This window comes from Hirsutella rhossiliensis (genome assembly GCF_020360975.1).
Source record: "Hirsutella rhossiliensis strain HR02 chromosome Unknown scaffold00023, whole genome shotgun sequence".
Lineage (NCBI taxonomy): Eukaryota > Fungi > Ascomycota > Sordariomycetes > Hypocreales > Ophiocordycipitaceae > Hirsutella > Hirsutella rhossiliensis.
The window spans coordinates 253148-396256 of NW_025408689.1; the positions used below are offsets into that span (position 1 = coordinate 253148).

Sequence of the window (143109 nt, forward strand, 5' to 3'; positions counted from 1 at the left end):
AAATAGCGTAATTCCGCTTTACTAAGGTTAGCTTATAGGAGTAGAACGCTACTAGTTACTTCCGCCTATCTACCTCCTAAGAGAGCGTTCCTTTAAGTGCCTAGCCGCTATAGTCTACTTTAACTAACATAGACTAGTTAAAGTCCTACTAGAGTAGTACCGGGGCTTAAGAGAATAGGTCCTTAAGCGTACGGAACGCTCCTTCCTATACGGGCCCCTAGTAAAAGGCGGTCCGCTTCCCGGTAATATCGTTTAGGGGCATTATAATATAAGAGAAGCCCTTAATAAATATCCTATAATAGTTCGCGAACCTAAGGAAGCTCTATACGCCTATCTACGTAGTTAAGGTAGCTTAGTGATGCGTTTTTGCGTGTCCCTACGCACACTGGAGCGTTGGGCACGGCACCAAGCATCAAGGACACCGGCTGCCGCACGCACAGCCATGTGAACAGGCAGCCGTGTGAACAGGCAGCCGTGTGAAACAGGCAGCCGTGTGAAACAGGCAGCCGTGTGAACAGGCATCGGTATGTGGCTGCCTTGTAAACCGGCCGGATCGCCTAGATAGTCCGACCTGGCTGCCTCCTACATAAGGATGAGGCAGTCATAGCTTAGTTGGAGAAACAACGATCCCACTTCATCTCATCCATATGCAAAATGCATCAGATTGGTAGCAATTCCTACCCTTTGCTTTGATTAGCACCAGTGAGCCATTGTGTAAGCCTCACACCATAGCTCAAGTCTGCTTGGGCACCACACGTGAGCCGTTGACTCGGGCTCGCACCAAAAAACCACCAAAACAACCATCGTGACTTACATAAGTCGCCCCCGAGCTTACCCAAGCTCACCACCCCCACGAGCTTATCCCAAAGCTCATCAATCCTTTGGCTTGCTAACCAGCTAACCTTGTGGTGCGACCGACACCCTTGACAGCTAGCAGCCAACATTTCTTCACCCTCGTGATAACGCTATAGGGTCAATACCGTTGCATTAAGGTGTCTTTCGCTCGTGACGACTTTGGTGATAGGAAGTTTTGCGAAAGCCCGTGTAATCGTATATCACTATCGCAAGTGTCAGCTGGCAAGCAAACCGACCACACAATGGCCAAACCGACCAACGAAGGAAGCTCGGTCAAGCAAGCTGACGATAGAAGCTCGCCACGCCCGGCTGAAGAAGATGATGGACCCCGGCTACCGGACGCAGTCCAGCAACGCCGCCCGAAGCGCAACAGAGTCTCTCTCAACCCCAAGGACAATCATTCGCAATTGGCAGACCAATTACAGCAGCTCCCAGAAGCTCTCAACGCGTGGAAATGGTCCATCCGATTCCTCAAGCTGATGCGAGACAAATCTAAGGAAGCTCTCGATACCTTCACAGTCCGTGACAAGGAAGCATGTGAAGCCTTGGAAGATCTCCTTTTCCACGTCTGTGCTCATCAAATCAGCCTACGCGAAGTATTGGCTGTACCACAAGCCGGCATCTCGGACCTCGAACATGTGCCTGCATGGAGCAGTGGTGGAAAAAGCCTATATTGTGCCGGAACCCACAGAGGACAACATGATGAAATTGATCTCGAAGATCACGCCCAAGGAAGTTGATTCGAGGTCAATGACATCAATTTGGTATATCTTCCGGATGCCGACCAACAACTTCCCACGGAACAGCGAGGTATAAATTCTCAAGCTATGTTGCAGTCAACGGAACCCCCAAAGGCGCCAACTCAGTCACAATCACCTTCAGGCGTGAGGAAGCAGAAAGGAAGCCGGCATAGCCACCACAGCCGCCGCGACCGCCGCAGTCACCACAAGCATCGCAGATACCTACGACTAGATGATTCAAGCGACTCGGAATCTTCTTCTTCCAGCAGCAGCAGCTCTGGAAGCAGCATTGGCATTGGATACGCTCACAGCCGCCGGGCGCCTCTCTCCCTACCACACAGACCTTTCAAACCTCTAGTGATGTGGAAGCTGTTGCCAAGAGGCTCAAACGTGACAACATGGGTGTTTTCAACCCCAATCACAAGGATCCTCATAAACAAGGCCTTGTGTCCCTCTCAAGCGGCAGCAATGTGTACACGGATGTATACCTCTTCTGCGAGCGCCTGCGAATGTACAAGGATCTCGACTCCTACGCCTTGTCGCAGCACTATATGTCTTTCCTTGCCGGCGGAGCTCTACAGTGGTTCATGAATGAACTTTCCATCGAGCAGAAGGATCGCCTTATGAAGTCATCAGTAGAGCGTTTCTGTAAAATGCTCATCAAGCGATTCCAACGCCCAGCAGCAGAGGTCTCCAAGGAATTACACGGCATTCCGTATACCGTGTCAATGTGGAATGCTGGTGAAGTCTCCTTGCCTCAATGGATTCAACGGAAAGTCTCCCTAGCAAGGCAAATCAACATCGAAAGGACTACCAAATCATCCAAAGCATCCACCCCTTGATTGCGGTCCAAATCGCTACTCACCTCTCTGTGCCCACTAAACGCACGCCAATTGACAAGTGGGTACGAGAAATCGAGGACGCCGACCCTGATCTCCGCGGCATTGGAATTTCGCGGCAGATACGATGAACGCCCCAAGGCCGTGACCGTGACCGCAACTACCAAAGTCGTGATCGTAGTAGTGATCGTGATCGCAGCTTTAGGAACGATAGCCGCGACCGCGACCGCAGCTATCAGCGAGATCACTACCAACGCGATCGAGGCCTTGACCGCAGAGACCGCAGCAACCCCAGCAGCGACTCACGGGCCAAGGAAGGCGAGAGAACCGCCCCAAAGATCCTAAGCACAAAGAGCGAAGCGGCGGCTATGAAAAAAGGTCCGCTTTGAGAAAAATTACCTTGCCAGCGAGGACGAAAACAAGCAAGATGCTTCAGACAACAAGAAAACCGCCATTTCCGACGACGATGAAGCCAGTGATGTAGGATCAGACGCTTCTATCGAGGAATACTACGTCTGTATGACCTCAACTCCTGAGAATCTTGGCCAACAAGGAAACCACCAATGCCGAAAGTGTAACCGCAAGTTCCTCCCGCAGTGTGTTATTTGAGCACACACAAGCACGCTGCTGTGTGTCTGCTCAACAGCTCCAGCAGGAGGCGACCCCAGCAAGACCTTCGTTATGTGGGAAATGCTACGCCCAATTTCCCTCACGCAATGCACTCTTCAGGCACCTTCCTGGCTGCGTGTCACAGCCCAAGGCCCACTCAAATGGAGAGGCATAAAAAGCCGTAGAGCAGCACAATCCAATCCCCCCCCAAAAAGCCCAGTATCTTTGGGAACAATCGCGAGCGCTATCGCAGGAAATCCTCGAGCCACAACCGCTCGAGCCGCCATCGCACGATGCCCCTTTCGGCTACTCATATCTTCGCATCAAGATCAAGGCAGCTCCCACAGGACCAGAGACCGAGGTCTGTGCGGATTCCGGGTGTGGCAACCCCCTGATTGACAGAAAGCTTCTCAAGAGCTTCGAGCACACCATTGAGAAGAAGCCTCCAACGCCAATTGCAGGCATCAGCGGCAGTGTCCGCTGCACAGACTGGGCCACGTTCTCCTTCTATGCAGAAGGAAGAGGGCTGACGGTAGCAGCGCCGGCATAGCTAAATTCACCAGTTCCGCTTGGGTGACTACCGTGGAACCAGGAGCCTTGCTAGGCAATGCCTTCCTCAAGCCGTATGTTGAAACATCCACTACGACAAGGAAGTCGTTCAAATAGGCCTCCTTGACGACTTCGGTATCCCTTTTAACATCTATAAGCCTCATAAAGGGGTAGTCCGACGCGTTCAGGCCGTCAGAAAAACCATGGTCCCGGCAGGCAAGACAATGCTAGTCCCAGCTAGCTGGAAGGAAGTCCCTAAAGGCCGTTCCTTCGCTTTTCATTCCAATCATCCCTTGGCCGCTCATGCTCTCGTTGACCGAAACACTGTCCCAGCGGTCATGTTCACGAACACTACGAACCAAGATATCATCGTGAACCGCAAACAGCGCCTAGGGCAGATCAAAGAATGCGAGGAATCGGGCTACTTCGCTGCAGCCTCATGGAAATCAGCTCTGACAGCTTTGACAATAGCCACAGCGGCCTTGGCCCCAACAACTTCTGCAATGACGATTGAAAGCGCTCCCCAGAGCCATACATCGTATGATCTTGCTATCAATAGCACCTTCCACCTCTCAGACGATGTTATCGCAATAGCTGACGGGACTTTCACCCCGGAGGAAGCCCTGTTCTAGCAGCAACCGCAGAATCAGTTTCAAGCTTATCAGAAGCTTTGTACGCATACACAACAGCAGCCAGCAACGACAGCCAGCCTTGGTCAACAACAAGAAAGGAGCTCCACGTCACAAGCACCCAGCTGAGTGCAGCAGCAACAGCCGATACTCCTGACCTTGCCCCTGAGACCCGAATTCCGTATCAAACGCACGTTCAACGCACGCCAGAGCTCCCAGAGGTGTGCACTGACGACGGAATTCACATCTATGCGCAGAAAGGCAGCTTCGTGACCAAGATCAAAGCCCTTGTTGAAAAACACGCCAAACTATGGAAAGACTCGGGCACAGCTGAAGTCGAAGCAGGCCACGAGCTCACAGTTCCCTTATCAAGGATTGGCACACGCACAAGGTGGCTCAACGCCCCTATCCTCAGGGATTACGAGACAAACAGGTCATTGATGAAACCCATGACAAGCTCCACGCACAAGGACGTATGGAATACGTGCACGGACCAACCCTTTGCAGCCCCGTCTTCGTTGTGTGGCGAACAGCCCGAGGAGAAACCAAGGGCAGGGTCGTCATCGATTTGCGAGCTCTTAATAAGGTCACCATGCCAGACAGCTATCCCTTGCCATTGCAAGAAGACATCATCCAAGAGCTTCGAGGCGCACAGTACATCACAGCAATCGACGCATCGTCCTTTACCACCAATTCCGAGTCAAACTCGAACATCGTGATCGTTTTACCCTCACGAGCCATAGAGGACTGGAAAGACTGACTGTTGCACCAATTGGCTTCTGCAATAGCCCGGCCTACGCCCAGCGCTATATGGATCGAGTGCTTCGACCATATAAGGGGTTTTGCAGAGCGTTTATGGACGACGTTGTGATCTATTCGAAAACGGAAAAGGAGCACTTACAGCACCTTAGCAAGATCTTCCAGCTATTCGAGCGTTTTAACCTCACGATGTCGCCAAAGAAAAGCTGGATTGGGTATCCCTCTGTGCAACTCCTTGGCTTCCGCGTTGATGCCTTTGGAATGAGCACAACGGAACACAGGCTGGCAGCCTTTGCAAAGCTGGAATTTCCAGACCAGCTATCTGCGTTGGAAAGCTACATTGGAGCAACAGGCTACCTACGGCATCTCTTACCGTATTATGGAGCCCTCATTGAGCCATTGCAGCACCGGAAAACTCAATTACTAGCCCAAGGACGAGAAATTGGCAAAATTCAGCAAGGTAACATCAACAAACGCCGTGCCTTTGCGAGGAACACCAAATTCGAGCCTAGTGAAAAGGAGCGGTTGGCATTTGAAGCTATCCAAAGGAAGTAGCCTCCGGCAGGAGTCCACCATATGGACCCAAGCAGGCAACTGTTCTGTCAAGTTGACGGGTCCTTGCAACGAGGATTTGCCTGTACCTACTTCCACCTTAAAGAAGGTTACGAATGGAAGCCTGGCCAAGCTATTTCCTCAACAGCGATGCAACCTATAGCTTTTCTCAGCCGCACCTCACCAACGCAGAGAGATCATATGGTCCGTCGGAATTAGAAGTGGCCTGCCTAGTCTGGGCTATCAAAAAGATGCGCACAGTGGTCCAATCGTCAACGAAGCCCTTAATCGTGCTTACGGACCATTCAGCCACACAGCAGATCGTCAATAAGACCTCCCTCGACACTTCAAGCACGGACAGAGCAAATAGACGGCTAGTAGTAGCCTCCATCTATCTCTCTCAGTACGAATTGCAGGTTGATCATCTTCCAGGAAAATCAATTTCATCCCTGATGCCTTAAGCAGGCTGTCAGCCCCTGAGACCGACCAATTGATCGAGCGACAACGACCTGACTACACAGCGCTTGACGATGTGCTCCTTGCGTCTGAGGCCATCATGGATCCAGCATACCGCATCAAATTCACAGAAGGCTATCAGGCTGATACCCATTATCGCAAGATCCTTCAAATGATCCAGGACAGTGAGAACACGGTCAAAGCTTCTAGGGCCCCGGAAATCGCGAAAATCAAGCGCAGAGGAATTCCCTTTTTCGTGGACCAGGGTCTGTTATATCACGAAGGAAAAGATGGATATGTTCGTCTCTGCGTGCCCGCAAGCCTCACGCACGAATTGATGCAAATGGCACACGACGACAAGCACCACTTTGGCGTTGTGAGAATGCTCAAGGAGTTGGAAACCTATTCGATCAGGAACGTCTCTTGGCAAGCGAAAAGCACATCGCCAAGTGCAAAGCTTGCTGCCTTGGACAGACTGATCGACAACAGCTTGCTGGAAGCTATCTGCCCAATCGACCCCCGATGCTTCCAATGCAGTCAATTGCAATGGACTTCATCACAGACATGCCTGCCGTCTCAGCTATGGGCTCACCCTGGCATATTGAAGGCTTTAATGCCTTTAATCAATTACTTACAGTCACTTGCTTAGCTAGCAAGCGATGCCTACTGATTCCAGGCAATGCAAAGTATAGCGCCAAGGACTGGGCAGCCTCCCTAGCTAGGCAGCTCATGCTATGTGATTGGGGCATGCCGCGCACGATAGTCAGTGACAGAGACCGCAAATTCACCTCTGCTTTCTGGCAAGGGCTCTGGAAGGCCTTTGGCACCAGAATCAGCATGACAACGGCATATCATCCGCAGGCGGACGGCTTGGCCGAGCGGCGCAATCAAACAGTGGAAACAGCGTTGCGACTGGCCTATATTGAGGACCCCAACCTTGACTGGAAGACCCTTATTCCTTCGCTGCAGTGGCATCTAAACACAGCCTACAACACCAGCACGAAGACCTCAGCCCATGAACTAATGTACGGTTTCCCCTGAAAGGGCCCTGGAGGCTGTTGATCGCACAGCCAGCGCAGAGGCAGACGAATTGCCCTACATCAAGGAAGCCTTGCGTAAGCAGGCCAGCCTAGCTATGGACCTTGCAGCGATGAAGGCCAAGCGTTGGTACGATGCCAAACACCGACCTATCCATCTCAAGGCTGGAGACAAGGTATATCTCAAGCTTCATCAGGGATATCACCAGCCAGGCAGGCCACCCAAGAAGTGGTCACAACAGCGGGAAGGCCCCTTTGTGATCAGAAGGATGGTTGGAGACCTGGCCTGTGAATTGGACCTTCCAGAGCAAATTAAGGTCCACCCAGTGATCTCAATACACCACCTCAAGCCAGCTCACGAAGGCTGCTTTGAAGAAGCTCACCCCGGACCAGTAGAAGTCACAAAGGACTTTACGGACCAGGAAGGCGAATTCTACGAAGTTGACAAGCTTCTGGACGTACGGGTCAGGAAGATTGGAAGAAACAGGAAGCCCGTCACGGAGTACTTGGTCCACTGGAAAGGATGGGGCAGCATGCATGATCAGTGGGTCAGGAAGGAAGAGATATCGTCAAAGGCCCTGGATGAGTTCCACGGGCAGACGACGGGACCGCGAGTGGTTCGCAACAGCAAAGCAAAGGGACGATCGGAAAGTTCTGACATGTAGCCTTTGTTGAGGCGGTCACTGAGGACAGTGGAGTTTTCTTTTGAGGCCGGCATTATGATGCGTTTTTGCGTGTCCCTACGCACACTGGAGCGTTGGGCACGGCACCAAGCATCAAGGACACCGGCTGCCGCACGCACAGCCATGTGAACAGGCAGCCGTGTGAACGAGCAGCCGTGTGAAACAGGCAGCCGTGTGAAACAGGCAGCCGTGTGAACAGGCATCGGTATGTGGCTGCCTTGTAAACCGGCCGGATCGCCTAGATAGTCCGACCTGGCTGCCTCCTACATAAGGATGAGGCAGTCATAGCTTAGTTGGAGAAACAACGATCCCACTTCATCTCATCCATATGCAAAATGCATCACTTAGTCCCGAATCGCCTAGATCTTTACGGGGTCCGCCTATATACCTACGCCTACGTAGATAATAAAGCCTAGGTACTTAACCCTCTTAACCCCGAATTCGCACTTATCTAGGTTAAGGTAGAGCCTATAAAGTTAGAGGCGCTCTAAGACCCTCCGTACTTTCTATATATAGTCCTCGTAGGAGCCGCTTATATAGATAAGGATATTATCTATATATATAGAGGCGAACTTATCGAGGAAGTCTTAAAGTATATTATTAATATAACGCTAGAAGGTAGCGGGCGCTCTTAAGAGGCCGAAGGGCGTTATAAGCTACTCGAATAAGCTATAGCGTATATAGAACGCCGTCTTCTACTCGTTACCCTCTAAGATCCGTACCTTATAGAACGCCTATTTTATATCTAGCTTTATAAACTACTTCGCCTTCGAAAGGTTATAGAGCGTATCTAAGATTAAGGGTAAGGGGTAGCGGTCCGGCCTTATAATTGCGTTTAGGGCCCTATAGTCGTAATAGAACTATATCCCGCCCCTTAGTTTACGCACGAATAAGACTAGCGCTCCTACTTCGGAGCTACTTACTTAAATAAAACCCTTATCTAAGAGGTCCCTTAGCGTCTTCTTTAGCACTAGCAGCTCCGCGTATAATATACTATATAGCGGTCTAAATAGTATAGGTAGTTCCTACCCCTTCTTATCGGTACGGAGTACGATCCTATAGTCTACCCTTAGCTTATATAGGTTAAGCTTATCCGCTTCCTAGGACTTAAATAGCGGTAGGAGGTCGTAAAAGCGCTCTAGTATCTATTGCCGTAGCTTAGAGGGCGACTTCAGCTTCTTTATCTAGAGGGCCTTATTAATATCCGCTAGGCTAACTATATAGACCGCTACGTTAGCCGCTACCCGGCCTTGCCCCCGCTCTACCTATTATACGGTTCTTACGAAGATAGAGGTAAGGACTTCTTATACTAAGTATAAAGCTTATATGCTTAGTCCTACGCCTATAGAACTATCGTTATAGCGGACCTACCGTTATATAGGCCTAAACTATAGCTTCCTTTAATATAGAACTAAGTATAACTTTATATATAATAACTAGGGTTTCCTAAGGATTAAGGGAAACTTTAGTTAGGGGATTATATAGGCTACGATAAGCTTATAGTAACCGTCGACCTCTATAGCTAGCTATATAATGCCCCTAATTACTATACCCTCTATCGCGCTTAAGGCGCCCTTTACTCGCCTTAGGGCGATCTTTTCTACCGGCACTTATATCTCTCGCGTAAGCGCCTCGTTAACTATAGCGTAGCACTAATAGCCCTCGTCTATAAGGGCGGCGACGGGTAAGGAGTTATTAATTATAACCTATATTAAAGTAGGCTCCTCTTCTATATAGGCGGATAATTCTTCCTTCTCCTTTACTAGTACTAGCAATTAGGGCTCCGGAGCCTATCTTTACTCCGGAGCTACTCTTTTTCCTTTAGGCCTAGGGGGGCGGAGTCCTCCTTATCGTCTAAGGCGAGGAGCGGTTCTATCTTCGCTACTTAAACCGCTATAGGCCGCTTAGTTAAAAGGAAGGGGCATTTTAATATAAAGTACGTAGATGCTCTATAACGTAGGTAGCGGCCGTTAGCTTTCCTCTTCCTGATTTCCTCGCTCGTTACCTACTTCGCCCGCTACTTAGAGTATAGGGCGGTATAGGGGGTAGTCGACGGCGTCTTCTTACCGCGTTTAGCCCGGTCCGTATAGGTAGCCGATATTAAGGTATCCCCGTCTATATTAATAGCCGGTTATTTATCTTATAGAGGGGCGGTAATCCCGTCGCCGCTATACGGCGTACGCTTACGGAGCTTCTAGAAACGCGGCGTCTACTTATAGCCCTAAGCTACCTTTATTAACCGGCTTATATACTCGCCGTAGTTAGTAGGCATAATTACGGGGATAAGCAGCTCCCGTAGGGCCGGCGTAATCGAATTCCGTAGCTATATAAGCTTCGCGCTATCTTCCTATACCGTAGTCCCCGCTACCCGTAAGAGCGTCTCTTTAAAATTGGGAAGGAATTCGCTAAAGGTTTATCCGTCTCTCTACTTAAGGGTCCGTAGCCTATCTTACGCCTTCTCCCGCTCCTATACGTTGCCGAACGTATATATAAGGTATTAGAAGAAGTCTTATAGGTCGCGTCTGCCCTTAGGGCCGCCCTTATCCTAGAATCCGGAGATCCGCCGTATCTAGGGCTCTAGTAGCGTATAGAGGAGCGAATACTACGCTATATCGCGATAGCTATTTAGGCCCTATTTCTCGTCGGTTATAAACTTCGTCTATAGCCGGCTAAGGAAGAAGTAAAAGGACTCCGGCTTGCTATCCTAAGTCGGCTAAGGGAGCGGCTTCCTCGTCGGTGGTGTCGCCGCCGTAACCGGCGTTGCGGAGGCCGTAGGGGTTAAAGCCGGTCTTATAGACGGCTCCCTTAGTGCAGCGAGAACCTCGTCCTTCTCGCTAGCCGTCGCGCTTTTAATCGCTTCTAGGATAGCTACGATACTTCCTATCCGTCTAGGGAGGGGCGGAGTACTTCCTCGAGGGGGAGGCGCCCTCTCGGAGAGACATCTATTAGATCTATTAATTAATAGCTTATACTATCACGGAGTAGGCAGAGGCGTGCGCGTAGGTGCCGTCCGTAGGATAATATTAATAAGCTATATAGAGCTCTTCTATACGCGGCTAGCCCGCCCCTATACTTACGGGATCCGGCCCTCCGTATATAACTATACGGCTTAGGCCGCGGCCTAAGCCTATTACCTATAATAGTTAAAGACTCTTATATATACTAAGGAGTATAAGAATATACTCTATTAGTTTCTTTTAAGTCCTTTACGATAAGAAGCCTTAGCGTTATTCTAGATACTATTAATAAAAAGCTTTTCGGTTTAAGTTAGCTAGGTAGATATTTAAATCTATAGAAGGTATTTAAGACGTTTTTCCTAACTTATTACTACCTTAGAGAGTTAGCTTAAAAGTAAGGAAAGTAAAGAATTTTAGTATATTTTATTTATATACTATTATTTAGATTAGTATAAATATTACTATAAATACTATAATATTTCGTAATAAGTAGTAATAGTATAGTTACTACCTATATATAAATATATATTTTAATTATTTCCTTTTTATATAAAAGTTAATAGACCTCTATTTTTCCTAGGTAATATATCCCTCTATAAGAAGGACTAAATAAATAAACTTCTATATAAGTAAAGCGCACTATATCTTACTAGAGAAATAATTACCTAATATTAAAAGTATATACCCTTAGGTAGAGATTAAAAAGGATATTAATTACGCCTATTAAAATAGGGGTAGATACTTAAGGGTAGGAATAGAATTCTAGCTATATTCTAAATAGTTCTTCTATCCTACTACCTCCCTTTTACCCTTTAGGCTAAATATATCTATCTTAAGAAAGGATTAAAACTAGGTAGGTAGAGTTATCTATCTATAAACTGCCCGGACGACTAAATATATAAGAACTTAAGGGGCGGGAGTCTCGAGATCGTCTTAGTAAAGGAGGAAGAAGTTTTAAGGGCAGCTAGGATAGGGGAGTTAGTATCTAACGTATTAGCGTTAGCGGCGGCTTAGGGAATACTATTAACGTTTATTATACTAGGCTTAGTCTAGGAGGCGGCGAGCTTTATTATAGAGGATAAGGAAAGCTTTACTTAGGCGAAGACAAGCATTATAGAGGCAGTAAAGTTAGTTATAAAGGCGGCGAACTTCCTAGAGACGGCGAGCTTTATAAATACGGCGAGCTTAATAGAAGGGGCGCTAGTATCTTATAAGCTAAATCGGTCGATTAATTATTCGCCTAGTCTTACTTTTACTAGGGACTAATATAATCGCTAAGCTAGTAGAGAAGCTATTAAAGCTTAATTCTAGCTATCTAGCTATAAGCTTTGCTTTTACTAGCGAATAGTAAGAGTTTATATTATTTTAGATATACCTTTCTTAAGGTAAGGTATATAGTATACTAAGAGCGTACCTTTAGAAATAAAGAGAAAGGAGGGAATGCTTTCTATAGTAACGTAGTAGGAAATTTTAGTTAATAAGCAATATATAAGGGCTCGGTAAAACTCTTTTACGTTTTATATATAGTATATATACTAAGATATAACTTTATATTAAAGTAGTATATAGCTTTTCTTACTTTCTCTTATTATTAGATATATACTTATTACCTCGGTGCTATATAATATAAAGCACTCTATATATACTAATTATACTAATTATTTATATATATTATCTACTTTACTTTATTAAAAGCACTTATTTACTCGTAATAACTATTTATATAGATCTTTATCCTCTTCTTTATAGTAGATACTCTATAGATTTTATACTTTAATAATCTATTTCTTTAAAGATAAAACGCTTAGAAGTCGAATATCTTACTCTAAGCTCTAATCTTCTTACCTTATAGTAATATAGACTAAGATTCGCCTTTTACCCCTTCGCTATTAACTTAAGGTAGTTAGTACGATTATCTTAATTCTTCGTTTAATAGAAATAAAGACCTACTATCTCCTTTTTAATCTTTTAATTAAGGAAGTAAAGAAGGTAGTACTATAGATACTAGTATAATTCCTACTTATAGGCTAGTATCTCTTAGAAAGCCGCTATGCTTTTAGTATTAAGATTATTAAGATTTCCTTAATTAGTAGATATCTACTAGCTAGTATAAAACGAGATTCAAAGCTAACTTATTAGATAATATTTAATCTCCTAGGATAATATACTCTTAAGTAAGTATCTTAAGCTCTAATACTACTAATATAGATATATCTCCTTATAAGAAGAATGCTCTTTTAATCTTTAATACTTTATATCGTTTAGATATATAGCGGCCTTTTAAAGAAGGCGTAAACTATAAGATAAGGGAACCTTAGGTAATTTATATATCCTACTAGTCTATACTAATCTATCCTTATATTAAAGGTTCCGGTATAAGCGCTCTTATACGCTATAGGCAAGGTAAGTTTTATATTAAAAAACAATAACCTAAGAATATATTTTAATCTACTTAAGTATAAAAGAAATATGCCCCGGTATATTTATATTTATTATATAAAAATATAGTAATCTATTATACTAATCTTATTATAAGGCACTTTGACGGGCAAGATCACACCCCTATAGACATCAGCCCGTTAGAGGGATGAGACCCTAGCACCCCCCCCCCCCCTCTAACTTTCTTCCAAGTATACTTAAAGGCGTCACAAAGACCTCGATCATCTGATCAGGCATCATCCTTAATCATAGTCAATTTAAATTTTTGTTTTTCCCCTTTAAAGCAGATGCCGCCAGTTGCGCGACTCTAGCAGAAACGAAGAGGCATGGAGTAAAGAAATCTCCAAGACTCGCATTTACAACCCAAAGCCCATAGAGCTATATGCAGACCAAGTGATTAGATGATTGCGCAGTTAATTGCTCTGCTAATCCTTTGCCACGTGCTGCGCGTGCTTTGGGTGTGTGCCCTCGTCCCCGTCAAAGCACCTAAAAATAGAAGCTATAATATTAACGTTATCTTACTAATTTTATTTCGTAGATATACTTAGCTATTAATATCGTAAACTATAAGTCTTTCTAAGACTTAGTTTATTTTTACTATCTAGAATTCTATATTCCCTCCGCCCCTATACTAATAAATTTAATAGAGATAATTGCTAATAATCTTCGAGAAGTATTAATTAACTATATACCTTCTAGATAGTATCTCTTGCTAACTATCGATAGCTAGACTCGAACTAGAAATATCGAAGCAGTCCTTAGAATTATTAGTTACTATATCGATTATAATTAGTGCTTATAGCTTCTTTTACTCGGCCTAATAAATATATTAGCTAGCTATTCTAGAGAATTATAGAATAATACTATTATATAATATCTATAAAGGTGTAGGAATGTATCTATCTAGTGGTGTGACCAACCATGGTTGGCACGTGACCCGTACGGTCACGTGTGCGGCTGAGGGCAGCGTGCCCCCTTTCTCCACGCTGGCCTCTGCCTCCTTAGATAGAGAATCAAGACGAATACAACATCACAGGTTAACCCTAGTACCGTCTCATTGCAGCAGCTGCCGCAGGTGCCTACCCACACTGATCAGTGACCGGCACGCCCGTCACAGACAGCTAAGTAGAAGAGACAAATTCCTCAACCTTCGAAGGTGCTATAGTCCGCGTCACTTTACTGTGGCCCTGAGTAGCGCTCAGAAGAAGGTTATTTGTGCTAAGAACAAGGAATCTCCCGCTGGTTTGCCCAGCCGCGCGAGAGTCCTTCCAACTGTTGATTACGATCGCCCGCTAGTTTGCCTAGCCGTGAGCACCGGAATCGACAGGCGACCACATCGCAAACAACTAGTAAGAACGTTCGACCCTTGACGTTAAGTAGCAAGATCCCCGTCAGTTCAGTCTGGCCGCGAACGACCTACTTAGTACGCGACGCTCGACCTCCTATTAGCGACAACTCGTATACGAAGAGACCAATACGAACCCCACATCGTCTCATTCATTTGATCACGATAGCCCCGACCGCCCGAGCTATGTCCCCAGAAGCCCAGCTCGAAGAAATATGCGACCAGATGCAGGCACTAGACATCCAAGCATCCGCATTCCGACAAATTAATATCGACCTTTGGGACAACGATATCACACACGACGAAAAGGACAAGATCGCAGTAACGACATATGTGGCAAAGTTCATATTCATCGTTCAATCTGGCAGTGATCAAGGATACGACCTCCTTGGTTACTTCCAACAGCATTTTGAAGAATGGACCGAAGACACATGGGACCGCGCCCGAATGAATACAAGAGAGCCCTCAGGAAACTACTAAGGAAAAGAGGTATCTACACAGGTTCACAAAGGGAAATTCGCAACACAATTTCTCATATTACAAACTATCGAGAACCCACAAACCTGGCCAGAGCAGGAGTTTACGGAGATGGTGTTTGATGAGAGGACTGCTGCCTTCAGGAGGCAGACAGCATTACTAGGATCAAATGCTTCCACTAATCCCCATCCGTCTCAACCTCCTTCACCATCAGTTACGCCCTTAGCAGCACCTCATCAAGGTCTTAACGAACCACAACCTATTAAGACCCTAACGAGCCCTCCTAACGCACCTACTCCTGCTCCGACTATCCAAGATAAACCTGCTCCGACCTCTCTTACTATTCATCCGACTTCCTACCGCTTCCAGAACCCCGATCTCGTCCAACCCGTCACCAACCCCATCCCCGAACACTTATCCGGCCCTGCAACCTTTGGAGAATACATGAAACTCCCCCCGGATAACATCCCGAACGCTATCGTCGATAGCGACATCCAGCAGAAGTTTATGAAGACCTGGAACAAAGATCGGAACTACACAGGAGAGCCGTACGATCTCCTTGATGATAAGCTCCGCCTCTTCTTAAGCAACTGCTCTCATATCCAAGTGAAACCGTCACAATTTCACGCACTCTTTCCCCGGATCCTTGATGGAAGAGCCCAAAGATTCTATCTTGATAAGATCACATGGGCTACGACGTTCCGACAAGCGTATGATATCTTCAAACAACACTTTGACACGGAAGTCAACCATGTCCACTACCATACTGACTGGACAACAATAACCTTTAACTCCATCCGTGCCCAAGATGCTTCGAAGACCCCACGAAGTGCTTCAAACCCTCTTTGATAAGCTTCAGCTCTGCCAACGAGCCCTTGGCAGGAGTACGGAGGAGACCTTCTACTGCGTACAACGCTTATGAAAGCATGCCGTGGAGTACCCGAACTCCAATACGCTCTTTTCAAACCCGCCGATAACGTCGAGCACCTTCTTGCAGATCTTCGTGCATCCGTTGAAACCCATCTTGCCCTCATAACAACTTCTCAATTTCCCTTGACTTTGCTGGATCATTCGATCATAACGATCCACGCCATCAGTACTACCTCGACCGTCGATACAATAACAACCGCTCTCGAGGCAGATACGGATATTCAGGTCAACGACCCAGCCGCGGATACGGACAAAGCTACAACCGTGGAAACTACCGGCCTCAAAGCCGTAGTAACTACAATCCTAGCTACAATAACCGCAACTGGACAAAGAAGTGTTTTGTTTGTGGACAAGAAGGCTGTTGGTCAACTAAACACTCTACGGATGAACGACAAAAGGCCAAGGACCAACATATCACTCAATGCCACTTCATAGGTGTACAACTCACGGACATCGGAGGCTATATTCTAGACTACGAAGGTCATGAGATGAGCAGCTTTGATGACACTGAAGATACATGGGAAGAACATGACAATAGCACCAACGATCACCCGGAACAATGGCAAGCAAGCCAAATGCTCTGTCAACAGGCATTCAATCATTTGATCACAGGAGAAGACGTCTATCAGACGGATCAAACCGTTGTTCCAGCCTCGCAATTTATTATTGAAGATCGCTATTCAAGGGATAGATTCCAAGGTATCATGATCGACACAGGTGCAGCAACATTCTCCACAGCAGGATATTCTCAGTACATCGCCCTACAACGAGAAGATCCTTCTGTAGCTCTCGACAGCTCTACATCCGGCCAGGCCTCCATCAAATTTGGCAACGGCGACACGATTAACTCCCTTGGCACAGTTGCCCCTAAAAACACCCCTCGGAAGGATCACGTTCCACATCCTTCAAACCCCAACTCCCTTTTTTGCTCTGCCTTGCTGATATGGATCGACTTGGTATCTATTTCAATAACATCACAGATACCATCAATTGTAGTAATCATTGTACTAATCGCCCTACCAGCATCCCAGTCATCCGCAAATGGGGACATCCCTGGTTCTTCCTTACGAAAGATGAAGAGTCTATCTCGTTTCTTACGGAAACAGAGATTCGTACACTTCACCGACGCTTTGGACACCCAGCAGTCCCTAGGCTCCATCACCTCTTGAAGCAAGCCGGGCACAGTGACGTCTCGATAGACACATTAGAGACTATCTCTAAGTTCTGTCACCACTGTCAAATGCACTCACAAGCCCCACGCCGCTTCAAGTTCACCCTTAACGATGATCAAGAATTCAACTACGAAATCATCGTTGATGTGATGCACCTAGGAACACCACAACGCCCTGTTCTACACGTTGTGGACTCAGCTACTGCTTTCAAGGAGCCAGATTTTTACCGTCAATGTCAGCTAAAGATACATGGGAGACCCTCCGGACCCTCTGGATCGACACGTATCTTGGACCTCCTGATACCCTCCGTCATGATGCAGGAACTAACTTTGCTTCTCTCGAATTCCGGAACGAAGCAAAGATTATGGAATCAAATGCTCTCAAGTACCTGTTGAGACGCATTGGTCCATTGGAAAGATTGAACGCTATCACGCACCCTCCGACGCGCCTTTAACATCCTCCATGCTGAGATTGGCCACACCACTTCCGCCGAAACAGTCCTTCAAATGGCTGTTAAAGCAATCAATGATACGGCAGGACCTGACGGTCTTGTGCCTACGTTGCTTGTTTTCGGCGCATACCCTCGCGTATCTACAGACTCGCCCCTTCCGCTTCCACCCTCAAAAGATCGGAAGCTATGCAGAAAGCGATGAAAATGCTCCGCCAACTCTCGGCAGAAAGACGAGTTAAGGATGCCCTCCATGCACGCAACGGCCCGAGCACGACAGAAGTGCTATCCCTCCCGCTGCAAAGTGAAGTTCGCGTTTGGAGAGAAAGACGGTTGGCAAGGACCCTTCAAGATTGCATCGATTGATGGCCATAACATCACCATTGACACAGTCAACGGCCCCCAAGTCTTTCGATCGACCCTTGTACAACCGTATCTGCGTGATGATACCACTCTTTCCGACCCTACACGACACAGACCCTCGAATGTTCGTTCAGATCTTAATGAACAACCGGCTCAAGACCCCGTTAAGACCCTAACGGACCTGCCTGCCCGACCCGAACCCCCCGCCCCCCGCAAGAGAGGACGCCCACCAGGATCAAAGAACAAGCCAAAGGATTTGATCATGATGGCCCAAGCCGTAGACCAGAGCTTCTTGACCCAAAAGGAGGAAGATGCACAAGCTCTTTCCCTCAAGCTACGGTCTGATGGCATAATCACCTCTCCTGGTGACCCCTTCGAAGAATCCGATAACAAAGAGATTACTGACCTCGTTGGCCGCGGTGTATTCCAATTTGAACGATACGATCAAATGAGTCATGGAAACTATAGAATCTTTCGCTCTCGAATGGTTCGTGAAGTCAAAGGAATCAACACTAAGCCCTACGAAAAGTCTCGACTTGTTATTCAAGGACATAACGACTTTGAGAAGACCACCCTCCTGACGCAATCTCCGACAATTCAACGCGTTAGCCAGAGACTCATCCTCGCTATTGCCCCGGACTTCTTCAAAACTACGGCATAACCCTCTCCTCCGTGATATCACTCAGGCATACCCGCAATCCCAGACCAAGCTTTCCGGACCATTCTTACGTATTTGCCCACGGAACTACAAGGCAAATACCTAACAGAACAATTATTCGTGTTATTAAGCCCCTGTACGGTATCGCAGAAGCCGGAGTCCATTGGTTCCGCACATATCAGCAGCATCACCTCGAAAAGCTGGATATGTCTACCTCCACCTATGACTCCTGCCTACTGATTTCGAATACTGGCCCTGACACGCTCGGTATTGTTGGAATGCAAACTGATGACACCCTCATCCTTGGAACGAACAACTTTTCTACCCGTGAAGAAGAAGAGCTACAAAGGCAGAATTTCGTTCCAAGCCCAAGACTGACATCACATACGGAACAACGGTTGACTTTAATGGTGCAAGACTGACGTTGCTGAATAATAACCCCTTAAGAAAGGATCCTTTTACTTCAACAGAAGGGACAAGCAGCAAAAATGACCACCATTGACCCTAAAGCAATTGATCGTCACCAGCGCTACGTTGAGGAACGAGCGCGAGCCTCATACATTGCTTCAATTGCTCAACCGGAAGCTTCTTTCGATGTTTCAGTCGCCGCCCAAGTACAGACCCTGAGGATAAAGATTACGCAATTTTGAACAAGCGACTGCAATGGCAAATGGATCACCAACTACGTGGCCTCACGTACAAACCAATTGATCTAGCTACTGCAAAGCTGATGGTTTTCACCGATGGTTCTTTCGCAAACAACAAGGACTTATCCTCCCAACTAGGATTCGTCATTACCCTCGTTAACGAGACAAACCACAAAGAAAAACAGTTCGAGATTAGTGGTAACATCGTACACTGGAGTTCAACAAAGTGCAAACGTGTTACCCGTAGCGTCCTAGCATCAGAGATCTACGGTATGGCCAACGGATTCGACATAGGCATCTCCTTGCGATGACTATGAAGATAATTACGGAACGACTCAACCTTCCTCCTATCCCTCTCATCGTCTGTACGGATTCGTACTCTCTCTACGAATGCCTAGTCAAGCTCGGTACGACGAAGGAAAAACGATTGATGATTGATATCATGGCCCTTCGCCAGTCATACGAGAAGAGAGAGATAACAGATATTCGTTGGATCAACGGCGCAGACAACCCAGCAGATGCAATGACGAAAGCATCACCAAACCGAGCCCTGGAACGCTTCATCGATACCAATAGTCTGACAATTCGAGTCGAAGGATACGTACAACGTTCCTAACCGCTCCTTATACCTATGATCAAATGATTGCTCCTATCAGGAAGACCCTTCACTTCTTCCCAGATATCTACAGCTAAGAACAAGACGTCGGACCCACTTTTGGCAATAATGACACGCCCCTCACGGCACATTCCTTCACGGCCTTAACGCTACTATCCTTTAGACCCGTTCAAGGTGTTGCTGTGCTTCTCACAGCAAAGAAGAGTTGCCTGTGTAGGAATGTATCTATCTAGTGGTGTGACCAACCATGGTTGGCACGTGACCCGTACGGTCACGTGTGCGGCTGAGGGCAGCGTGCCCCCTTTCTCCACGCTGGCCTCTGCCTCCTTAGATAGAGAATCAAGACGAATACAACATCACAGGTTAACCCTAGTACCGTCTCATTGCAGCAGCTGCCGCAGGTGCCTACCCACAAAAGGCGTTATATTTTAAATCGATTTAAAAGTATTACTACTAATAATAGTATATATCTTTATTTAGGAGACTTATAAAGGAAACTTAACTTATATCTAGGGATTAATATACTAAGTACGATTTACTATATACGATATATCGTATATATTCTTAACCTTCTTATATCTAAGATACTAGATTATAAAAAGCTTATTAAGATTAAGGCAAAGTAGAAACTAGTTATATAGAGTTATTCTTATATAATAGGAACTCTATAAGATAACTATAATAGGGAAGAAGTAAGTACTAATAAGGATATACTAAGTAACTTACCTATAGGTATAAGCAACGGTATCTTAGGAATAATAATAAAGGTAAGTTAATACTAATTAGAATACTATAACTTATATACTAATCTTTATATTAACCCTCTTAGATCTATATACTAGTATTAATACTCTATCGAAGCGCGAAGTAAACGAAGGTTTTCTTTAATATCTAACGAGAGGTCCGACTAGATAAATAACTATTAAGTATTCCCGGTTATATTATTACGCGCTAGAACTCTACTATTATAATGCTTAAGAAAGCTAAGGAGCTATAATAGGCAATTAATATACTTCTTACTAGTAATACCTAGCTTAACCTACCTTTATCTACTAAGAATTAAGAGTAAATTAACTACCTAATTAATATTAGGAAGATATTCCTATAGCTTATAAATAACGTTAGCTAAGGGAAATATATAATACTCTAAGAATCTTAGAACTCGCTAAAGATAATTTATAAGTATCTCTTTTACTCCTATACTAAAATTACTAATATTTATAATACTAGCAATAACTAGTAAAGTATACTAATAATAGTAATTAATAATATAGAGAAAAAGCTTACTAAGTATATTAACTACCTTTAAGAGGAAAAGGAAGTATATATATTTACTACCTTACTTACGCCCCTATTAAGTATTAGTAAGCTTAATATTCGTTAGGTAGGATTACCTATTTTACTAAAGAAAGAGACTAAAGCTAATCTACTTAGTTCTAAGTAAGTATAGAGGACTTATAAAGATATATTTATTTCCTATTACTAATAACGATTCTTATAGTTATTAGTATAATCCTTTAATACTAATATTACTCTTAACTCCTATAAGGACTAGCTTACCTAGTTTCTTAGTCTAATAAAGGTAAATAGTATAATAATTTATAGTAGTTATTTATACTAATTATATATTAAGGGAGTTTATAAGGTAATAAAGGTATTTCGGTCTATAGGGCTTTTTTTTAAAAAGAGTAAGTTTTTATTTATTTATATTAATATATAAGTAATATACTAATCTTAGCTAGGGAGGTTACTATCTAAGGATATATATAGCTTTTAGCGCCGTATATCTTAGTATAAAAGGTATAAGAATATTTATATTATAGCACGAGAATTTCTAGCAATATAACTAAGTAGCGTGCCGCTTAAGCGCGCTTAGAGCATTTACCGGTAGATTAATATATACTAGCGATCTAAGACGAAACTCTTAAACTTAGAGGCGAGATTTACGCTATCGATCCTATAGTCTCGATTTAATGTATAGGATAGTATCTTTCTTTAAGATATAAAGATTAATAATAGTATTAACCCTATAAAAGAGTATAAAGATTAGCTATATAAGCTTAATATAGCTCTAAAGATATCTTATACTCCTAGAAATAGAAATCCTTTTAGTAGAATTCGTCTTAATAAAGAGGCTATAATACTATATAAAAAAGATTAAGATTAAAGTAAGAGATTTTATACTTACCTATAGCCTATAGGTATTATCTAATAAAAGCTTTTTATAGACTCTCTCTAGATATAAACGTAAAGCTAGTAAGGGAGAGATAAGTATCGCGATATAATTAATATTACTTTACTAAGTAATAACGAGTTAGAGGAAGTAGAGGAGATAGAGGAAGTAGAGGAGATAGGGGAAGTAGAGGAGATAAAGGAAAGTAACTCTTATTAGGAAGAATAAGTTTAAAGCCGTAAGAAAAAGCGAAAAGGCCGTATAGTAATAGAGGCAATAGTCGCCTCCTCTATAAAGAGAACTAGATATAGGGAGAATATTCGACCGCGACGATAGGACTTTAAATATTAAAAGGATAGTTAAGGTAGAGAATAAATAATATCTATAGGATCTTATCCTTTAATTTAATATTACTTTTAGCTATATAGCCTATATATATTTTATAGGTGCCTTATATTAAGATAAGTATAAACGATTAGTATAATAAAACTAAATAGGTAATGCCTATAGGTAGCCCGAATATACCTATATATATTTTTAGGTACCTATTTTAAATTTACCTACCTACTAAGTATTTATGGTGGCCCCAAAATAGCCCGTGGGTAGGTATGGGTAGCCCATAAGCAAATACCCATGGGTATTTTTAAGTCTAGAGTGATGTGCCCAGTTCAAACGCAAGCAACTACAGTTTCAAGCCTGCAAGTAGCTCCAAACGGAGGCTAGTTTCTGACTTACACCGTTGAAAAACCAACAGGCGAATGGCAAGAGCGCTGCATGCGCTTCCCAGCTGCACCATGGTGGGGATTATGTATGCCAACGTCACATCAACCTACAGCTGTGTATTGTCTGCAAGGAAATGATTGGCGCCCCCGGCGGCATCTTTGAACGAATCCTTGGACTAGGACTTTGAGTATGCTCAGCTATTGCACGAAATAGATTAGAGTGTTACCTCTCGAAACGCATTAATGTAGGTTAAGTCGGAGGTCCTCCCAAATTAGGTAGGTATGTAGATACATTTGGGCGCGTACGAATACAGTACAGTCAGCGACATGAACGAAAGGAGAAAAAAGGGGTCTCAAAGGGGTGAAATAGTGATGCATGTTACGAGCTATCTACAGGGACGCAAGGGGTCCTTTATTAGATACAGATACCCCTTGTGGCCCTAATTCACTAGTAAATCGGGCCATTAAGAAGTCCCTGTACCTGACTCAGTTCCTTCATGCGCCCTACTGCTAAGGAGGCGATACCTATGAAAGGGGGCAGTCATGCGTTGATTCGGCTGACCCCCTTAATTGGGCGTTGCATTATTACTCATATGTGGAATATGAACAGTACATAATTACGGATATTCTACATACAGAAACGGCGGCGCCTAGTAATTAAAAGTGCACTGATTCGGATCTCCCCAGCCATTGGCTGCGCAAGCTAAAGGCACGTGATACTCGTCAGCATTTCCTCCCGACAAGTCTCAGCCTTCACCAACCAGCCAACATTGATGAATACACTCTTGCGGTCGCCCGCCCTCCGCAATGTCGACTGACAAGGCGGATACGTTCAGCATCGAAATTTCCTCGCTGCCAGACATTCGACGCGCAGAAGTCGACTTTCGCGAGACATCCTTCTTCCGGCGTCACGCCTCCCTTCCATCCCCAAACGATGTCCTCACGGTCCGTGAGAAAAGGTATAGCAACATCGCTGTGTACGAGTCACTCAATCTCGTCGTGAAATTTGGGCATCAGAACTGGCTCAGATTAGAGGAGGCGCAGGCAATGTGGGCCGTTAAGCATGCCTTCCCGGACAACCAAGTCCCTGTGCCGGAGCTTTTTGGGTGGCGGAAACTCGATGACCGCGTCTTCATTTATATGAGCCTGATATCTGGAGACAATCTTCATACCGTCTGGCCGTCCCTAACCAACTTTGACAAGGAAAACGTCACTGCCCAGCTAAGACAAATCGCGAATGCTCTGAAACGTTTGCGGCAAAGTCCATCAGGTCCATGGATCGGTAAAGAGGCCTGCGTGGTTCCAGAGTATCATTGACGATGGCGGCTAATCCTACTCGCAGGCTCCATCAATGGAGGTGCAGTGCAGGACAGATACTTTAGGCTCGACTATGAGAAGGGCCCTTTTTACAGCATAAAGGCATTCAACGACTGGGTCTTTGCAGCTGCCACCCGTCAGAGGCCCGGCCCCGCAGGTGTCGATTACGGCCAGTATGCAGAAGTTGGCCTGGTGCTGCCAGACAAGGGCGAAATCACCTTTGCGCACGGAGACATTAATCTCGGAAATATTCTGGTCCAGGGTGCGCCTGGCAGTTTCAAGATAGTCGGGTTGATTGATTGGGAGCACGCTGGGTGGTACCCCGAATTTTGGGAATACTTCAAGCTTCTCTGTGCTGTAGAGAGGTCCCACGAGTGGAGGAGTGGAGGCTGGGCGGACAAGGTCATGGAGAATTTCGCGCACGAGTTTGAGATTCTCGCTGAGTACTTCATGTGGAGATGCCAATGAGGCTACATGTCTATCTATGTTTTTAAGGCCGTATACACGTGTATACGGACAGCTTCAACTGACCGCCTTAAGCCCGCTTCTGATGCCACTTGCCTCGTTTGGAAGATCTGAAACACCCGACGGCAGGACAGTCGAGGTGTGATGTCCCTAGATGATTACGCGTCTCGAGGAGACGCAACTCCCTGGGGGCATACTTCCGTTTTTGACCCCATCGACTTTGTGTTGACGGGTGTCTCCAGGTGGCAGACAGCGAGACTCAGCAGCGGCCTTACTCGCTTGTCAAGTGACCTTGACCCGATAAGCGAACACTCGCTTTGTGATGTTTTCTACGACGCCGCGGGTTGCTGGGGCTGGATTTGGTTGTTTTATCGATGTATTCCTAGTTGTCGGTGCTCATTGGACGCAGACCCCGAGGATGCCGCTTCGACGAGTACGGTTGCAAAACCTGCGTCGTTAAGCATGGGCGGACGGACGCGAATTTGGACGTCGTCATGAACGGGGGCGACAGGGCTTTTATCCCCCGGCAACAGGCTCTTACGTGGTTGCCCGATGATGAGTAATGAACACGGTGACGGATCTTGAACCAACGACTGAGAAACGTCACGAGGTGTCACTTGATGCTGTGGCCATTGGGGGTGAAGAAGGCCTCGTCTCGGAAACAGGAAATGCCTGTGTTAATGTATACAAAGCTATGGCGGCCGTCGACCCGGACTCTCGCCGTCGGACGTGCCGGTTTCGGCGTTCTCGCCCGTGGAAACACTCCCTCCCTCGCTTTCGTCACCTTTCTCGTCCTCGCTGCCTTCCTTCTCTCTATCACCGCTCCCCCTCTGCCCCCATGACTCTATCCGCTTCTAAATCGATATCAACGTCTTCCACCACGCCTTGTCCCGGGCCCACGTGTTCGGCTCTATCAACCCCTAGAACGGCATCGTGGTCGTGACATAGACCTCTTTGCGCTCGATCTCGAACAACTCGGTGGTGTCGGCATGGCACTGGTTGGCGGCGACGTACGCGCTGTTTAACACGCGCTCGAAAATCTGCTAAATTTCAATGAGTATTACTATTTGCACAGACAAAAGTCTCTATTTGCACAGACAATCCACTTTTTCTGCGCGTACCCCGCCCGCCCAGGCCCCGCCACCCAATTTAGCTGCACTAACGTGGCAAAGGAGGGAGCCGCGCCAAGCGTAGCGTAAAGCCCCGCTAAGGGAGAAATCTGCCCTTCCCACCTACATTGCAAAGTGAAGCTATTCGCGATGGACCTACGATTTATCCTCAACGAGCCTGCCGAAGAGCCTGCCGAAGAGCTCGTCGGGCTGCCAATTCTACCTCTGCCGCCCTCGCTAACCTTTGACTCCTTTAACGAGCTCTACGACTTCCTCTAGAGCTTCTATCGCAGTCATAGCGCCGCTATCGTTAAGAGCTCTAGCTCACGCAAGCGTGAGATTAACGGGTAGGTCTTACCTATATACGTTATATTTATTTATAATCGTAGCCTCTAACGAGCTTTATTAAGCAGCGGCCTTTGTAAAGCTTCCTTATAGAAGCTTAACTGCCCCGTTAGGATTATCGCATCAATAATAAAGAGATCCTACTAGAAGTAGACTTTTCGCGTTAACGATAGTTAATATAACTACGGGCAATTAATCGACCCTTTAGCTTATAACGTCTATCGCCGCCGAACCTAAGTATAGTAAGAGCTCGAGAGAAGCCTTTCTAAGTATCGTGCCCTCCTAGCTTACGAGATAGCCTCGATTATTAAGGACTCTACTAAAGAGAGCTTCTTCCGCTAGTAAGATATATATAACGACCGCTAGAAGATCGGTGCCGCGGCCCTTAGTAGTAAGACTATAACCTAGGCCTTTATCGATTACTTTTAACGCGGCGGCCTTAAGTATATAGTTAAATTTAGTAATAATAACGATAAGTAGAAGGTCGAGTATAACGACCGGTATTATTCCTAAGGGATAAACCTATCGAGGGGTTTATATTAGTAGATATAATAGGGCGTGGTCTAAGTAATAATAAGTATATTACGTTAGTAATAAGTCGGAGGTCGTAGACTATAGACTATAACTAGGTAATTAGAATTAGAGATAGAATCGTAATAAAGATCTATATTAAAAGCTATCGAGCTATCTATTTAAAGGAGTGTTCCGTTCCTTCTTTATATATCTCGAGAGCTTCCCTAGATCGCCGAGAGCACTTAGTGATCCCGTCGCCTAGGAGCGCTAGGGCGCTAGAGCGATCCTACGATCTAGCCGTAGAGCGTTAGAGCGCTAGAGTAACCCGTCGCTCTAAACTTAATTAGCCTATCGGTCTATCTAATATTCCTTGCTCCCTATATTATATATCCTTATAATATATACTAGTCCCCGCGGTTTAATAGACCGTAGTTATAATAGGATGCCTCCCCTCCTTTTAGTCTTGCCCTTAAGACTTACTACCTTAGCCGCCGTATATAAATATACCCTTATCGCGTCGTGCGTAAGTATATCGTTCCTTATTCTTTTATTCTTTTAGGATATACTACTAATAGTATATCTAGTTATATTTAAAAATCCTATTCTCGTAATTCCGATAAATCGCATTAACGATCGGAGCTAGTATCTTAGACCGAGATCTATAGTATTAAAATTATACCTTGCTCCTATTATTTTCGGTTAGGCCTAACTTATAAAGTCGGCGAGCGTTTTAATCGGTATTCTAAATATACCTCTATAGGCCGTTCTTATAATAGGTATAATATAGCGTCCGCCTATTCGTTTTATCTCTTTCTTTCCTTATTATTCTTTTTTACTAATATTCCTTCTTTTTCTAGTTTATTATATTATAAATTAATAGTAAAAGATTAATTTAAACGAACGGAAAGTAAAAGAAGCGTTAAAGGAAGCGATAGCTTACCTAGCTCGGATTAGGAAATAGAAGCGTTTCCTAAAGGACTAAGGTAGTAAGTTATTTTAGCGGGGTATATAAGCTATTAATAAAGAAGATAGTATAACGCGTTCTTCTTAAGACGAATCGGTTTATTTATTAAATAAGGAAACTATTACTATTAGCGAGGTTTAATTATTTAGTGCCTTAGATATATTAGACTAGGATACTATTCTTAGTAACCTTATATTTCTAAGTAAGGGTTCGCTTAGTAGAACTATCTAAGTAGAGAACTATAGTAGGTTAAGTGCTTAAGTAGTTCCTAGGTATTTTCCTCTAGTCTATATCCCTTTTACTTAATAAGGTATTCTTATTACTAACCTTATTTTCTTATATCTAGTATTTATTTTACTTTATATTCTTAATTATCGTTAACTTTAATTTTTTCCTATAGTTTAGTATTTTATAGTACTAGTTCTAATAGTAAGATATAAAATATTAGGTATATCTATATTATTATTAGGAGTAAAAGTTTATAGTTAACTTTTAAAATAGTTTTCTTAACCTTAAACGGTCTAAGTTTCTTAAAATCTAATTTATTACTTAGTTATTTTATTTTAATATTTCGTCGTATAAGGTAGACTATATCTCCCTCTTAAAAGATTAGTCCTTATAATCTTTTCTAATTATAGTAAGTAGATATTCGTTCTCTAATAAATTAAAGTTCTTATTATATTTCTTTATATAATTTTCATAGCTAATCTACTTATAGTATCGCTCGTTCTACTTATAGTCTTTATTAAGTAACCTTAAATGCTTTTAGGTTATATCTATAATTAGCGTATACTAGTAAGAGCTTAGTTATTTCTATAACTAAGCTATTATAAGCTAGTTACGTTATTAGTAGCTATTTAACTTAATCGTTTTATTCGTAGCTAATATAGTATCGTAAATATTATTTAAGCGTTTAGTTAAGTCGTTTTATTTATCTATCTATTTATAGGTAATAAGCTATACTAAGCTTATATTTCGTCCCTAATTATACTATAAGAGCTTACTAAAATTTAGCTATAAATATACTTCCTTTATTAAAGATAATCTTATTTAGTAGTCTATAATTACTAATAATAGTTTATAGGAATATATATACTAGCTCTTTTATATTACTTACTTCTTTATATAGTAAGAAGTACCTATACTTTATTAGTCTATTAGTAATAATAAATATACTATTATACTTAACGTTAGTTATAGGTTCTTTTAACGGTAGTAGCTTTATAATATAGTCGAAAGCTATTAAATCCTATAGTTTCTTTAGTACTAATAGCGGTTATAATTCTCTATATAGTTTATATCGTTTAGCTTTACTTCGTACGTAAAGTTTATATTCTTTAATAACTTATCGTACTACTTCTTTAAGCTATAGGAAGTTATATTATCGTTTAATCCGTTCTATTATTCTTTAGATTCCTTAGTATCTATATATTAGATATTTATATATATATCTTATATAACTTTATCTTATAATTCTAGTAGTATCTAGATTTTATTTTTATAAATTAGAACTTTTAAATATTCTATATTATATCTATTTAGTACTTTATATTCTTTTATCTATTTTAGGATCTTTTAGTATATTAAGTCGTTAGGTTATACTTTAAATATTATATTTAGCTATCGTTACTAGTAGTTCCCGTTTTCGTTAATTACTAGGAGCTATCCTTTCGCTATAGGTACTCTTATATTATAGTTACTTCGTCGACTAAGGGTATTAGCTTAACTATTTTCTATTCTTTTTCTATAGATTATTTTATAGTCGAATTCTAATAAGTATTCTACCTATTAGATCTATCGTCCGTTTAACTATTATATTATTATAAAGTATAAGATATTTTTATAATCTATATAGACCTTAACTTTATACTTACTTCTAAGAAGGTAGTATCGAAATTCCTTAAAAGCTTAAATAATTATAAGGAATTCTTTATCGTAGATAGGGTAATTAAGTTCTACGCTATATAGCTTTTTCGAGTAGAATATAATTAGTCGTAGTCTTCCTTTATTATCCTTTTATCCGATTTATACTCTTAGAGTAAAGTCTAATATATTAGTTTCGAGTTCGATTTATTATTTTAGATCGAAGGTAGTTAAGACTAGTTCTTACGTAATCGTAGTCTTAATATATTTAAAAGCTTTATTAGCTTTATCGTCCTATATAAATTCTTTTTCCTTCTTTATTAAGTTATATAGTAGTGCTATAATCTTTCCGAAATCTTTAATAAATCGTTAGTAGTAATTTATAAATCCTAGGAAACTTTATACGTCCTTAATATTCTTTAGCGTTAGCTATTCTTTAACTAAGTTAATCGTATCTTATTATATTTATATCTTTCTTAGTAAGATCGTATATCTAAGGAAGTCTACTTCCTATATATAGAACTTACTTTTCTTTAGTTTAACTAGTAACTTTATATTTTAAAGTACGCGGAGTACCTTATAGATATATTCCTTATATTCTTTTAGGGTATCTAAGAAGATTAGGATATTATCTAGGTATACTACTATAAAGATATCTAAGTATTTACGTAGGATATTATTAATTATCCGTTAAAAGGTAGCTAGTATATTTATAAGTCTAAATAGTATTACTAGATATTTAAATAGTCCGAATTTCGTTTTAAAGGCTATTATCTATTCGTATCCCTTTTTTATACGTATTAAGTTATAGGCGCCCTTAAGATCGAGGGCTATAAACTATTTTTTACTATATAGTCGATCTTATAATTCTAATATAAGTAGTAATAGTATTCGGTCCTTTATTATAATATCGTTTAAGCGTCTATAGTTAATAACTAGTTATAGCTTACTGTTTTTCTTTAAAATAAATATAACTAGGTAGCCTACTTTAGATATTAACGTTTATATATATCCTTTTTATAGATTCTCGTTAAGATAGTCGCATAGTATTTATAGTTGCTTTTCGTTTAAGTTATAGATCTTATAGAACGTTAGCGTTATTCTATCCTTAAGATAAATTTCGTAGTCCTATTAGCTATATTCGGGTAACCCTATCTTAAGTTCTTCCTTAAAGAGTTTATTATATTTCTAGTATTCTTAGGGGATATTCTTTATTCTATCTTATAAGCTTTATTCTTTCTTTTAAGAGCTAGTTTCTCTTAACTTAAGCTCTTTATTAATTTATTTAAGGTCTTTCCTTAAAGTAGTAATAACTCTTTAAATCTTTATATTATATCCTTTATTCTATTTATATAAGATACTAGGTTATATAGCTATATTAGTTAGTATATAGGTCTTATTAGTCGATTTTATTATATCCGTTAGTTTAGTTACTATTTTCGTTTATATCGCTAAAGCCTATAATAATTTACTTAAACGGTTATCCCTTTTATCCTATTTAGTAGCTAAATTATCGTAAAATTTTACTTTCTTTTAAATCTATTAGTCTTAGAAACTTATATCTTCGTTCTAATATAGCTAGCTAGTTTTCTAGTTAATTAGTAGGTTGCTCTCCTATAGCTATAGAAGCCTTAATATAAGGTTATATTCTTTAATATTTATAATATTAAAGTTAACTCGTTCGTCGTAGCCCTAGATATTAATATTAAGGTAATTAATCTCTATATTAATAATTCTATTATTATAGTTAAAGGCCTCCCCTTTAATATTTATAAGTTTATATAGATCTTTCTTATATCTCTATATAAGTCGGTAACGATTAATAACTCTAGGTAAAACGTAATTACCTATTGCGCTATAGTCTAAAAGTATATATATATAATATCCTACGATTTAGATATTTAATACTATTTAGTCGCTATAGCTTACCGTTACTATATATAGGGTCCTTAGATCTTATCGTATTATACTAGTCTATAGCCCTTTTATAGATAGCGTACCTCGTTTTTTACTTAGTCCTTATTCGTTTTATTTAGGTATTCTTCTTTAATTTATTATTAATATCGTTTCTTTATATTTTCATCGTATAGTATTATATTAGGGCTTAAGAGACTAATTTCTTATAGCTAATTAAAGATTTCTTATTTCTTAACGCTATATTATTTATATTATACTACTTCGTAGATAATTATATACTATACTTCGTAATTCTATTTATTTTTATACTAAAGGTTAAGTTTTTATTTAGCGTCTTTTTATTTTTCGCGTAGCGTTTTTATATTAATTTTTCCTTAGTTAAATATAGCTTATAGCCTTTATATATATCGCTAATAATCTTTTAATATACCGTTATATCGTTTATACTATACTTATGCTTTTTCGTATTTATAAACTCTATAGTTTAGGTATATATATTCGTTATAATCTTCTTTATCGTATTTAACTTATTATATAAGTCTTTAAAAGATTAATAGTTCGGATACCTTAAAGCGAGTAGCGCTATACTATTCCTCTATTTTAGTATATTTATAGATTTTATATATCTCTAAAAGATATCTTATTAATAATCCGTAATTATCGCGGTATTTAAGTAGTATACCGTAATTAGGTTCTAATAATATAACTTAGTCGTTTAGGTAGCGTTAATCGATTTTCTAGTAGTTTAGTTTTATACTTAAGTAAGGTTTTAAAAGTACTTATCTTTCGAACCTAACTAAGAAAGCGTCGTATTATACCTTTATCTAAAAGTATATTATATAATCTAGGTAGACGTATAATATCTATAAAATATACTTATAGTACTTATAGGTAAGTAGTATTTATAGATCGTCTTTAAATTCTCCTCGTAGTTACTATTTTTATTATAAAGCTATAAAGGTATTAACTATAGTAATAGCTATAGTATAGTCTCCTCCGCGTAGTATTAGTTAATATCGAATTAATATAGCTTATTAGTTTTCTATAAGAATTTAAGGTATTTATTAGGTTCTAATTTTAAGTATTTCTTTAAATTCTTTAAAGTATAGAGCGTGTTCTCTAATTATAGTATTTTCCCTTAGTAGCGAGGGTAGTAGTATAAGTTCGTTCTTATCTTCTATTTCTCTAGGTATTTCTTATTCTTTAGAGCTTATATCGTTAATACTTCGTTATTCCCCTTTAAGTTATTATCTAAGTTTTATAAGTATAAGGGCTACGTCCTTATCTTCTTTATTATATTATTTATAGACTGCCTATCGCTATTATAGATTTTTATTTTATATATCTTCCTAGAATCGTTTACTATACTTCCTAATCTAGTCTTAAGAGACTCCTTTAAGATAGGGGTATTCCGGTTCTACGAATTTAACTTATTTTTATATTTTAAGATCCCTTCGCTATATTATTATAAGGGTTTTCCTTAGTAGCTTTAGGAACTATCCGGTATTATTCTTATCGCTTAGGTATACTATATATTCGTCGTCGTAGTATATAGTTTAACTAAGGAGTTTATACTTTAGTTCCTATCTATTAGTAGCGTTTAGGTGTTTCTTACCTTCTAGGGCTAGTGCCTAGTAGGTTTTCTTTTCCTTATAAGGTTATTTATATTCTTTAGAGTAATATCTAAGTTTCCTATAGTTAAAATACTTTCCTTTACTTTTCTATATTATATCTAGATCTATCCTACCTAGGTTAGTTATATAAGTATAGGTAATAAGAGTTTCGCGCTTCTTTTTATAGTTAGCGCGTTAGTTAAAGTTATTTTTATAGGAAGGGTTTTAGTTTCCTCTTTCTTATTTCTTTTCTTAGCGTCGCGTATACTATCTATTATCGATTCGTACTACTATAGTGATATAGTCCGAGAGGTTATTAGGTCGATTTTCCTTATAGAGTTCGTCCTTAACTTCTTCCTTAAGCCTATTATAGAATCGTAATATAAGAGGTTCGTTGTCTTAATTAAGCTTTAAGGTAACTTAATAGAACTTTATAGTATAATCTAATACTAAGATCCTTTATAAGAGTTCTCGAAGTTTTTATTTGGCTTTTTATTCTTCGTTAGTTATTCTAAATACCTTTATAATAGCTTCTTTAAATCCTTAGAAACTAATAAAGACTTTATTTATCTTATTATCTTATCGCGCTAGTTAGTTATCGAGAAAATCCCTTATAATAGGTCTAAACTAAGCGAGTACCGTTCTAGATAAATAATTTCCTACGTAGAGTACCTTTTCGACTAGGTCTAAGAGTTTAGTAGGGTAAAACTAGTAGTAGGCCTTAAGTTAGGTAAGAAAGTCTTAAAGTATACTATAAGTACCGTCGAATAGTCCTAGCTATTTTAGTTTAACTACTTTTTTAAGGTCCCTAACTTATCTATTACCTTTTTTATTCTTAAGTAACTATACCTTATATCGAAGGGCGATAATCTCGCGTATTATATCTTAAGGCGATATAGTAGCTCTAGAGTTAGTTAATCTAGCTTACTATATAAGTATATTAATAGTTACGATATTACTTAAAGTAACGCGGTATTATACTAAATAAGAGCTTTTAACGTATAACGACTAGTATTATTCCTAAGGGATAAACCTATTAAGGGGTTTATATTAGTAGATATAATAGGGCGTGGTCTAAGTAATAATAAGTATACTACGTTAGTAATAAGTCGGAGGTTATAGACTATAGACTATAACTAAGTAATTAAAATTAAAGATAGAATTGTAATAAAGATCTATATTAAAAGCTATCGAGCTATCTATTTAAAGGAGTATTTTATTCCTTCCTTATATATCTTAAGAGCTTCCTTAGATCGCCGAGAGTACTTAGTAATCCCGTTGCCTAGGAGCGCTAGGGCGCTAGAGCGATCCTACGATCTAGCTATAGAGCGTTAGAGCGCTAAAGTAACCTATTGCTCTAAACTTAATTAGCCCGTTAGTCTATTTAATATTCCTTGCTCCCTATATTATATATCCTCGTAATATATACTAGTCCCCGCGGTTCGCTAGACTATAGTCGTAATATTAAGGCTATCTTTTAGTTATACCCTTAGTATAAGTAGATATAGAAGCGCTTTCTAGAAGTCTTAGGACTTAATAATATATATAAAATAAACCGGTTTAAGATATATCTCTTCTAGGCTACTAAAGTTATTAATTAACGGTCTATAGCTAACTTTGCTTTTAGCCTTATTAATATAGAGAAGGAGGAAGGGTTCTAGTAGCTTTATAAACGCCTTAACGAGCTTTGCCTTAAAGATAAGGTCCTAGCGCTTTTTATAGTTATTATAGATAAGGAAAAAGCCTTTAAAACGCACTCTTATACGTTTTCCCTTTATTATAGTAATAACTTTATAATTACTATATTAACGCTAATATTAACGTAAAAATTAAGTTATATTAAAAGGAGCTTAGTAGTATTAATAATAATAATAATAATAATAATAATAATAAAGCTAATAGCGTTAACGGTACTAATAATCCTATTTATATCTTCCTTAGTAAAGTCGCTATATAAGAAGAAGCTAAAGATAAGATCTTAAGTATATAACCTATATAACCTAAAGACTATAGCCGCGAGGGGATATTTACTACTTAGAAGGCCGTTATCTATACCCTAACTAAGGTAGGCTTTTAGTTAGCTTAGCGGGCGCTTAATTATAAGTATAGATAATACTAAGGCTATATTATAAGATATATTTCTAAGGAATATATACTATAGTAAGAGTAGTAAGCTTATTACTATATTAGCTACTATTATAACTTTAGCTAGGGGGTTAATAGCTTAGTTAAGACTATATATAAAGATATAAAGTCGTATTTACTTATAAGTACTAGTAATCTCTTCTACTTATATACTATATTAAAGTAAATAATCGCGAATAAAGAACGCTCTTATATCTAAGAGGCGGCCTATTAAAAGTTAAGGTAGCGGCTTCTTTATCTTAGCTAAAAATAGCTAGGTAAGCTAAACGTTAAACTTACCTACTAAGTAGTTAACCTCCTTACTAAGTAATACTAGCTTACCTTAGCTATAATACCCTTAGAGCTTAAGTAAGAGTAAGAGTTATAGCCGCTACTATATTATATAGGTTAATTTATATAGTAGTAAGGGCTTCCTTATATATATATAATCTTTTAACGCTTTTAAGTTAACGTTCCGCTTATAAAGTACGATATTTACCTTTAGGAATAGCTTAAGAAGCCTTTAGTAAAGAAGCCTATAAGAGTCTTTAACTATTATAAGTTATAGGCTTAGGTTATAGCCTAAGCCGTATAGTTATATATAGAGGGCCGGATCCTATATATATATATATAGGCTAGCCGCGTATAAGAGAGCTTTATATAGCTTATTAATATTATCTTATAGACGGCACCTATGCGTATACCTCTGCCTACTCTATAATAGTATAAGCTATTAACTAATAGATTTAATAGATATCTCTCTAAAGAGGGCGCCTCCCCCTTAAGGAAGTACTCCGCCCCTCCTTAAATAAATAAGAAGTATTATAGCTATCTTAGAAGCGATTAAAAGCGCGATAGCTAGTAAGAAGGACGAGGTTCTTACTATACTAAGGGAGCCGTCTATAAGACTAGCTTTAACCCCTATAACCTCTATAACGCTAGTTATAGCGGCGATACTACTAATACGGAAGCCGCTCCCTTAGCCGACTTAAGATAGTAAGCTAAAGTCCTTTTACTTCTTTCTTAGCTAGCTATAAATAAAGTTTATAACTAATAAGAAATAGGGCCTAAATAGCTATCGCGATATAGTATAGTATTTACTCTTTTATATACTACCGGAGCCTTAAATATAGCGGATCTCTAGATTCTAAGATAAGGGCGGCCTTAGGGGTAAACGCGACCTATAAGACTTCTTTTAATACCTTATATATACGTTTAGTAATATATAGGAGCGGGAGAAGGCGTAAGATAGGCTATAAACGCTTAAGTAGAGAGATAGATAAACCTTTAGCGAATTCCTTCCTAATTTTAAAGAGACGCTCTTATAAGTAGCGGGGACTATAGTATAGGAAGATAGCGTAAAGCTTATATAGCTATAGAATTCGATTATACTAGCCTTATAAGAGCTACTTATCTTTATAATTATACCTACTAACTATAGCGAGTATATAAGCTAGTTAATAAAGGTAGCTTAGGGCTATAAATAAACGCTATGTTTTTAGAAGCTTTATAAGCGCACGCTATATAGCGGCGATAAGATTACCGCCCCTTTATAAGATAAATAACTAGCTATCGATATAGATAAGGATACTTTAATATCGGCTACTTATATAAACCGGGCTAAATATAGTAAGAAGACGCTATCTACTACCCTTTATACCGCCCTATACTTTAAGTAGTAGGTAAAGTAGGTAATAAGCGAGGAAATTAGGAAAAAGAAAGCTAATAGCCGCTACCTATATTATAAAGTATCTATATACTTTATATTAAAATACCCCTTCCTTTTAGCTAAGCGGCCTATAGCGGTTTAAGTAGTAAAGATAGAACCGCTCCTTACCTTAAACGATAAGAAGGACTCCGCCCCCTTAGGCCTAAAGGAAAAAGAGTAGCTCTAGAGTAAAGATAGGCTCTAGAGCCTTAATTACTAGTACTAGTAAGGGAGAAGGAGGAATTATCCGCCTATATAAAAGAGGAGCTTACTTTAATATAGGTTATAGTTAATAACTCCTTACCTATTACCGCCCTTATAAATAAGGGCTATTAGTACTACGCTATAGTTAATAAGGCGCTTATATAAGAGATATAAGTACTAGTAAAAAAGATTGCCTTAAGGTAAGTAAAGGGCGCCTTAAGTACGATAGAGGGTATAGTAATTAAGGGTATTATATAGCTAGCTATAGAGGTTAATAGTTACTATAAGCTTATCGTAGCCTATATAATCCCTTAACTAAAGTTTCCCTTAATCCTTAGGAAACCCTAGTTACTATATATAGAGTTATACTTAGTTTTATACTAAAGGAAGCTATAGTTTAGGCCTATATAATAGTAGGTCCGCTATAATAATAGTTTTATAAGTATAGGACTAAGCGTATAAGCTTTATACTTAGTATAAGAAGTCCTTACTTCTATCTTTATAAGAATTATATAATAAGTAGAGTAAGGGTAAGGCTAGGTAGCGGCTAATATAGCAGTCTATATAGTTAGCTTAGTAGATATTAATAAGGCCCTTTAAATAAAGAAGCTAAAGTCGCTTTCTAAGCTATAGTAGTAAATACTAAAGCGCTTTTACGACCTCTTACCGCTATTTAAGTCCTAGGAAGTAGATAAGCTTAACTTATATAAGCTAGGGGTAAACTATAAGATCGTACTTTATACTAATAAAAAGGGGTAAGAACTGCCTATACTATTTAGACCGCTATATAATATATTATATATAGAGCTACTAGTACTAAAGAAGATACTAAGGGACCTCTTAAATAAGGGTTTTATTTAAGTAAGTAGCTTTAAAGTAAGAGCGCTAGTCTTATTTATATATAAACTAAGAGGTAGGATATAGTTTTATTATAACTATAGGGCTTTAAACGTAATTATAAGGCTAGACCGCGACCCCTTACCCTTAATCTTAGATACGCTCTATAACCTTTTAAAGGTAAGGTAGTTTATAAAGCTAGATATAAAATAGGCGTTTTATAAGGTATAGATCTTAAAAGGTAATAAGTAAAAAATAGCGTTCTATATATACTATAGCTTATTTAAGTAGCTTATAATACCCTTTAGCCTCTTAAGAGCGCCCGCTACCTTTTAGTATTATATTAGTAACGTGCTTTAAGACTTCCTTAATAAGTTCGCTTTTATATATATAGATAATATTCTTATTTATATAAGCGGCTCTTATAAGTACTATATATAGAAAGTATAAAGGGTCCTAGAGCGCCTTTAACTTTATAAGCTTTACCTTAACCTAAATAAGTATAAATTTAAGGTTAAGAGGGTTAAGTACCTAGGCTTTATTATCTATATAAGCGTAAGTATATAGGCGGATCCTATAAAGATTTAAGCGATCTAAGACTAAGCTATCCTAACTATATAAATAGGCGTATAAAGCTTCCTTAAGTTCGCGAACTATTATAAGATATTTATTAAGGGCTTCTTTTATATTATAAGTCCCTTAAACGAGATTACTAGGAAATAAACCGCCTTTTATTAAGGGCCTATATAGGAAGGAGTATTCCGTACGCTTAAGGACTTATTTTTATAGGCCTTAGTACTACTTTAATAGGACTTTAACTAGTTTATATTAGTCGAAGTAAACTATAGTAGCTAGGTACTTAGAGGAACGCTCTCTTAGGAGGTAGATAAGCGGAAGTAACTAATAGCGTTCTACTCCTATAAGCTAACCTTAGTAGAGCGGAATTACGCTATTTATAATAAGGAGATACTAGCGATTATTAGCTACCTTAAGTAATAGTAAGCGGAGCTCTAAAGCTACGAGAGCTTTAAGGTTCTTATAGACTATAGGAACCTTAAGTACTTTATAACCCGCTAATACCTCTTAGAGCGGTAAGCCTACTAAGCGGAGTATCTCTTACGCTTTAACTTCTTAATTAAGTACTAGCTAAGGCGGGACTTTATAGTCCTAAATACGCTTTCTTAAAGGGATTAAGACCGGCTAATAAAAGCGGATATTAAGGCCTAGGATCTATAGCTTATCTTATAAGAAGCGCTATAGACTTATATAAGAGCTTTCCTAGTAAAGAAAGGCGCGGCGCTAATAAATAAGCCTTTCTTTATACTTTTACCTAAGCCTAGCGAGAAGGGATAGACCGGCCTAAGGGCGTATATAGCGTAGGTATTATAAGATAAGGTCCTCTAGCGCTTATAAGATAGGATATTATCTCTAGACCGTACTTATAAGAGCGTTCGCCGCGCCGTTAAGTCTAGCGCTTAACGCCTCGATCTAAAGCTAAAGCTAAAGGTATAAGTAGCTAACTATTATATCGACCTATAAGGGTATCTACGTTAGCGGGGGAGACTATAGGTACTAGGCGCGCTATATATTATAGAAGCTAGGGAGAAGGATAGACTACTAAAGCTAAATAAATAAAACGAGCTCTAAGGGAAGCTAGTCTAGCTCGTCTATAACTTTAGTATTATAAGCTACTTAGGTAGGCAGGGTATAGTAGTAGGCCTTACGAGGGATTTTTACTAGCCCTTCTTATAGTACTATGTTCGCCGCTTCCTTTATAACTAGGATATTTATAGCTATACTAAGATTTAAAGGGTATAGCTTAAGGGGCTACTTAAGTAGCTTCTAGTACTTAACTAGTTTTATATATATATATAGATAGACTTTATAATAGACCTCTTACTTATAAAGGGCGGCAACCGCTATATATAGGTAATTAAGGACTAACTTAGTAAGTCTATAGTATTAAAGCTAATACTATTTATAGATATAAAGTCCTATATAAAGCACTTCCTATAGTACTAGGCCCGCTTATATAGCTAGCTAGCCTTTATTATAAGCGATAAGGGATTAAATTAAACTAGCCGCTTTAAGTAGTACCTATACTAGCTACTTTAGATTATATAGCTACTTATTATAGTATATTACTTATAGACTAATAGAGGGCCTAAGAGGGTTAACTAAGAGGTATAGGCTTACCTATAGGCTATTATAGCCTATAACTAAGTAAACTAAGACCGGTAGCTCCCCGCGGCCTAACTTACGTTAAATAGTAAACTATATACCTCTATTAAGATAGCCCCTTTCTTTATAACGTATAGCTTTAAACTACCTTTACTAGTTCCTTTTACCGTAGATATAATAGCGGAGTAATATAGTAATTTATTACTAGAGGGCTATATATCTATGTTTATATAAAAGCTATAGGAGACTATAGATTATTACTAATCTATAATAGCCGCCGTAGTATAAGATTAAGAGCGGTACGCTAATAAAACTAAGGCCTTAGTAAATAGGTTTATAGTAGGAGATAAGGTATAGCTAGACCTCTATAACTATAGGTCGGTATAGCTAAAGAAGAAGCTTAACTAGCTATATATAAAGTTTACTATATAGAGGGTTATTAGCTTATAAGTTATAGAGCTTAATAGTCTTTTAATAGGGGTCTATAATAAAATTAATATAGACCTCCTTTATAGAGCCTCTTTTAACCCGCTACTTAGATAAGAAGTAGCGGACGCTTAACCGCTTATAATTAAGGTAGAGGGAGAGGACGAGTTTAAGGTTAAAGAGATATAGGCCGCGCGCTAGAAAAAGGTTAGTAAGGGGAAACGCTAAGAGGTCCTCGTTAAGTAGCGCGGGTATCTCGACCCTATATAGGAACCTATATATAAGTTTATAGGAACTATAGCCCTAGATAAGTTTAAAGCCTTATTTAGAATAATAGATAAAAATAATAAACTAGCGGACTACTAATAGTAGCTTAGGCTAGGACTATAAAGTAGGTAAAGTAAAGTAGGTAGTTATAATAACGCGAGCGTAATAATATAAGCGGAGATAAAAATAGCGTTTATTTTAAGGTAGAGCCCTTAAATTACCTAGACCTACTCTTTATCCTTATCGTTATCCTTATCCTTATCCTTATTATCCTCCTTTACCTTATTAGCGGTAGCGGCGCTCTTTAAGGCGCTTAAGCGGCCCTCTAGGCCCGCGAGCTAGTATAAGAATATACCCTTATATTCTTATTTTACTATTATAAAGAAATAATAGGTATAGGGAGGCTCTATAAAATAAGCTAGTAAAAAGAGGCTCTATAATATAGTCTAAGGGAATAACTCTTAAAGATAAAGACCTCTACTAGATATCTATACCTTCCTTTAGGAAAAGCGGGTTAAGATAAGCCTATCTTAATAAAATAAAGAATATATAAAATATATAAGTTAATTACGAGTAGAATAGATACCCTATTACCTATTTTAGCTTAGCTGTTTTAAAGATATCCGCGATACGAGAATAGGTAGGGTATAGAATATTCTAGTTAAATCTACTACTTATACTAGAACCTATAGTCTTACGTTAACTATTACGTTATAATTAGACTACCTACTAAGTAAGAAAGACATACTATAGATAGAGCTTTTTAAGTACTATAGAATATACTAGAAAGCTAACTAATTAGTCTACTAGTAGGCGAGCAACGGTCTATTAAAGATAAAGGATTTCCCTAGGAGTAGTAGATAGAATAAGTAAGTTTATAAGTATCCTTTGCAACGCTATTCTTTTAATATATTATTTAGCCCCTTATATACTTATTATAAATTCCGGCCGAACTCCTACCCTATACTCCTTCGACCGATCTTTCCGCTTACGTTATTAATTACCCGATTCTACGCTTATTACTTATACCTTTTTATAGGTTATAAGCCTAGCTTCTCTATAAGTTAGGTAATAACTTTAAAATTCTAATACTAACTATATAACCTCGAATTATCTAAAATAGCCTCTAGGGATAAGTTTAAATTTACTAAACTTAAGGGTAGTTCTAACTATACCTTCTAAGCTATTTAAATATAGGCTCTTTTAGTTAGGGAAAAGCTTTCTACTACTATATAGTAAGAAAATTACTTAAAGATAGAAGAAGCACTTACTTTGATTTTTCTTCGTATTAAAGATAGTCCTTTAACTTAAATAAAGCATATAATAAATACTAAAGAAGCGTAGGATAGGTTAAAAAACCTATATAACCCTATTTCCTTTACTTCGAATTACTTACTTATAAAGGAGCTTTTTAATACTTTAGTAAGGGATTTCGAATCCCTAGAAGGCTACTTAAATAAGGTAAAAGAGGTATTCGAGGAGCTAAGAGCATAGAATATTATAATTCCGGAAGTAGTTATTATAGCTTAGATTTTAAATAGCCTTTCGGGCTCGTTTTCTAGCTATATAACTAATATAACGTAAGCTCTTCGAAATAACTTAGAAGCTTTTAATCTAGAGTCTCTCTCTAGTAGTCTTATAGACGAATTTAAGAGGACTAAGTCTCTAGAAAATCCCCTTAAGCGGGCTTTCTTTACTAAGAAGCCCTAGAAAAAGATAAAAATTATATTATAATATACTTACTATAAGAAGAAAGGGCATCTAGTTAAAGATTACTACTATCTTTACCTAGAAAAGGCCCTTAAAGGCTTTTCTAAAAATTAAAGAAATTAAAATAAAGGAATACCTTCTAAGAGGCCTAGAAAACCTTTTATAGAAGGAAATCCTATTAAATTAGACTCTTACGTCGATAAGAAGACGAAAAAAACCCTCTTCTTTATATATATTAAAAGTAGAAAAAATAGAAATCGATAATTAAACGGACGAAGAACTAGAAATCGATTTTTCTATTCCTCCTCCTACCCCTAAAGGTTATAAAAGCTCCGAAGAAGAAGTAGAGGTATATATCTCTTCGAATATCCTTAAAAAAGCCGTATTTAATAATAGGTAAATAGGACCTTTAAATTCCTCTCGAATTAAAGACCTTATATATAAGGTAAAAGAGAAGGAAATCCCTTATAAAACCTTAGAGAATAGAAATTTCTATAATTTTATATACGATACTAGTACTACTAAGTATATAGTATCGGAAAAGAAATTCCTTATTAATTTTCGAACTATCTCTACTAAGGTTAATTAGGGAAAGGCATCCTATATAGTTATTAAAGGCTACGGAGATCTTCTTTTTAGATTTCCGAATAATAAAAGGCTATTTATCTTAAGAAACTGCCTTTTTATACCTAAATTAAAGGTAAATATTATAAGCTAATCGTATTTTAAAAATACTTATGCTTTTATTAATAGTAAGGAAATTTTCCTGCTAGATAACTAGGCTAATATTATATTTAAAGGAAAATAGTAAGATAACCTTTATATCTTTTCTTTAGAAATTCCTTTCTTAAAGAAGAAGACATTCCTATATAATATTAATAATATAAGGAATAATATAAAGGACCTTAACTTTTCTTTATAGTATTTAAGGCTAGGATATATAAGTCTTAAAGCCTTACTAGAAACCTTTAAAAGAAATAATAAAAATATAACTATCCTTAAGAAGGATATTATAAAAATAAAAGACTACGAGGCTTATATTAAAGTAAAGGCAACTAATAAAAGGAATAAATCCCTATCTAATAAGGTATATAATTACCTTAATAGAGTTACTATTAATATTTAAGGCCTTATAAGGACCCCTACTTATAATAAATACACCTCCTTTATATCTTTTTTAGATATAGGGATAAGATATTTAGAAATATCTTTAATAAAGTCTAAGGCAGAAGCCCTAGATAAATTCTTAGAATATAAAGCCTTAGTTAAAAATAACCGGGATAATATTATTATAAAGGAAGTCTTTTCGGATAACGTAAACGAATTCCTATATAAAATAAAACCCTACTACTTAAGAAAGGGAATTAAATATTATACTAGCCCTCCTAGGACTCCCGAATTAAACGGAGTAATAGAGAAGATTAATAGGACTATTTTAAATAAAGTCCGAGCTATTTTATTTACAGTAAAACTGCCTAAATATCTATAGGGAGAAGCTATTATAATAGCAGCCTATTTATATAATAGGACCCCTTACTTACGAATAGGCTTCTAAACTCCTATAGAGAAGAAGGAAAATAAATCTCTAGCCCTAGAAGACTTAAAGAAAATTAAGACCTTTAGAAGTACCATTTATTATAAAAATAAAGACCCCTTAAATAAGCTAGAAATAAGAGCTTATAAGGGTATTATTATAGGCTATACTAAAAATGCTTATAAAATATATAACTTTTTAAAAAGAAAGGTAATAATTTCTAGAGATATTATTATCCTAGAAAATAAATTTATAGAAAATTAAAAAGAAGAAGACCTTAAGGACTTAGATTTTAATACCTTATCGTTTATAAATAAGGTCCTAGATAATTATTTATAATAGGAACCTATATATAAAGAAGGCAATAACTCTTCTTTAAATAAAGAGGAAAATAACCCTCTTATAGAGAAGGAAGATAACCTTCTTATAGAGTAGGAAAATAACCCTCTTATAGAGATAGAAGATAACCCTCTTATAGAGAAGGGAAATAATCCTCTTTTAGAAAAGGGATTAAATAAGGATCTAAAAATCCGTATTAATATACCTAAGAAGCTAAACGGATTTTATAAAGACTATATCGTATACCCCGAAATAAATACTATATTAAATAGTAAAAGTAAAGAGATTATTCTATCTTTACTAGAAAATAAGGATCCTATAAAGCCTAAAACATTTAAATAGGCTATAAATAGCTTAGAAGCTATAGAATAGAAAAGAGCTATATTTCTAGAAATAGAAGAGCTCTTAAACTAAAATACCTAGGAATTAAAGCCTCTTCCTAGCGATAGGGAGGCCCTAGGCGGCCGTTAGGTCTATAAAATAAAGCGGGATAATAATAATATTATTATTAAATATAAAGCCCGCTACGTAGTATAAGGATTTAATTAGGTCTACGGCCTAGATTATTTAGAAACCTTTTCTACGATAGTAAGACCTAAATCTATTAGAATGCTACTTATAATAGCTATTTTTAATAACTATACTCTACTATAATACAATATATAAAATGCCTTCTTATATACCGAAATAGATACGGATATTTATTGCAAAATTAAAGAAAGTATTATACGGCCTTAAACAAAGCCTAAAGCTCTAGTATAACTATCTTAGCTCTATATTAGCTAAGATAGGATTTTCGGCCCTTCTTATAAATAAAGGGGTATTTATAAATACGCAATATAAAATTGCGATAGCAATCTACGTAGATAACCTCCTAATAATAGGGCCTAATAGAGGTATAATAAATAGTCTGCTTAAAAAAGTAGTAGATTATATAAAGGTTTAGCCTCTAGGTAAACTAAAAGACTTCTTAGGAATATATATAATTATAAACTAGAGTAGAAAGGAGATATTTATATCCTAGGAAAAATATACTCGTAATAAAATACGAGAATATAATAAAGAAGACTTAGGGACTTTTAATACGCCTACTATAGTAGGAGTAAAGCTTAAAAAAGCTACTATAACGCCTTCGCAAAAGGAAATCCTTATTTACTAAAGAGAAATAGGGGCTCTATTATATCTAGCTATAATAAGCAGGCTAGACATTTTATATACTGTTATTTCCTACGCTAGATTTGCTTCTAAACTAGATAACACGTATTTTAAAGCGTTAAATACTATCTAGAAATATTTAAATAAATACCCTAACCTAGGGATAATTTATTACTATAATATCCCTTATACTTATAATTTTATAAAAGGTTATTCCGACGCTAGCTAGGCGTCTAACCTTATAGATAGAAAATCCGTTTCTAGATACTGTTTTTATATTTATAAAAATATTATAAGTTAGGCTAGCTAGAAGCAAAAATCTATAGCCCTATTAACCTACGAAGCTGAATTTATTGCCCTTAGGGAGGCTAATAAAGAAGCTTTATACCTAAATCGGCTATTTTATTCTATAAATAATAGCTTGTCTATTAGAATTCCTAATACTATACCTCTTATCTTAACGGATAACGAGGCAGCTATTAAATTAGCTAAAAATCCGGAATTTTATAAAAAGATAAAGTATATAGATATTGCCTACTTCTATACCTAAGAAAATATTAGGGAAAAGAAGATCCGGATTTTCTATATTAAATCCAAAGATAATATTGCCGATATATTTACTAAGGAACTAAGAAGAGAAAAATTCTTTAAGTTCCGAGAGCTTCTTTCCCTTAAGGAATTAAAAGAGCCTTAAAAAGAAAAGCTTATATACCCTTAATAGAGGTTTTTTAGCTATCTTTTACTTTCTTAGCTTTTCCTCTATATATAACTAATAGGTTTTTCCTTTAAAAAGGTTTCCTATTAATAAAAAACAACTTATAAAAATAGGGTTTTTCCTTATTAAAAGGTTTCCTATAATAATAACTTTATAAGGCTTTTTCCTTATAAAGGTTTACCTAAAAAGAGGAGAAATAATTATAACTATAACTAGGATTTTTCCTACTAAGGTTTTTCCTAGAAAGGGTTTTAAAATTTTTCCCTTATATTCCTATTATATACCTTATTTTTAATAAGGATAATTCTACTATAAAAGAAATAACTAGTAAAGAGCACTATTTACTTAGTACTCTTTAAGGGAGGCTATAAGAATATACCCTTATATTCCTATTTTACTATTATAAAGAAATAATAGGCATAGGGAGGCTTTATAGAATAAGCTAGTAAAAAGAGGCTCTATAATACAGTCTAAGGGAATAACCCTTAAAAGACAAAGACTTCTACTAGACATCTATACCTTCCTCTAGGAAAGGCGGGTTAGGATAAGCCTATCCTTACAAATAAAAATATACATAAAAAGCATAAGTTAATTATAAGTAGAACGGATACCCTATTGCCTATTTTAGCCTAGCGGTTCCGAAGATATCCGCGATACGAGAATAAGTAGGGCATAGAACATTCTAGTTAAATCCACTACTTATACTAGAACCTATAGTTTTACGTTAACCATCACGCTATAATTAGACCACCTACTAGGTTAGGAAGATATACTATAGATAGAACTTTTTAAGTACTATAGAATATGCTAGAAAGCTAACTAATTAGTCTACTAGTAGGCGAGCAATAGTCTATAAAAGACGAAGGATTTCCCTAGGAGTAGTAGATAGAATAAGTAAGTTCGTATATATCTTTTGCAACGCTATTCTTTTAATATATTATTCGGCCCCTTATATGCTCGTTATAAACTCCGGATAAAATCCTACCCTATACTCCTTCGACCGATCTTTCCGCTTACGTTATCGATTACCCGATTCTATGCTTATTGCTTATACCTTCTTACACTTATAGGATAGGATATCGTTTCTAGACTATACTTATAAGAGCGTACGCCGCGCCGTTAAGTCCAGTGCTTAACGCTTTAATTTAAAGCTAAAGCTAAATATATAAGTAGCTGACTATTATATCGACCTATAAAGGCATCTACGTTAATAAGGGAGACTATAAGTACTAGGCGCGCTATATATTATAAAAGCTAAGGAGAAGGATAAACCGCTAGAGCTAGATAAATAAAACAAGCTTTAAGGGAAGCTAGTCTAGCTCGTTTATAACTCTAGTATTATAGGCTACCTAGGTCGGTAGGGTATAGTAGTAGGCCTTATAAGGGATTTCTACTAGCCCCTCTTATAGTATTACGTTCGCCGCTTCCTCTATAACTATAATATCTATAGCTATACTAAGATTTAAAGGGTATAGCTTAAGGGGCTACTTAAGTAGCTTCTAGTACCTAACTAGTTCTATATATATACATAGATAGACTTTATAATAGACCTTTTACTTATAGAGGGCGGTAACCGCTATATATAAGTAATTAAAGACCGACTTAGTAAGTTTATAGTATTAAAGCTAATACTATTTATAGATATAGAGTCCTATATAGAGCGCTTCTTATAGTACTAGGCCTACTTATATAGCTAGCTAGCCTTTATTATAAGTAATAAGGGATCGAATTAAACTAGCCGCTTTTAGTAGTACTTATACTAGCTACTTTAAATTATATAGCTACTTAGTATAGTATATTACTTATAGACTAATAGAAAGCCTAAGAGGGTTAACTAAGAGGTATAAGCTTACTTATAGGCTATTATAGCCTATAACTAAGTAGACTAAGACTAGTAGCTCCCCGCGGCCTAACTTACGTTAAATAGTAGACTATATACCTTTATTAAGATAGCCCCTTTCTTTATAACGTATAGCTTTAAACTACCCTTACTAGTTCCCTTTACTATAGATATAGTAATAAAGTAGTATAGTAATTCGTTATTAAAGGGCTACTCCTCTATATTTATATAAAAGCTATAAGAGACTATAGATTATTATTAATTTATAATAGCCGCCGCGGTATAAGATTAAGAGTAGTACGCTAATAAGATTAAGGCCCTAGTAAATAGGTTTATAGTAAGAGATAAGGTATAGCTAGACCTCTATAAATATAGGTTAGTATAGCTAAAGAAGAAGCTTAACTAGCTATACGCGAAGTTTATAATATAGAGGGTTATTAGCCTATAGGTTATAGAGCTTAATAGTTTCTTAATAAGGGTCTATAATAAGATTAATATAGACCTCTTTTATAAAGCTTCCTTTAACCTACTACTTAAAAAAGAAGTAGTAGATACCTAACTACCTATAATTAAAGTAAAGGGGGAGGATAAGTTTAAGGTTAAAGAGATATAAGCTATATACTAGAAAAAGGTTAGTAAAGGGAAACGCTAAGAGGTCCTCGTTAAGTAACGCGGGTATCTTAACCTTATATAAGAACCTATATATAAATTTATAAGAACTATAGCCCTTAATAAGTTTAAAGCCTTATTTAAAATAATAAATAAGAATAATAGATTAATAGACTACTAATAGTAGCTTAGGCTAAGACTATAAAGTAAGTAAAGTAAAGTAAGTAGTTATAATAATATAAGTATAATAATATAAGTAGAGATAAAAATAGCGTTTATTTTAAGGTAAAGCCCTTAAACTACCTAGACCTACTTTTTATCTTTATTATTATCTTTATCCTTATCCTTATTATCCTCCTTTACCTTATTAATAGCGGCGGCGCTCTTTAAGGCGCTTAAGCGGCCTTCTAAGCCCGCGAGCTAGTTAGCGGCAGCGGTAGCTTTAAGGGCTCTAGGGGTAAGGGGGGCCTAGCTAGTAGTAGTAGTAGGGGCAGCGGCGGGCATAGCTAAGGGGACTACTAATAAAGTAACGAAGGTAGTATCCCTAGTACTAAGAGAGTTAATAGCGGAAGTAAAAGAGCTAAAGGAGAGGAACTTACTTAAGGATAAGGCCCTAGCGCTTAAGGGCGCGGAGATTATAGTAGGCGGCGGTAGCGGTAGTAAGGCGCTTCTTAGTAGCCCCCTATACCTACCTATATACGCTAGCCTTTTAAGCTAACGCCGTAGCGAGTAAGATAGGAGGCGCCGCCTTATAAGCGCAGCCGGCACGCGCGTACTAGTAATAACTACCGCTACAGCAGCGCCTAACTTAGTCGGTATAAGGGAGCTCCTATAACGCGTACTATATATAGGGGGCCGCGTAGGCGGCTTTAGCCTATACTTAGCGTTTATACTTTAAGAAGTTAGTAAAAAATAGCTACTACGCTTACTAGGTAGCGGACTTATAAGGGTAGTAGAGGTGGAGGTAGGGGTAAAGGGGCCGGGCGTTATAGCCGGCGGCGGGAACGGCATCGTTATTAAGAAGGCCGACGTAAGGGCGGCTAGCGTAGTAGAGGTAGAGGCGGCGGCGGTAGGCGCGGTTGCGGGGGCGCGGGTAGGAGTAGCGGTAACGGCGGAGCCGTCGTTAGCCGTGCTTAGTACGGCGTCGATAAATAACTCTATATACTCTAAGAAAGAGAAAGTAAGGGAGGGGGAAGTAAATATATTTATCTCGGAAGTTAGTATTATAGATTATAGCCTCCTACTCTATAAGGTAGAGAACTTATTAGTTAAAGTTATTATTATTAAGACTATTATTACTACTATAGCTATTATAGGATAGAAATTACGTAATATATTACGTAATATCTTTCCCTTATATAGATCGTCTAGCCGAGAGAAGGAGAGATTCTCTTTTTTTCTCCCTCTTTATCTAACTATAGTAGCTCTTTAGCTACGTTTTCCTTATATCTCGTACCGTCTCCCTCTATATCTCTCTTTCTTCTACCTCGAGCCCCCTGCCTAGGCCGACCTTTCCGCCCTACCTAGCTATTATATAATAAATGGTAGCAATTCCGTCGTTATCTCTCGATCTTAAAAGCAACCATATAAGCACACCAAGCTATCTTTACCGGTAGCCAATCCGGAAGAACACCAGCAGCTAGGCACCAAGCCAAGAGAGGCACCAAGCCATAAGAGCAGCAACCAAGGCACCAAGTGCAACCATCGCTTATTAGACCGACGAGGCCGACCCCCTTTGCAATAGACTTCTCCCTCCTTAGCCGAGAAGAGCAGCAAAGGCTCTATAAGATATACCAAGAAGACCAGCTCCGAAGAACCTGCCGAGAATGCGGAATCCTCTTCCCAACGAAGAACCAGCTATTTACGCATCTTCAGACACATCGTCTTCCTGCCCGTGCCGGCAGCAGCAACCTTCCTGCCCGCGGCAGCAGTTATCGTCTTCCCGCCCGTGCCGGCAGCAGCAACCTTCCTGCCCGCGGTAGCAGTTATCGTCTTCCTGCCCGTGCCGGCAGCAGCAACCTTCCTGCCCGCAGCAGCAGTTATCTTCCTACCCGTGGCGGCACTAAGAAACGCGGCAGCCACCCCCCTGCCCGAGTCAACACCGCCCGGACCGTCGCAGACTATCAAGACCGTGCCTTACGGCTAGCTTCTGATTGGCTAACTAACCCGGACCACCGAGACTCTGATACCGGGCCGGACTATGAGACCGACCTAGTCCCCGACGGGCTAGTCCCTAACGACCCGGACTACGAGACCGAGCTAGCCCCCGACCTAGGCTCCGAGACCGAGCTAGCCCCTGACCTAGGCTACGAGACGGATCTAGCCCCTAACTGCTTAGACCCGTACGACCTAGACTGCCCGGTTTACCCGTATGCCGAGGAAGCCGACGAGGAAGCCGACGAGGAAGCCGACGAGGAAGCCGTCGAGGAAGCCGTCGAGGAAGCCGACGAGGAAGCCGTCGAGGAAGCCGACGAGGAAGCCGTCGAGGAAGCCGACGAGGAAGCCGACGAGGAAGCCGAAGAATATTCCGACGAAGAAGTAGGGTATTCCGACGAGGACTACGTAATATCTTTCCCTTATATAGATCGTCTAGCCAAGAGAAGGAGAGATTCTCTTCTTTTCTCCCTCTTTATCTAACTATAGTCGCTCTTTAGCTGCGTTTTCCTTATATCTCGTGCCGTCTCCCTCTATATCTTTCTTTCTTCTACCTCGAGCCCCCTGCCTAGGCCGACCTTTCCGCCCTACCTAGCTATTATATAATAATAGCTATTACTATAAGTATATATTAATAAAGCGGCCTATATAGCTAAGAATAAACTAACGCCTTAGGTAGAGCGGAACTTACTTATTACTATTACTACTATAGTTAAAGAAGGAGAAGAAAGAAAGGAAGGAGGAAAGGGGGGATACTACTTTATATACCCCTAGGTAGAGGAAGCTGCTTAAGGCTAAGGGGATAAGTAACCTAAGGCTTATATAGGTCTAGGCCGGCCGCTAGCTACCTAGGGGTATATATAATAGGTTATGCCTATATTTAAACGGCTAGCTAGCTAATAAGTATAAAGCCCGGTTCTAGCTACCTAGGCTAATAAGTATAGGGATAATAGGGCTAGTAGGGCTAGTATAATTAACGGGAAAGGGTAAGGTAAAGCTAGTAGTATAGGCCTAATAGTATAAAAGCTATTAATTAGTAACGCCGCGCTACGCTTAAGGGAGGGTATTATATAAGAGTCTTTAACTATTATAGTTATAAGGCTATAGCCTAAGCTATATAGTTATATACGGAGGGCCGGATCCTATATATATATATATAGGCTAGCTATATATAGGAGAGCTCTATATAGCTTATTAATATTATCTTATAGACGGCACCTACGTATACGCCTCTACCTACTTTATAATAAGTAGTCCTCTTAGGTATATAACTACTATACTATAAGGGTTTATAATATATATAAGATATCCTCTTTTACCTTTAAGAGCTTCTACCTCCTTATTTATAAAAAGGTCTTTTTAAAGGGCCCTTAAGCTTATAGTTAAGTAGTATAGTATAATTTAAACGAACCTATAAATAAAGAAGCTAGTAAAGCTATTAAGCTACTACCCTTATAGCTTTACTATAAGTATAGGCTTATCGTACTAGTATATTATCTTTTAACGGCTTAAAGAGATAAAGCTAGCGTTATAACTTAATAACTTTAACCCCTTTTAATACGTATAGGCGCTATAAGTTATTTTAACTAGCTTTATAGCGCCCTACGAGCCGCTCGTTATATAAGGTAAAGGTAGGCCTAAAAGCGCCCTTAATCTTAAGAAAATATATAGTATAAGGCGAGACCCGTCGGTATATAAAATCGTAGAAAGTATCGAACGTAGTAAGGCTATAAGGCCGCCGCCGCCGCTATATTTAATAGCGCCGCTAGTACTAATAACTACTAAAGAGTTAGCCGCTATAGTAATAAAGCGAGGGCTACGATACCTTTAAGAATACGGCGATATGTATAAGCCGGGCATATACTTATAGCGGGCCTATTAATAGGCTACTTACCGTACGCTAGTCTCTAACGATAAGCTTACCGGCGATCCTTAAGTCAGCTCGTTATAATACTAGCCGGCAAACTATATATAGGAAGAAATATAAGTCGCGATGCCCTTATAGGCGCCTTTATACGCGCCCTTATAAGAGCCCTTATAGGAGTTTATATAAGACGAGATCTACGTTATAATGCCCTTATACGAGCTAGCTATATAGTAAGATAAGGTTAAGGAAGACGACTAAGATAAAGGAGAGGTATAGTAAGATTTATATAAGGAGGGCCTATATTAAAGACGTTACTATTATAATACCGCTAAGCGCTTAATTAACTATTTCCTATATATTATAATAACCTTACTTTCCTTAGTATAAGCGGCTCTTATTATAATATATAAGGTAGGCGCAGGGAATATATACACTTAAATTTACGGTATCGGCGTTATGCCTTAACTAGCTATACTACCTACTTTTTCTATATATCGAATAGCTAGAGCTATATACCGGTTAAGTTAGCTTACCTACTTAAGGGCATACCTACTTAAGGGCACGTCTTATATAACTAAGACAGTATATCCTAATAGTAATTAAAGCCGCGTTTTTATATCGCAATACTTAATTATAGTGTTTTCCTACTATTCTAGCTACTAGCTTCTATATAGAGCTTTAAAATCTGCCTTTTAATTAGCTAGTATAACGGTAGACGGCTTAAGGGCGCGTTAAAGCTATTTCCTTATCTTAATAACTTATTTAATCTATATAAACCGGCTATTTAGATCTTAGGCGATTTTTCGTTGCTTTTAAAGCTATAGACAATATAATTAATGCTTAAACTATTATATATATAGCTATACCGTTATAAGCTACGTATTCTAATAATTAAGGCTATAGCTAACTTTGCTAAAAAGCACACGGATTATACGGTTAACTTAACCGCGATTTTCGAGCCCCCTTATAAGCCTACGGACTTCCTATAATCGTCTTAGTGTTTTAAGGGCATTGCTATTATCTATTAAGCTTAAATTCTTCTTCTTCTTTAGTAGTAACGGCGTTAACGGCGTAGGTAAGATAAAGCGGCTTATTAATAGATTTACTATATTAACTAGCTAAAGTCCTATCCCTCGCTACCCCCCTTTAATATTTTTCTCGGTTAGGCCGGCCTACTAGGCCTAATAATAGTAGCGAAGGAAAAGTGCCTTACTAATTAGTGCTATATCGTCGAGAGAAGCGATTTTTTAGAGTTAACGTCGGTAGGCAGCTTTAATCGGCGAAAAAATCGAGATATCGAGAGGTTAAAGGACGTGCGAGGCATATAAAGGTAGGAAAAGGAGATATATACTATATAGGAAGCATTTATATATAAAATCGTTAGTCTAATAGCTTCTATAGCTATCTATAATTAAGAGGACGTTGCCTTATAGCTAGCTTCTTATTTATAGGATAAAGACCTACTTAAGCTATTAAATCGTAATAGAGTCGCTCGTCTAGCCCTTTAAAGAGGCTATAAAGTCCTAATCCTTTAGAAAGTTAAGTTCTTTAAGGAACTATTAGTATTAAAGGTCCTAACCTTTAAAGATTATAAGAGAAGTTAAGGCCTAGCTAGTAGTAGAGACGTATTCTACTATTATAGTCTAATAACGCAACCTAAGCCGCTTCTTAAGCGTCTCCTTCTTCTCTAAGCTCCCTAGTATAAGGCCGTTATAGCCGAGGCCTTCGAGGATACCTATCTCGTTTATATTAAAGCGTAATTCCGAGGGAATAGCCTATAAAGCCGGGAGCTTAAGTAACTAGAACTACTCCTTAATCCGGGTATAGGGCTTAATACGAGCAGAATCGAGAGCTTTACCTTTAATCGTGCTAACCTCTAGATTTTAGGCTAAAAGCCTACTACCTAGTATTTTCTAAGTAGGCGGTATCGCCTATAGCCGTGATAATATGGCCGCGAATTCCTTAGCTAGAGATACGTTAGGGAGCCTGCGCTTAGCAAGAACCTAATCTCGGAGGTATTTCTCTTACTCTCGGCTAAGCCTCTAATAGTATTCGTATGCCTCTCTCTCCGGTTAGGCACCTTTAAGGCGTTTCTAAAGTATCGTCCTTAGAATACCCTACTTCCGACTAGCCTATACCTAACTTATGCCGAATTTAATATTAGCTAGAGCGTTCTAAAGCTAATCTTCGGTATATTTAGAAAGCTAAGATATTGCTAATTCGAATAAAGTTTTTTTAATAATAATTAAGTATAAGATACACGAGAATTCGCGGTTGTAATATACGAGTTAGTCGGCGCGTTGGTGTTATGGAGACGTGCCCTTAAGTGGGTGTGCCCCCAAGTGGGTGAGCTGACTTAATAGTCAGGGCCTTGTTATAAGTCTCGTCCTACTGACAGGTGTGATTATTCGAATGTCATTATCGGAAGATTGACGGCCCGATGACCAATTCATGGTAAGGCGCTTCCACGAGCCTATGATATCTCTCCGGGCCCCGAGGCTGAATTTAGGTGGAGAATTCTGGGTACCAATTGCACCGGCAGCCTTTTCTGCCCTTGCTCACCAACTTCGTACAGGTTGCATGCATGCAGCTGCTGGAAAGAGATCTCTGTCTCCCGGCACCAAAAGCTGTCTCCGTCTCGCGCACAATGTCGCCATGTAGGGCCGTGGCGCGGCCGCTCATCAGGAAATTTCAGCAGCAATGCACGTTGCGGCACTTTACCGCCGGCGCCGTTCGCGCCGCCCAAGTTGATGAGCAGCAGCAACAGCAGCAGCAACAGCCGCCGCCGCCAGCAACGCAGACGGAGCCCACGAGCGAGCCCGCCGCCGCCGATCTCGACCCCAACACCGTCATGCCCGAGTTCGAGGCTCAGCTGATCAAGGCCGGCATCATGCCCATCGGCTCGCGACGCCGGCGCGTAGCCATGCGCACCACCGACAGCATCCCCTTTGAGCAGCTGCCCTACCAGGCGTTCCAGGAGGCGCGCAAGATCCTCGCAGCAGACCGGGAGGACAAGCTGGCCAAGATCAGGTCCGAGCTGGACAAGATTGCACGGCTGGAGCGCAAGGACCCGGCCGACATCAAGGGCGGGCAGCCAATCAAGGACATTAGGCTCGCCGGCCTGCGGAAAGAGGTGACGCGGCTCAAGATCTTGGCCGATGTCAATGACCCGTTGGTCAAGAAGCGCTTCGAGGATGGACTGGGTGAGACTCGCTGCCACGCTGAACCAACCCACCCCGAAGCTGACAATTGGCAACAGGCGACATGAACAAACCCATCTACCGCTACTACGCCGAGAAGAAGTGGCGCTCCTACGACAACCGCCTCATCACCCAGCGCATCAAGCAGTTCAACATTGTTCCCGATGTGCTCCCCAAGCTGGAGACCACGGCTGACGTCCAGCTCTACTTCCGCCAGCTCAAGATTCCCCCCGGCCAGATTGTCGACAGCGCCATCAGCGAGAACCCGCCGCGGCTGCGCGTGCAGGTCTTTGATAAGGGAGAGCGCCTCGTAACCGTTGTCGTCATCGACGCCGACGTACCCGACGTGGCCAACGACGGCTTTACCAAGCGCTGCCACTTCCTGGCCGCCAACGTCCCGCTGAGCCCCGTCGTCACGTCGATTCCCCTGAGCCGCATCAAAGCAGACGACCAGCTGGCGGTGCCGTGGCTGCCTGCCTTTTCCCAAAAGGGCGCTCCCTACCATCGCCTGGGCATCTACCTGCTCGAGCAGAAGCCCGGGGAGAAGCTTGACGTGGCCCTGATGAGGCGCCTCTACTCGAAGCGCGACGGCGTCTCGCTCAAGTCGCTCCGTGACAAGTTTGGACTCACGCCCTTTGGCTTCAACATGTTCCGCTCCGTGTGGGACGAAAACACGGCCGCCGTCATGACCCGCCAACACGCGCCCGGTGCCAACGTCGAGCTGCGCCGCACGCGCATCTACAGCCTCAAGCCGCCCGTCAAGGCCCGCGGCTGGGAAGCCAAGCGCCAGGGCCCCAAGTACCGTCACCTCTGGAAGTACACGAAGCGCATCCGTGGCCTGTCCAACGCTCGTGGGTGGACCAAGAGGCGGTAGGACAAGCGGATTTGGGGAGGATGCGGGCCGCGGCCCACGTGTCTTGCGCATGGTGTATAATACGCGTGCACATTCCACCAGACTCGAATGCGGCGGTCCTCTAGTCGGCGCGAGTCGTCAAGTCGTCAGTCTCATTAGCATCTATCTCTGGTACCTTGAATGGGAGAAAATCAATCAAGAGGATGTCCCCTTTCCCAGTACCTGCCCACCAGCACAAGCCGTATCGCAGGCCGTAATGCTCCAGAATCGCCGGGGCGAGTCCCGCCTTGAGGCCGCGAAGCAGATATCTTTCCTTCACCCTGTCCCGGCGTCTCTCTCGCTTCCACGGTCTCCTATGTCGTCTTGTTTCCTCGCCTCTTTTCCCCTCACAGTCCGCAGCAAAGGACAAAGGCGGAAAGCCAGGGTCGCATCTGGCCTTTAACCGCCCCCCTCTCCTTTTACAGTGCGTTCATTTCATTCTCTCGCTTTTCAACTCCATCGCCCCCCTCCTGGGTAATGCTAATAGGGACTCGGATCATTCCTCGTGGCTCGGATGAGCACAGAATGGGGAGGTCGCTAGCCGGCGTCGGCAAACATGTCGTCGGGCATGTAGTCGAAGTTTATCAAGTCGGCCTTTAGTCCCGGCGGCGACAGCTGCGTGTCTTCCGTGGGCGCCGTCGTCGAGGACTGCGCAACCGACTCTGTTTGACCCGGGACAGATGAGGCGCCTCGGTCAGTAAGCCGGGGATACATGTAGAGGGGCAGCATTTCTCCTTGGCATACCGTTTTGACTGTTCAGCGAGGCCAGGCTGGCAATGCTCGAGTGCCGGCTCTCGATACCGCCAGCGGCGGCCTGCTGGTGGCGGCGGTTGGAGCGGCGGACAAAGCGCACCGCCTCGCTCTCGATCCACATGTCAATGTTGCGGTCGTTGCAGACGGCGTGGGCCATGAGCGACGTCTTGATCTGCGTCGCCTCGTCGAGTAGGCCGCTATACTCGCGCTGCAGGCTGGCGTGCCGGCTCTCGAGCTCGTCCTTTGTCGCCTCGAGCTCGTGCACCCACTGCTTCTTCTTTTCGCGACACTTGGACGCGGCGATGCGGTTGCGCTCTAGGCACCGGCTGCGCTTGGCGTCTTGCTTGGGCTTACGCCCGCCGCTAGTCGCCGCCGTCTCCGATAGGTCCGTCTTGGACCTCGTCTTTGGCTTCTTCTTCGGAGGCTTCTCGCATTTCGACGGCGGGGGTGAGGATTGTGAGTCGGCCGCGGCCAGGGACACGGCGCTGCCGCTCTTGCCCTTGCCGCTGCCGTCTCTGGGCTTCTTGAGCTTGGTGGCCGATGCGGCCGACGGCGGCGACGAAGGGGTCGTGCGATTCCTCTCTGGCGCGGCAACGAGGGCAGGCGGCGCCGTCGTTGCAGCATCCGACGACATAGCGTCGCCGTAGATGCTGCCGTAGTCGAGCGTGTTGTTGTTGTCGGCGGCGTCGAACATGCGCGGCGTCAGGGCAAACGGGGCGGGCGACTCGGCCTGCTCCTTTTCGTTCTTGATGCCGTACAGCGGCAGGCCCATGCGTGGGTCGAGCACCATGTCCGAGACGAGGCCCATTTGCGTCGCCAGGTCGCCTCCGCCGGCCTGCATGCCCATGTCTAGGCTGCCCATTTCGGCCGCGGCCATGCCGTCTAACTGCTTCTTGCCGGACCTCCTCCCCCCCGTTTCCTAGTTCTGGCCTTCTGCTCGACGCGAGCTTCCGAGGAAGTGGTGAAGAGGGCCGTAGCAAACGGAGGTGAGTCTGGGTTCTTTGTCGCGCATTCGGCTATGGGGGTAGAAGCGCCTAAGAGTCGCGGTCGCGGGTATTGGTGCTGGCGGTGTGTCTGCCTGACTCCAAGACGGGTGAAATCAATGCTCTGATGAGAGTGGCTTGGTGGTGTTGCCCGGTTCTGGAGTGGGGAGCAGGCGATGGCGCGCCGTTGGATGGAGCTCGTTGGCGATGAATCGTGGAGGGGTGGGGGCTTGGTTGAACTATTGCCCTGGCGAGACGAGGAGGAAAAGGGTTAGGGGAGCAATGAATGAGGTCGGGATATCTGGACCGGTGATCACGTCGGAGGCAGGCTGCGACGCCTGGTTTGATAGGGTGGGGGATCAATGAAGAGGGGCTTTGATCCGAGAGGTGAATCATTCGTCTTCACAACCCTGGGAGGGGGAGGCAAGTTGCGAAGATATAAATGCAGTCGCACGAGCACAGGCAAGATGCAGCCGTACGGCACCCTCGCCACATCATGTGTGCGTGTACAGGCTACTACAGCATGCAATCATTGCTGTCTTGGCCGCCGAAAAGGACCAAGAAATGCGGGATTGGGGGTCGGGGCAGAACACGCACACATAGACACATATACGCACACATATACGTTCAGCAGGCGAAACGAGCATTGAGTTAAGTTACCGGGGAGAGAAATGGAGAGAGGAGAGAAGGAGAGGGAGGGAGGAAATGCTCCGCCTGCGCGGTTCAGCAGGCGATGCTCGGCGCGCAGGGATTCCAAGCTGGCCAAAGCTCGTCGCCACACGCTCCCAAAGTGCCGGACACATGAACATGGGGAGACTTCCCTTTCCTTTTGCATGCAGGGATGGGAGGCCCCATGTACCTAGGTACAGATTAATGTAAGTAATGTACATGTTCCATCTCCATCCGTATTGCGTCCATGTTTTGCCTTAAACGGCACATGGGCGACGACCCTCTTGCTCGCGACGACAGCGTGTGCTCTCAGCTCTGCCTTGGTCCCGCGGCCAACGGAGTTATTCGAGTCGAGTGGTTCGTCCCGAAGCTGGCGAGGCACATGCGCCAACATGGATCTACTGTTGCACTCACCGTGGCCGGTTGACGGCACTGTGCTCCATGGGCATCCTCTAGGTAGGTACCTTAGTACGGAGTACAGTGCGCACAGAGCACAGTACGTACAGAAGGCAACTACAGTGCAGCCCAGAGAAGACCGAATGTAATTACAGTACCCACATCTACAGCACATGATGGTTGCTTCTCTGATTCCGGAGCAAACGCCGCGGACACAGATTGGCCCGAAAAGGAAAAGGGACTTGTTGGATGCTTCCGGTGATTGGCCTCGGCTTGCCGGCCGTCTGTACCGTACAGTACGGAGTACCTCGTACATACAGTATGTTATGCATGTCCTCCAAAGACTGATGGACTGTACCACCATGTGTCTCTGGGTCCGTGCATGCAGATTATGACGGACAGCAGCCAACGAGGAGGCGGCCATTCGTCGCCTCGCCCACCCAGCGCTAGTAGTCGATCGTCAGTGGGTTGTACTGTACCGTAGCAAGCAGCGTGGCCGGCGGGAGACCGAGGTTGCGCTTGCAGCTCCTGGGCCGCCGGTGCATGAAGCTATTCAGAAGCTTGGCCCTGTGCACTGCCCGTCGGGGGCATTGTGCGGAGGAGGAGGGAGCGAAGAGGTGAGACGCACGGGATAATGCATGTTTGCAGAATGCCCTTTTCTACTGTACTGTACTGTACTGTATATGCACACACGCACGCATGCAGTACTGTACACACAGGCGGGGCGGATCGGTTGACTGCTCGTCATCCACCACATCAAACCAGCGTCCATATTACCTATTCCAAAGGCAGCCGTGAGAGGGATGCAGTACTTGGTAGAGAGTATCGGATGACCAACTCGACAGGCACGCAAGATGAGATACCGCAGGTGAATGAGGACCCGCCGAGGCCGCGTCGAACGAGGCCGACAGGTCCGAACCAACGAGACCGAGACAGACGACTTTTCCATGGGGGAAGCGCATATACCTACTTCGTAACCGTAACCATGGCTGACTGGGAAGTGTGCATGTTCCAGAGCCATGATTGGAGGTTGGCGATGCTCCTCGTCGATACTGTACTGCACGTCTGCACACTACCGGACACACTCTCTCCCCAGAGCGGGCTGCCCTGCTCTGTCGCCGGCCAGCCCTCCGCGGGCGGCGACCAATCACGTCGGACCAGGCCGGAGGCGCCCGAGGGAGCCAATGAAGATCGACGACTGACAATCGCCGATTTCCGTCTTTGTTCAGGACGTCCAGGACCCAATGCTCCGGGAAAAGAGGGTGCACAGTGCCTGTTGTTGCTGTCGTTGTTGTGTTGTTGTTGTTGTTGTTGTTGTTGTTGTTGTCATGGGAGAGAGTGATGGGATTTCTCGATCGACACCAAAGGCTCACTACCTAACTAGCCTGTCAACTGCCATCGGTGGCTGACGGGGGCATCTCCTTGTTTCTTAATTGTCGCCGCCGCACCGCAAAGTGCAGGCATGGTTACCTGGCATTCTAGCGATGCTCTCCAACGAATGTTGTGCAAGGCATGAGGACATCCGTCGCCAGTCGCGTGACCGAGGGGCACGCCGTTAGTCGGGAACTCCTTCTGGCAGGTCTCGGTACATCGGGCCCAAGGGGGGCAAATGTATCTTCACCACCCGGTCCCGCTTAAAAGAACCTCGCCTCCTCCTAGTGCGGGGTGTATTCAGGTAGAGAGACCCGGTAATCAAGTCTTGCTTAGCCGTCTCAGTTCTATCAATCGACAAGTCACGTGCCCTCGCGACGCTTCCCAATGTCTCGGCTTGAAAGGCGCGTCTCCCATTTCGCGCCAACTCTTCGTCTCCAACAACAGCAGAATTTGCGTCTCCCACGCCCGTCCTCCTCAGCTATTCGCCCGCCGCCATGGCCGAGCAGCAAATGTGCGCCCCCCGCGTCACGACGCAATACCTCGACAGCTTCGTCGGCCGCCTCGTCACCATTGTCGGCAAGGTGACGCAGCTACGCGGCGACCACGCCACCATTGACGGAGACGGCACCGTCACCGTCGTCCTGAACCGGGTGAGCCTCTCTCAATCCTGGTCGGTGTTGACAGCTGCTGACCCCCGGCAGGACGCCCACTTGGTCAACGGCAACGCCGTCCAAATCATCGGCAAGGTGAACCCAGACCTATCCATCAAGGTGCTCAGCTCCCGAGACTTGGGTGCCGGCGTTGGTGAGTACAACTTCCTGTCAATCGCCGCCGTCGACGACCGCTATTTCCATGGACAACTGGCTAATATCTCGTCTCCAGACTTCGGCCTCTGCACCGCTGTCGTCGAAGCAACTCACCGGCACAAGAACATTTTCATCACCGACGGCTAGCCGACACCCAAGACCCAGACAGAAACGTTTGACGCGGAGGGCGCAACGCCAGTGGGTTGTCATAGAAATCCCGCCATGAAGCCGACCATTACACTGGTCCCTCCAACTATATCTTTCCAGGCGTATCAAAATACCACGTTGCATTTACGAAGTCATAAACGGGGCGCAATGGGTTGAATTCATGGCCGAGTCTGAAGCCATCGTCGACTGCCGCCTTGGAGCCACGAGGGGAATTGTGTCCAGTGTACATACACATAGCCACCGCTGCAGGGCGGTAGGAGTAACCTGGCCATCTGCAGGGTGCCAGAAACAAGACGGGTTCCTCGGTTCCCACCATGTCGCTGATTCAAGTCTGAAACCACATCAACCCTCAGCTTATCAAGTTTGTCAACGCCAGACTGTTGCCCAGCAGTGGTTCATAGCAGGTACTAGGTGCACAAAGTGCCATTGAAGAGACCCAGTTTGTTCTTCTCTCTTGGTCAGTTGACATAATGCTTTTACTCTCCCTCATTCACCATTTCAGGTCTCCCCTCCGGCTCTACTTCATGTTCTGGAGCAGGTACTTGACGCCCGCAAAGGCCTCCTCGCCGCTCGGCACAATCTGGCTGGCCGGCAGGATGAAGCCGTAGCGTCCCGTGTCGCGCAGCTCCGAAGTAAACGTGTAGTCCGACTTGGCCACATCGTTGACCCAGTCGACGCTGCTGCCGGCAGTGCGGTAGATAGTAGAGCAGATGGGGCCGTAGCCGAACTCGAGGCCGTGGACGGACCGGATGGCCTCGACCGCGCCGCCCGCCAACGACTGCAGCTCGTCGTTGTTGGGAGCGACGTCGTCACACGTCCATCCGTAGGCTAATCGCCGTCGACGTCAGCATTCGTCTGCTGGCAAAGAGAGCGCAAAGCGGGATGAAAGCGACCAGATTCAGGGGGTGAACGGAAAGGGCAAGTTGGGGCACAGCAAGGCGAGAGAAGCACGGAAATGGGCGAGCACAAGACTCACGGGTCATAAAGAGCTGCGAGTACGAGTGGTAGTCAATGTACAGCTTGAGGCCCTGCGCCTGCTTGACCCGCGCGAGGAAGCTCGTCAGCGACTTGGTCTCGGGCGCGTCACTTTCGCTCTCGCCCCGGTAGTCCTCGGCGCACGGGTTCGTCGACGAGCCCGGTCCGTCCCACTTGTAGGGCCAGTTGCGGTTGATGTCGCGCCCGAGGCAGCTGCCTTGCGAGCTGCGTTGCCGGTTCTTGCGCCACATGCGGTTGGTGGTCTGCGAGTACTTGAAGCCTGGCCGGAGTCAGTCTGTCAGTCTCTCTCTCTCTTCGTCCGTCTTCTTCTCTGCCACGCCTCCTGGCTCTCTGGGAACCCTTGACGTTGTCCCGACCGTCTCCTGAACGGTACTGTCTCCCGCAGACGACACGTAGGGGCAGCTTACCGTCTGGGTTAACTATGGGAAACAGGTAAAAGTCGTACTTGTCGACAAAGCCCCGGATCTCCGCGTCGTCCTTGTATCCGTTGAGGAGTGAGTAGGCAAAGTACTCGACGACCTGCCGCGTCACATCCCGTGTCAGCCAGCAAGTCCCCCAACGCAGGGGATAGGGAGGCTCTCGGACCTTGGAAGCAATCCACTCGCGGGCGTGCACCGTGCCGTGAAAGACAACGGCAGGCTTGCTCCCCTTGCCGCCGCTGCCGTAGAAGTGGATGCCCGTGATGGCGTTGCCCTCGAGCGACCTGCCCGAGGTGACGACCTCGGAGTTGTTGGGATGCTCGGCCTGGAGCGCTTGGAGCCACTGCAGGTGCTCCTGGTAGGGGTGGTACGAGTTGAACCAGGTGTCGTTGGCCGAACCATCTGCTCGGGCCAGGGTGAGTCTCGCGGTGAGCTCCTGTCTTCCTCTATACACATCTTTGTCCGCTCTCTACGACATTTCTTCCCCGGTCGTGTGTCGACACGGCGCGCGAGAGGGGACAAACATGTATGAGCATGGATCACATACCGGCATAAACCTCAAAGGAGGCCTCGTCGGCAATCGACTTGCCGAGGTCCTCGTGCATGGTGATGAGCTCGAAGCCCTCCATCTCGCGACGAAAGTCGTCGAGCTTGGCGGGCGGCACCTCGATGTCGGCAAAGGCGCCCTTGCGCGAGGCCGGCTGCCACACGCCCAGGCCGAGCCGGGCCACGACGTCGTTGACGCGCTGCGCCTCGGTGCGCACCGGCACGCGGAACACCTTAAAACCGTCGTAGCTGATCCGCGTCGGCGGCGGCGGTGGCGCGGCGGCGGCCCAGGTGGCGGTGGCCAGGAGGCATGGCAGGATGGCGAGCGACGTCTTCATCTCGACTCACTGGGGGGGTCTATGGGGGTGTTTCTTCCCTCTCTCTCTCTCTCTCTCTCTCTCTCTCTCTCTCTGTCTTAAGCTATACTGAGTGGCCAAAGGGGGAAGAGAGTGGGCAGGACTGAAGCGAGGCAAGCGCAGGCAAGAAGGACCACAGAGCGGGAACGAGAGACGGACGAGGACTTCCCTATCTCTTTTATCCCCCCCCCCCTCCCCGGGCTCTGTTTGCCATTGTGTCGCCCTCATCACCACCGGCAGTGCAAGCACCGTCTCCCTCTCGCGCCATCCCAGCATGCAAAGTGACGAGCTGCAAAGTAACACCAGGCGAGGCGAGTTACAGGCCGGCGGGGCAGGACAGCCACCTCATGCTACGGCCGCGTCGAGCAGGTCGGCCAGCTCTCCGTATGGCGAGACCTTCCACTTCGGGACAGGCCCGCGGGTGATGTTTGTCTCTAGCGCCGTCGCCGTGGGTGGGGGGAAGAGTAGGAAACGGCCGGCGCGGGCGGCGGGCTCTCCACATCACTCCGGGTCGCCCGGCCCCGGCTTCCCAGCCCCTCCCCACTCGCGGTGCTGGCCAGCGGCTTGGGCCCAAACTAGAAGCTGCGGGCAGTCTTCCAGCATCAAGCTTGGATCGAGGCTCTTTCACTTCGAGGACCCTGGTTGTTAGTCGTCTATAGTTTCCTTGTGGCCGTATGAAGGGGGAGGGGGGCGGCCCCCCGCATTGGCACCGCCAGGCCATTTGCCGATCCCCCGAAGGCGAGCAAATGGCAGTATAATTATCGACCTGCCACATTCAGGCAAAGGGCAGAGCCAAATGTGCGCCGCCCAGATTGCCCACGGGACAGCGGCTGGGCCGAGCCCAGGGTCAAAGCCCATCAAGGCCGTCGTATGGACCAAGGTCGATGCTGGACATGGCCATGGGCATCACGGGTTTGCAGCACTGGGAGAAAGATAAGCCGGGCCTGGCACACTATGCGCCTGTATGCGGTAGGCCCGAGATTATGGCCTGCCGAGCGGGATGGTCAGGTTCCGTCTTCTCATTCGTTGTTGGCAAAGCAGGGGGGGGTTGAACCTTGATAACGAGTGGCAGCCAGAGGTGTGGTCAAAAGAGACGGGGAACTCGCGACCTGATCGACAAAGATTTAGACTATTCTCCTGGTGCCGTTGAATTGTGATTGCGGGCCAAGTGAGAAATTGAGCGGCGGATATGTGATGCCGACAGTCTTCATGTCGTCAACGCGTCCTCGCCAAGATCAAATATGCTTCTGTTACCACGTCGTGCTCTGGCCCAAGTTCATTTGTCGCCCTCATCTATAATGCAGATACAGTGGTGATTACTCCCCTTTTTCCCTCGCGTCATCCACGGTCGTCTAAGAGTCTAATCCCCCGGCGGCAGAGAAACGTGCCCCATGTGAAAGGCCTCCCTCGTGCGCCACGAGCACTTCTGCCCCTTGCCCCCCTTGCCCCCCTTTCCGGTGGGCAGCGCCCCGTTTTTGTCGGCGGCGGCGGCGGCGGCGGCGAAGCGGGCGTCGATCCAGCCGAGCCACTCCGGGGCGCCGGCCTGCACCACGGGCGTGTGCTCGAGCCCCGGGTAGAGGCTCAGGTGGACCTCGTTGCCGCCCTTGCCGCAGCTGCTCTCGACGGCGCGCATCGTAATCGGCGCCAGGACCGTCGTGTCGTTGAGCCCCTGCAACACCAGGACGGGCGCGGGCGAGCGGGAGCCCTGGCCCGGCGCCTCGGCGTCCTGCCACCGGAGCAGGGTGTCCATGTCGCGCTCGATGCCCGGCAACGAGACGAGCTGGTCGCGCTGGCCCTTGAGGTCGTCCGTGAGGGCCAACACGGCGCTGTTGCACAGCTGCGCCGTTTCGGCCAGGCGCACGCGGCGCCGCATCGTGTCCGACAGCAGCGTCTCGTGGTAGCTGGCGTTGGCCCGGTGCACGGCCAGGGGCAGGTAGGGCAGGAAGGCCGAGTGCTCGGCGCCTTCGTCCAGGCCGCGCAGCACCATGTCGACGGCGTATGTCGCGGGCGCGAGGGCGACGGTGCCGAGGTATGCCGCGTCGTTGGCCACGAGGCCGCTCTCGGCCAGCTTCCACGCCGCGCCGCCGCCCTGCGAGTGGCCGGCCGCCATCCATTTGCGCGTCAGGACGTGGCCAAAGAGCCGCCGCGCCGCCACGACCGAGTAGTAGACGTCGGCCGCGTGCGCGTTGAAGCTGCAGTACTTGTGCTGCGTCGCGTTGTTGCCCAGCCCGGCGTAATCTGTGGCCACGACGGCGTAGCCCCGGCTCACCAGCGGCTGCCAGGTGTCATAGTCGAATAGATTTGGTACCGTCGACGGCACGCATCTGGGGAAGATGCCGATGGTCCCGTGCGCGTACGCCACCAGCCGGAACTTGCTGCCCTTTTCTGCTCTGTGCTTATTCGTTGAGTTCTCGTGAGCGGTATCGTTGCCCCGGGCGTCGTCCCCCTCATCAAACCCCCCGGCCGGCGGCGCCCCGTAGGGAAACGCAACGAAGCCCGTCGCCGGCACCAGCGTCCCGTCGAGATCCACGGTCGTGTACTGGAACCGCCAGATGCTTGTCCCGGCCTTGATGCCCTGGCGCTGGTCCGGGTTGACGGGCTGCAGCTTGAGCACGTCGCCGGGTCGGCTGCCCGTCATGTTGCTTGCCGTGGCGTAAAAGTCGGAGTCGAAGTTGGTGCCAATGAACATGAGGGCCTCGGCGCTCCCCCGGCGAACCGCCTCCAGGCACTTGTCGCCGCACGAGGCTTCCTTGGCCTCGTCGGCCGTCACGTTCGCCTGCCAAGCCGCCGAGGCGGCGCCGGCGCCGGTGGCGAGTGCACAGAGGGCGAATTGGGCCCGCATGGTGGTGGTGAGCCGTCAGCTGGAGCCTTGATCTCCAATTGAAGCCAAACTGGTATCTACTGGTTTATGAACGTGATCTTTGCTTCCCGGCGTTCGAGCCTTCACGCTCGACTGTTCTACGGATAGCACGAGAGGGACGGCTCCTAAATACTCGGCACCCAGCCCTGGTGCTCCCGCGGCAGTCCATCCGGTGTCTCTGCTCAGGCCGTCGTCTCCGTTCTTCTTTGCCGATGCAGTCCCTGTTCTTCGAGACAAAGAGGCGGCCGGCGTGTAAGCGAAGCTTTGCCAATAAACTCCGGCGAAGCTTTGCTCAAAGTCAACTTGACATTAGCCGTATCCGTCGGCTTCCGCCTGACGCGCTGTTCTGAGGACCCTGCCAGCCCGCCGACAATGACGTACAGGTCGGCCTGTCCCTGTTTGTCTTTGAACAGTATTGTTTGTGCGGCGCGGTGTAAGTTCGCAACCGGTCTATGTCCGTGTTGACTGCCGTGAAAATTTACCGACTTCGACCAGTCTCGGCAACGGCAACGGCAACGGGTACCACCTATACCATCTACAAAGTATTACGACTATATTGGCCAATTGACGAGAGCATATATGATCGGTAGAGCCATATTAATCTCGTCATCCGTGGGAACCCTGGCTATTTGGCGTGCTAACTGGTCGACTTTGGTCAGGTTTAACGGTAACGGAGCTCTCACTGCTGGGCCACAGTGACAAAAATGGGACCAATGCCATTACAAAAGTCATATTAATCATATGGTAAGTATCCGTAGATATCAGGCTAGCTCTTTCGCCAGGTATTGGAGACCTTCATGACGCCTACGGAGTATAAGGCCGGCAGACAGGCCTGCAAAGGGCGTCACTGGGCCTCCAAGATTCCTTTTACTCATGCGTAAATGGGGCCTCAAAACCACCACCCCTTCTAGCTAGAAACGTGTATAGTTAGTTTACTAAGTTATTTTACTGCTTATTCACATAACTGTTCATTCACTTATGTCGCCGCCTTCCATTTACGCACGTGCTCTCAAACGCCCAGTTGAGAGTCTAGAGCAAGGTCACTGTGAGGAAACCACTAGGTTGTGCAGGCAAAAGTGAAGTGACACTCCAACAGATGACCTGGAAGTGGACCTATATGCCATGGAGGTGCTGGTGGCAGCCGACAGTACCTAATACGTCACAATAAGGAGGGCTCGGTCAAGTTGGAGCCGAGGCAAGCCCACACAGCTTGCGGAACAGGTTTGCCTCGCCATTATGCGAGTGCGGGTCGCCGGACACTAGCTGCCAGGCGAGCATGTTCCGCGTGCCTTTATGCTGGAGCTGCGCCATGGAATTACTCGTGCTTGCTGTCTGCAACAGCCATCTTCTCGATGATGGCGGAGTAAAAGAAGCCGGCTGCCGCAAGGGGGAAGAGGGAGGGAGGGAGCTGAACTTCATCTTATAAGCTCGCAGGGTCTTCATAGTTGCAAACTTGCGATGAGTGCGGCGGCACATAGCTTGTGTATGGGAAAGTGCTGAAACGCAAAATCGCGATTACAATCAACAGATGCCTCTATAAGCCGCTTCCGCAAGCCATGCGCCTTCTGCAGCGTCCTCTGCAGTGGGCGTGATCGTGGCCTTTTGCCTTCTAGTGGCCCTTGCCGTCATGTTTTGACGAAATCGCTGTTTTGACTGGACCGCGGTTTTGGGACAGCAGATGAGCCTTTTCGGTTTCAACCTTGACCTAAAAGCTTAGTTCGATCACGTTAATCTCAGCCTGCTACCCGTCTCGTCCGGTGCCGAGGGATTCCGTGGGGCCTTCAAGTGCAGGCTGTTTCATCACTGTTACACACTATTATGTTTGACTAGTTACAGAATAGTCAACCGAAGGCCATAGAAAGTTCACCGCCTTCTAATGTGCCGAGCTTTCTTACGCCCAAGTCATAAACAACTGTATGTAATTCCTCATCAACCTAATCTTTATTCGCTCTCGTTGCTGCGCTTCAGGTCAAGTGCGCCATCAAGTTCAGTATGCGCCCAGAAACCTCCACGGCTGTGCTGGCCTTTGTCGGCGGCACGGCTGCCTGCTTGCATGGTGATGCGCTTTACGCTCGCGGGCCGGGCCCCAGTCTTGATCGGTCTTCACGATACGTGCCGTGAGTAGCCAGCGGTTTCACACAACGTGCGGCAAAGTAACTGACCAGTTAAACAGAGCGTTGTTGAGACGGCAAAACCAGCAGGACCGAGTAAATATCTTTTTCGGCCAGGTTCAAAACGTCGGCGCAGAGATATATGGCTGCTACGCTGGTGGTTCTGACGACGCAGACAAAATACCCAAGGGCATCCAGCCCAAATCCGTCAGTCTGAACGGGGAAGGATTCGACCCAAATCTTAATCTGGGCGTCATGGTCTACTACATTAAAGCTTCCCAGAATTCCGTCGTCATGTTCGATACGTCCACTGCAAAAGCTCTCGCCGACAGCTGCAACCAACAGTTGAAACAGCAGACGGGACTTGGCATAGACAAAGTCATCCTCAGCCATGAGCACGGGGATCATGTCGCGGGCCTCAACGCCGAGAGCTTGAAGCAAATCCCAGTCGTGGCACAAGACTCACTCGTCGAAGGGCTGAAGGCCAAAGGAGGCGACGACTCGCCCTTGAAAGAAGATAAATCAAGAACTTACGTGCCCTTAAAAGAAGGTGAATCAAAAGCCTTTCAGATGCAGGACGGTGTCATGAACGTGACAAACGTCCAAGCCCACACGCAGCTTGGGACAGTCGCCATGATAAATGGGGTCGCCCTGATGGGGGATGAACTGGAAAGCACCGTCAACTTCCTTGTCAGCAAGAACACGCAGCAGCAGAGCGGTCAACTCCAGAAAAGTAACAATATACTCGGCGAGAACAACGTGGAAAAGGTCTTGCCGGCTCACGGAAGCGGAGCAGCCATGTTCGGTGGACAGTTTAGCCTCCAACTTCTGCAATCGAACCAACAGTACTTGGAGCTCATGGCTACGAATCCGCAATCCGTCTGCGGGAATCAGCAGCAGCAGGAGGGCAAGGCCCAACTCGCTCAACAGATCGGCATCAAAGCAAACGACATAACAGACGCTTATTTCGACACGCACATCAACGAAAATTGCAAGACCGTGGGCGCCCAGGCAGGACAGGCAAAACAGGGACAGAACGGAAACAAGGGAGGGGGAGGAGCTCGGGGGGGGGGGCAGAATGCCCAGAAAAAAGGGAGCCAAAGAAAGGCCAACAAGGCGAACGACATAAATGGGAATTAAAACCAAAACTAGCCCTGCGAGTAAGAATACGAGCCATACGACCTGGCAAGAAGATGGAACAGAAGGAAACAAGAAAGAGCGATCATGGCATGGCACCGGCTTCGAGGAGATAAAGAAGGAGCTGAGCAAATGTGAACATAAATCAGAAACAGCGGCTCTATCGGCTGGGCCGCCGAGCGTAATAGATTTCATGATGTGTGTGTGTGTGTGTACACCAGATGAATGTCTTATGTTCGAGGCATGAGCGGCATTGCTTGTAGGAGATTACACTATCTATTCGGAAAAGCTGTCTTCGTATTCATATTGCGACGACAATTACTCTTGTTCGTAGCCGGTCAACCACTCGTCCGCCTTCGTTTTCCATTCATCACCGCGCCGGTTTTGTACCTCCCCCGTTAGCTTCATAACGGCATTCTCGACAATACTACGGCAAAGCCCGGCGGGCTAGTCTTCCCTTCATTAGCAATGAGTCTTCCTAAGGCACTCGTGGATACATCTATATAGTCGTATTATGACACCTTTGCCAATGCGGCTAGGCATAGCTAGTAACTGTAATGAATTCTAAACAGCTATAGCAGGCGGCCACTATCAGAAAATATTAGCAAATAGTAGAATTACTCTTAAAGACTTTCCTTGATCACTGTTCGAGGAGGTAGGAGGCCTACGTGGAGGATATATGCTGTTGGTCGGAGGGTAAATTAACTGAAATAGCATTCGTCACGTTTGCATGTTGATGACGCGCATACAGTAAAGGAAATGCTGGGTCTGGCCGAGTCTTCCCTGATGCCGTGATTGAACGGCCTCGTTTTCCAGACTCCCCTGGCCACGGTTGTTAGACTAGTCGACCAGTTGTTGGACTGACCGTTCACTGACTACTCGACAGACTGCTTGGCTGAGGGCTCGACAACTGCTCGATCGAATACCTGCCACTGCCGACGTTATATCGCAATCACAGTCTTTACACCGTATGCTCAAGAGTAACCACAAGGCGTAGCCGACACTAGATCTCTGACATACACTCCGACCACTAGTCAAGCCCTCGAAGGAATCCAATATGTCCATCCCAACCATTGACAACCCTCACGCCACCCGTCGAAACAGAGACCTCCCGCAATACCAGGGCGGCTGGCTTGTTCATGCTGTTCATGCATTATTATTCGCGCATGTATATAAAGTCTAGGCCATTCTTCCCTCCACTCCGCAACAATGCCTAGGAACGAACAGGTCTTAGAGCACCCCGTTGTCCTCCATCCGCAGCAGCTCCTCCGCAGCCGCCCACACATCATCCGCCCCCCCGTCCATGAATAGGGCCTGATGATGCTCCTTCACGGGACTTAATGCCCCGTCCACTCCGCTCACGCCGGGTCGGCTTCCATCCAAGCCCTCGTCGTGGGCCGCTGCGAGTGACGAATGGCCATGCAGACACCTCCGTATCCTGGCCGAGACGACACCGTCATCCTCGGTCTTGCCTGAGTCGTCGCTCCCCTCGCTCTTTGGCTTCTTGTCCAGATTCTTCGGCAAGGCCTTGTGCAATGGCCCATCTTCCTCTACGCGTGATGCTTGGGCCCCGTTCTCCGAAACGGGCTGCTTGGAGGGCGACCCACGTTGTTTCCCATTGTCGCCGTCTTCATTGTTCCCTGCAGGTCTCTGCTGCGCCATCGACATGGACGCCTTGATGCCCCTGAGGCGCGATGTGAACCGCTCAAACACCTGGATCCTCTTCTCCGCCGCCTCGGCCCTCTCGCGCCACGTGGACAAGTCCCTCCTCGCCGTGCGCAACTGCTCGCTCAGCGTCCCCACCTCTGCACTATCCTGCGCCTCGAGCTGCCTGCGCAGCTGTGACGCCTCGTCCGCCTTGGCGCTCAGGCTTCGTTGGAGGCTCTGTACCTGCGCGTACAAGACAGTTGTGCTCGACGTGGGACTCTCAAACTTGGAGGGCGGCGTAAAGTACGTCGTGGGCGCTCCGTCGATGCCTGAGCGGCCCGGGGCTGGCGTCGACAGCGGCCGCACGAGGTTGAGGTGTTGCGCAATCGGGGGCTGCTCGCGGTAGGGGACCATGGTGCCCAGGCTCGGGACGGGCTTGAGCCTCCCGCAAAGCACGGGGCCTTCATCCGCAGACTGGTGAAGTGCGGGCATTGACCGTCTGGCGCCGACGCGAGGAGCCGCCACGGCGTCTCCGTCAACAGCACAGGTGCTTTGTCCATCTCCCATCTCGACATCACTGTCGCTATTTCCAGAGGTAGAATTCTTGGCAGCGTCTTTTTTGCCGATGCAAGACCTTGGCGACTTGTCCGAGTCGTCACGCGACGTTTCCAGCCCTGCCTTAGAGAGCTGACCACACTTGCGAGGCGAGGCAGCCGCCGGCGCCTGTCTCGAAGCGTTCTCTTCGGTGCACTTACCCTTGCCAGGCAACATTGGCCTGTCTTCAGCCGAGCCTTGGCTCTTAAACAGTGCGGCAATGGCCTTGACAGACCCTCGTTTGCTGAGCGCTCCGGAGCTGCTGGACTGCATGGGCGATTGCACCTGGAGCTTGATTGGGCCGCGCCACGGGCCAGGAGACCTGAAAGCTCGGGACTGGCGGCTCGATGGGCTCTTCTCATATGCTGTGACCTGCCGGGGCGGATTATGCTGTCCGTCAGGCTTGGCCTGTTGTCCTGGCTCCACGTACTTGACCAAGTCCAGGCTGCGCGGCACAGCATCGCCATCGGCAGTTTCAGAGTCTTGATCGCTGCTCCGTTTCCACTGGCGATTCTGTTGCGCACTTTCTCGAGGATATAAGAGCTTAGGCGTGCTGCCAATTGAGCCTCTCTGGGCGTGCTCTGTGCTTCGTCTCCCATCGACGTTATTCCGGGGCGTCCAAGTTGAATTGTTGGGCGCGATTCGTCCGACATCATCCAGACTCTTCCCAGCAGGCCGGAGCTGCGTTTCGTTGCCCTTTACACTTATTTCCGACGCCTCTGATCCGGGCAAGACTGCGTTACGCCCGAAGTCCGCCGAACCATGTCCGTGCGGTGAGTGCGCGTTGCAAAGTCGAGAAATGCGCTTCTCCCTCGGACTCATGAATTCAGTCTGATTCTCCTTCTTGTCATTGCGCGGACAGTATGACGGACCCGCAGAGTCGTCAGAACCATCATAAGAGCCGACATTGTTCGATGACCGAGCTTTGCGAAACCGTCCCTGCATTCTCCCAATCCTGCCCTCAAGGGGGTCAGGAGACAGCAGTTCAGTAAATCCTCCCCCTGAGTAAGACATGATTTTCTGCGCCGTCTCTGAGCTGTCGTGTTCGTGTCGCGATCTAGAGGATATTCGTGGCGGGACAGTGTCGAGGTGTACTCGCGGATTGCTCTGAGACGTCGCCTTCGGCTGCTGCAAAGGTTGCTCCTGGTTATCGACTGCTGGTGGTGTAATGTTGGAAATGGCTACAAATTCTCCATGATTCATTCCTCGTGCATCCTCGTCCTCGGGGATCGTCAAGGTCACGGTCGGCTTGGGCGACTGGCTGGATCGTCCGACTGCGGCTTCTTCTTTGCCTTGCGGAAAGGCGCCTTTGTGGGCGGTCACCCCTTCGTCGTCCGTCAAGCTCTCTTCCTTGGTCGGGCTCAATGTCTTGACACTCATCTTCGGCAGTAGTTTGTGGGAGGCCGCGTGCACGAGCGATCTTGGTCGCCGTCTCCTCAGCCCAGCCGTCGGCGTGTCCGGCTCCGGGGTGCTGTGGCGCTTAGCCTGGTCATCTTTCGGCGCATCCATGTCTTGCGGCATCTTGATGGTAAAGGCCTGCGAGGCGGATGGGCGCAGCGAGGGGTTGTTGAGGTTGACAAGAGACACGTCTCTCCGGTGGTGAGTGCCGAGTGACTTCATCTGGCGAACGACGTCGCGCCAGTTGGCGATGAGCATCTCGGCGATCCCATTGGCCACCAGAATCTTGTTGACGGTCGGCGGCCCGGACTCTTCGTTTTCTGCCTTGGTCTTGCGCCCGCGGAGAAGTCTGTGGGGGCTCAAAGGAAGCAGAAGCATTCCCGCCGTCGGGGCCGCCAGCTTCATCGTGTACTGATCCAGCAAGTCCCCCATCAAAAGCGGGCCAAATACGATCCCCAGGGCATGGTAGCCCATCAAGTCTGCTGTCGGGAGCGGTCTCCCGTCCGCGTCCTCGCGCGGTGTCACCTCTGCGACTCGACCGATCAAGCTCAAGAGGCCGACGACGGCGCAAACGAGCTCTCGGCGGAACTGAGACTTGATGGTGCCAATGGCCAGGGCGATGAGTCTTGCGCGAACTTTGGTCTGCTTGGTTCGCGGAAACTCGGGTTCTCCGTTGAGTTGGGAGTGAATGGCAACCAGAGCGTCGAAAAGGGCAAGAGACCCAAGGATCCCTCCGGGAAGAACAGACAGCAGCCTCTTGAAAGTAGACGCCACGTCGTGGACAGAGTACGAGATGTACAGCGGAAGGTTGGCGCAGCGAACCGTCCCGGCAATGTCGTCACCACCGGATTCCAGGCGACAATAGTAGTCGAATAGAGCAGAAACAGTCCTCACAGACCCAGAGACTCGAAAAACCCCACGTGTGGCTGCATTCTGGGCGAGATATTGTGCGGTCGCGCGGAGACAGGTCGGCAAGACTAGTGAGCAGGGGGAATAGTCCTGGGGCAAATACATCATGCTTTTGCCGCTCAACCGCACCATTTCCTGTATACAAATGACTCTCGGGGGCTCGCGGCGAGAACGGATAATGTGAGCGAGATCTGAGACGCTGCGTCGATGCCGTGGCTGAAGCTGGCGAGGGGGGGGCGGCCCTGGGGGGGGGGGATGATCATGATGAGGACTAGATCGGAGGAGTCGATGAAGCCAGCCTCTCTTCTCGGGGCTTCGCACAGCGTCAACCTGAGGGGCGTTGTCAGCATTGAAGGAGATGGGCAAGTCGGGGACGCCCACCCGCTGCTCGGCCTCGAAGTCGTCGACAATCAATAGCCTCACGCCATGCTGCGCAAACAAGTCAGCCGCCATGCCCCACAGTTTGAGATGGCCACAGATCATCGCACCTTTCTCGCCAGCCGGTTGTACTCGTGGACAAAGATTGCCCGGTCCTCCACCTCGTCCGTGTCGCTCAAGAGACCGAGCTCGCCGCTGCTCGTCGTCCACGTCCCGCTGCTGCGCACCTGCGAGGGCGCGGCCAACAGACTGTGTACGCTCGCGCTGTGCGGAAACGGAAGGGAAACGGAGCTCGCCGACGTGGGCAACCTATGATGCGGAGCCGCACGAGGGGGGCGCAGGTGCTGCGAAGACTTGGAAGCCGACAGCCGCCTTGTTCGACCCATGAGGTGAAGCTGCTCTGGGTTTTGGAAGGGGAGCAGCTCTTCTGAAATGATGGCATAAGGCTGCGCTGGAGTGAACGCGGTGATGTTGAGCCCGTGCGTGCGTCGGTGTCAAGGGGCGCGGGCTGTTGTTTCTTGTTCCCTTTACCGCGCGGCTTCCATGGAGGGCTGTGAAAACAGACGAGGTACCCGTTGCGGCGAAATATGGAGAGCAGGGCACGGGAGGTGCTACAGACACCATGCGTGGATGCTTCCTGTCGTCAGTTGCGCCCGGGAAAGCTCATGACATGGCACGGCTGGAAACGAGGAGGCTACCTCGGACGTCGACAAAGCCCAAGGACAGCCCGTCAGCTTGTAAAGCCTTTCTGTTCTGGGCGCGTTCGGTGGCAAGGTGGAAAAAAAGGGGCGACGGGGTGGGTGACGCATCCTCATTCATTCTACCTCTCTCGAATTCAGAGTACTCACCGGCCCTCTCTGCGGACTCAACGTCCGCCAGATGTCTCATGCACCTAGGTAAGTCGTGGCTCGTCCGGTCAGACATTATCGACGGCTTGCCCAGACAACAACGGGCGACGGCAACGGAACCAAGACGAAGCTTTGCCACCAAGAACGGGCTATGCCAACACCCCTAATTCACTGTCCCATTCGATATCCCCAGACGCCTCCAGATCCGCCGCGTCCCGCCCAACCAACGCTTTCTCAGCGGCGGGCCAGGGCCGAAATTGCCTTATCGCGTAAGTAAAGTCATGAAAATCCCACCCTCATCTTCCGTGTCGTTGCGTCATGATCGATGGCCCGCATCCTCCTCCCCGTAGAGCAGCACGTATTTTAGAATGTCCGAGAGCGAGATGATGCCCTTGAGCTTGTTCTCATCGTCCACCACAATCAGTCGATGCACGCGGCTTTTGCGGATCGTGTCGAAGATGGAGTCGAGCCGGTCGCCCTCGCAGCACGTGTAGATTCCGGGGCTGTCGTCGGGTCGCTTGCAAAGGGCGTCGCCCACCGAGCCGTCCAGCTCCTCGTATGCGCCGCCCTTGATGCACGAAATGACATCGACAGCTTCGAAGGCGTTGAGGACCCTGTTCTCGGAATCAACAATGGGCACGCAGCTGATGTTGCGGTCTACCATCATGTGGATGGCATCCAGGACGGTGCTGTTCATGTGCGCCGTCGCTAGGTTGGTGTAGGAGCCGAGGCTGACTTCGCGGACACTCTTCTTGAGCAGGACGGTATTGTGTTCGTTGTTGACGGCGATGAACTTGAGGATTCGGTACTGGGTGATGACGGATATGACGGTTTCCCTGCCCGTCTCGTCGTCGACATCGACCAGCGGAATCCGTCGGGCGCGGGTCTTGAGCATGCGGCGACATGCCTCGTACAGGGGCCGGGCGGGATGGACGGAGACGGTTTCGATGGGGATGGCGCCGATGGCCTTTTCGATATCTGCCAATCATGTCCCAGTCAGCGATGCCGAAGCTGTCAAGCCCTGGTACAAGAGTGCACGCGTACCTCTGAGACTGCACAGGCGAAACTGGTCCAACTTGCTAATCTCGTCGGGAAATTGGTAGTAGTACTGGATGACGTTGATGAAGTCTGTGGCCGTCAAGATGCCGGCGAAGCGCGACGTTTCCGAATCCCACAGAGGGGCCGACACGATTGCTAATGCCTGGGCGTCAGCATGCTCCAACGCGTGTGGCGCGGGGGCAACGCACAGTTCTGGATCAGGATGTTGAGACTCTTCTTGATGAGCAGATCGGTATCAAGGACGATGAGGCGAAAGGACAGAGGCAAGACATCGTAGCTGGTGCGGACTTTGAGGAAATCGCGAATGGCTCTCTGCAGCCCGGACAGTCAGCTCTACCACCGACTTGGGAGAGGGAGAGGGAGAGGCGTACCAGGCCTTGTCGCTGTTCCTTGTCGAGGGGGCTTTCGGGGGCCGTCGCGGGGGCAGCCATGGCGGCGCTGCTGCCGTGGGACGTCTTGAAGCGCAGGTAGGAGGAGGGAGCTACGAAGCGAGGCACGCGCAGGTTCGCCGATGGCTCGCGACTGGGGCCAGTCGAGGCCGCTGATGGAGCGAATACTGAAGGAGGATCCGGGCTTGGGCCTGATGCTGGCTGCTCTAGACTTGGCCCAGCCCCGATTCCGGCTGCTGGCCCAACACGACGGCTGCCCGGTATTGGCTCGCGAGAGTCAGGCAGAGGAGGGTCGGCATTGGCCTGGGCGGGGTCGGCGCCAGACGGGGCGCTAGGAGGCGCGGCCGTGTCCTTGTCTTCCATTCGGACAAGGGAGGGGGTCCGGATTGCCTTGTCCAGGATGTTCGAGCAGCCGCGTTTTCTGATGTTGCTTTGCTTGCAACTGTTCCGACGGCCGAGGTGGGGGGGTGAAATTGAGGGTGGATTGCGGATCGCGGGAAGGGGGGGGGAACCACGAGGTTCAGCCCAGATAAGATAAGGTACTTCAGGAGCTGTCGGTACAGTACCTGGATGTCACTGCCATGATGGACGAGCTAGGTACCTTGGGTACCTAGGTAATAACTAAAGAGAGGGACGAAAACGTAGACAACTTCAGAGCATCCGGTTTCGAGCGTCATCGAGGCCTCCTCGAATGACAGGACTCGTACAGCACACACATGACAAGTCCTTTCTACGGCATGACAGGACTCTGCTTGTGCGTGAACCTCGCTCTTGGCGTCACTTAATGACTCATGTCAATGCTCTGTCGACAGGCCTCGAGCATCCTCCCAAGTCTCGTGCAGAGAAACGGGTGACACGCTCGAGGGCAATAATCCCTCGCAGACACCTGTGGGTCGTCGGGCTCAACAAGCTATGTTCAGATGCGGCACGCTCTGTACGGCATCAAGTCATATCGTAGCATCTATTGCCTTGAGGGCTGTCCAGATGATGGCTGGCCGTCCCGAAAATCCACGTCACATGGCAGTGGTCCGACGAATGACATCGCTGTCTGGATCGTGATGTCTCACATTTTCCCTGTCATGTCACTGTCCTGTGGTTGCATTGCCCTTTTGGCCAATGGGCTGAGTCGGCTGTAAGAACTTGTCAAACTGCCTTTGAATGCTGGGCCTCGCAATACACCTTCTATCTCTATGTATTACCGTGCCATCTCGGCAACGCTTGCCTACTCCAAACGCCAAAGGACTCGTTGCCGGTCAGAAGAAAATATGAATACTACATTACATATTGCAGAGGGCTCGGGAGGCATTCCGTGAGACTCAGCGCGGATGCCCCTACCTACCCTAGGTCCCCGTGAGGCAGGTCGTTGGCAGCGAGTTCATTGTTCCTTCAAGCGCCCGAGAAACAATCTGCGCGCCATTTACTCTGTGACCTTGGAATTCTGCCCAATTCTTGAGAAATGTAGACATTGTAGCCCTGGAGGAAAGCATCATTTGCGCTCACTTCAAAGCGGCGGCAGTGTCCGCTTTCCCCCGACAATCTTGCGACGCAAGCATTAGTATGAGCGAGAGCCTCACGCCCAAGAGGCAGGTCTCCTGCGTGGTCGGTCAGTGAGCAGCTCGTAGGTACGGATATCTAGAAGCGGTTGGTTGGGTTGGGTTGCCTGCGAAGAGCTGCGTCAGGCCACCATATTTTGCCCTGGCTACAGAGCACTGTACACACGTCGAAGCGGCAATCCAAATGCAAACGCGGCTTGGTAGGTGCCGCGATTCAATCTCCATTCCTTCCTGCGCCTAACTTCTTTGGAGCATTCGAGGCAGGCGCTGCAGGTACTTTGAGGTACCCGCACCAGCGAATGCTTTTTGCACAGGCAGCAGGGCGCGACTGGATTCCCTCTTGGCTCAAAGCATCCCAGCCCAAGTTCCCGCATCCAAAAACCACGAGTGTGAGCATCGTCCAGGTAACTTGCCTTGCCGGACACGGACCCTCGAGGCCAGGAACGGAGCGGCGGTACGCAGCGCGGGCATGTGCCTCGGCGTCCGTTCTGTGCCACCTCGCGGAAGGGAACCCTTCGATTGCGGATAGGTACTAGATAGGGCAGCAAGTACCCGGTACCTCCGGCATTGACATGGGCGAGGCATTCTGACGCGAATGGAAGCCGCGGGTGCTGTGTTGGGTACCTTGCTGGTCTCTCACAATCCCGCGCCGCGCCGGTCGTCTCCCTTCTGGGCTCATCCTGTAATTATGTACTTGCTGTACTTTCGTACCTCTACCACCCACATAGATCCCTTCCTCGTCAACCTTGCCATTGTTCGCCGCCCGCCCGGCCTGCAACAAAATCGCCTTCTGGGCCATCCCCTATCCCCGTCTCGCTTCTCGTCGCTGCTGGCACACGAGCTTCTCTTTCTCTCGCTGGCGCAACTTCCCTCCATCAAGCTCACGCTCGGGTTGCGGCGAGCCCAGAGGCCGCCATCCGAGGTAACGTGTTGCTCGTCGAACTGGCGTCAACAAGCTCCCGCCATCACTCTCCCCCTCGAGTGACAAAAACAACATCATCCACCGCCACGACCGCCGACCCCTTCCTACACTGCCGTCATAGCTCAGAGCTAGACCCGTCACGGCCATTGTCCTCATCATGGGGATTTGCCACTCTACGTGCTGCGGGGGTATAGCTAACCCCGACGCGTCGCCTCCCTCGCCGGCTATTGCTGATGTCGATGCCAGGACGAGCTCGCGATGGCCTCTACGAACCCGTCCTCGCCGATAGCGAGCGGGAAGCTGTCGCCGACCTGCTCCAGTACCTCGAAAATGTCCGTCGACTCCTACTCCCGTTCTCTGTGTCTCTGTCCAGCTCGAGACTAACTGGTGCGCAGCGCGGCGAGACGGATTTCTTTTCGGGCGAACCTCTCCGTGCACTCAGCACTCTAGTCTTTTCCGAGAACATCGACCTTCAACGCAGCGCAAGTCTTACCTTTGCCGAAATCACAGAGCGAGGTATGTCATGACCACCGAGCGAACCCGGGCGGCCCAGGAGGACTTGGCCCTCCCAAATCTCCCAAACGCCAGCCGTCACGTCGTGAGCTGGCGGCACTGACACCCCGCAACTAGATGTACGAGAAGTCGACCGCGATACCCTCGAGCCTATCCTCTTCCTATTGCAGAGCCCCGATATCGAGGTCCAAAGAGCGGCCAGCGCTGCCCTGGGCAACCTAGCTGTCAACAGTTTGTCACCGTCCCCAAAGCGACGTGCCAAGTCCACCTCGAGTGCTAACTGATGGACTCCAGCTGAGAACAAGGTTCTGATTGTCCAGCTAGGCGGCTTGACCCCGCTGATCCGGCAGATGCTGTCTCCAAACGTCGAGGTCCAGTGCAATGCCGTCGGGTGCATAACCAATCTCGCAACGCACGAGGAGAACAAGGCAAAGATTGCGCGGTCCGGAGCTCTTGGCCCGCTAACCCGACTGGCAAAATCTAGAGACATGAGGGTGCAGAGGAACGCTACGGGTGCCCTCCTCAACATGACACATTCCGGTAAGACTTGATCGCCTTTTGCTCACTGACGTCGCAATTGCTCATGTGTTTGCAGACGAGAACCGGCAACAGCTCGTTAATGCTGGCGCCATTCCGGTCCTCGTTCAGCTCCTCTCGTCGCCCGACGTCGACGTGCAGTACTATTGTACAACCGCCCTCAGCAACATCGCCGTCGACGCCAACAACAGACGGAAGCTCGCCTCGTCCGAGCCCAAGTTGGTTCAATCCCTGGTCAATCTCATGGACTCCTCGTCCCCCAAAGTTCAATGTCAGGCAGCCTTGGCCTTGAGGAACCTCGCGTCCGACGAAAAGTACCAGCTGGACATTGTGCGGGCCAATGGTCTTCACCCTCTCCTGCGCCTCCTCCAATCGTCCTATCTCCCTCTCATTCTCTCCGCCGTCGCCTGTATACGAAACATCTCTATTCATCCAATGAACGAATCGCCCATCATCGAGGCCAACTTTCTAAAGCCCTTGGTTGACCTCCTCGGATCGACCGACAATGAGGAAATCCAGTGCCACGCCATTTCGACGCTGCGCAACTTGGCCGCCAGCTCCGACCGCAACAAGGCGCTGGTGCTGGACGCGGGCGCGGTGCAAAAGTGCAAGCAACTGGTGCTCGACGTTCCGGTCACTGTCCAGTCGGAAATGACCGCTGCCATTGCGGTCCTCGCGCTGAGCGACGACCTCAAGTCTCATCTGCTCAACCTCGGCGTCTGCGACGTCTTGATTCCTCTCACCCACTCTCCCAGCATCGAAGTCCAAGGCAACAGCGCAGCTGCTCTGGGCAATCTCTCTTCCAAAGGTACGTTGTTGCCGCGGTTACCCTGCTGTGCGCGTGTCGACTAACGGCGTCGGTAGTGGGCGATTACTCCATTTTCGTGCAAAACTGGACCGAGCCCAACGGTGGCATCCACGGCTACCTTGGCCGATTCTTGCAGTCTGGAGACGCCACCTTTCAGCACATTGCCGTATGGACGTTGCTCCAGCTGTTCGAGTCGGAAGACAAGGCGTTGATCGGGCTCATTGGCAAGGCGGACGATATCATCGAGCACATCCGAAACATAGCGAGTCGTCCGGTCGAGGCGGAGCCGGATTTCGAGGAAGACGAGGGCGAGGTCGTGAACCTGGCACAGCGGTGCCTGGAGCTCCTCGGACAGAGCATGTCAAAGGCTCACATCGAGGGATAGGCCTTTTGAATCATGGCGCATGACATGCCAGCCCTAATTGCCCCAAAGTTGGACCTTGACGTTCTCGTCATTTTACCGTCGCGGCTCTCATCCCGCGGCCAAGGGGGCGCCGAGACGGGGACAGAACGAGTCGGCGGGCGAGGCACCGGTGTTTTGGGCGTCCGGAATCCGTACCGCATCGATGCTTGGAGGGCTGCGAGTGAGATGATTTTCTCTTACGTGCCTCGGCCCAATTCCTTGTTTTGCTTGGTGTCCATCTCCTGTGTCGGGGATGAGATACACTTCATTGTTCATTCGGCCAGGTTGACCTCGGAGAGCTATTTGCTGCCGGCAACCCTTTGGGAGACTAGGTGGTGCGGCGGCAGCGCGACACGGGGACGCAGGGCCTTTTTATTTGTACAAAGCATATTTGGTGGACTGAGTGGCTGAAGCCCAGCATGAGGTGCTTGGGTTGAAACTGGTGAAAGGAACGGACACAGGGATTGCAGGGCTTGGGACGCAGCTGTAATTAGACGACCATGTTTGCTGGCCCTCACTTCTTTGCGCTCGTTATACCCAGGAGTTACCCTTTTCTACTACATGAAGCTGCCGTGTGGCGGGTGTCTACCGTAGGAACCTAACAAATCGGAACGGTCTTGGCGGTCTGGGGCGACGTAGAGCGAGCCGAGTGCCAAGACGTGCTTGTCCAAGCCAGGAGGTGGCAGTGACGAATTCAAGGTTGGACATCGTCCATTGGCTGCAGCCCGTTGTTGATCCAATGCCGCTCCCTCCAGGGCAGGACTTTGGCGACGATCTTGCCCTGGATGAGGGCCAAAGGCAAGGGGCCGAATTGCCTCGAGTCTCGCGAGGCTGGAATATTGTCGCCGACGATCCAACAATGGCCCTCGGGCACCTGCTTTGCGGTCAGAGTGTCCAAGGACGGAGCCTGGAGGCGAATGCCGAGACGGGAGAAGGCGACGAGAGGAGGAGGAAAGATAGAGGGGATACCTGAATCATGCGGTCCTCGCCCTTGTCCCCGGGGGTGCCGAGGGAGACGTAGTCGCCGGGCAGGCCGACGACGCGCTTTGCGCCGCTGTGGGAGGGGAAGATGGGGATCTTGTAAAGAACGAGGTCGCCGACGGCGAGGCGGCGGCCGTGGCGGGCCGTCATGTCGGCGAGGATCCAGTCGCCGTCAACGGAGAAGGTGGGAAGCATGGAGGGGCCCTGGGCGGGGGATAGCTGGACGAGGTGGGTGAGGGTGAGGTGGGCGAGGCAGGTGATTTTGAGGGTCGAGAGGGCGAAGCGCAGGGGATGGCCGAGGATGTGACCGATGGCCATGGCGAAGGGTCGAGGTCCGGCTGAGAAATGCGGAGGGGAGAAGAAAATATTTGCGAGGTACTGGAGACGCTATGATTGGGTGACTAGGCGGGTGGGCATGGGGTAGCATGGCTGAGAGAAGCTGTTCCATGAGCTTGTTGCGATGAGGCTGATGATATCAGCGTCGTTGCTGGTATGAGCCAATCTGCCAGAGTTGTGCCCGCGGAGAGCTTGGCAGCTTATGATTGGCTGAAGGGACGGGGGACCTTGCAGCTCGAATGCTTGGTCTTGGACGGAACATGCCTGACAAGTATCCCCGACCTCCGATATGACGGCTGGTCAGCCCTTTCAAAGAGCTTGCAGTACACGTTGGGCAAGTACAGTTAGCCAGCCAGTCTGACGTAAGGGAGGTATCTGAGAGGTACGGAGCATTTCGCAGCTTGAGGCAACAAAGCAGCCTCACAATTTTCATCCGCAATTAAGGCAACCACCGTCCGCAACCCCCTCTAAGTCCCAATCGATCGGAGCGCTTTCCCTCTCTGGCGAGCACCAGGAAGAAGCTGGCCCAACAGAAACATGAGTGGAACGCCGCAATGCCTCTGCAACGCGGCACGCCGAGCGCTCCACCACGTTTTTGTCCCTCCCGCCGCCATTGCTCCCCCGATGATGTGTCGTCGTAGCAGCGGCGCCGAGCACCTGCAGCTGCGACTCTTTACCAGGCCATCGAGACCCCCCCCGAATCGCGCCGGGGGTGGCGGCGGCGGCGGCGGCGGATACGGCAGGTCGACAGCGGGGAACAGCCTGGACGACGACGGCGAGGCGCGGGGCTTCGACAAGCGGTACACGACGCGGGCGGACATTGCAAAGATGGGGCGCGATCGGCCGCCGCAGGACCACGAGATAACGGACCCGTATGTCATGGTGATTGATGGGGGCGCGCCCGAGGGCCCGCTGGCGCCTCGGTTCGTCATGAAGAAGCTGCAGCCCGACGAGTCGCTTCGCATGGTCCAGCCGTACGTGCCGGCCGACGCCGAGGCCGGGCGGTGGCGGGCGCAGCTGGCCGTGTGCAAGATTGTCAACAAGCGCGACGAGTACGCGCGGCAGCGGCAGCTCAAGGAGCGGCGGCGGGCCGAGGTGGCGACGGGCAAGGGGAAGAGCAAGGAGCTGGAGCTTTCGTGGTCGATTGGCGAGCACGACCTGGCCATCAAGCTGCGGCAGATGGGCAAGTTCCTGGCAAAGGGCATCAGGGTGGAGGTGGCGGTGGTGCGCAAGAGGGGCGGCAAGAGGGCGACGCCCGAGGAGGCGGCCGCGCTGGTCAAGAGGGTCAGAGAGGAGGCGGCGGAGCAGGGCGGCAGGGAGAAGGGGGAGGCGGCGGGGGAGACGCTCAGGACGATGAAGCTTGTGTTTGAGGGCAAGGCGAGCTCATGATTTGTGTTTCTTGAAGAGATGGACCCTGTACTACTAGCTACACGGAGCTACACGGAGCGCATGTGAGAGCCCGAGCATGCGCGCATCTGCCCTTTGGTGTCGAGAAGCTCAAATGCCGGGGGTATCGCCATTCATGATCGTATCGATTGAGTGTTTCCGTCTTCGTCTACGCACAAGGCAAGAGATTATGGAAGACCCGAGAAGACTGCATCTCAAGTCATGGTGAAATGCAGGCCCCCTCATCTACCATGCTCGCGAAGATGCCATTGTTGAAACCCCATTGACATGCCACGGGATGCTCGCTCTCCGTCAAAACTCCAAAACGCCGCGTTCATAATGGGAAATAATAACGTGTCTCAGATCCATCAACAAGTTCAGGCCGTGTCAGAGAATCTCATCTTGGTCGTCGTCTGGCTGTGGCAACGCGGGCGCCGCATCGTTCTTGGCGGCGTCCACGTCCTCATCACCAGTCTCCACGTCAGCTCCCTCGCCCTCGTCATTGTCTCCCCCCCCGAGGGCGTCGAAGGGATTCGCGGCATCGGCGCCGGTCGTGGCCGCCAGCTTGTTGACGTCGTCCCAGGCCTTGCGGCGGGCATTGACGGCGCGCTGGCGGCCGACACTGCGCTGGACCTTTGCGACGGTGCGCTCGCCGACGGCCTCTGCCATCTCGAGGCCCCGTTCGTGGCGGCGGCGGGCGCGGGCCGACAGCTGGCGCTTGCGGACGGGGCGCGACGTCTTTTTCTTTTGCACGGCGGCGGAGCGATGGACGGCGAGGACCGATGGCCGGAGCTGGTGCTGCTGCGAGGGCGGTGCCGAGGCGGGGGCCGCAGCAGAGGAAGAGGCTGCGGCAGAGGCGCGAGGGAGGGAGACTTCCTTGAGGGACTTGTCGGTGTTGATGCTCGGCGACGTGGCCCGGCGGGCGGCGCGCGAATGTTTGGACAGAGCTGGGAGAATAGAGGTTTAGCGCATGGGTTTGGCGATTCGTGGAGGACAGAGGAGGACTGTGTCAATTTGATGCGCAGCGTTGGGCTCCTTACATCTGGTTTTGGCCATTGCGCCGGGGTGTTGCTGCTGTTTGCCTGATGGCAGATGCAAGGGGGAGATATTTTCTCGACTTTTTTGGACTTTTTCGTGGACGCCCCACGCTGACGTTTGACCCCGCCACAGATGCCGCCTTCCCCAGACCAATCGAACCTTGCAAACGACCAAAGAGTCGACGACTTTTTGATTGAAGTGTCCACGAATGGACGGTAAAAGACGATAATCATCTGCCATTGACATCAAAGCCCAGTCTCCGAGGCCTCATCCCTCGACCACGCGACAAGCGCCTGCCCCCGAGCACCCGCTCACAGCTCATCCGGATCTCCAGGCACCCTGGGAGGCTTCTCGATGTCGTCGCCGGGATTGTAGCCCTCGGGGAACGGAAGCCTCCCCGCGGCGACGGTGGTGTACCAGCCCGCATTGTCCAGTGCCCGGTGCACCAGGTGGACGGCCAGCATGTCGCTCCCCGGGGGGCCCATGATGGAGCCGGCAACGGCGCGATATTCCGTGCGCTCGCTGATGCGCGAGTCGTATGGCAGCTGAGCGACTGCCAAGATACTCTGTGAGCACGCACACGGAGCATGGACGGTGGCTTGCTTACATGGGACACTCAGCTGAGGCGCGCGCAGCATCAACGGGAGCAGCTCTGGCGCAAGACTACTCGGCGCTGCGGGTGCACTGGTACGATGAGCGGAAGAGTATTAGCAAAGGGGTCATGGGGTGCAGAAGCGCAATCCTGACCTCGGAACATCGTCCCGGTACCTGGGCGCCTGGCTATTCACCGGCAGGATGACGGCTGTCCAAAAGTCTTCGGTGCGGGAGTGATTCGAGGGCGCGATTCTGTCGTTGAACCACTTACGGAAGACGCCGATCCGGTGCTGGTACGCCTCGTAGTCGTTCCTGGAGACGGCCTTGCCGACTTGCCTGCGAGGAGAGGAAGAGAAGATGGTCAAATCTGTGCGCAGCAAAATGGAGGCTTGGAATCAGTCTGTCGACGCACCATTGGTACTTGGCCGTGGCTTCCATGTATGGCGCGTGCTGGAACTTGGCCTGATAGGCCGCCCTGAACTCGTCGTAGGCGTGGTAGAACTCGTAGCAGAATGAACCAAAGGCGGCCTTGAAACGTATCAGATGAGCGAGCAACAAGACGACAGCAAGGTTCACATACACCCTTCAAGTACTCGCTCAAGGTCTGCTTCTGCGCCTCGGGTGGCGGATTACTTGTCCATGTCGCCGTCATGTTGACCTTGTCGGCTCTGATTCCATTGAGAACCTCCAGAGTCCGCAGAAACTGCGCCGTCAGCTTCTGCTGGTCCTCGGACGCCTCGCCGTCAAACGTGTCGACGGGATAGACCAGTCGCCCTGGAAGAGGCGGGTCCGAGCCTGGGGGCGATTGGTCGAACACTGCCGAGGCCGTGTTGAGGAGCCCGGGCATGTCCCGGCCCACCAGCGCGATCGAGTCGTACGATCTCACGTCTCGGGTTAGAGTTATGGTGTCTCGACGAGCGGATTAGTGGAAGACTCACGGAGAGCCAGACTGAGTCCCATTGAGCGAGACGGCGCCGGGAGTTGTGCGGAGAGTAAAGAGGCCATGAGAAGCGGCCGGTGGCCCTTCAACACCACCAACCCCTACACCGCGCACATCTGTTAGATCTCGGGTTTTGGGAGTATGGCGGGTCATGGGCTCGCACCGTCGAGGCCATACGCGGCCCTCAGCCATGTGTACGCCGCCACGGCCGCCGCCGCACCAGCCGCGCCGCCGCCGGCCGGGCGTTGATAGCCGTCTCCCCGCGGATTCCAGGGCGCCTGCTCGTCGACCCATTCGCGGCCGGCGGCGAGCTGTGACGACTTTGTCTGGCCGACTACGACGGCACCGAGGTCGAGCAGCCGGCGGGCCAGCGGGGCCGTGGCGTCGGCGGGCGACGATGCGTGCAGGGCGTGCCAGGCGCGGCTGGAGAGGGTGGTCGGCACGCCCTGGAGGGAGACGGAGTCGGGGATGGAGACGCGCATGCCGCTGAGGGGCTTGTCGCGGGTCGGGGCTGGGTGATAGAGGCGCGAGGGGACGGCAATGGCCCTGTGAGAGCCTGAGTTGGAGAGCGAGGGGAGGGTGCGAAAGGCGCTGCTGCTGCTGCTGCTGATGATGATGATGCTGGTGAGCAGGCTGCGACGTGCCAGAGGGCTAGCAACTCACCTGGCCGTGAGCTCAGTCACGTTCTCGGGAATGACGCCAAAGGCAAAGGCGCCCGCCTCGTCGTCGTAGAGCCTCCATGCCTGGTACAGGTTCGGGCCGTGGAGGAAGTAGGGGCCAGATGGCAACCTGGCCAGGTCGTTTGCCATGAAGCCCCTGTCATCCTTCTTCGGGCCCATGCCACCGTCCATGAGACGATAGTGGTGCCCCCGCCTATCATGGCTGGCGGAACTCGTGCTGGAGCTCGAGTTGGAGCTGGGCTTCTCGATGAGGACGAAGCCGAAGTCGGGGACAAAGACGTCGTCGCGGCGGTCGAAGCGGCGCAGCGTGTCGTCGACGTTGCCAAAGATCTCGCGCGTGTCGAGCACCGTAACGGGTATGATGGCGTCGGGCTTGATGGTTTCCTGGACGGTGCCCTGGGATGGACGTGTCTGTGAGAATACGCGTAGGGCTGCTTTAACGTGCGTGTACGTACGAGCTTTTCTGGATGGAGGAGGTATTGGCTGCCTGCGACGAGGCACGTCACGAGAGACTTCATGGCTGCTGGGCTCTCAGAGCAGACGATCGACGCTCAAAGCTGGGTGTGGTGGTGCTTGGGAAGGGAGATGAGACAATTGGCCTGCTATAAGCAGTCAGTGAGACAGAGAGACACTTGACGCGGGGCATCAAATCTCGTGCGGCAGCATCGTCGTCGCATCACCAGTGGATAACACGTTACCCACACGGGTGCGATGCGAGCGGCCTCTTGCCAACCGCGAGCAGGAGCGGCTTGAAGCGTAATGATGGTGATGAGGAGGACGGGCGCCTTTGAAGTATCTCCCTGGCGACGGCTGCAGCTTCCCCCTTTCAGTTGCAGCGACCGGAGATGAAGTTACATGTATTGCCTCTTGCTAACTTAATCAAGCGGGTGGCTCCGGAGGAACCCCTTTTACTCAGCTGCCGCTTTCCAGCGTTGCAGCCGCGTCGTGGGATGTTGACGAGTGAGCATCTTGGATACTGCAGGCCCGGATGCCCCTGCGGCAGAGCATCAGTCCTCGGTGCTCCATCTATGGCCGAGATCATGGCTCTATTATGACGTCGGCTCCTAGCGGCCCTGACTCGCGGGCATGAGGAGCCGGCAGGTAGACGATCGTGGCCAGGACTAGACCGGGCCATCGCGGGGGGTTGCAACCAAGCGGACGCTGCTGCTGCCGACATTTCCCTTTTCCGTCCACCTCTCTCTCCTCGCCTCTCTCCAGCTACACGTCCACGACGGCCTTGTCAGCATCGACTTCATTGAACAGGCGGCATCGTGAGACTCAGACACACGCAGCGTTGGTCTGACAGACAACTCTAACTACCATGGCCGAGCCACACAACACCCCCGTCTCCGGCCCGACTCCTCGCCCATCCTCTCCCGTGGACGCCCCCGCCCAGTCCGGTGCCCCCGACCGCCAGCCCTTGGCCGCCCCCGGCGAGCCCCGAGTCGTCCTCCACCTCGGCGACCCCATCCGCTTCAACCCCGACACCCACGCCGCCCTGACCTCGCGCTTTCGCGTCGTCCGCCCCTCGACGCCCGAGCGCCAGCGGCCCCAATTCAAGCAGGCCCTCGCCGAGGGGAAATGGGGCGACTTTGAGGGCATCTTCCGTCCCTTTTGGACGTCGGGAGGTGAGATGGGCGCCTGGGACGCCGACCTGATTAACCTGCTGCCGCCTCGGGTCAAGGTGTTCGCGAGTGCCGGCGCTGGATTCGACTGGGTCGATACGAAGCATCTTGGCGATAGGGGTGAATCACTCCCCTTGACGACCGTCTTGCATTTTGTTCTAAATGGGACGCGGGCTGACACTCGGCGGCGCTCGTCCACAGGCATCGTATACTGCAACGGCGGAGACGCGCCTGCCGATGGCGTCGCCGACTTTGCCGTCGCTATGATCATTTCCACCTTTAGACACTTGCCGTGGTGCATGACGGCCGCCACGTCCGGCAGTGGCCCTCGGTTTCAGGAGTGCCACGAAAAGGCCCCCGGACAGTCTTCCAACCTTAGGGGCCAGGCTCTAGGGATCGTCGGCATGGGCAAAATAGGCCAACGTATCGCCATGCGCTGCCACCACGGCTTCGGTATGAAGGTGCACTATTTTGACGTTGAGCGCAAAGACGCCCGCATCGAGCAAGAATCGGCAAGTACCTTTCACGATTCCCTCCAGGGTCTCCTCGGCGCCGTCGACTGCGCCGTCCTCTGCTCGCCCGCCAGCACAGGGGCCGGGGCCCTCATCAACGCGTCCACGTTGGCCCAGTTTCGCCCCGGCGCTCGCTTCGTCAACATTGCGCGCGGCGCCCTCGTCGACGAGGACGACCTCGTGGCCGCCCTCGACGACGGCCGCATCAGCTCCGTCGCCCTCGACGTCCACGCCAATGAGCCGCACCCCCACGAGGGCCTGAAACAGCTCGCCGCCCGGGGGCGCGCCATGCTGACCTGCCACAACGCCGGCGGAACGGTGCAGGCCCATGCTGGCTTTGAGGAGCTGAGCATGCGCAATGTCATGAACGTCTTGTCCGGTGGTCAGCCGCTCTCGGCCGTCAACCTGGGGCACCTGAAGACTGGACGTAAGCAGTCTGGAGCGGCCAAGGGGCTGGGAGAGGTGAAGCGGTGACAGGGTGTTGATGAAGAAATCTAGGGCGACGGGTTGAGCAGGTTGACGTGCCGAGCTCGAGCCTGTCTTGGTCTGTTGTGTCTGATGTATGTATATTGATTCCCTGGGCTGAGCATAACCGACCCACTCCCTGCCTGTATGAGCTTTGAGGCTTTTCGCACTATCCACTCGATTTCTACCCGATGAGCTGCTGATTTGTAATTCAACCACGCAGTCGATCTGGAACTGCGGGATTCGTTTAGACTTTCATACGCGGCTCAATCGCTGCGCGATGCCCTGCATCACTGCCTCGAATTGTTGTAGACAAACTCCACGCAGCGCCAGGCTTCCACAAGCGGGAAAAACAAACAAGCTCAAGTTCACGCTTGCCGATTGCACATAATATCAACTTGCTCACGCCTTTGGCTTCTTCCTCACCAACCCGGAACCCAGCGTGTTGACCGCAGGCTGCTTCTCCTGGCCCTGCTCCGCTCCCGACTTGTTGGTCTCCCAACCCTTGACTGGCCGGGTCCCGCTTTCGGTCGTGTCTGTTCTCTTCCTCTTAACGAGTCCGGACAAGTTGTTTGCCTGGGTAGACGTCTGGCCGGCTGCGCTATCCTGGGAAAAGGATGACGGCTCCCTGGTTCCCGTCACCTCGAGACCCCAAAGGCTACCCGTTCCCGCCTCGCTAATCCAGCGCCTGGAGCTGCCCGTGGCCTTGTCCAGGGTGGCAAAGTCGAGGTGTAAAAGTAGCTCCACGGTCCGTCTGTAGCCGCTCTCGTCGACAATCCTCTCGCCCCGGCCTTCAGGTGGCCAGAAATAGTACTTACTCGACGTCGGCCGGTCAAGGAGATAGTTTCGCTGTTCAGTCTTGACGCGCGGCCGGCGGGACGTGATTTGTCCCTTCAACTGCTTCTTTTGTTTCTTGCCTTTCTTCTTGTCACTGGTCGACTTGGGCGGCTCCCTGGCGGCAGAATCAGCCTTGGATGGAAACAACTTCCTCGGTGTTGTATTTGGCGTCACGTCAACGCTCGTCCTCTTCTTCAGGGGTGTTTCAGGCGGTTCAAGAGCTGACTCTGCAGTGCCGCGCGGAGCCTCGGTCCTGTCGGCGTTGTCGTCAAACACGATCCATATGAAGCCAGTCATCCTCCCGCTCGAGCATTCTTGGCGGAAGCCCATGACCTCCCAGAAGGTGTCGAGGGTCTTGACGCTCTTCCAGGTGCCCAGCGTCTGCATCGAGCCGGATTGAGCCGCCTCCTCGTCAAGCTCGTCGCGGAATCGGGACTTGGGATCGTCGGGAAATCGGGGTATCAGGCATCGTGGGGGCACCCAATCGAACTCTCGGTAGTAGTGCGAAATGCGCTCGAGGGGATGGCCGAGGAACCAAGAAGAGGCGGCAGCCGAAGAGCGAGGGATGAAAGCACGAGTCTCGTGAGCATCGAGCCCGGGGATCACCAAGTAGCCTTTGACGCTCCTCCATGGCGGGGCTGCATCGCCGACCGGGGAGGACGTGAGGAGGGGATCGAGCACACTACACCACCACTTAACGAGGCCCCGGTCATCGAGAACGTGCTTGCCGCTGTGCTTGACGCTTCCTGGAAAGAGATATTGGTCCTGGGCACGAGCAAACAAGCTCACGACGAGCTGTACGCCCCTGCGCCGCCTCGTCTCCACAAGGTGCCCGATGAAACCGGCGCAGACTTGTCGGATGGGGCTCGGGGTTCCCGGGGCCAGGCCGAGGAGGCAGAGAAAGCCGGTCGAGTCGGCCTTTGAGACGAAGAGGGTAGTGACGTAGGCAGTCGTATATACGAAGATTTCTAGGCCCAAGACCAAGACGTGCTTGGGGGCTAGACCAGCTTGAGAATCCGAGGAAGCAGAGGCGGCATTGGCCTTGACGGACACGGTCAGGAAGTGCTTCTCGCAATATGTTCGGTCAGGCCGCTCGTCTGGAGGCGCGGAGTAGAGCGCATCCGTCTGCAAGGGCGGCGTCGAGAGATGGTGGAAGCGAAAGTGGCAGCCTGCGGGGAGCACGGTGGCTAGCTTGGTGCGCAGGCTGCTGCTGCCAGCCGTGGAGTCTGCCGAGACTGCCATGGCCGCCAGATTGAGCCTGTCATTGATGAGCAAGCGAATCGGCGCGAGGAGAGGAAGCTTGGGAGTGACAGGGCGGCGAGGATGGCGGACTAAAGTTACGGCCGAAGTAATGGCTGCCGCCCACGTGCTAGCTGACCTAATGCGAACCTTGGAGCATCACCATCCCTTTGGCAGTGCGAAGGGAGCCCCCAGGTCACGGGCCCCATAGTACGTAGCTATATTATAGATACATATTTAGGGACGCGCGGTATTAGTAAAACATTTAGCAGCTTATTTAATACCTATGTAATTAATTCTAGGAAAGCTCTATAGTTTTATAATAAGATCTAATAGCTTTCTTAGAAGCTATTTTAGCTATTAATACTTTTAATAAGTATTTATTTATATAAATTAACTACTATTAGCTTAAGTAAGCTATTAATAGTATAGTCTAGCTTACTTTTAGTAAGGTACTAATATTACGCTTCTTACTATACTAAAGTATAAGCCTTAAATACTAAAGCTTTTATTACTAGTTATTAAGTTTTATATTAAGAAAGTAAGTATAAATTATATTATCTTACTTAAAATAAGGGAGTTTATTAATATAACTATTATATACTAGTCCCTTAGTATAAAGCTAGTACTTAACTATACTATTTACTTAGATTAAGTATAAGTTATATAAGTAAATAGATAGACTAGCTACTAAATATACTTAAATATATTATATAAACTAGCTATTATATATATATATATATATATATTTAATTTATACTAAGGCTATAAGGGCTTTGCTCTTTATAGGCCTAGACTAGGGTCTAAGCTAAGCTTATATATAAGCGGCCCCCGCGCCTATATAAGCTAAGCTTATACTTCTCTTTCTTTTCCCTTTTATAGATTATTAACCTTCTTCTTATAGACTATATATAAGCCTATACCTCTATATACTCTATAATAGTATAATCTACCTTTTATTTAACCCTCTCTATATCTTTATATATATAATAGCTATTATAGCTACCTTTAAAGCTAATATTTAATTACTTAGTTTAGTTAAACCGCTTATACTATTATAATATATAGCTTAATTTTATAGTTCTTAGAGATATCCCTTAGTAAGAGGGACCTAGGAAGCTAAAAATACCGGTATAAAAGAAGGAAGAAGGAGCTAAAAAGAGGTATAGAAAAGAGGGTAGGAGTATAAGGGGAAGTAAAATTAGCGATAGCTTCTTATAAAGGTAGTAAGAGATAAGATAGATATACTATTATAAAGTAGGTAGAGGTATATATATAGGTACCGTCTATAAAATAATATTAATAAGCTATATAGAGCTCTCTTATACGCGGCTAGCCTATATATATATATATAAGATCCGGCCCTTTATACGTAACTATATAGCTTAGGCTATAGCCTAAGCCTATAACCTATAATAGTTAAAGACTCTTATATAATGCCCTCCTTTAAGCGCGGCGTAGTATTACTTAATTAATAGCTTCTATACTATTAGGCCTATACCGCTAGCTTTATCCTACCCTTTCCCGTTAATCGTACTAGCCTTACTAGCCCTATTATCCCCGCGCCTATTAGCCTAGGTAGCTAGAACTAAGCTCTATACTTATTAGCTAGCTAGCCGTTTAAATAAGGGCGCAACTTATTATATACGCCCCTAGGTAGCCGGCGGCTAGCCTAGACCTATATAAGCCTTAGGTTACTCGTCCCCTTAGCCTTAAGCAGCCTCCTTTACCTAGGGGTATATAAGGCGGTATCCCCCCCTTTCTTTTTTCTTTCCTTCTACTCCTTCTTTAACTATAGTAGTAATAATAATAAGTAAGTTCTACTCTACCTAAGGCATTAGTTTATTCCTAGCTATATAGGCCGCTTTATTAATATATACTTATAGTAGTAGCTATAATAGTAATAATAGCCTTAATAATAATAACTTTAACTAATAAGTTCTTTGCCTTATAAAGTAGGAGGCCGTAATCTATAATATTAACTTCCGCGATAGATATATCTACCTTCCCCTCCCCTACTTTCTCTTTCTTAGAGCGTATAGAGTCGTTCGTCGACGCTATACTAGGCATGGCCGATAACGGCTCCGCCGCTACCGCTGCTCCTACCTACGCCCCTACGACCGCGCCTACCACCGCCGCCTCTACCTCTACTACGCTAGCCGCCCTTACGTTGCCTTTCCGGGTAACGACGCCGTCCCTACCGCCGGCTATAACGCCTAGCCCCTTTACCCCCGCCTCCGCCTCTACTACCCCTATAAGTCCGCTACTTAGTAAGCGTAGTAGCTATTTTCCGCTAACTTCTTAAAGTATAAACGCTAAGTATAGGCTAGAGCCGCCCGCGCGGCCCTTTATATATAGTACGCGTTATAGGAGCTCCCTTACGCCGACTAAGTTAGGCGCCGCTATAGCGGTAGTTATTACTAGTATACGCGTACCGGCCGCGCCTATAAGGCGGCGCCTCTCGTCTTACTCGCTACGGCGTCGGCTTAAAAGGCTAGCGCGTATAGGTAGGCACGGGGGGCTACTAAGAAGCGCCTTACCGCCGCCGCCGCTACCTACTATAATCTCCGCGCCCTTAAGCGCTAGGGCCTCGTCCTTAAGTAAGTTCCTCTCTTTTAGCTCTTTTACTTCTACTACTAACTCTCTTAGTACTAGGGATACTACCTCTATCGCTTTATTAGCGGTCCCCTTAGCTATGCCCGCCGCCGCCCCCGCCGCTACTACTAGCTAGGCCCCCCCCGCCCCTAGAGCCCTTAGAGCCGCCGCTACCGCCGACTAGCTCGTAGGCCTAGAGGGCCGCTTAAGCGCCTTAGAGAGCGCCGCCGCCGCTAATAAGGTAAAGGAGGATAATAAGGATAAGGATAAGGACGACGATAAGAATAAAGAGTAGGTTTAAGTAGTCTAAGGGCTTTACCTTAAAATAAACGCTATTTTTATCTCTACTTATATTATTACGCTTATATTATCGTAACTACTTACTCTACTTTACTTACTTTATAGTCTTAGCTTAAGCTATTATTAGTAGTCCCTTAGTTTATTATTCTTATTTACTATTTTAAATAAGGCTTTAAACTTATTAAGGGCTATAGTTCCTATAAACTTATATATAGGTTCTTATATAAGGTTAAGATACCTATACTACTTAATAAGGACCTCTTAGCGTTTCCCCCTATTAACCTTTTTCTAGCGCGCGGCCTATATCTTTTTAACCTTAAACTCGTTCTCTCCCTCTACCTTAATTATAGGCGGTTAAGCGTCCGCTACTTTTTATCTAAGTAATAAGTTAAAGGAGGCTCTATAAAAGAGGTCTATATTAATCTTATTATAGACCCCTATTAAGAAACTATTAAGCTCTATAACCTATAGGCTAATAACCCTCTATACTATAAACTTTATATATAGCTAATTAAGCTTCTTTTTTAACTATACTAACCTATAGTTATAAAGGTCTAGCTATACCTTATCTCTTACTATAAACCTATCTACTAAGGCCCTAGTCTTACTAGCGTACTACTCTTAATCTTATACCGCGGCGGCTATTATAGATTAGTAATAATTTATAGTCTCTTATAGCTTTTATATAAATATAAAAGTGCGGCCCTTTAGTAATAAATTACTATACTACTCCGCTACTATATCTATAGTAAAGGGAACTAATAAGGGTAGTTTAAAGCTATATATTATAAAGAAAGGGGCTATCTTAATAAAGGTATATAGTCTACTATTTAACGTAAGTTAGGCTATAAGGAGCTACCGGTCTTAGTCTACTTAGTTATAGGCTATAATAGCTCGTAGGTAAGCCTATACTTCTTAGTTAACCCTCTTAGGCCCTTTATTAGTCTATAGGTAATATACCGTGCTAAGTAGCTATATAATCTAAAGTAGCTAGTATAGGTACTATTAAAAGTAGCTAGTTTAATTCGATCCCCTATCGCTTATAATAGAGGCTAGCTAGCTATATAAGCGGGCCTAGTACTATAAGAAGCGCTCTACGTAGGACTCTATATCTATAAACGGTATCGGCTCTAATACTATAGACTTACTAAGTCGGTCCTTAATTACTTATATATAGTAGTTACTGCCCTCTATAAGTAGGAGGTCCGTTATAAAGTCTATCTATTTATACGTATAGAACCGGTCGGGTACCGGAAGCTACTTAAGCAGCCCCTTAAGCTATACCCTTTAAATCTTAGTATAGCTATAAATATCTCTAAAGGTATATAAGTAAAAGCGGAATTTTAGGAAATTAAGGAATTATATAAGACTACGTAATAAAGGGGAAGACGGAGTATAAGGTAGGATTTTCAACGGAATTTATTAGTAGTATATTAGTATATAGAAGAGGTGTTAAAGTTAATAATTCTCTATCTATCTACTAGTAGACATGCTATCTTATATAGATAATTATAGCTAAACGGAAGAACCTTTAGGGACTAGATTTAGGCTGCCGTATAGCCCTAAGACTAAGAAATTCCGTAATACCTCGAGTAAATCTAGAAGTGTCTTAGTTCCACTAATATTCGTGTTTAAAGGAGGTTATCGTGCCGGTGTTCTTAAGAGGTCTTAGCTAGCATTCTAAGCTAGCTCTATTCCTTCGATTCCCGATTATATAATAACCGGCAACCCGTTTAATATATAATAACATATAAAATAACGAGCGATTCTTGCTCTATAGGATAAGATTTTATCTATAATTAATATACTACTTATTAGTTTATATAATCGGGAGAGTATATTATAGCTGCTTTATTTATAGTAGGAACACCGTTCCTTATATAAGTATAATAGAGATCCTATTTCTTTCTAAAATTATAATATATCTTCCTTAGAAGGTAATTCCTTTACTTTTATAAGCTTAAAGCCTACTATAGTAGGTAAATTCGAAGTTCTTAAACCTTCTTTATTAAATTCCTTTAATTTATTTAAGGTATAATTTTCTTAGGATATATATAGCTCTTTATTTTCTCGGTTTATTATAATATTTAGACCTAAGAAGTCTTTTATATCTCTTAAGATAGTAAAATCTAGGAATTTAGATAATTCTTTAAATAATCTTTCTTTTATTATAGATTTAGAGGGCCCTACTATAAGAAAGTCGTCGACGTAAATTACTAAGGCTATACTATAGTCCTTATTTATAAATACTCCTTTATCTATTAAAAGAGGAAGAAATCCGAGATTATTTAGTATAATTTTTAAATGATTATACTAGAGCTTAGGACTTTGTTTTAGGCTATATAATGCTTTCTTTAGCTTTGCTTTAATTTAACCGGTTTTATATAGGTCTAGGAATTTAGTTAATTTAATTCCTTTAGCTCTATAAGCTAATCTATATTTTCAATAATATTCTCTAAGAGCGTATTCTTCGTAGCCTATAGGAAGATTAATATATACTTCGCTATCTATATCGGTATATACGAAGGAATTTATTATTCTCGCGAAGAGAGATATAAGAAGTATATAAAAAATGCACGAAGGTAAAAGTAAAAGTAAGGGGTCGGATAGGTAGGGCAGAGATATTTAATTCTTATAGGAGTAGTAATTACGGTAAGGGAGTAATTATTGTATTGCCTTAATTCTCCTTCTTTCCTCTATCTAACGCCCCTCTTTATATCTATCTAGTATCTTAATTAATAAAGAAGATCCTGCTTAAAGAAGCTACTAATATCCTTTTAACTACCGAGCTTTTTGCCGGTTTTTCCCCTCCTTTCTAGCCGTTGCTAGCATATCCGTCTTATCTCTCGCTACCTCTATAGGAAGCTATCGCTACTTCTACTTCCCCTTATACCCCTACCCTCTTCTCTATACCTCTTTTTAGCTCCTTCTTTAAAACCTATTTTTTAGCTTCCTAGGTCCCTTATACTAAGAGATATCTCTAAGAACTACGAAATTAGGCCACGCTTCGCGATAGTTATATCTATCTATAAAGCTTTAAATTCGTAGATAATAGCTAAAATAAGAAGAATTCTAATAGATTTAGGTCTAGCCGTAGTTAAGAAGGTATCTAGGAAATCTAAGCTATAGATCTACTTAAATACCTATATTATAAAACGGGCTTTATATTTTATTATATTATTTTAACTATCCTTCTTAAGAGTATAGACCTAGCGGCCTCCTATAGCCTCCCTATCCCTAGGGAGGTAGGAAAATTCCTAAGTTTTATATTTAATTAGCTATATTATTTCCCTAATTATAGCTTCTTTCTAAAATGCTACTTTAGGGCTATTAATTGCCTATTTATAGGTCTTTAGAATTTTTAGATCCTGATTTTCTATACTTACTAGAATTAACTCTCTATAATTATAGTTTAGAAATAAATTAACGTTAGGGTATTCGATATAGTTAGAATCGAACCCTTCCGGCTTCTTAGGTAATTCTACTACTATTTTACTAGTAGTAGGAATAAGATCGTTATTTAAAGACTCTTCTTTTATAAAGGGTAAGGGACTTTTATCTCTAGGTTCTTTAGTAGCTTCCTCTATAGGGATATAGCTTTCTAGCTTATCTTTATTTAGAATAGAATTAAAATCAAAGGTATTATTATTACTAGAGCTTTCTAGATTTTCTATAAATTTATTTTCTAGTATAGTAATATCTCTAGAAATAGTAATCCTTTTCTTAGAAAAATCCTAGATTTTATATATATTTTCTAAATAGCCTACTATTATTCCCTTAAAAGCTCTATTATCTAGCTTATCTTTAGGGTCTTTATTCTTATAATATATAAGGCTTCTAAAGGTCTTAATTTTATTTAAGGTCTCGAAGGGTAGTATTATATTATCCCTCTTTTCTATAGGACTTTTAAATCCTATTATAGAATATAGTAATCTATTATATAAATAGGTAGCTATTAAAATAGCTTCTCCCTATAAGTATTTAGGAAACCTAGTAGTAAATAAAAGAGCTCGTACTTTTTTTTAATATAGTACGATTTATTCTTTCTATTCTACTATTAGAATCTAGCGTCCGAGGAAGACTAGAATTAAAGGTAATTCCTTCTTTTTCGCAATAGAGCTTTATTTTATATATAAATTCTTTAGCATTATTAGAAAATGCTTCTTTAATCCTAGTATTTTTAGGGTTATTTTCTACCCTATTTTTAAATTCTAGGAACCTATCTAGAGCTTCTCCCTTTTTTCGAAGAAGGTATATTTCTAGATATTAGGTTCCTACGTCTAGGAAAGAAATATAATAGTAATATTTATTATAAGTAGGCACTTTAATTAGCCCCTAAATATCTAATACTATTTTTTCTAAATAAGAATAAGACTTATACGAAGGTTGTTTATTAACCTTATTCGTTGCTTTAGCTTTAATATATATTTCGTACTATCTTATTTTATTTTCCTCTTTTAGAGGTATTCTTATATCCTTATTATATCTTTTTAATATTTCTAAAATAGCCCTACTATTTATATGCCCTAAGCGTAAGTACTAAGTATAAAAATCTATATCCTTTGCTTTTAAAGACGGAATAAGGATTAATTAGCTTTCTAATAAAGGTTCTATAGGAATATAATATAACTTATTTCTAAGAAATCCTTTAGTAAGGACCTTAGCCTTATTATCTAATAAAAGGACTTTATTTCCTCCTATTAAGGCATAGGTATTATTAAAATAAGATTAGGATAGTATATTTACCTCTAATTTAGGTATATAAAAGCAGTCTCGAAGGATATACCTTTTCCTACTATATAGGAACTTAAATACTAAGTCCCCCTTTCCTTTTACTAATATAAAGGAAGCTTTTCCCTAGTAAACTTTAGACTTAATTTCTTTATAGTTAATAAGGAAATTCTTATTCGATACTATATGCCTAGTAGCTCCGGTATCTTAAATAAAATTAAAGATCCTTTTATTCTTATAACTAGGAAATCCTCCTTCTCTTACCTTTAAAACTAATTCCTTTATTCTAGGAATCGAGGCTTCTAAAGGTCCTAAAAGAGAATCTTTATTAGCTTCTACTATAGGGGTATTTATAGAGGTTAAAATTACCTCTAAATCCTTAGACGTTTATATAGGGGTCGGAGCCCTAGAGAGGTCTATAAGGTCGATATCTAAGTCTATATTTTCTTATAAAGCTATATTTATATAAGGAACGGTGTTCCTACTATAAATAAAGCAGCTATAATATACTCTCCCGATTATATAAGCTAATAAGTAGTATATTAATTATAGACAAAATCTTATCCTATAGAGTAAGAATCGCTCGTTATTTTATATATTATTATACATTAAACGGGTTGCCGGTTATCGTATAATAGGGAATCGAAGGAATAGAGCTAGCTTAGAATGCTAGCTAAGACCTCTTAAGAACACCGGAACGACCAACCTCCTTTAAACACGAATATTAGTAGAACTAAGATACTTCTAGATTTACTCAAGGTATTACGGAATTCCCTAGTCTTAGGGCTATACGGCAGCCTAAATCTAGTCCCTAAAGGTTCTTCCGTTTAGCTATAATTATCTATATAAGATAGTATGTCTACTAGTAGATAGATAGAGAATTATTAACTTTAACACCTCTTCTATATACTAATATACTACTAATAAATTCCGTTGAAAATCCTACCTTATACTCCGTCTTCCCCTCTATTACGTAGTCTTACGTGATTCCTTGATTTCCTAAAATTCCGCTTTTGCTTATATACCTTAAGAGGTTATAAGCCCGGCTTGCTCCTTTTAAGCCGGGAAATTAACTACTTATACCTTTAAAATTCCTCGTCGAAATATTCAATTAAAATTCCCTTCGAAATTCCCCCTAACTTCTTTTACCTTCCTACGCTCTTAAACCCCCGTCTAGACTTCTTAATCCCTACGAACGAAATAATACCGAATTTATATAAAATAGGTAGATAGAAAGAATACGAATTTACTAGACTTAAGGGAAATTTAAATTATACCTTATAGACTACGAGGATAGAAGCTATCCTTATAAAAGAAAAGCTTATTGCTGCTCTAGAGCAAGCAAATTATATATAGACTACGAAGGCTTTATCTATAATATTCCTTTAAGTCGAAGATAGTCCCTTAATATAAATTCGGTATCTAAAAAATACTAACGAAGCGTAGGATGAGCTTAAAAAGCTATATAATCCGTTAAACTTTTCGTCGAATTATCTGCTTATTAAGCAGCTCTTTAATCTTAGTCCCTCGGACTTTAATTTAGAGAAATACCTTTATAAGGTAAAGGAAATCTACGAGGATTTAAAATCCTATAATATAGAAATTCTAGAAGTTATTCTTATAGCATAGATTCTTAATTGCCTTAATAAGGAATTTAGAAGCTATATTATAAATATTACGTAGATCCTTAGGTATAATTCTACGGCGTTTACCCTTAAAACCCTTATAGCTAGTCCTTTAGACGAAGCTAGAAGAATAGAGGATATAGACGAATCTTTAGAGAAAACCTTCCTAATACGAAGGAAGCCTTAGAAATCCTATAGAAATTCTATAGATACTCCTTATTATAAGGAATATAAAAAACCAGGGCATTTTATAGTAAATTGCTATAAATTATACCCGAATAAGGCTCCCGCTTATTAGGTATTAAATAAAGGAAAGAAGGATAATAGGACTTAAATTTCTAAGAAGATAAAATCTTCTTTTTCTTTTTCTTTTAGGAAGAAATCCCCTTCTAGTAGCATTTCTACTACTAATAAAAAAAGGAAGGCTCGAGTTACCGAGCTAGAGTCCGATTTAGAAGATAGTAATAAGGTCTTAAATATAGCTTCGTAAGAAAATATAGACCTAGATATCGACCTTATAGACCTTTCTAGGGCTCTAACCCCTATGCAAACGTCTAAGGATTTAAAGGTAATTTTAACCTCTATAAATACCCCTATAGTAGAAGCTAATAAAGACTCTCTTTTAGGACCTCTAAAAGCCTCGATTCCTAGAATAAAGGTATTAGTTTTAAAGGCAAGAGAAGGAGGATTTCCTAGTTATAAGAATAAAAGGATCTTTAATTTTATCTATAATACTAGAGCTACTAAGCATATAGTATCTAATAAGAATTTCCTTATTAACTATAAAGAAATTAAGTCTAAAGTTTACTAGGGAAAAGCTTCCTTTATATTAGTAAAAGGAAAGGGGGACTTAGTATTTAAGTTCCCGTATAGTAGAAAAAGGTATATCCTTTAAGACTGCTTTTATATACCCGAATTAAGGGTAAATATACTATCCTAATCTTATTTTAATAATACCTATGCCTTAATAGGAGGAAATAAAGTCCTTTTATTAGATAATAAAGCTAAGGTCCTTACTAAAGGATTTCTTAGAAATAAGTTATATTATATTCCTATAGAACCTTTATTAGAAAGCTAATCGATCCTTATTACGTTTTTAAAAGCAAAGGATATAGATTTTTATACTTAGCACTTACGCTTAGGGTATATAAATAGTAGGGCTATTTTAGAAATATTAAAAAGATATAATAAGGATATAAGAATACCTCTAGAAGAGGAAAATAAAATAAGGCAATACGAAATATATATTAGAGCTAAAGTAACGAATAAGGTTAATAAATAACCTTTATATAAGTCTTATTCTTATTTAGAAAAAATAGTATTAGATATTTAGGGGCTAATTAAAGTGCCTACTTATAATAAATATTACTATTATATTTTATTCCTAAACGTAGGAACCTAATATCTAGAAATATACCTTCTTCGAAAAAAGGGAGAAGCTCTAAATAGGTTCCTAGAATTTAAAAAAAGGGTAGAAAATAACCCTAAAAATACTAGGATTAAAGAAGCATTTTCTAATAATACTAAAGAATTTATATATAAAATAAAGCTCTATTACGAAAAAGAAGGAATTACCTTTAATTCTAGTCCTCCTAGGACGCCGGAATCTAACGGTAGAATAGAAAGAATAAATCGTACTATATTAGAAAAAGTATAAGCTCTTTTATTTACTACTAAGCTTCCTAAATATCTATAGGGAGAAGCTATTTTAACAGCTACCTATTTATATAATAGATTACTATATTCTACGATAGGATTTAAAAGTCCTATAGAAAAGAGGGATAATATAATACTACCCTTCGAGACCTTAAATAAAATTAAGACCTTCGGAAGCCTTATATATTATAAGAATAAAGACCCTAAAGATAAGCTAGATAATAGAGCTTTTAAGGGAATAATAGTAGGCTATTTAGAAAATATATATAAAATCTAGGATTTTTCTAAGAGAAAGATTACTATCTCTAGAGATATTACTATACTAGAAAATAAATCTATAAAAAATCTAGAAATCTCTAGTAGTAATAATACCTTTGATTTTAATTCTATTCTAAATAAAGATAAGCTAGAAAGCTATATCCCTATAAAGGAAGCTACTAAAGAACCTAGAGATAAAAGTCCCTCGCCCTTTATAGAAAAAGAGTCTCTAAATAACGATCCTATTCCTACTACTAGTAAAATAGTAGTAGAATTACCTAAGAAGCCGGAAGGGTTCGATTCTAACTATATCGAATACCCTAACGTTAATTTATTTCTAAACTACGATTTTATAGAGTTAATTCTAGCTAGTATAGAAAATTAGGATCTAAAAATTCTAAAGACCTATAAATAGGCAATAAATAGCCCTAAAATAGCATTTTAGAAAGAAGCTATAATTAAGGAGATTATCTAGCTAATTAAATATAAAACTTAGGAATTTTCCTACCTCCTTAGGGATAAGGAGGCTATAGGAGGCCACTAGGTCTATACTATTAAGAAGGATAGTTAAAATAATATAATAAAATATAAAGCCCGTTTCGTAATATAGGGATTTAAGTAGATCTATAGCTTAGATTTCCTAGATACCTTCTCGACTACGGCTAGACCCGAATCTATTAGAACTCTACTTATTTTAGCTATTATCTACGAATTCGAAGCTTTATAAATAGATATAATAAATGCCTTCGTATATACCGATATAGATAGCGAAGTATATATCGATCTTCCTATAGGCTACGAAGAATACGCTCTTAAAGAATATTATTTAAAATATAGATTAGCTTATAGAGCTAAAGGAATTAAATTTATCGCGAAGCGTGGCTTGATTTCGTAGTTCTCGGAGATATCCCTTAGCACGAGGGACTAAGGGAGCTAAAAACACCCGGTATAGAAGAAGGAAGAAGGAGCTAAAAAGAGGTATAGAAAGGAGGGTAGGGGTATAAGGGGAAGTAGAAGTAGCGATAGCTTCCTATAGAAGTAGCGAAAGATAAGACGGATATGCCGGTAACGGCTAGAAAAGAGGGGAAAAACCGGTAAAAAGCTCGGTAGTCGAAAGGATATTAGTAGCTTCTTTAAGCAGGATCTTCTTTATTAATTAAGATGCTAGATAGGTATAAAGAGGGGCGTTAGATAGAGGAAAGAAGGATAATTAAGGCAATATAACAATTACTCCCCTACCTTTATTGCTGCTCCTATAAGAATTAAATCCCTTTGCCCTGCCTATCCGACCCCTTACTTTTAATTTTACCTTTATATATTTTATATATACTTCTCGTATCTCTCCACGCGAGAAAATTAACTAAATTCCTAGACCTATATAAAACCGGTTAAATTAAAGCAAAGCTAAAGAAAGTATTATATAGCCTAAAATAAAGTCCTAAGCTCTAGTATAATTATTTAAAAATTATACTAAATAATCTCGGATTTCTTCCTCTTTTAATAGATAAAGGAGTATTTATAAATAAGGACTATAGTATAGCCTTAGTAATTTACGTCGACGACTTTCTTATAGTAGGGCCTTTAAATCTATAATAAAAGAAAGATTATTTAAAGAATTATCTAAATTCTTAGATTTTACTATCTTAGGAGATATAAAAGACTTCTAGGTCTAAATATTATAATAAACCGAGAAAATAAAGAGCTATATATATCCTAAGAAAATTATACCTTAAATAAATTAAAGGAATTTAATAAAGAAGGTTTAAGAACTTTAAATTTACCTACTATAGTAGGCTTTAAGCTTATAAAAGCAAAGGAATTACCTTCTAAGGAAGATATATTATAATTTTAGAAAGAAATAGGATCTCTATTATACTTATATAAGGAACGGTGTTCCTACTATAAATAAAGCAGCTATAATATACTCTCCCGATTATATAAGCTAATAAGTAGTATATTAATTATAGATAAAATCCTATCCTATAGAGCAAGAATCGCTCGTTATTTTGCATATTATTATATATTAAACGGGTTGCCGGTTATCGTATAATCGGGAATCGAAGGAATAGAGCTAGCTTAGAATACTAGCTAAGACCTCTTAAGAACACCGGCACGACCAACCTCCTTTAAACACGAATATTAGTAGAACTAAGACACTTCTAGATTTACTCGAGGTATCACGGAATTCCTTAGTCTTAGGGCTATACGGCAGCCTAAATCTAGTCCCGAAAGGTTCTTCCGTTTAGCTATAATTATCTATATAAGATAGTATGTCCGCTAGTAGATAAATAGAGAATTATTAACTTTAACACCTCTTCTATATACTAATACACTACTAATAAATTCCGTTGAAAATCCTACCTTATACTCCTTCTTCCCCTCTATTACGTAGTCTTATATAATTCCTTAATTTCCTAAAATTCCGCTTTTACTTATATACCTTAAGAATTTAAGACCTTATTACTATCGTCCGAATCGGACTTTAGCTTAGTAATTCGAGCCTTCCTTCTTTTATTATTAGTAGAAATACTACTAAAAGGAGATTTCTTCCTAGAAGAAGAAGAAGAAGAAGAAGAAGAAGATTTTCTCTTCTTAGAAATTCGAGTCTTATTATTATTTTTTCCTTTATTTAAAACCTAATAAGTAGGAGCCTTATTCGGGTATAATTTATAGCAATTTACTATAAAATGCCCTGGTTTTTTATATTCCTTATAATAAGGAGTATCTATAGAATTTCTATATAACTTCTAAGGCTTCCTTCGTATTAAGAAGGCTTTCTTTAAAGATTCGTCTATATCCTTTATTCTTCTAACTTCGTCTAAAAGACTAGCTATTAGGGTTTTAAGGGTAAACGCCGTAGAATTATACTTAAGGCTCTACGTAATATTTATAATATAGCTTCTAAATTCCTTATTAAGGTAATTAAGAATCTATACTATAAGAATAACTTCCGGAATTTCTATATTATAGGATTTTAAATCCTTATAAATTTCCTTTACCTTATAAAGGTATTTCTCTAAATTAAAGTCCGAGGGACTAAGATTAAAGAGCTGCTTAATAAGCAGATAATTCGACGAAAAGTTCGATAGATTATATAGCTTTTTAAGCTTATCCTACGCTTCTTTAGTATTTTTTAGATGCTAAATTTATATTAAGGGACTATCTTTAACTTAAAGGAATATTATAGATAAAGCCTTTATAGTCTATATATAATTTACTTACTCTAGAGTAGTAATAAGCTTTTCTTTTATTAGGATAGCTTCTATCCTCGTAGTCTATAAGGTATAATTTAAATTTCCCTTAAGTCTAATAAATTTATATTCTTTCTATCTACCTAATTTATATAAATTCGGTATTATTTCGTTCGTAGGGATTAAGAAGTCTAGACGGGAGTTTAAGAGTATAGGAAGGTAAAAGAAGTCGAGGGGAATTTCGAAAGGAATTTTAATTGAATATTTCGACGAGGAATTTTAAAGGTATAAGTAGTTAATTTCCCGGCTTAAAAGGAGTAAGCTAGGCTTATAACCTCTAAAGGTATATAAGCAAAAGCGGAATTTTAGGAAATTAAGGAATTATATAAGACTATATAATAGAGGGGAAGAAGGAGTATAAGGTAGGAATTTTAACGGAATTTATTAGTAGTATATTAGTATATAAAAGAGGTAATAAAGTTAATAATTCTATCTCTATCTACTAGCGGACATACTATCTTATATAGATAATTATAGCTAAACGGAAGAACCTTTCGGGACTAGATTTAAGCTGCTATATAGCCCTATAACTAAGGAATTCCGTGATACCTCGAGTAAATCTAAAAGTATCTTAGTTCTACTAATATTTATATTTAAAGGAGGTTAGTCGTGCTAGTATTCTTAAGAGGTCTTAGCTAGCATTCTAAGCTAGCTCTATTCCTTCGATTCCCGATTATACGATAACTAGCAACCCGTTTAATATATAATAATATATAAAATAATAAGCGATTCTTACTCTATAGGATAGGATTTTATCTATAATTAATATACTACTTATTAGCTTATATAATCGGGAGAGTATATTATAGCTACTTTATTTATAGTAGGAATACTATTCCTTATATATCTATATAAGCGGCTCTTATAAAGATAATATATAGAAAGTATAAAGGGTCCTAGAGCGCTTTTAACTTTATAAGCTTTACCTTAACCTAGATAAGTATAAATTTAAGGTTAAGAAGGTTAAGTACCTAAGCTTTATTATCTATATAGGTATAAGTATATAAGCGGATCTTTTAAAGATCTAAGTAATCTAAGACTAAGTAGCCCTAACTATATAAATAGGCGTATAGAGCTTCCTTAGGTTTACGAACTATTATAAAATATTTATTAAGGGCTTCTCCTATATTATAATGCCTTTAAACGAGATTACTAAAAAGTAAACCGCTTTTTATTAAGAGCCTATATAGGAAGGAGCGTTCTATATACTTAGGACCTATTCTTATAAGCCTTAGTACTACTCTAATAAGACTTTAACTAGTTTACGTTAGTCGAAGTAAACTATAGCGGCTAGGTACTTAGAGGAACGCTCTCTTAAAAAGTAGATAGGTAAAAGTAACTAATAACGTTCTACTCTTATAAGCTAACCTTAGTAGAGCGGAATTACGCTATTTATAATAAAGTAATACTAGCGATTATTAGCTACCTTAAGTAATAGTAAGCGGAGCTCTAAAGCTATAAGAGCTTTAAGGTTCTTATAGACTATAAAAACCTTAAGTACTTTATAACCCGCTAGTACTTCTTAGAGCGGTAAGCCCGCTAAGCGGAGTATCTCTTACGCTTTAACTTCTTAATTAGGTACCGCCCTAGGTAGGACTCTATAGTCCTAAACGCGCTTTCTTAAAAGGATTAAAACTAGCTAACGGGAGCGGATATCGAGGCCTAGGATCTATAGCTTATCTTATAAGAAGCGCTATAGACTTATATAGGAGCTTCCTTAGTAAAGGAAGGCGCGGTGCTAGCGGATAAGCTTCCCCTTATACCTTTACTATTAAGCGAGCTTCCCCCTATACCTTTACCTTAGTCTAGTAAGGAGGGATAGACCGGCCTAAAGGCGCGCGCAGCGAGAGTATTCTAAGATAAGGCCCTTTAACGCTTATAGGGTAGGATAGCGGCTCTAGACTATACTTATAAGAGTATACGCCGCGCTATAAAGTCTAGCGCTCGACGCTTAGATCTAAAGCTAAAGCTAAAGGTATAGGTAGCTAACTATTATATTAACCTATAAGGGCATCTACGCTAGTAAGGGAGACTATAAGTACCGGGCGCACTATATATTATAGAAGCTAAGGAGAAGGATAAACTACTAGAGCTAGATAAATAAAATAAGCTCTAAGGGAGGCTAGTTTAGCTTATCTATAACTTTAGCGTTATAGGTTATCTAAGTAGGTAGGGTATAGCGGTAAGCTTTATAAGGGACTTTTACTAGCCCCTCCTATAGTACTATATTCGTTACTTCTTTTATAACTATAATATCTATAGCTATATAAAGATTTAAAGGGTATAGCTTAAGGGGCTACTTAAGTAGCTTTTAGTATTAAACTAGTTCTATATATATATATAAATAAACTTTATAATAGACCTCTTACTTATAGAGGGCTCTTAAGGTATATAAGTAAAAGCGGAATTTTAGGAAATTAAGGAATTATATAAGACTATTTAATAAAGGGGAAGAAGGAGTATAAAGTAGGATTTTTAATAGAATTTATTAGTAGTATATTAGTATATAGAAGTCTTAAGGTATATGAGCAAAAGCGGAATTTTGGGAAATCAAGGAATCACGTAAGACTACGTGATAGAGGGGAAGAAGGAGTATAAGGTAGGATTTTCAACGGAATTTATTGGTAGTGTATTGGTGTGTGGAAGAGGTGTTAGAGTTGATGATTCTCTATCTATCTACTAGCGGACATGCTGTCTTATATAGACAATTGTAGCTGAACGGAAGAACCTTTCGGGACCAGATTTAGGCTGCCGTATAGCCCTGAGACTGGGGAATTCCGTGATACCTCGAGTGAATCTGGAAGTGTCTTGGTTCCACTGATATTCGTGTTTAAAGGAGGTTGGTAGTGCCGGTGTTCTTGAGAGGTCTTAGCTAGCATTCCAAGCTAGCTCTGTTCCTTCGATTCCCGATTTTACGATAACCGGCAACCCGTTTAATGCATAATGACATGCAAAATGACGAGCGATTCTTGCTCTATAAGATAAGATTTTGTCTATAATTAATATACTACTTATTGGCTTATATAATCGGGAGAGTATATTATAGCTGCTTTATTTATAGTAGGAACACCGTTCCTTATAAGAAGAGGTATTAAAGTTAATAATTCTATCTCTATCTACTAGCGGATATACTATCTTATATAGATAATTATAGCTAAATAAAAGAACCTTTTAAGACTAGATTTAAGCTACTATATAGCCCTAAGACTAAGGAATTCTATAATACCTCGAGTATATCTAAAGGTATCTTAGTTCTACTAATATTTATATTTAAAGGAGGTTAGTCGTGCCGGTGTTTTAAAGTTAGTAATTCTATCTCTATTTACTAGCGGACATAATATCTTATATAGACAATTATAGCTAAATAGAAGAACCTTTTAGGACTAGATTTAGGCTGCCGTATAGACCTAAGACTAAGGAATTCTATAATACCTCGAGTATATCTAGAAGTGTCTTAGTTCTACTAATATTTATATTTAAAGGAGGTTAGTTATACTAGTATTCTTAAGAGGTCTTAGCTAGTATTCTAAGCTAGCTCTATTCCTTCGATTCCCGATTATACGATAACCGGCAACCCGTTTAATATATAATAATATATAAAATAATAAGCGACTCTTACTCTATATAATAGAATTTTATCTATAATTAATATACTACTTATTAGCTTATATAATCGGGAGAGTATAGTATAGCTACTTTATTTATAATAGGAAAACACTATTCCTTATAGCCTCCCTTAAAGAGTAGATTTATATACTCTTTACTAATTTATTTATAGTAGTATATATATAGGGTAAAAATCTAACTAAGGAAAACTACTCTTTTACCTTAATAGGATATATAAAAACCTATTCTTTCTTAGGAAATAAAATCCTTAGGTATATACTAATAGAAAAACCTATAGTAGGAAAAATCTATAGTTATAATAATTATTTATAGGATAACCTTATATAAGGTAAAACCTATTATTATTAGGAAAATCTTAATAGATAAAAACCTAGTAAATATTTCTCTAGGAAACTTAAAAAGGAAAAACCTAGTAAGGGAAAGATATAGAAAGTATAAGAAATATCTAAAAACCCCGTTTAATTGCTTAGGTACTTATATTAAGGATAGACCGTCTCTAAATTTATAGAGTAATCTAGGTCTTAATTCCTTTATAAAAATATTAGCTATATTATCTTTTAATTTAATATAAAAAACTTTAATTTCCCCTTCTCTTATACTAGTTCTAGTATAGTAATAGGCTAATCTTATATACTTAGACCTTTTATAAAATTCCGGATTTTCTACTAATTTAATAGTAGTAGTATTATCTATTAAAATAAGAGGTATAGTATTAGGAATCTTAATAGATAGATCCTAAGTAATATATTTAAAAAGTATATTTAAATAAATAGCTTCTTTATTTACCTCCCTAAGGCTAATATACTTTACTTTATAAGTAGAAAGGGCAATAGCTTTCTACTTAAAGTAAGCCTAGCTTATTATATTATTATATATATAAAAATAGTAACTAAAAAGGATTTTCCGTCTATTAAATCCAACGCTTAGCTAGAGTTAGTAAAACCCTTTATATATAGATTAGTAAAAGGGATATTATAATTATATTTAATCTTTAGGCTTAGGAATTTATTTAAATATTTCTAAATTATATTTAAAGCCTTAAAATACGTTTAGTTAGGCTTAGCCGCGAATCTAGTATAGGAAACTATAGAATATAAGATATCTAGCCTAGTAAATAAGGCTAAATATAATAGAAATCCTATTCCTTTTTAAAATTATAATATATCTTCCTTAAAAGGTAATTCCTTCGCTTTTATAAGCTTAAAGCCTACTATAGCGGGTAAATTTAAAGTTCCTAAATATTCTTTATTAAGTTCCTTTAATTTATTTAAGGTATAAACTTCTTAGGATTTATATAGCGCTTTATTTTCTCGGTTTATTATAGTATTTAGACCTAAGAAGTCTTTTATATCTCTTAAGATAGTAAAATCTAGGAATTTAAATAATTCTTTAAATAATCTTTCTTTTATTATAGATTTAAAAGGCCCTACTATAGGAAAGTCGTCGACGTAAATTACTAAGGCTATACTATATTCCTTATTTATAAATACTCTATTATCTATTAAAAGAGGAAGAACTATAAGTTTATTTAGTATAATCTTTAAATAATTATACTAGAGCTTAGGACTTTATTTTAGGCTATATAATACTTTCTTTAGCTTTGCTTTAATTTAACTAGTTTTATATAGGTCTAGGAATTTAGTTAATTTAATTCTTTTAGCTCTATAAGCTAATCTATATTTTAAATAATATTCTTTAAGAGCGTATTCTTCGTAGCCTATAAGAAGATCGATATATACTTTACTATCTATATCGGTATATACGAAGGCATTTATTATATCTATTTATAAAGCTTTAAATTTATAGATAATAGCTAAAATAAGTAGAATTCTAATAGATTTAGGTCTAGCTATAGTTAAGAAGGTATCTAGGAAATCTAAGCTATAGATCTACTTAAATACCTATATTATAAAACGGGCTTTATATTTTATTATATTATTTTAACTATCCTTCTTAATAGTATAGACCTAGCAGCCTCTTATAGCCTCCCTATCCTTAGGGAGGTAGGAAAATTCCTAAGCTTTATATTTAATTAGCTAGATAATTTCCTTAATTATAGCTTCTTTCTAAAATACTACTTTAGGGTTATTTATTACCTATTTATAGGTCTTTAGAAATTTTAGATCCTAATTTTCTATACTAGCTAGAATTAACTTTATAAAATCGTAGTTAAAAAATAAATTAACGTTAGGGTATTTAATATAGTTAGAATTAAACCCTTCCGGCTTCTTAGGTAATTCTACTACTATTTTACTAGTAGTAGGAATAGGATCGTTATTTAGAGACTCTTCTTTTATAGAGGGCGATAGACTTTTATCTCTAGGTTCTTTAATAGCTTTATTTATAGGGATATAGCTTTCTAGCCTATCTTTATTTAGAATAGAATTAAAATTAAAGGTATTATTACTACTAGAAATTCCTAGATTTTTTATAAATTTATTTTCTAGTATAGTAATATCTCTAAAGATAGTAATCTTTCTCTTAGTAGAATCCTAGATTTTATATATATTTTCTAAATAGCTTACTATTATTCCCTTAAAAGCTTTATTATCTAGCTTATCTTTTAAGTCTTTATTCTTATAATATATAAGGCTTTTAAAGGTCTTAATTTTATTTAAGGTATTAAAAGGTAGTATTATATTATCCCTCTTTTCTATAGGACTTTTAAATCCTATCGTAGAATATAGTAATCTATTATATAAATAGGTAGCTATTAAAATAGCTTCTCCCTATAAATATTTAGGAAGCCTAGCAGTAAATAAAAGAGCTTATACTTTTTCTAATATAGTACGATTTATGCTTTCTATTCTACTATTAGATTCCAGCGTCCTAGGAGGACTAGAATTAAAGGTAATTCCTTCTTTTTCGTAATAGAGCTTTATTTTATATATAAATTCTTTAGTATTATTAGAAAATGCTTCTCTAATCCTAGTATTTTTAGGGTTATTTTCTACCCTATTTTTAAATTCTAGGAACCTATCTAAAGCTTCCCCCTTTTTTCGGAGAAGGTATATTTCTAGATATTAAGTTCCTATATCTAGGAAAGAAATATAATAGTAATATTTATTATAAGTAGGCACTTTAATTAGCCCTTAAATATCTAATACTATTTTTTCTAAATAGGTATAAGACTTATATAAAGGTCGTTTATTAACCTTATTCGTTACTTTAGCTTTAATATATATTTCGCACTATCTTATTTTATTTTCCTCTTTTAAAGGCATTTTTATATCCTTATTATATCTTTTTAATATTTCTAAAATAGCCCTACTATTTATATACCGTAAGCGTAAGTACTAAGTATAAAAATCTATATCCTTTGCCTTTAAATATATAATAAGGATTAATTAGCTTTCTAATAAAGGTTTTATAGGAATATAATATAATTTATTTCTAAGAAATCCTTTAGTAAGGACCTTAGCCTTATTATCTAATAAAAGGACTTTATTTCCTCCTATTAAGGCATAGGTATTATTAAAATAAGATTAAGATAGTATATTTACCCTTAATTTAGGTATATAAAAGCAGTCTTAAAAGATATACCTTTTACTACTATATAGGAACTTAAATACTAAGTCCCCCTTTCCTTTTACTAATATAAAGGAAGCTTTTCCCTAGTAAACTTTAAACTTAATTTCTTTATAGTTAATAAGGAAATTCTTATTAGATACTATATACTTAGTAGCTCTAGTATTATAAATAAAATTAAAGATCCTTTTATTCTTATAATTAGGAAATCCTCTTTCTCTTACCTTTAAAACTAATTCCTTTATTCTAGGAATTAAGGCTTCTAGAGGTCCTAAAAGAAAGTCTTTATTAGCTTCTACTATAAGGGTATTTATAGAGGTTAAAACTACCTTTAAATCCTTAGACGTTTATATAAGGGTTAAAGCCTTAGAAAGGTCTATAAGGTCGATATCTAGGTCTATATTTTCTTATAAAGCTATATTTAAGACCTTATTACTATCGCGAAGCGTGGCTTAATTTTATAGTTCTTAGAGATATCCCTTAGTAAGAGGGACTAAGGAAGCTAAAAACACCTAGTATAGAAAAAGGAAGAAGGAGCTAAAAAGAGGTATAGAGAGGAGGGTAGGGGTATAAGGGGAAGTAAAAGTAGTAATAGCTTCTTATAGAGGTAGCGAGAGATAAGACGGATATACCGGTAACGGCTAGAAAGGAGGGGAAAAACCGGTAAAAAGCTCGGTAGTTAAAAGGATATTAATAGCTTCTTTAAGTAGGATCTTCTTTATTAATTAAGATGCTAGATAGGTATAAAGAGGGGCGTTAGATAAAGGAAAGAAGGATAATTAAGGCAATATAATAATTACTCCCCTACTATAATTACTGCCCCTATAAGAATTAAATCTCTTTGCCCTGCCTATCCGACCCCTTACTTTTAATTTTACCTTCGTGCATTTTATATATACTTCTTATATCTCTCTTCGCGAGAGTTATAAGCCTAGGATAAATAGAATTCCTATACCTTCCGGCTGCTATAAAAAGCACCTTTCTTATATCCCTCGTAGCTTCCTTTTACCCCTCTTACTAAAAAAGCCGATTTTTAACCGACTTTTCTACCCCCTCTCCTATAATAATATCGAAAAACAACTCCTCTACCGCCCCTATAGTCTATAGGACGATTCTTATAGAGCCCTAAGATTAAGATAAGTAGGTAAAGGAGCTATAGGCTCGTATAGATAGGACTATCTATAATTTAGTCTTCTTTAATAAGTAGGACCTTCTCGAGCCCCCTCTTTATCTTAGGGCAACGGAATTTATAAAGGGAGCTTCCCTCTTCTCTAAGCTAACCTCTATATAATAAAGAGCTTTTTCTACTACTTTAGGCGACTTTAAGAGTTACCGAAAGGAGTACCTCTATAAGATAAAGCTACTAACTACTACTTATACGGTAATAACGGAATCCGTTAGTACTATAAAGCTAATCTCTCTTTAAGAGGAAGAGACTCTTAAGTAGTAGCTTTTAAAGCTCGAGACCTTAATAGCTCCCTTAAGGGGCTATATAACTAACCGTATTAAGAAGACCTATACGGTATACCTAGGAGCCTTTTCTACTAGGAACCTACTAGCTTCTTTATAGCTAGCTAAGTAGGAAGAAATCCTTAAGGAAGCTAACTAATACTTCCTTATAAAAGCTCTTTCTAGCTAGTAGCTATAGGATATATCTCTACTAATAAAGCCTATTAGTAACGGTTACTTAACTATCTTTTAAGAAGCTAGCTAGGAACTAAATAAAGAGGCTACTAGAGTATAATAGTAAGTAGTCTTATTCCTTTATAGCTAGTACTCGACCTAGACGGTTCGACCTATAGCCCCTATTACTACGGCCCCCGCTACTACTACTATAGCTATTGCTCCTTTAGCTCTACCTCCCTAGAGAGTATTAATACCGTCTTTAACGGCTGCCCTAGGCCCGGCCCCGGCTACGTATCTTATTCTAGGTCCGGCCCCGGTCTTATTAGTTAGACCAGCCCGACTAGTCCCTTAATAGACCTTTTAATCGTTAGTCGAAAAATTAAGGAACTAGTCGAAATCGAACCTCTTTATTAAAATTAGTAATAAAGGGTAAAAAGGGGGGGTTTTTAAGCAGACCTTCTAGACCGGGACAAGGATTCCTTAAAGAAATAAATAAGAAGGAATCGACCTACCTACTAAGTATATAAAAAGCCCTATCGGCTAAAAGACTACTAGTAGGTCTTTAAGGAAAACCGACCTAAAGGAGTTAACCCTTTAAAGAGGCTATAAGAAATAGTATAATAGTCTCTTAAGGAGGACCCCTCGTTATAGAAGAAGATAAACGAGATTTAGGTTACTAAGAAATAGTAACTAACGCTACTGCCTTTATTCGAGCCGTAAATTTAAGGAAATATTATTAGTATAGTAAATCCGGTATTTATCTTCCCTATAGATTAGTAAGACCACCCGTTAGGACTATCCGACTATCCCTTATAAAAATCAGCTATACTTAACTCCGGTGCTTCCCTTAATATCTATAATATACTCTTATAATTCCGGTCCTTTAAGAAGGTATAAAGGGAATATCTTATTACTAGGGAATTAACTATATAGATAGAGGGATATAAAAGGGTGAATTTAACGATAAAATTACTTAATAGGTCTATATAAATTCTTCTATAAAAAAGGGTAGCTTTTTACCCTTAATTTTTAACGAGCTTAATTTCCTTCCGCCTTTTTTAAGAGGAAGGAATCTTCTAGGATATAACGTCTAAGCCTACGAGGCTAGTCTAGAAGAATTAAACTATTAGGCTTATTAAGGAAAAATTTAGTTAATTTATTCTCGAATTCCGACCTATCCTTAAGAAGGAACTACTTAAGAAGTTAGCTTTCCTTACTAAGAAGAATAGGTCTACTATAAAGGACCCTCTTTTAGCAGCCTAAGGAAACGGCCTTCTTTAGTATATATAACTTAGTTACCTAGGCCCCTTAGCTTTATATAAGCTAGGCCTATAATAGGGCGTATAAATAAGGGGCCTAAAGACCGTCGAATACGAATACTATAGCTAAGGAAAGACTAAGAGATAAATTTCTATATAGACCCCTATACGGCTAGACTAGCTATATAAGGAAATTTAGGTCGACTAAACCGACGTCTCTAAGGACTAAGAAAGCTTCGTTAAAGTAATGTTTTTTATAGACGCCTTTTTAGGGATAGATTTCCCTTATTTCTTATAGACCTACCTAAGTAAGTATAATTAGTTTACCTTTTAGGACTTCGTTAACTAAATAAAATCCTACTTTAGCTATAAGGTAAAGAAGATACGGTTTAATAGAGAGCTATTTATAAAGGATATCTTAAATTAGCTTCGAAAAAGGGGTATTTTACCCCTCCTATTAGTACTAAATACCTAGGCCTAGAACGGAGGGGTAGAAAGATTAAGGGGTGCTATAATAAAAAGGGCCTATATAATAAGACTTACTATAAAGCTTCCCTACGACCTTTAAAGGGAAATCGTTAAGACCGCCTATTACCTTTAGAACCGGACCCTAAGGGACCCTAGGGGCCTAAGGGACTATAGGGACCTAGAGACCCTTTTTAAGATCTAAGGAATAGACTAGAAATCTCCCCTCGAGCTCTTTATAAAGAAGAGGGCCTTGCTAGCCTATCTTTATGCCTATAGCTATAAGGCATACGTAATAACTACCGATATATAGCTAAAAAGGAAGAAGAAAAGAAAGCTTAATCTTAGAGCCTTTATTAGTTACCTCGTTAGTTATAATTCTATAAATATCTTCTAGATCTAGATTCCTCTTTTATAAAAGGTTATTTTAACTAGGGATATAATTTTCGATAAATCTAGCTTCTTTAACGGAAAGAGGGATTAATAGCCCCTCTTACTCTTATAACGTTAGCTAATTTGGAAGATTTAAATCCCTCCTTCTTAATAGTCTTAAAAAGAGGTCCTAGATAATAAAACGGAAGAAGAAACTAATATTAAAGTAGTCGAGGATAACGCCGACTTTAAAGGAAAAGAGGAAGCTATTAAATTAGATAATCTAGACAAAGAAGGAGACTATAGGAAAGTAGTAGAGCTAGAATACGCCTATCTACCTACGCCTCCTCCTATATAAGAAGAAGATCTAAAAGTAGCTTTTTTAGTTAGTCTTCCTATCTCGACCCTTAAAGGGGTAGGAAAGGCACTTCTCTTAAAGGATTACCTAGCTGCCTTTTTATCCTTACTTTAAGAAGCAAAGGAAGGTATAGGGCCCGATACGGTTACGAAAGAAGACTAACCTCTCCCTTATTTCGATTGTTTTTCTAACTTTTATCTAACGCTAATAAAAGACGGTTCCTATAAAGCGTTTATAGTAAGCTAGCTTTTTAAGCTACTATTAGTAAGGAAGGTATATAAAAGAGACCTCCTAGACCTACTAGTAAACTAAAAGTAGCTAGAAAGACACCCCTTTAGAGACTAGTTTTTCTAGGCCTAGAAAGACTACCTAGCTTTATATAAAGAGATAGGGTCTTTTAAAGAAGTCCTTAAGGAAAAGGTAAGAAGAAAATAGGTCCTTAGCTATAAATAGGTCTTTATCTATAAGACTAATAAATATAGCTTCCTTTAAAAGTATAAAGCCTAGCTAGTTATCTATAAGAACTAGTAGGAAAAAGGGGATCTTCTTACTAAGGCAACTACCTTAGTAGGGATATCCTTTTAGACCCTTATAGCTATAGTAGTAGGATTCGACCTCGACCTTAATTAAATAGATATAGTTAACGCCTTTATTAACTACTTACTTAAGAAAGAAGAAGTTATCTATATATAACTTCCTCTTAGTTTCTAATAACTAGGAAAGGTTCTATAGCTTAGGAAAGCTTTATACGGACTATAAAGATTACCCTTTCTTTAGTAATAGTATTTAATAGGTTCCCTCGAAGCTATAGGCTTTAAGAAAGTCCCTTAGGAGCTATATATAATATAAAAAGGTAAAATTATAGTCTTCTTCTACGTCGATAATATTATCTAGGCTTACCTAAAAGAGAAAGAAGCTACTACTAAGGAGGCTATACGAGGCCTATAATAAAGGTATAAGATAACTAAGCTAGGGGAGCTAAAGTAGTTCCTAAGGATATAAATCCTTTAAAATAGGTCCTAATAAACTATCTAGCTTACCTAGGACGCCTATATCGATAAGGTTGCTTATAAATTCCTCCTTAATTCCCTTAATAAGAAGCTTCCCTTTATACCTATATTAAACGAGGAGCTTTTACTTAATCCGTTCTTTTAAGCTAGGGAGTAAGAGAAATATTAATATTAATAGAAGGTAGGCTCCTTACTTTATTTAGCTATTTCTACTAAGCTAGATATCTCTTTTACGGTCTCCTAGCTAGCTAGGCATAACTAGAATCCTAGCTCTAAGCATTAAGAAGTAGTAGATAGAGCTATCCTTTATCTCTATTTAACGAGATTATATAGTCTACGCCTAGGAGGGTAGGGAAGGAAATAAGCTACTAAAATCTTCCTTTATTTAAGCGATTCGTCCTTTATAGATAATTTATTAGATAGAAAGAGCTTATAAGGGTATATTATATCCCTTTTTAAAGGAACTATTACTTAGAGAGCTTTAAAGCAAGCTACCGTTATAACTTTTAGTATAGAGGTAGAGCTACTAGCTCTTTTAAAAGTATTAAAAGAAGTAATTTTCCTTAGCTAGTTACTAATATCTCTATAACTATAAGTTCTAACCCTATTAGCTATAGAATATAATAATATATAGACTATATAGATTCTTATAAAGGAAAATAGTAAGCTATTAACCTAGCTATAGTATATTAATATCTATTAGTATTAGTTACGCTAAGAGGTCTAAAGGGGACTTATTTCTATCCGTTAGGTTTTAACGGTATTAATAAAAGCTAACGGTCTTACGAAGCCCCTACTAAAGTAGAAGCTAGCTATCTTTTTATAGTAAATTAAGCTAGAAGACGTTTAAGAGAAGCTATCCTTAGAGGCCTACCTTAAGAGTTTATAAGAGGAGCTAATAGTATATATAAGAAGGTAACGTCTATAGCTAAAGAAAAGAAAGAGGTTTTTCCTTTTAGAGGGCCCCCTATTTTAATTAGGTTTTTCCCTTCTAAGAAGGCCCCCTTTCTTATAGGACTTTCCCCTCTTTAGGCCCCTATTCCTTAAGTAGGTCTAAAAGAGCCTAGGGACCTAAAAGGGCCTTTGCTTTCCTTAAGTAAAGGGAGAAGTATAGAGCTAAGAACCTCCTTTATACGCTTACTAGCCTAAAGCCGTATTAGCTATGCCCTTACTATAAGGGCAGGCTATAGCTAGGGGGGTATATCGCGAAGCATAGCCTAATTTTATAGTTCTTAGAGATATCCCTTAGTAAGAGGGACTAAGGAAGCTAAAAACACTTAGTATAGAAAAAGAAAGAAGGAGCTAAAAAGAGGTATAAAAAGGAGGGTAGGGGCATAAGTAGAAGTAGAAGTAGCAATAGCTTCCTATAAAGGTAGCGAGAGATAAGATAGATATACCGGCAATAGCTAGAAAGGAGGGGAAAAACTAGTAAAAAGCTTAGTAGTTAAAAGGATATTAATAGCTTCTTTAAGTAAGATCTTCTTTATTAATTAAAATACTAAATAGGTATAAAGAAGGGCGTTAGATAAAGGAAAGAAGGATAATTAAGGCAATATAATAATTACTCCCTTACTATACTTACTACCCCCGTAAAAATTAAATCTCTTTGCCCTACTTATATAACCCCTTACTTTTAATTTTACCTTTATATATTTTATATATACTTCTTATATCTCTCTTTACGAGAATTACTCTCGTCTAAATCGGACTCTAGCTTTATAATTCGAGCCTTCCTTCTTTTATTAGTAGTAGAAATACTACTAAAAGGGGATTTCTTCTTAAAAGAAGAAGGAGAAGAAAAAGAAGATTTTCTCTTCTTAGAAATTTAAGTCCTATCGTCCTCTTTTCCTTTATTTAAAACCTAATTAGTAGGAGCCTTATTCGGGTATAATTTATAGTAATTTACTATAAAATGCCTTGGTTTTTTATATTCCTTATAATAAGGAGTATCTATAGAATTTCTATAGGATTTCTAAGGCTTCCTTTATATTAAGAAGGCTTTCTCTAAAGATTCGTCTATATCCTTTATTCTTTTTACTTCGTCTAAAAGACTTACTATTAGGGTTTTAAGGGTAAACGCCGTAGAATTATACCTAAGGCTCTATATAATATTTATAATATAGCTTCTAAACTCCTTATTAAGGCAATTAAGAATCTATACTATAAGAATAACTTTTAGAATTTCTATATTATAGGACTTTAAATCCTTATAAATTTCCTTTACCTTATAATAGTATTTCTCTAAATTAAATTCTAAGGGACTAAGATTAAAGAGCTACTTAATAAGTAGATAATTCGATAAAAAGTTCGACGGATTATATAGCTTTTTAAGCTTATCTTATACTTCTTTAGCATTTTTTAAATACTAAATTTATATTAAGGGACTATCTTTAACTTAAAGGAATATTATAGATAAAGCCTCTATAGTCTATATATAATCTACTTACTTTAAAGTAGTAATAAGCGTTTCTTTTATAAGGATAGCTTCTATCCTTATAGTCTATAAGGTATAATTTTAATTTCCCTTAAGTATAGTAAATTTATATTCTTTCTATCTACCTATTTTATATAAATTCGGTATTATTTCGTTCGTAGGGATCGAGAAGTCTAGATAGGAGTTTAAGAGCGTAGGAAGGTAAAAGAAGTTAGACGGAATTTCGAATAGAATTTTAATTAGGTATTTTAACGAGGAAATTTAAAGGTATAAGTTAATTTCCTAGCTTAAAAGGAGTAAGCTAGGCTTATAACCTCTTAAGGTATATAAGTAAAAGCAGAATCTTTTAGGAAATTAAGTAATTATATAAGACTATATAATAAAAGGGAAGAAGGAGTATAAGGTAGGAATTTTAATAGAATTTATTAGTAATATATTAGTATATAAAAGAGGTATTAAAGTTAATAATTCTATCTCTTTTTACTAGCGGACATACTATCTTATATAGATAGTTATAGCTAATAGAAGAACCTTTTAAGACTAGATTTAGGCTACCGTATAGCCCTAAGACTAAGGAATTCCGTAATACCTTAAGTATATCTAAAAGTATCTTAGTTCTATTAATATTCGTATTTAAAGAAGGTTAGTCGTACCGGTGTTCTTAAGAGGTCTTACGAGGTCTTAGCTAGTATTCTAAGCTAGCTCTATTCCTTCGATTCCCGATTATATAATAACCGGTAACCTATTTAAAATATAATAATATATAAAATAACGAGCGAATCCTACTCTATATAATAGAATTTTATCTATAATTAATATACTACTTATTAGCTTATATAATCAGGAGAGTATAGTATAGCTACTTTATTTATAATAGGAAAACACCGTTCCTTATATAGTTAGACTAGTAGACTACGCTAACCTACTTATTAATTAGCTAATTAGCGCTTTTAGAAGCGCTTATAAATATACTAGTAGTCTAGCCCCGCTATAAGTAGGCCGGCCCGGACCTCGCTTACCTAGACCTAGCGACGAATTTAAATATTTATTCTCTAATAAATTAAAGTTTTTATTATATTTCTTTATATAATTTTTATAGCTAATCTACTTATAATATCGCTCGTTCTACTTATAGTCCTTATTAAGTAACCTTAAATACTTCTAAGTTATATTTATAATTAGTATATACTAGTAAGAGCTTAGTTATTTCTATTACTAAGCTATTATAAGCTAGTTACGCTATTAGTAGCTATTTAACTTAATTGTTTTATTTATAGCTAATATAGTATTATAAATATTATTTAAGCGTTTAATTAAGTTATTTTATTTATCTATCTATTTATAAGTAATAAGCTATACTAAGCTTATATTTCGTCCCTAATTATTCTCGCGAAGAGAGATACGAGAAGTGCATAAAAATACACGAAGGTGAAATTAGAAGTAAGGGGTCGGACAGGCAGGGCAGAGAGATTTGATTCTTACGGGAGCAGTAATTGCGGCAGGGGAGTGATTATTATATTGCCTTAATTGTCCTTCTTTCCTCTATCTAACGCCCCTCTTTATACCTATCTAGCTTCTTAATTAACAAAGAAGATCCTGCTTAAAGAAGCTACTAATGTCCTTTTAACTACCGAGCTTTTTACCGGTTTTTTCCCCTCCTTTCTAGCCGTTGCTAGCATATCCGTCTTATCTCTCGCTACCTCTATAGGAAGCTATCGCTACTTCTGCTTCCCCTCTTACCCCTACCCTCCTCTCTATACCTCCTTTTAGCTCCTTCCTTAAAACCTGTTTTTTAGCTTCCTAGGTTCCTCGTGCTAAGGGATATCTCTAAGAACTACGAAATTAGGCCACGCTTCGCGACACACCCCCTTAGCTATAGCCTGCCCTTATAGTAAGGGTAAAGCTAAATACCTAGGCTAGTGAGCGTATAGAGGAGGTCTTAGTCTACACTTATCCCTTACTCGAGAAATCTAGGGTTTTGCCCCGGGCTCTTTTAGACCTACTTTAGGAAAAAGGGGCCTTAAGGAGGATATTAAGTCCTATAAGAAAGGGGGCTTCTCTAGGATAAGTCCCAAAAGGGGCCTTTAAGAAGAATAAGTCCTAATTAAGCTAGGGGCCCTCCTTTAGGATAAGTCCTAATTCCTCTCTTCGGCTATAGACGTCTCCTTCCTCCTACGTGCTATTAGCTCCTCTCGTAGATTCTTAAGGCGGGCTTCTAAGGATAGCTTCTCTTAAACGTCTTCTAGCCTAATTTACTATAAAAAGATAGCTAGCTTCTACTTCGGTAGGGGCTTTATAAGACCGTCGGCTTTTATCGATACCGTTAGAACCTAATAGACGGAAATAAGTCCCCTTTAGACCTCTTAGCGTAACTAATACTAGTAGATATCGATATACCGTAGCCGGGTTAATAGCTTGCTATTTTCCTCTATAAGAATTCGTATAGTCTACGTATTATCGCATTCTATAGCTAACGGGGACGGAATTTATAGTCGTAATAATATTAGTAGCCGGCTAAGGAAAATCGCTTCTTTTAACGCTTTTAAAAGAGCTAGTAGCTCTACCTCTATACTAAAAGTCGTAACGGTAGCTTACTTCGAAGCTCTCTAAGCAATGGTTCCTCTAAAAAGGGATATAATATACCCTTATAAGCTCTTTCTATCTAAGGAATTGTCCGTAAAGGACGAATCGTTCGAATAAAGGAAGATTTCGGTAGCTTATTTCCTTCCCTGCCCTCCTAAGCGTAGACTATATAATCTCGTTAAATAGAGATAAAGGATAGCTCTATCTACTACTTCTTAATGCCTAAGGCTAGGATTCTAGTTATACCTAGCTAGCTAGGAGACCGTAAAAGAGATATCCGGTCTAGTAGAAATAGCTAAAAAAAGCAGGGAGCCTACCTTCTATTAATATTAGTATTTCTCTTACTCTATAGCTTAAAAGGATAGATTAGGTAAAAGCTCTTCGTCTAATATAGGCGTAGAGGGAAGCTTCTTATCGAGGGAATTAGGGAGGAATTTATAAGCGACCTTATCGATATAGGCGTCTTAGGTAAGCTAGATAGTCTATTAGGACCTATTCTAAAGGATTCGTATCCCTAGGAACTACTTTAGCTCCCCTAGCCTAGTTATCTTATACTTTTATTATAGGCCTCGTATAGCCTCCTTAGTAGCAGCTTCTTCCTCTTTTAGGTAGGCCTAGATAATATCGTTAACGTAGAAGAAGACCGTGATTTTACCCTTCTATATTATACACGGTTCCTAAGGGACTTTCTTAAAGCCTAGGGCTTTAAGGGAACCTATTAAATGCTATTGCTAAAGAAGGGGTAATCTTTATAGTCCGTATAGAGCTTTCCTAAGCTATAGAACCTTTCCTAGTTATTAGAAACTAGGAGGAAGTCGTATATAGATAACTTCTTCTTCTTTAAGAGGGTAGTTAACGAACGCGTTAACTATATCTATCTAATCGAGCTTAAGGTCGAATTCTACTACTATAGCTATAAGGGTCCGAAAAGACATCCCTACTAAGGGGGTTGCCTTAGTAGGTAGATCCCCCTTTTCCTATTAATTCCTATAGATAACTAGCCGGGCTTTATACTTTTAAAGGAAGCTATGTTTATTAGTCTTATAGATAAAGACCTACTTATAGCTAAGGACCTATTTTCCTCTTACCTTTTCCTTAGGACCTCTTCGAAAGACCCTATCTCCTCGTATAAGGCTAGGTGGTCTTTCTAGGCCTAGAAAAACTAGTCTTTAAAGGGGTGTTTTTCTAGCTGCTTCTAGTTTGCTAGTAGGTCCGGGAGGTCTCTTTTATATACCTTCCTTGCTAATAACTATAGCTTAAAGAGCCGGCCTACTATAAACGCTCCGTAGGAACCGTCTTTTATTAGCGTTAGGTAGAAGTCGGAAAAACAATCGAAATAAAGGAGACGTTAGTCTTCTTTAGTATCTATATCGGGCCCTATACCTTCCTTTGCTTCTCGAAGTAGGGATAAAAAGGCAGCTAGGTAATCCTTTAAGAGAGGTGCCTTTCCTACCCCCTTAGGGGCCGAGACGGGAAGACTAACTAAAAAAGCTACTTCTAGATCTTCTTCTTATTCCGTAAGAGGAGGCGTAGGGAGGTAGGCGTATTCTAGCTCTACCGCTTTCCTATAGTCTCCTTCTTCGTCTAGATCATCTAATCTAGCAGCTTCCTCTTCGAAGTTAGCGTTATCCTCGACTACTTCGACGTCGGTTTCTTCTTCCGTTTCTTTATCTAGGACCTCTTCTTAAGACTATTAGGAAGGGGGGATTTAAATATTCTAAATTAGCTAATATTAAGAGAGTAAGAGGGGCTGTTAATCCCTCTTTCCGTCGAAGAAGCTAGATTCGTTAAAAATTATATCCCTAGTCGAAATAACCTTCCGTAGAAGAGGAATCTAGATCCGGAAGATATTTATAGAATTATAACTAACGAGGTAACTAATAAAGGCTCTCGGATTAAGCTTTCTTTTCTTCTTCCTTTTTAGCTATATATCGGTAGTTATTATATATGCCTTATAGCTATAAGCACGAAGGTAGGCTAGCGAGGCCCTCTTTTTTATAAAGAGCTTAAGGGGGGATTTCTAGTCTATTCCTTAGGTCCTTAGGGTCCGGTTCTAAAGGTAATAGGCGGTCTTAACGACTTCCCTCTAAAGGTCGTAGGGAAGCCTTATAGTAAGTCTTATCGTATAGGCCCTTTCTATTATAGCACCCCCTAATCTTTCTGCCCCTCCGTTCTAGGCCTAGGTATTCGGTGCTAACGGGAGTGGTAAAATGCCCCTTTTTCGAAGCTAATTTAAGATATCCTTCGTAAATAGCTCTCCGTTAAACCGTATCTTCTTTACCTCGTAGCTAAAGTAGGAATTTATCTAGTTAACGAAGTCCTAGAAGGCAGACTAGTTATACTTACTTAGGTAGGTCTATAAGAAATAGGGGAAAACTATCCCTAAAAAAGCGTCTATAAAAACATTACCCTAACGAAGCTTTCCTAATCCCTAGAGACGTCGGTCTAGTCGACCTAAATTTCCTTACACGGCTGGTCCGGCCGTAAAGGCGTTCGTCTAGAAATTCGTCTCCTAGTCTTCCCTTAGCCGCAGTATTCGTATTCGACGGTCTTTAGGCCCCTTATTCGTACGCCCTATTATTAGCCTAGCTTATATAAAGCTAGGGGGCCTAGGTAACTAAGTCGTGCGTGCTAAAGAATGCCGTCTCCTTAGGCTACTAGAAGAGGGTCCTTTATAGTAGACCTATTCCTCCTAGTAGGGAAAGCTAACTTCTTAAGAGGTTCCTTCCTAAAAATAGGTCGGAATTCGAGAATAAATTAACCGAATTTTTCCTCGATAAGCCCGATAGTTTAATTCTTCTAGACTAGCCTCGTAGGCTTAGACGTTATATCCTATAAGATTCCTTCCTCTTAAAGAAGGCGGAAGGAAATTAGGCTCGTTAAAAATCAAGGGCAAAAAGCTACCCTTTTTCTTCGAAGAATTTATATAGATCCGTTAGGTAATATTATCGTAAAATTCACCCTTCCGTATCCCTCTATCCGTACGGTTAATTCCCTAGTAATAAGATATTCCCTCTATGCCTTCTTAAAGGACCGGAATCGTAAGAGTATATTATAGATATCAAGGGAAGTACTAGAGTTAAGGATAGCTGATTTTCGTAGGGGATAGTCGGAGGGTCCTAACGGTTAGTCTTACTAATCCGTAGGGAAGACGAATGCCGGATTTACTATACTAACGATTTTTCCTTAAATATATAGCTCGAATAAGGGCAGCGGCGTTAATTACTATTTCTTAGTAACCCGAATCTCGTCTATTTTCTTCTATAACGAGGGGTCCTCCTTAAGAGACTATTATATCGTTTCTTATAGCCTCTTTAAAGGGTTAAATCCTTTAGGTCGGTTTTCCTCGAAGACCTACTAGTATTATAATAATCGATGGCCTAGTAATTTATAAGCTAGGCAGCCGTTTCGCTTAGTCTTTCGTTTCTTCGAGGAATCCTCGTCCTGATCTAGAAGGTCTGCTTAAAAACCCCCCCTTTTTACCCCTTATTGCTAATTTTAACGAAGAGGTTCGATTTCGACTAGTTCCTTGATTTTTCGACTAATAGACTAAAAGGTCTATTAGGGGACTAGTCGGGCCGGTCTAACTAACGGGACCGGTGCTAGGGCCGGGCCCGGAGTAAGATACGGAGCCGGGGCCGGGGCCATAGCTGTAGTTAACGACGGCGTTAAGGCTCTCGAGGGAGGAGGAGCCGAAGGAGCAACAGCCGTAGCAGCAGCAGCGGGAGCCGCAGCAGCAGGGGCTGCAGCAGCTATAGGGGCAGCAGATCGAGCCGTCTAGGTCGAGTGCTAGCCACGAAGGAATAAGACTGCTTACTATTATACTCTAGCAGCCTCTTCGTTTAGTTCCCGGCTAGCCTCTCGAAAGATAGTCGAGTAACCGTTACTAATAGGCTTTATTAGTAGAGATATATCCCGTAGCTACTAGCCGGAAAGAGCTTTTATAAGGAAGTATTAGTTAGCTTCCTTAAGGATTTCTTCCTACTTAGTTAGCTACGATGAAGCTAGTAGGTTCCTAGTAGAAAAGGCTCCTAGGTAGGCCGTATAGGTCTTCTTAATACGGTTAGTTATATAGCCCCTCGAGGGAGCTGTCGAGGTCTCGAGCTTTAAAAGCTACTGCCTAGGAGTCTCTTCCTCTCGAAGAGTAATTAGCTTTACGGCACTAACGGATTCCGTTATCGCCGTGCGTATAGTAGTTAGCAGCTTTGTCTTATAAAGGTATTCCTTACGGTGACTCTCGTAGTTACCTAAGGTAGTAGAAAAAGCTCTCTATTATACGGAGGTTAGCTTAGAGAAGAGGGAAGCTCCTTCTATAAATTCCGTTGCCCTAGGACGTAGAGGGGGCTCGAGAGGGTCCTACTTATTAGAGAAGACTAAATTATAGATAGTTCTATCTATACGAGCCCGTAGCTCCTTTACCTACTTATCCTAATCTTAGGGCTCTATAAGAATCGTCTTATAGACCGTAGGGACGGTAGAGGAGTCGTTTTTCGATATTATTATAGGGAAGGGTAGAAAAGTTAAGTAAAAATCGGCTTTTCTAGTAAGAGGGTAAGGAAGCTATAAGGGATATAAGAAAGGTGCCTTTTATAGTAGCCGGAAGGTATAGGAATTCTATTCCTCCCGGGCTTATAACTCTTACGAAGAGAGATATAAGAAGTATATAAAAATATATAAAGGTAAAATTAAAAGTAAGGGGTTAGATAGGCAGGGCAGAGAGATTTAATTCTTACGGGAGTAGTAGTTATAGTAAGGGAGTAATTATTATATTGCCTTAATTATCCTTCTTTCCTCTATCTAACGACCCTCTTTATACCTATCTAGCTTCTTAATTAATAAAGAAGATCCTACTTAAAGAAGCTACTAATATCCTTTTAACTACCGAGCTTTTTACCGGTTTTTTCCCCTCCTTTCTAGCCGTTACCGGTATATCCGTCTTATCTCTCGCTACCTCTATAGGAAGCTATCGCTACTTCTACTTCCCCTCTTACCCCTACCCTCCTCTCTATACCTCCTTTTAGCTCCTTCCTTAAAACCTGTTTTTTAGCTTCCTAGGTTCCTCGTGCTAAGGGATATCTCTAAGAACTACGAAATCAGGCTACGCTTCGCGATAATTATACTATAAGAGCTTATTAAAACTTAGTTATAAATATACTTCCTTTATTAAAGATAATTTTATTTAGTAGTCTATAATTACTAATAATTATTTATAGGAATATATATACTAGCTCTTTTATATTACTTACTTCTTTATATAGTAAGAAGTACTTATACTTTATTAGTTTATCGGTAATAATAAATATACTATTATACTTAACGTTAGTTATAGGTTCTTTTAATAGTAGTAGCTTTATAATATAATTAAAAGCTATTAAATCCTATAGTTTCTTTAATACTAATAGCGGTTATAAGTCTTTATATAGTTTATATTATTTAGCTTTACTTTATATATAAATTTTATATTCTTTAATAACTTATTATACTACTTTTTTAAGCTATAAGAAGTTATATTATTATTTAATCCGTTTTATTATTCTTTAGATTCCTTAGTATCTATATATTAAATATTTATATATATCTTATATAACTTTATCTTATAATTCTAGTAGTATCTAGATTTTATTTTTATATATTAGAACTTTTAAATATCCTATATTATATCTATTTAGTACTTTATATTCTTTTATCTATTTTAGGATCTTTTAGTATTTAAAGTTATTAAGTTATACTTTAAATATTATATTTAGCTATCGTTAATAGTAGTTCCTATTTTTATTAATTTCTAAGAGCTATCCTTTTACTATAAGTGCCTTTATATTATAGTTACTTTATCGACTAAAGGTATTAGCTCGACCGTTTTCTATTCCTTTTCTATAGATTATTTTATAGTCGAATTCTAATAAGTATTTAGCCTACTAGATCTATTATCCGTTTAACTATTATATTATTATTAAGTATAAGATATTTTTATAATTTATATAAACCTTAACTTTATACTTACTTCTAAGAACGTAGTATCGAAATTCCTTAAAAGCTTAAATAATTATAAGGAACTCTTTATAATAAATAGGGTAATTAAGTTCTACGCTATATAGCTTCTTTAAATAAAATATAATCGGTTATAGTCTTCTTTTATTATCTTTTTATCCGATTTATACTCTTAAAGTAAAGTCTAATATATTAGTTTTAAGTTCGATTTATTATTTTAGATTAAAGGTAGTTAAGACTAGTTCTTATATAATAGTAGTTTTAATATATTCGAAAGCTTTATTAGCTTTATCGTCCTATATAAACTCTTTTTCCTTCTTTATTAAGTTATATAATAATACTATAATTTTTCTAAAACCTTTAATAAATCGTTAGTAGTAATTTATAAATCCTAGGAAACGTTATATATCCTTAACGTTATTAGTATTAGCTATTCTTTAACTAAGTTAATCTTATCTTATTATATTTATATCTCTCTTAATAAGATTATATATTAAAGGAAGTTTACTTCCTATATATAGAACTTACTTTTCTATAGTTTAACTAGTAACTTTATATTCTAAAGTATATAAAGTAACTTATAGATATATTCCTTATATTTTTCTAGGGTATCTAAGAAAACTAAGATATTATTTAAGTATACTACTATAAAGATATTTAAGTATTTATATAGGATATTATTAATTATCTATTATAAGGTAGCTAGTATATTTATAAGTTTAAATAGTATTACTAGATATTTAAATAGTTTAAATTTCGTTTTAAAGGCTATTATTTATTTATATCCCTTTTTTATACGTATTAAGTTATAGGCGCCTTTAAGGTTAAGGGCTATAAACTATTTTTTACTATATAGTTAATCTTATAGTTCTAATATAAGCGGTAATAGTATTCGGTCCTTTATTATAATATCGTTTAGGCGTTTATAGTTAATAACTAGTTATAGCTTACTATTTTTCTTTAAAATAAATATAACTAGGTAGCTTACTTTAGATATTAACGTTTATATATATCCCTTTTATAGATTCTTATTAAGGTAGTTATATAGTACTTATAGTTACTTTTCGTTTAGGTTATAAATCTTATAAAATATTAGCGTTATTTTATCCTTAAGATAAATTTTATAGTCCTATTAGCTATATTTAAGTAACCTTATCTTAAGTTCTTCCTTAAAGAGTTTATTATAGTTTTAGTATTTTTAAGAGATATTCTTTATTCTATCTTATAGGCTTTATTCTTTCTTTTAAGAGCTAGTTTCTCTTAACTTAAGCTCTTTATTAACTTATTTAAGGTCTTTTCTTAAAGTAATAATAACTTTTTAGATCTTTATATTATATCCTTTATTTTATTTATATCGGATACTAGGTTATAAAGCTATATTAGTTAGTATATAGGTCTTATTAGTCGATTTTATTATATCTATTAGTTTAGTTACTATTTTTATTTATATTACTAAAGCTTATAATAATTTACTTAAACGGTTATCCCTTTTATTTTATTTAGTAGCTAAATTATTATAAAGTTTTACTTTCTTTTAAATCTATTAGTCCTAGAAACTTATATCTTTATTTTAATATAGCTAGCTAGTTTTCTAGTTAGTTAATAGGTTGCTCTCCTATAGCTATAAAAGTATTAATATAAGGTTATATTCTTTAATATTTATAATATTAAAGTTAACTTATTTATTATAGCCTTAGATATTAATATTAAGGTAATTAATCTTTATATTAATAATTTTATTATTATAGTTAAAGGCCTCTTTTTTAATATTTATAAGTTTATAAAGCTCTTTCTTATATCTTTATATAAGTTAGTAATAATTAATAACTTTAAGTAAAACGTAATTACCTATCGCGCTATAATTTAAAAGTATATATATATAATATCCCGCGATTTAAATATCTAATACTATTTAGTTATTATAGCTTACTATTACTATATATAGGGTTCTTAGATCTTATTATATCGTGCTAGTCTATAGCCCTTTTATAGATAGTATACCTTATTTTTTACCTAGTCCTTATTTACTTTATTTAAGTATTCTTCTTTAATTTATTATTAATATTATTTCTTTATATTTTTATTATATAGTACTATATTAGGGCTTAAGAGACTAATTTCGTATAGCTAATCGAAGATTTCTTATTTCTTAATACTATATTATTTATATTATACTACTTTATAGTTAATTATATACTATACTTTATAATTTTATTTATTCTTATACTAAAGGTTAAGTTTTCGTTTAATAGCTTTTTATTTTATATATAGTATTTCTATATTAATTCTTCCTTAGTTAAATATAGCTTATAGCCTTATATATATTACTAATAATCTTTTAATATACCGTTATATTATTTATACTATACTTATACTTTTTTATATTTATAAACTCTATAGTTTAGGTATATATATTCGTTATAATCTTCTTTATTATATTTAACTTATTATATAAGTCTTTAAAAGATTAAGGGTTTAAATATCTTAAAGTAAGTAGCGTTATACTATTCCTTTATTTTAGCGTATTTATAGATTTTATATATCTTTAAAAGATATCTTATTAATAAACTATAATTATCGCGGTATTTAAGTAGCGTACTATAATTAAGTTCTAATAATATAACTTAGTCGTTTAGGTAGTATTAATTAATTTTCTAATAGTTTAGTTTTATACTTAGGTAGGGTTTTAAAAGTACTTATTCTTTAAACTTAACTAAGAAGGTATTATATTATACCTTTATCTAAAGGTATACTATATAGTTTAGGTAAATATATAATATCTATAAAATATACTTATAATACTTATATAAGAATATACCCTTATATTCCTATTTTACTATTATAAAGAAATAATAGGCATAGGGAGGCTTTATAGAATAAGCTAGTAAAAAGAGGCTCTATAATACAGTCTAAGGGAATAACCCTTAAAAGACAAAGACCTCTACTAGATAACTATACCTTCCTCTAGGAAAAGCGGGTTAGGATAAGCCTATCCTTACAAACAAAAATATGCATAAAATGCATAAGTCAATTACGAGCAGAACGGATACCCTATTGCCTATTTTGGCCTAGCGGTTCCGAAGATATCCGCGATACGAGAATAGGTAGGGCATAGAACATTCTGGTTAAATCCACTACTTATGCTAGAACCCATAGTCTTACGTTAACCATCACGCTATAATCAGACCACCTACTAAGTTAGGAAGATATACTATAGATAGAGCTTTTTAAGTACTATAGAATGTGCTAGAAAGCTAACTAATTGGTCTACTAGTAGGCGAGCAATGGTCTATAAAAGACGAAGGATTTCCCTGGGAGTAGTAGATAGAAAAAAGTTTATAAGCATCTTTTGCAACGCTATTCTTTCAATATATTATTCAGCCCCTTATATGCTCGTTATAAATTCTAGAAGAAATCCTACCCTATACTCCTTCGACCGATCTTTCCGCTTACGTTATCGATTACCCGATCCTACGCTTATTGCTTATACCTTCTTATAACTTATAAGTAAGTAGTACTTATAGATAATCTTTATATTCTTCTTATAGTTACTATTCTTATTATAAAGCTATAAAGATATTAACTATAGCGATAGCTATAGTATAGTCTCTTTTATATAGTACCGGTTTATACTAAATTAATATAGCTTATTAGTTTTTTATAAGAATTTAAGGTATTTATTAGGTTTTAATTTTAAGTATTTCTTTAAATTCTTTAAAATATAGAGCGTATTCTCTAATTATAGTATTTTTCCTTAATAGTAAGGGTAGTAGTATAAGTTCGATTTTATCTTTTATTTTTTAAAGTATTTCTTATTTTTTAAAGCTTATATCGTCGATACTTTATTATTCCTCCTTAGGTTATTATCTAAGTTTTATAAGTATAAGGGCTATATCTATATCTTCTATATTATATTATTTATAGACTGCTTATTATTATTATCGATTTTTATTTTATATATCTTTTTAGAATCGTTTACTATTCTTCTTAATCTAGTCTTAAGAGACTTATTTAAGATAAGGGTATTTTAGTTTTATAAATTTAACTTATTTTTATATTTTAGGATCCCTTTATTATATTATTATAAGGGTTTTCTTTAGTAGCTTTAAGAACTATCTAATACTATTCTTATCGCTTAAGTATACTATATATTTATTATCGTAGTATATAGTTTAACTAAGGAGTTTATACTTTAGTTCTTATCTATTAATAGTATTTAAGTATTTCTTACCTTTTAAGGCTAGTACTTAATAGGTTTTCTTCTCTTTATAAAGTTATCTATATTCTTTAAAGTAATATCTAAGTTTCTTATAGTTAAAATACTTTCTTTTACTTTTTTATATTACGTTTAAGTCTATCTTACCTAGGTTAGTTATATAAGTATAGGTAATAAGAGTTTCGCGCTTCTTCTTATAGTTAGCGCGTTAGTTAAAGTTATTCCTATAAGAAGGGTTCGAGTTTCCTCTTCCTTATTTCTTTTCTTTATATTATATATACTATCTATTATCGATTTATACTACTATAGTAACTTATAGTATAGTAGTTATATACCTATAAAGCTTACTAGCTATAATACTAGAGTTAGTTCGAATCTAGCTAAGTGCACGATTAATTTTTAGTCGGACTAGTAGACTACGCTAACCTACTTATTAATTAGCTAATTAGCGCTTCTAGAAGCGGTTATAAATATACTAGCAGTCTAGCCCCGCTATAAGTAGGCCGGCCCGGACCTCTCTTACCCGGACCTAGCGACGAATTCGTTAGGACCTCCCCCTAACCCTGGTCCGGGCCCCCCGACCGGGAAAATAAAAACCCGGGGCCGATACTAGCAACTTAATAAGTACGGCGCGAAGCCGGTGCGATAACCTAACTACCAGCCCGGCTAAAGGCCGGCATTAATAAAAAATAGCCCGCTAAGCCTTATAGCGGAAAAAAAATAAAGTAGAGCCTAGGAAGATATCGTTATAAGATAAGGTTAGAGATAATTATATAATTAACCGTTAACTAAAAACGCTCGTACTACCGATTAACGCTATATACCCCGCGTACGTAAAGGAGTTACTTTCTAAGGTTACTTTATAGCGGGGCTAATATAATTCCGACTAACTATAACGATACCTAAGATAGCCGGCGTAAGATTCTTATATATTATAACCGCGACCCGGTATAAGGGTAGACTAGCTATAAAAGAGGGGAGGGTTTTCTTTTAAGCACTTTAGTTTTTCCCTCCTATTTTAACGTCGAAGTTCTAGATACCTCTAGATAGGTTACTAGTATAATCTTAATAATAACTACTATAGTAATATAGTTTAAGAGGTTATTAAGTCGATTTTCCTTATAAAGCTCGTCCTTAACTTCTTCTTTAAGCTTATTATAGAATTATAATATAAGAGGTTTATTATCTTAATTAAGCTTTAAGGTAACTTAATAGAACTTTATTATATAATCTAATACTAAGATCCTTTATTAAAGTTCTTAAAGTTTTTATTTAGCTTTTCGTTCCTTATTAGTTATTCTAAATACCTTTATAATAGCTTCTTTAAATCCTTAGAAACTAATAAAGACTTTATCTATCTTATTATCTCGTTATACTAGTTAGTTATTAAGAAAATCCCTTATAATAGGTCTAAACTAAGTAAGTACCGTTTTAAATAAATAATTTCCTATATAGAGTACCTTTTTAACTAGGTCTAAGAGTTTTATAAGGTAAAACTAGTAATAGGCCTTAAGTTAAGTAAGAAAGTCTCGAAGCGTGCTATAAATACCGATAAATAGTCCTAGCTATTTTAGTTTAACTACTTCTTTAAGGTCCTTAACTTATTTATTACCTTCTCCGTTCTTAAGTAACTATACCTTATATCGAAGGGTAATAATCTCGCGTATTATATCCTAAGGTAATATAATAGCTCTAGAGTTAGTTAATCTAGATTACTATATAAGTATATTAATAGTTATAATATTACTTAAAGTAACGCGGTATTATACTAAATAAGAGCTTTTAATATATAACGACCGGTATTATTCCTAAGGGATAAACCTATTAAGGGGTTTATATTAGTAGATATAATAAAGCGTGGTCTAAGTAATAATAAGTATACTATATTAGTAATAAGTTAAAGGTTATAGACCGTAGACTATAACTAAGTAATAAGAATTAAAGATAGAATTCTAATAAAGATCTATATTAAAAGCTATCGAGCTATCTATCTAAAAGAGTAAAAGTAAGTAGCTATATATACCTATAGAGAGTATCCTTAGATTATAGGCCTAGCTATAATCCCTAACGTTAGATTATATAGAGTATAGTAATCTCGTTAATCTTAGATTACTTAGATCTCTATAATCCCTTTAATCCTATATCTATTAGATAGTCGTGCCGACTATTTATTTATTAGACTATATTACGTACTTAACGCGGTTAACGGTTAGCGGCTTAGTAGCTATAGTTTTAATACCTAGCTCCTAAGAAATTCTTTTAGGCTTTAGTAATAAAAGTTAAAGAAGATAACCTTAGAGCTACCTAATAATTATAAAGAGAACCCCTTATAGATACCCCGACGGCTAAGATTCTCTTACTAAGAGGCAAGATCCTTAGTTATAAAGGGGGCGCTAACTAAGTCCTTAACCTAGCCTACGCTAGCGTAAATAAGCTCTTAATAGTACTAGTATAGTAGTAATTAATTATAGATAAAAGAGATAAAGCGATTCTAGTTATTAGATCTAAAATAGTAAAAGAGATTATTAAAGTTATAGTTATAAAGGCTATAGGAGAATTTAAGAAAAATATTATTAGAGCTAGAAATAAGTTTAAAAAGATCTAGAAGGTTAAAGTTAAGATAGGGAGAAAACGACCTATTAGATTATATAATCTAAGAGTTAATACTCTCTTTAAAAGAAAAGTAAATAAGATTAATATTATTAACGATACTCTATTAAATAGCTTAATACTAAAAAGGGACCCTAACTAAAAGAAGACTAAATAAAATACTATTAAAGATAAGATATAGCCTAGACCTTACCTAGAATACTTTATAGGAAAATTCCTAAGTATATAGAAAGGAAAGCAGCTAATATAAGAGAGACTTAAAGTAATTTACGAATAATTTAAGGGCTTTCTTATAAAGGTAGAAATCTAGATCTTTAATAGTATTCTATTTAATAAGGAAGTAACGTTATCCTAGGACTTTATAGAAAGAGGTAAAGTTAACCTAGCTATAGCCCCCTTATAGGTTATTAAGATAATAGAATATAAGGCATAGTAAGTAGCTTTAATCTTAATCTTAAAAGCGATAGAGTAGAAAGTTATTAATATCCTTAAAATTAAACTAGAAATAAGAGTCCTTAAAAAAGGGCATAGGCCCTATAAGAACCCCTTTTTCCTAGTAGTAAAGAAAGATAAAGGACTATACCTAATTAATTCCGCTATATATATAAATACTATTATAATAAGAGATATAAACCTACCATTAAATATAGATAAGTTTAGCGACTACTTCTCGATATATAAGATCCTTTCCCTCCTAGACCTTTTTTTAGGCTATAATTAGATCCCTCTTAATATTAAAAGCTATAATATAACGATATTTATAATACCTATTAGCCTCTTATATATATATATACTCCCTTAAAGGGCTATAAACTTAGTTAGCTAATTTATAAGGATAATATAAAGAATCCTATAAGACCTTATACTAACTATCTATAGGAATTTCCTCGATAATATAAGTATTAAGGGGCCTAATATAACGTATAATAATAAAGAGGTAGTGCTAAGAGTAAGGAGATATATCTTTAAATACCTTATTAACCTTAATAAAGTCCTAGTTAACGTTAAACTCTTTAGTTATATAATTACTAAGGCTAAATCGAAATTCTATTAGTAAGTAACTAAAGTTATTAGTTATATTTATAGAATAAATAAAAGGTATCCTATAAAAGCTAAAGTTATTAAAATTAAGGAATAAATAAGATGCCTTAATATAATATATATTAAAGCTTTCCTTAGTATTATAAGATACTATTAAATCTAAATTAGATAGTTCGCTATTTTAGTAAAACCCCTTATAAACCTATTAAAGAAAGAAGTCTATTAAGAATAAAGAGATAAATAAGTAAAAGCGATAGCTACTCTTAAAGAAGCTATTACTAATATAGTCTTTCTAATATCCCTTAATATTAGCCTAGGAAGAGGAGATATTATTCTAATATATAATACTAGTTTACTTAGCTAGGGGGCAGTCTTAATATAAATCGTTAATAGAAAGAGGCGCCTTATAAGGTTCGAAAGTAAAACATAGTTACTAGTCGAAACTAAATATAATATAATAAAGAGAGAGTATATAGCTATATTAAGTACGCTTAGGAGACTTAGAGTTTACCTATATAGCGTATAATTTATCCTAGAAACTAATATATAGGTCTTAGTTAATTAACTAAAAGGTACTCTTAAAGACGTCCTTAGAGCTATAGTAATTTACTAGATAAGCTATATTTTCCTCTTTAACTTTACTATATAATATATTAAAGGTAAGAAGAATTATATAGCTAATAGACTCTTAGGAAAGCTTAAAAGACCTTCTAACGTATTAAATAAGGAAATAGAAAGCGATATTAAAGAATTTATAGACTTTTACTTAAACGTAGTATAAGGGACTAAGCTATAAGGGGACTACTTAAAAGAATTAAGGATAATTATAGACTTCTATTAAACGTTAAAACGGCTAAAGGGCCTTTTTAAATAAGACTATAGGAAGCTATATCTAAAGAGTTTAAATTTCTACGTTAAAGATTAAAAGCTTTAGCGACTCCTTAAGAAGGAAGAAATAGGACCTATACTAGTCGTAAATAACTTAAAAGAACGGAAAAAGATTATTATAAAGTACTATATATAAATAGGATATAAAGGATAATAAGTTATATATATATTCGTAAAGAATAGGTATTAATAAGCTAGCTTTTAAAACGATATTTATAGTATAGTCTCTTTTTATAAAGAATACTAATACTTTATAACTAGGAGACCCTAAGAAGTTATAACCGCGACCGCGCTTAGCTACCTTATAAGTAAGATTTACTTTAATAGCTAGTATATACTATCTAATTATAGGTATTTATACCTTATAAAAGTATAAGATAACCTTACTAAATAAGTAGAAGTAACCCTAGTTAAAGAAATTACTATAAGAGCTATAACTAAATTTATACTCTTTATTATTTATAGGTATAGCGTAATACTATACGCTATAATTAATAAAGGGCCTAAAATAAAAAAAGATTTTAAGTATATCCTAGAAGATATAGGTATTAAAGTTATTTAAACTTTAGTATATAATCTAAAAGCGAACGTAGTAGTAGAATAAAGGTACTAAAGGTTAATAATAGTACTTATAAAAATAGTAAAGAAAAAGGGTAAGTAGATTAAATACCTTAACTAAGTAATCCTTATAAACTAAATAATAGTTAAAGAGTCTTATAGAATATTAGCTTTCTACTTACTATATAAATAGGAACTAGTACTACCCTTTAAGGTAGAATACCTACTTAGCGACTAATCGACTAAGATAAAGTAAAGATAAGAAAAAAATTATTTAAAGTATAAGTATAAGTTTTAGAAAAGAAAGAAAAAGATATAAAAGAAGGTAAGAAAAGAGTAATAAGATATTAAAATCGATTAATAAAGAGGATAGATAAAGCTAATAAGTATATAATAAGGAAAGAAAGCCTATAACCTAGAGACCTTATCTTACTATTTAATATAAAACGATTAAATAATCTAAGGAGGTAAGCTAAGTATTAGATAAAGTAGAATAGTCCCTTTTAAGTAGTATCGCGCTTAGAGTAGTTTAAGGTATATAAGATTAAGACTTTAAATAGAATTATACTTAATAAGATAATCCTAGGAGAGTATTTAAAGAAGTTTAAAAAGGATAAGGAAGGTTAATAGTACTTTACTAAGGACGACTAGTTACTCTAAGATAAGATTACTCTCGATAAAAAGAGGAAGAAAGAAATAATAGATAAAGTAGATAATTTACTACTCCTATTAAGTAAAGAAGCCTTAGATTAAATAGTACTATAGTTATAATAACTCCTTAATAAACCTTAGAAAGATTAAAGCTAGGAAAAGAAAAAAGAGTAACTATAGATACCTAAGAAAGGCCTAAGGTATACGATCGAGGTTTAGCTACTATAACTTAGTAAAGTAAAAAAGGATCTTTATATAAGAGCCTTAAAGACGCTAATCTAATAAGAAAAGAAGGAGGTTAAAAGGAGCTAAGGAGGAAAAAGCAGTAAAGATAAAAATCTATAATTATTATAAGAAGAATACTAGAACCTAACTAGTAACTAAGGCACTGTCTAACTATTTAATTAAAAGATAACTATAGTAGCTAAGATATTTACGAGCGCTTTACTTACTACCTTATCGTTTTAAATTTTCTACTTAAAGCTCCTTAAGTAAATAAAGATAATATTTCCTACCCTTCCTTAATAATAACCTACCCTTTACTACCTTAAAGAAGATAAATAAAGATATAATTAAATAATAAAGTAGGAAAATAAATACTCTTACTACCTACCTTCTTTAAGAATAGGATTTTTTACTTTATAGATAGGGATATCTATTCTTTATTATAAAAGGGGAGACCTATTATAGCGAAAATAAACGCGCTTATAAGATAAATTTTAATAAACTTTTAACTTATTAAATTAAACGTATATAACTTTAAGAGAAAAGTTTTTACTACTAAAGATAGCGACTAAATAAAGCTACCTACTCTTAGTAAACCTATTATAGACTATTATAAAGAGAACTTAAAGGCTATTTAATTATTACTTAAGAGAGAGCTTATTAAAACTATATAATCTCTTTCTAGGTAAAATAAGTATAAGGTTAATTTCCTCCCTTTCCTTTAAATCCTTAGTAAGACTAAAGGGATTAAGGATATTATAAAGAAGATAAAAGTCGGTCTTATTTTTAATATATTTATTATAAAATTTATTAGTCTTAAGGTTAATATAGAAATTATAACTATATATATAGTTAGCGAATCTATTAAGGTTATAAGTAGCCTTATAGTATCTAGGGAAGTACTGCTATTTATAAATAGGCGCTTTAATCGAATCCTAGATATAGTTAGTATAAGAGCTATTAATAGTACTTAAAAGAGAAATATAGTTATAAAAAGGAAATATAACGTACTTATAAGTAAAAGTTATAGTTATTTAATAAGTTTAAATATACCCTTAATAAAGGTAAGGGTTATAAGTTCTATATAAAGTAATTAAGACTACTTAAGAGTATTCTTACCGCCTTAAACTAAGCTAAGAAAAGAAGTATCTATATAGATAAGCGATTTTTATAGGGATATAGGTTACTAGCTAATGTCTATAATAAAGGGTATAAAAGATAATTTAATTATATTAACCTAGCGTACTCTTAAGAAAGTAAGAGAGAGGAAAGTAACCGCGTGCCTTAATCTTAATAATATTAAGAGCTTTTAATAGAACCTATAACTAAAAGGTAATTTCTATATAAATTAGAAACCCTTAGTAGCCGATATTATTTTTTCTATATACCTAGGTCTTAAAGTAACTATAGATCTATAAAAGAAGATAGTTAGAACGAGCTAAGTAAGATTAAATAAATTAAATAATCGTTACTTAAAAGTACTCTATATAAAGAGGAAAGACCTTAGTATAATAATTCTAAGTAAAAAGAGTAGTAGTAATAAAAGAAGGTCGTAGAAAAGTAGTTAAAGAGAGGTTAACAATATTTAGTAGATCTTTAGTTTTAAGTTTAGCGGTCTTATAAGATATAATAAGGAAGAAGAGGTAGTCGTAAAAAGAGAAGATAGAAGGTAGCGGTCTAAAGAAATTAATAAGATAAAGAAAAGAAGAGGAAGAAAAGGAATAAAAAGAGAAAAGAGGGGAAGAAAAGGTAAAGATTAAATAGCTCCTTAATCGATAATTAGTAAAAGAAGCTATTTAAGCGTAACCCTTAAATATATATAAGACCTTACCGCTATAGAGGCCGGCTAAAGTAATTAATAACCGCGTACTTTAACGACTATTTATTCTTCTTTTTATACCCTCCTTCTTCCTTCTTTCTTCTTCCTTCTATATATATATATATATATACTCTCTACGCTTCCTTACTTATAACGATCCCTTTTACTAATATAACTCTTATATATATATATATAACCCTCTTAGCCTCTTAGCGTTATAACTTAGAACTACTTACCCTAACTATTTAATCTTATCTTCTCCTTTTCTTTCGCTTACTCTACCCTTTCCTAAGATATAGCGGCGAACCTAAATAGTATCCTAGGCCTAGCTATAGACCTCCCTAAGAATACTATTATCTTTTTTAGCGTACTACTATTTAAGAGTAAGAGCTTTATTTTACTTACTTACTATAGTAAAGTTAAAGTAGAAGGTAGTAAAGGGCGCTTTTATACTAAAGATAAAGAAAAGTTTATAGATTAAGACTAATAAGACGTTTATAAGTAGAAGTAACCTCCTTAATATATTTATAAAGATTATTAGTACTTAATACTAATAGGCCCTATTAAACGGTAGGATATTACCTTTAAAAACGCTCGGATAATATATAAGGGCGTTAAAAAGATAAACGGATTTACTAGGAATAAGGCCTACTAAGAAGAGTATATCGTCGACTTATATAACTTACTTTATAAAGCTATTAATAAATAATAAGCTATAAGCTTTAGCCTTAGCGCGATAATTAAGAT

General features: G+C 41.6%; 18 protein-coding genes across 18 annotated transcripts; 9 read left to right on the plus strand and 9 right to left on the minus strand.

Annotated features, from left to right (window-relative positions):
- Window positions 1-14635: 14635 nt before the first annotated feature.
- HRG_11833 (uncharacterized protein) lies at window positions 14636-14929 on the plus strand (the record flags this gene model as incomplete). The annotated part of the gene is made up of 1 exon (XM_044870303.1): window positions 14636-14929. The coding sequence occupies one exon, from the start codon at window positions 14636-14638 to the stop codon at window positions 14927-14929; it is 294 nt and encodes a 97-aa protein (XP_044714599.1).
- An 8533-nt stretch (window positions 14930-23462) lies between these two features.
- On the plus strand, window positions 23463-24440 carry HRG_11834 (phosphotransferase enzyme family domain-containing protein; the record flags this gene model as incomplete). The annotated part of the gene is made up of 4 exons (XM_044870304.1): window positions 23463-23699; window positions 23859-23937; window positions 23998-24129; window positions 24175-24440. The coding sequence occupies 4 exons, from the start codon at window positions 23463-23465 to the stop codon at window positions 24438-24440; spliced, it is 714 nt and encodes a 237-aa protein (XP_044714600.1).
- Window positions 24441-49951: 25511 nt separating this feature from the next.
- HRG_11835 (uncharacterized protein) lies at window positions 49952-51003 on the plus strand (the record flags this gene model as incomplete). The annotated part of the gene is made up of 4 exons (XM_044870305.1): window positions 49952-49954; window positions 50155-50541; window positions 50616-50948; window positions 50995-51003. 4 exons carry the CDS (start codon window positions 49952-49954, stop codon window positions 51001-51003), a joined length of 732 nt encoding a protein of 243 aa, XP_044714601.1.
- A 4075-nt stretch (window positions 51004-55078) lies between these two features.
- On the plus strand, window positions 55079-56505 carry HRG_11836 (phosphatidylethanolamine-binding protein; the record flags this gene model as incomplete). The annotated part of the gene is made up of 2 exons (XM_044870306.1): window positions 55079-55634; window positions 55691-56505. The coding sequence occupies 2 exons, from the start codon at window positions 55079-55081 to the stop codon at window positions 56503-56505; spliced, it is 1371 nt and encodes a 456-aa protein (XP_044714602.1).
- A 555-nt stretch (window positions 56506-57060) lies between these two features.
- On the minus strand, window positions 57061-58138 carry HRG_11837 (bZIP transcription factor domain-containing protein; the record flags this gene model as incomplete). Its single annotated transcript, XM_044870307.1, has 2 exons — window positions 57061-57185; window positions 57268-58138. 2 exons carry the CDS (start codon window positions 58136-58138, stop codon window positions 57061-57063), a joined length of 996 nt encoding a protein of 331 aa, XP_044714603.1.
- A 3054-nt stretch (window positions 58139-61192) lies between these two features.
- On the plus strand, window positions 61193-61651 carry HRG_11838 (replication factor A protein 3 domain-containing protein; the record flags this gene model as incomplete). Its single annotated transcript, XM_044870308.1, has 3 exons — window positions 61193-61348; window positions 61400-61502; window positions 61581-61651. 3 exons carry the CDS (start codon window positions 61193-61195, stop codon window positions 61649-61651), a joined length of 330 nt encoding a protein of 109 aa, XP_044714604.1.
- Window positions 61652-62189: 538 nt separating this feature from the next.
- On the minus strand, window positions 62190-63971 carry HRG_11839 (zinc carboxypeptidase domain-containing protein; the record flags this gene model as incomplete). Its single annotated transcript, XM_044870309.1, has 5 exons — window positions 62190-62500; window positions 62649-62927; window positions 63076-63187; window positions 63254-63489; window positions 63635-63971. 5 exons carry the CDS (start codon window positions 63969-63971, stop codon window positions 62190-62192), a joined length of 1275 nt encoding a protein of 424 aa, XP_044714605.1.
- A 1378-nt stretch (window positions 63972-65349) lies between these two features.
- HRG_11840 (secretory lipase domain-containing protein) lies at window positions 65350-66831 on the minus strand (the record flags this gene model as incomplete). Its single annotated transcript, XM_044870310.1, has 2 exons — window positions 65350-66364; window positions 66446-66831. The coding sequence occupies 2 exons, from the start codon at window positions 66829-66831 to the stop codon at window positions 65350-65352; spliced, it is 1401 nt and encodes a 466-aa protein (XP_044714606.1).
- Window positions 66832-68841: 2010 nt separating this feature from the next.
- HRG_11841 (metallo-beta-lactamase superfamily domain-containing protein) lies at window positions 68842-70100 on the plus strand (the record flags this gene model as incomplete). The annotated part of the gene is made up of 2 exons (XM_044870311.1): window positions 68842-68966; window positions 69023-70100. 2 exons carry the CDS (start codon window positions 68842-68844, stop codon window positions 70098-70100), a joined length of 1203 nt encoding a protein of 400 aa, XP_044714607.1.
- Window positions 70101-71327: 1227 nt separating this feature from the next.
- On the minus strand, window positions 71328-75409 carry HRG_11842 (rhoGAP domain-containing protein; the record flags this gene model as incomplete). The annotated part of the gene is made up of 4 exons (XM_044870312.1): window positions 71328-71647; window positions 71705-74975; window positions 75027-75074; window positions 75134-75409. The coding sequence occupies 4 exons, from the start codon at window positions 75407-75409 to the stop codon at window positions 71328-71330; spliced, it is 3915 nt and encodes a 1304-aa protein (XP_044714608.1).
- A 778-nt stretch (window positions 75410-76187) lies between these two features.
- HRG_11843 (CBS domain-containing protein) lies at window positions 76188-77682 on the minus strand (the record flags this gene model as incomplete). The annotated part of the gene is made up of 5 exons (XM_044870313.1): window positions 76188-76849; window positions 76916-77065; window positions 77119-77242; window positions 77302-77411; window positions 77577-77682. The coding sequence occupies 5 exons, from the start codon at window positions 77680-77682 to the stop codon at window positions 76188-76190; spliced, it is 1152 nt and encodes a 383-aa protein (XP_044714609.1).
- Window positions 77683-79951: 2269 nt separating this feature from the next.
- HRG_11844 (armadillo/beta-catenin-like repeat domain-containing protein) lies at window positions 79952-82037 on the plus strand (the record flags this gene model as incomplete). Its single annotated transcript, XM_044870314.1, has 8 exons — window positions 79952-79982; window positions 80041-80126; window positions 80190-80310; window positions 80425-80538; window positions 80602-80749; window positions 80792-80847; window positions 80903-81652; window positions 81709-82037. 8 exons carry the CDS (start codon window positions 79952-79954, stop codon window positions 82035-82037), a joined length of 1635 nt encoding a protein of 544 aa, XP_044714610.1.
- A 712-nt stretch (window positions 82038-82749) lies between these two features.
- HRG_11845 (Peptidase S24/S26A/S26B/S26C) lies at window positions 82750-83354 on the minus strand (the record flags this gene model as incomplete). The annotated part of the gene is made up of 2 exons (XM_044870315.1): window positions 82750-82929; window positions 83025-83354. 2 exons carry the CDS (start codon window positions 83352-83354, stop codon window positions 82750-82752), a joined length of 510 nt encoding a protein of 169 aa, XP_044714611.1.
- Window positions 83355-83996: 642 nt separating this feature from the next.
- On the plus strand, window positions 83997-84761 carry HRG_11846 (translation initiation factor IF3; the record flags this gene model as incomplete). Its single annotated transcript, XM_044870316.1, has 1 exon — window positions 83997-84761. The coding sequence occupies one exon, from the start codon at window positions 83997-83999 to the stop codon at window positions 84759-84761; it is 765 nt and encodes a 254-aa protein (XP_044714612.1).
- A 384-nt stretch (window positions 84762-85145) lies between these two features.
- Window positions 85146-85814, minus strand: HRG_11847 (alb1 domain-containing protein; the record flags this gene model as incomplete). The annotated part of the gene is made up of 2 exons (XM_044870317.1): window positions 85146-85705; window positions 85799-85814. The coding sequence occupies 2 exons, from the start codon at window positions 85812-85814 to the stop codon at window positions 85146-85148; spliced, it is 576 nt and encodes a 191-aa protein (XP_044714613.1).
- A 293-nt stretch (window positions 85815-86107) lies between these two features.
- On the minus strand, window positions 86108-88528 carry HRG_11848 (amidase domain-containing protein; the record flags this gene model as incomplete). The annotated part of the gene is made up of 9 exons (XM_044870318.1): window positions 86108-86349; window positions 86404-86480; window positions 86544-86726; window positions 86803-86918; window positions 86971-87271; window positions 87329-87431; window positions 87494-87951; window positions 87994-88406; window positions 88466-88528. The coding sequence occupies 9 exons, from the start codon at window positions 88526-88528 to the stop codon at window positions 86108-86110; spliced, it is 1956 nt and encodes a 651-aa protein (XP_044714614.1).
- An 803-nt stretch (window positions 88529-89331) lies between these two features.
- HRG_11849 (d-isomer specific 2-hydroxyacid dehydrogenase, NAD binding domain-containing protein) lies at window positions 89332-90621 on the plus strand (the record flags this gene model as incomplete). The annotated part of the gene is made up of 3 exons (XM_044870319.1): window positions 89332-89755; window positions 89837-89892; window positions 89974-90621. 3 exons carry the CDS (start codon window positions 89332-89334, stop codon window positions 90619-90621), a joined length of 1128 nt encoding a protein of 375 aa, XP_044714615.1.
- Window positions 90622-91014: 393 nt separating this feature from the next.
- HRG_11850 (histone acetylation protein) lies at window positions 91015-92691 on the minus strand (the record flags this gene model as incomplete). Its single annotated transcript, XM_044870320.1, has 1 exon — window positions 91015-92691. The coding sequence occupies one exon, from the start codon at window positions 92689-92691 to the stop codon at window positions 91015-91017; it is 1677 nt and encodes a 558-aa protein (XP_044714616.1).
- Window positions 92692-143109: the final 50418 nt, after the last annotated feature.